The following is a 144179-nucleotide window of genomic DNA, read 5'->3' as shown; positions in this document are numbered from 1 at the left end:
GCCCATAACCCTGATGTGGGAGCCAGCGGATTACGCAGGTTGTCCAGGAAAACTCCACTAGAACTCCTTGCTACTAGAAAAGCAGTGCTTGTTTATTTTACAGTGCACAGGTATAATACAAACTCCTCTTCCACTCATAGCATCCCAACACAAGCTTCCATTCTATACAGCTTTATACAATATGCCATCTCAGGCAACCAATCACAGTAGATGCTAAGTCATTCACCTGTTGCTAGTACATTGCATCAGCCATCTGGCCCAAACCGGTTCTGGCCAGATCCCACAGGCTATCCAGGGACTTTCCAGACTTATGACATCATTACAGATCTACTTGATCTCAGTGCAACCTGTCAAACTAATCTGACAGCCTTGCATCTCTGACAAGCTGCTTGGCAATAGTCTTGTAGCCCAGTCCAGCCTTGTGCAGGTCTACAATCTTGTTCCTGACATCCTTGGACAGCTCTTTGGTCTTGGTCATGGGGGCTAGTTTGGAATCTGATGGATTGATTGCGTCTGTCGACAGCAGAACCCTAACCCTAACCCTAATCTGGCTGGTTGATAGGGGATCAAATACTTATTTCACTCATTATAATGCACATCAATCTCTGACTTTTGTCTTCTGGGTTTCTGGGGTTTTTCCTGTTGTTATTCTGTCTCTCACAGCTACAATAAACCTACCATTAAAATTATGGACTGGTCATTTCTTCGTCAGAGGGCAAACGGGCAAATTTAGCAGGGGATCAAAGACTTTCCCCCCCTCACTGTATATGTTTAATTAGACTCATTAGCTTGTTTCCAACAGGTATTTTGTGACAGTACAGTGTCTTTTCCCTGGAATGCTAGTTTTCTATACAGAGTTCTCGGCATAGATCTTGGTGCTGTGTTATGCCCACCCTAAGGTTGAATAAATGTGTGGTGGGGGGACAAGCTGAAATAGTTTGAGAAAAACTGATTTGAACAACCAGCTGTGGCAAAACATGTGATATGCTTAAATACGATTAGACGTTATTACTTGTCCCCTAGAGGCCATGATATGATCAGAAACTCAGTGGTTTCGCTTTTCAGAAGCTATAAAATAGTACTATAAAGAACGCTTAACTTATTATTGTCTGTGTATGTTGAATTTCTGCCTGCTGCACAACAATTTGAAACTCAGAAATCCCTGCATTCATTTGTATTTATTAAATCGGGATAATTGTGGTATACTAGTGCCTAGCATATCAGACTAGGACTAGGTAGACAGGGTTGCCAACTGCCTGGAGAAAAATGTTTTGTCTCCTTAATTAGGGTTGCCAACCTCCAGGTGGTTTTGGCAAAGAAATATATCACTTGTACGAATCAGTTAGTTGTAGAGAGGAACGGTAGAATTAGAGGAACAGTAGAAGCAGTCTGCACAGACACGTGAAAGACAAAAATTTTCCAGTTAATACTTACCTCTAAATATATACAAACACCTTGAAGGTGAAATACGGCTGATGAAGCCAAAAAATCTTCGGTGAAAATGCCATAAAACCAGAAGGTATTCCCGTGCCTTTTCTGTGCTTCGGGCTCCCCACACCCCGCACCTTGTTGATCCTTGTGCCTCCCATGCTTTGCGCCTTGTTGGACCTTGTGTCTTCAGCGCTCTGCGCACTAACTTAACCAACAAGTTCCATCTTACCTGTAGCACCTTTGTGCTCAACATCAGCCTAGTTCAGCCAACGGGCTATTATGCCCTGATTGTGGTTTATTAGAAGATAGTCTGTATAAGAGGCTTCTTTTGCTTTTGGACACATTGTATATATTGTATATATTATTTATGTAACTAATTGATTGTATAACACACTATTTTGTAAGGTTATTTTTTAGTTGTATGTTTGGCTTCACATCACTTAGCATTGTAATAATATTTAAGAAAGAACACATACAATAGAAACTTTTTGCATTTGAGCGTGTACTGTATTTTTGTACAACCTCCAGGTGGTGGCTTGAGATCTCCCTCTATTACAACTGATCTCCAACTGAGAGCAGTTCCCCTGGAGAAAAGGGCTGCTTTGGCAATCGGACTGTGGCATTGAAGTCCCTCCCCTCCCCAAACCCCGCCCTTCTCAGGCTCCGCCCCAAAAACCTCCTGCTGTGGCGAAGAGGGACCTGGCAATCCCACCCTTAATAGAGGCTTGATTGACCACTTTACCTTCATGCCATTAAAAGCTTCAGTAACTCATTTCCACACACTAGCCTCTGGACAGGACACACAAACATATCAGTCAACAATTTTTTTTTTATCAAGTAGATCCAGTATTTTTGGATAGGGAAATGCACAAGTGCTCACAAATCTCAAGTCCCAGCCAGAGATGTGGCAGAGCAGGGTGAGATGGTTGTTTATTTTTCATCACTGTTTTAGGCTTCCCGAACTCATACTGGGCACAGTATGCAGCCTATTCAGTGGGACTATTAGGAAGGCAGAGGTCATAACTGCAGTCCTTGATATTTCATTGCCTGGGCCTGAGGACATTGTTCCCGCTGTAATGAAAGAAAACAAACAAATTGTCTTTTCAATTGGATAAGCAGGAAAGCAGAGACTGCATCTGAACTCGAGGTTAGTCAAAATCCCAGAGGGAGTGGGACAAGGGGACCGGAAGCTTTTCTTTGCTGCTGCTCTAATTATTAAATGCTTTTTTTCCCCATGGGGAACTTGCTGTGGAGAAAATGCTCCGCATTTACTATGGTTTTCCTTATGATAACTATGGAAACAAGCACTCTGAGTCACGTCCTGTGTTTTGTTGATACAATATCAAATGAGTGCCTGTCCTGTCCTCCCCCCCCCCCCCAATCATCTTTGGCTGAAAGGGATTTTTGTGTGTGGCAGGAGGTGGCTATATTTTTATTTTTAACCTCATACATTTCTAATTTGCTAATTGTCCTAGCTGGTTTATACAATATCTCTTACCCCTGTCTTCCCCCCTCCAGCACGTTCTTTTTCCTCTAACCAGAATCAAAGAGCTTCCTAAATCACTGGGTAGAATTCACAATGCGTGCAGACATATTATGAAAGCTGAGTCATTTGTGAAATTAATTTCTCCATGACATGTTTCGGCTTTCTACACTTAAACATCTGAAAAGTTAAGTGGGTACGAAGGAATATAATGTCATACCCCAAGGGTATGTCCTCTTAGATAAAACAATTCAGAGAGCTTTGCATGTTTTCATTTCAAAATCAACAAATGATCATATCAGAGGTGATAAGAAGCTCTGCATTGTGCCCTAGTGCTTAATAAGGAAGGAAGGAAGGGGTGGTTAGTCCTCAGTCCGATGGGATCATGTTGCCATATGTGGTCAGTAGGGTTGCCAGGTCCATCTTTGCCACTGGTAGGAGGTTTTTGGGGTGGAGCCTGAGGAGGGTGGGGTTTGGAAAGGGGAGGGACTTCAATGCCATAGAGTCCAATTACCAAAGCAGCCATTTTCTCCAGGTGAACTGATCTCTATTGCCTGGAGATCAGTTGTAATAGCAGGAGATATCCAGCTACTGCCTGGAGGCTGGCAACCCTAGTGGTCAGGCACACATGTACTCTAGACACACAGCCATGTGAATATGGTCCTACTTGAACAGCTCATGTTGATGACACTGGCTTCAGAAACCCAATGTTGGAAACCTACCTCTTCTCTGCAGTGCTTAACTCCTAGTGCTAGAGCTGCTGATTTGGATTTTAACACTGGCTGAAACAAAATGTGTCAGGAAGCCGCACTGTCATGTTGTTTCCCAGGTCCAATCACCCTGAAAACAGCCATTCAAAGCAATGGTCCATATGCCAGCAATATAGTCCCTGGACCAAGAACCAATAATTGACAATACCATAGGGAAGGTGGCAAAACCTCTGAACGTATGTGTAGTTGTAAGGCACGCAGGTGGGGCACTGAAAGAAGAGAACCAAGGGGGCAGAGGTGGTTGCTAGGCATGTACCCAAACTATGTAAAGGAGGAGATGGTTTTGGACTCAGAAGTCAATTCAGGGGTTTTAAGACCTGGCAGGTCCCAAATATGGGCATGGATTCTGTCTGAGGTAATGAGTATCCCAGTGATAGTTAAGTAATTTCATACAAAGTATAAAGGAAGAGAATATGTTAATGATGGCAGAAAGAGTCTTTTTTTGTGGCCAAAGGTACACCAATAATATTACTGGAGGCTCCTAATTGTGGCTTAATCACTTCTGAGGACTGGTTTTTGGATGAGGCATTGTCTCCATTTCCCCCCCAGGGTCATCTTGGAGCACTCCCAGCTAGCATGACTGAATTACATGCAGTCCCCATTCTCCTTTTCATTTCTGCCTTCTGTATGCCTGCCAGAGTTTCCTTACAACATGTTTATAATTCACATCAGGCAATAAAAATGGGTTCCGGGGCTTACCTATAGCCCTGTTTGTCAGAGTGGGTGGGGGAGGAAGGCTGCAGGAAGCAGCTGGCCGGTGTCTGAGGACGAATGGAGTTTTACGCCGCTTCGTCCCTTTGTCAGGGCTACAGCTTGGCTGGAGGGAATGGCTGGACAATCAGCCCTCTTCTCTTGGCTCAAACAAGCCAATCCAGGAGGTCTTGGGTTAGGGTGGGGGTTGGCCAGGCAGACGTTTTTCACTCTGGTCTACCTGGTGTGAATAAAGGGAGGCATGCTGCTGCCTTCCCCCTCAGTTGCCTCCAGCTTTTGCCCATACCACCCTCCCTGTTTTCATAGAATCATAGAGTTGGAAGGGACCAACAGGGGCATCAAGTCCAACCCCCTGCACAATGCAGGAAATTCCCAACTACCTCCCCCCCCACACCCCTAGTGACCAGAAGATGGCCAAGATGCCCTCCCTCTCATCATCTGCCTAAATTTAAATGTTATTTAAATGTTAATTGTTTATATGTCACAACTTGGGGCAGTGTGAACATGGGGCTGTAATCAGTTTTTTGGGGAAAGCGGCCTGCGCGCCCCTTTCCCTCCTTGGACGGGGGATTCCATTAAGGGATTTTGGGGGGAGGCTTTGGGCAAGACAGGCCCAGCTTGGGGTCGGTCCAAGACAGCCTCTTCTCAAGTGGCGGGGGAACCACCAAGTGGCTCACATCCTGGTAAAATCTCTTGTACCGCCATCCCTTCACTACTCCAGAGGGCTCGCTGGGAGTAGGTGGAAACATCAGGAGCATTGGGGTCGAATGATGTCCTGATTCAGCTCACATGCTGTGCCAATGCATCTTGTCAGCTGTTGCCAATTCAAGTTGTGGCCATGTTTATTCCAAATAATAAAAATTGTTCTAGTTAAGCAGTTGTATATGAATCTTTGTTCGAATTTTGTGTTATTTATAGTGGGTGGTTTGCTGGGCCTCTCTTTCCTCTTCCTCAGGAGGCCAGGAAGGGGCTGCGCTGGCATTGCCCCCCCCCCCACGCTGGCATCTGGGCTACTTACGCCACCACAAGTGGCTCCAATGCTGGTGGGGAGGCCCAGGCGCCAGACTCCCAGCGGTGTCGTGGCAGCGCCACCCTAGGACACTGATGGGGACTTCCGCTGGTGTCTCACCAGCGTAAAGGCCCATGCTGGCATTCTGGGGGGCGTTCTGGCATCCCGGGGGCGTTTCCAGGGTGTTCTGGGGCCAGGGCTGCCTGTAGGCAGTCTCCTGTCCCTTTTCGCCTGGGTACGCTTGCGGGGAAAAGAGCAAGGCTGCACCTGCTTATTAGCCTCACTGTTTTCAATGAGGTGAGAAGCCCCACTTGAAAAGAAAAAAAGCCTTCAAAAGGCTTTTTTTCAAGCTTTCAGCAGCTGTGGAATGGCTTAGGAGGTGCTGCAGTGGTGCCTCCTCCCTGCTGTCCCTGGCTGCCGAAAGCTCAGGAATGGGCTGTTAGTAGACCATACACTGAACATGAGTCAGCAGTGTGATGTGGTAACTAAAAAAACTAATGCAATTTTGGTCTGGGTCAACAAAGTATAGTGGCCAGTTCATGCAAAGTGATGGTATTGCTTCAATTTGCTCTAGTTAGACCTCACTTGGGAGTATTGTTTTCAGTTTGGGGCACCACAGTTTAGGAAGGATGTTGACAAGCTGGAGTGTGTCCTGAGGAGGGCAACGAAGATGGTGAGGGATCTGGAGACCCACTTCTATGAGGAAAAGTTGTAGGAGCTGGGTGTGTTTTGCTTGGAGAGGAGATGACTGAGAGGTGATATGATAACTATCTTCAAGTATTTGAAGGGCTATCAAATAGAGGGTAAAGCAAAGTTGTTTCTGTTGCCCAAGGAGGTGGGATCAGAACCTACAGGTTGAAATGAAATTAAAAGAGTTTTAGGCTAAACATTAGAAAAAAACTTCCTGACAGTTAGAGCGGTTCCTCAGTAAAACAGGCTTCCTTGGGAGGTAGTGGGCTCTACTACTTCAGAGATTTTTAAGCAGAGGCTAGATGGCCAGTTTACAACAATGATAATTCTGTTAACTTAGATCATGAGATGGAGGGCAGAAAGGGATGAGTCAGTGCTTGGCTCTCATGGCCTTTTGTTTCATGCCCAGGGTAATGTCAACTACCACTTCAAGGTCAAGAAGGAACTTTCCTCCAGGCCAACTGGCCAGGGATCCTGGAGGTTTATTGCCTTCCTCTGGGCATAGAGTAGGGGTCAATGGGGGAGTGAGGGAAGGGAGTTGTGAATTTCCTGCATTGTACAGGGGATTGGACAAGATGAGCCTTGAGATCCCTTCCAGCTTGATGTTTCTATGCTTCTATTATCACTTTATCCTTTCCTTTATTAATAAGCTCATATGACCAAAGATCTTGAGCATGAAGAATACATAAAAGATAAAACAACATTAAAATACGATAAAATCTTGAAGGACTTAAATCATTATATAACAAACGTAAACAATAAAATAGATAATACCTCCAGTTAGCATGTAATAAAACAAATACATAAACCCATCCAATTCATATATAATCGGCAATAAAATCATTTTAACATAACTTTAAAGAAACTATTATTGCCAGATATTTTGCAACACATCTAGTTATTTCTGGGTCAGAGTCTGCTAGCAATATAGCAATAGTGATACCACCCGTGGCTCTGCAGGAAGCCAATGTCTAAATAAAATAGGAGCAATCCAGATAGTCCTGGGTGTAATCCTTTGATCACAGAATAGAAAAAGGTGATCTAGCTTCTCTATTGCCCCTGATACACAACCATAGAAGTGATCTGAAAATGGAATCTTATCAAATCATCCTCTCAGTTCTGCTGTCAGCAGGATATTTAAACTGGCGAGCATAAAAGTACGCCTATGACTAGGGATTATGAGGAACTTCAAATATGAAGGGAGGGTAATTGGAGGAGAAATTCATAGCGCAAAAGTAGAGCACACTCGCCTTGCCTGACTCAAAGTACTAGCTCAGTGAAGGTCAATCATCAGTGAAAACATATTCTAGGACTGAGCTCCAGTAAGTATTGGCTCAAATGAAGCCTTGGTTGCTCATGAAACCTGTGGAAGGCGTAAGGCAGCTTTGGAAGTTACAAGACAAGTAACAACAGAGGAAAGGTGTGGAATTTCTGTTTCTTCAGTACAATAGGAGAAACTAGTGCATCTCTGCCATATTGAGATACATTTCTGATGTTTGCATCTCTCAGAAGTAGATTTATTTTTTGCAAGTCCTTGCTTTGTACATTATGGCAGGCCCATTTGCACTGTGGGGAACCTGCAAGGACTTGTTGGGGGTCAGTGCACCTCACTGTTCCCTGTATTCCCATCTTCACAGTCTTTCTTTCTTTCTTTCTTTCTTTCTTTCTTTCTTTCTTTCTTTCTTTCTTTCTTTCTTTCTTTCTTTCTTTCTTTCTTTCTTTCTTTCTTTCTTTCTTTCTTTCTTTCTTTCTTTCTTTCCCAAATCCTGCTTCCTTCTCTCCTGCCCATCAACCTACTTTTTATGGTTCCCCCATATCCAGCTATATTTTTTATTTCTTCACTTCATTTACACCCTGCCTTTCCTCACAATGGGGATCCAGTAACCACTGGCTCAAATGAAGGCAATCATTCTCCTCTCCTCCTTTTTATCCTCACAACAACCCTGTGAAGTAGGTTAGGCTGACAGTGTGTGAGTGACTGGGCCAAAGTCACCCAGTGAGCTTACACTCTAACCACTATATCACACTAGCTATTGTGGAGTGACTGCTGTTGAACAGTAGCATGCAGCTAGGCCTAGGTGAGTCATGCTGAGTCCTCCCTCAAAGGCCAAAACAGCCCTAGAAACAGCTCTCCCCCCCAGCCTTTCACTGACAGGAGCCAAGGCTTGAAAGCTGGAAATACTGTTGTGGTTGACCAGCAGTGGCCACTGAGGGCATTCATTCTACAGGTGCTGCTTCTATCATGTTAGAAGGTTTTAACCCTCCAGTGTATCTTTGTCTGCAAACCTGGGTTTTTTCTCAGGTTTGTATGAAGATCTGTCTTCTCTGTCCACTGCCCTAATCTCTGTATTTAAGCATCCACAGATGGTGCCATGTTGAGGATTAGATATATTGATGATGTTGATGACACAAAAGGTGCTTGATTAGAAGAGGGATATTCCTACCACTGTAGCAACCCTAAAAGCTCAAACTAGTTTGACCTCATCAGAGCTTGGAAGCAAAGCAGGGTTGACCTCAGTCAGTACTTGGATAGGAGACCACTAAAAAAAACTGGGATTGCTGTGCAGAGGAAGGCAATAGATAACCACCTCTGCTCATCTGTTGCCTTGAAAACCCCATAAAGTGGCACTTCAAGGGGCTATCATGAGTTGATTGTGACTTAAGGGCACACCTACTATCCCTCAGTGGCATTTTGCCTGGCTATTTGGACTACTAGGTCAGTCTTGGATCTTGAAATCTTGTACTCCATTCCACCCACTGGCATGCTTATGGTAATTCTGTTTGTGGATGTTGGTATTTATCTGTGGGGGGTGGGGTAGGGGAGACGGCAAGGACAGCACAGCTACCTGACATAGGATGCTGCAGAGTTAGCAGCAGTGACACAAACTTCAGCGCTGCTGGCTTTAAATCAATCCCTTGGGACCAAGAAGTCTGACAACTGTAGAAAAGATGACATACCTCCACCTATCTTCTTCAAACCTCTCTTGCTTTCCCCCTTTGTAAGCTTTCTTTTCTCTACTATACGGCCAACTCACTCTTCCAGATCATACTGTGAGCACAATGGAGACTCATTGAAAATTGATGTTACAGTGTAGCCTACCAGATATTACTTTGTGAGGATGCGTTTAAAAGAAATGCCACCTAAATATCCCTTGCAACCACCATGTGGTGCTGACTGCATCAAAAAGTAGATTTTTTTTTAATTTAATTGGCTCCATGTCTCAGCTTATGCTGTACAGTAGCAAAGCTCACCAGTTTTCAGTGTTTGACAATCTAATTTCTTTGCTTCTTACAAAGATGACTGATGCAACCATTTACCCTCAATAAATTCTAACCTCTAGCTAAAGGTGCAACTTGACAAAGAAATGTAAAACTACATATCCTGAAAAAGAAATAGCTTGCTTTTATTTTATTTTTAGTCCAAATTGTACTTGTCGCCTAAAGTGGAAACAATTTTGTAAGACTTGGTTTCAGCTCTTTTAAAATTTAAGATGGATTTTTGGTATAATTGAGCTTTCTAAAACAGGTGAACAAGGGGTTGTACAGCTTTTTAATTTATTACTACTGCAACCCATACAATTTCTTTGCATCTCCCTTCCGTGTTTTATAATTTATTTAACTATTTCAATCCTTTTGAGTCCTTCTATAGATGCAACTTGCCTGTTCAAAGACATTCCTTCACAACACTTCATCTTGTTTGGTCCTTCATAAGGTTCTCTCATCTCAACATCCTGATGCCACTTCCAGTCCCAAAACAGGAAGTGATGTCATGACATCCTAGAAATTTTCAAATGTCTATGGTTTTATCATAGAGATCTGAAAATTCCTAGAGTTGTCGTAATGGCACTTCCTGTTCTCAAACAAGAAGTGATGACGGGGCATTGAGCAATACCTTCCCCCCCATTTCCTTCCCATGATTCCTTGAGCAAGGGTGGGGGATGGGGAGCATTGCTGGGAGGTCCCCTGCTGGAATCAGGTAAGTGGCAACCTTATTGTACAATTATACAGCTCAGGTAGCTGCACTGAGGAAGAGAAAGTGGGTGTAATCACCTTGCTCTGCTTCTCTTGTCAACAGAGTCCACTTTTTGAGGTTCTCAGATTGCTGCTGGGGGAATGAGGCATTGGCATAGCATGGAAATCAGTTTTCAAATTCTAACATCATAGCGGATCCATCACTAAAGGCCTTTTCATCCTGGCCTAGTGTTGCCAATTCCAGGCTGGGAAATTCCTGGAGGTTTGGGGGTGAAGCCTGGAGAGAACAAGGTTTGGGGAGGTGAGGAACGTCTATGGAGTATAATGCCATAGAGTCCATTCTCCAAAACAGCCATTTTCTCTAGGGGAACTGATCTGTTATCTGGAGATCAGTTGTAATTCTGGGAGATCTCCATGCCTAATCTGGAGGTTGGTACCCCTATTCTTCCCTCTTATAGTGAACAATGAACAGGCCCTTAACAACAATATTGTCTGAGCCATGATGTCCTGTTCATGGTTTGCCAATGGCTAATTCTCATTGACTCCTGTGGCACCTTTTGAAGAAAACTTTCCCTTTTTGAAAATATAAAGATAAATTGGGTTTTCTGCTGCTCTTAACCTTACAAATAGAGCTGGGCAAGGGACTGATAAACATTGGTATTTTATGCATGGGCACTCTGACTTCCTTTCTCAACTGGTCTGACTCAGATTTTCGTTGGGGTTATGCATAGGGTTGCCAACCGCCAGTTACTAGCTGGAAATCTCCTAATATTACAACTGATCTCCTGCCAGTAGAGATCAGTTCACCTGGAGAAGATGGCCGCTTTGGCAATTGGCCTCTATGGCATTGAAGTCCCTCCCCTCCCCAAATCCCACCCTCCTCAGGCTCCGCCCCAAAAACCTCCGGCTGGTAGCAAAGAGAGACCTGGCAACCCTAGTTATGCATGAGTTTGGCATCCCTTAGAGATGACCTTGCGCCCAGCCCGCACAATGTCCAGGTCTTCCCAATCCTGTTGTAACACGATTCTTCAATCTCTCCTGAGATCAGCCTGGGTCAAATTGGCCCAATTTCCATGCATAAGCCAAAGCATGGTAGAGGGGAGATGGTGTGTGTGTGTGACGTTTCTCTCACAGTAAGTACTACAGCCAATTACAAAGCAGAGTTTTTAAGGGCCAGAGACTCAGACGCTTCCAGATTTCTGCTGGTGATTCTGTGGTACTCCGGAAACCCCAGGACTTTCCCCAGGGCAAACAACAACATCCAAAGCATTTTTAGGATTTGAAACAGAAAAGTGTGGGCCAAGAGAGCTTTGAACCCCAGGTAAAACTCCCATGCATAAAAGACCACTGTAATTTAAAGTTTTTAAAGCAAGTTTTATTACATCTGTTTTTTGGAATACTGTGGAAATTCATGGGAAAGTATGAGAATCATTCCCTTCACTGAGTTGTAGAAACCAGTTAATGTGTAAGAAGCAGAAAACACAAACAGAGCTACCAATTGCTGCTGCAGTCCCTTCTGGCAAAAGGGAGCAATGCATTCCCTTGATCTTCCCATACCTGTCAATTATGGCTATGGCTTCCCTCATCGGCTAGAACAAAGAAAAGATGGAATGGGCATAAAGCAAGCACAACACTGTCTTCATATTTTGCCTTCTGTCTCTAGATCGAAAAAGCCTAGAGACTTGGTTTTTTTTGTTTTTTTGAAATATGAAAGCTGGAAATAGACCAGCTAATGGTCCAAATGAGAATCCTGCCAACTGGGACTTCTATGCCATAACAGGAGTTCTAGTGTCTCTGCAGCTAATAGCTGCTTTATGTGCAGAGATTAGCAAATGAGAAGATTTCTCTGAGTCATGTTTAAAGTGGATGAATTCTGTGGACCAGGCAGCAGGCACAGTCCAGGTTAAAAGGCAAGCCAGGCCTTTCTCCCTCAGCCAGCTGGTAACCACAGTTGGTGCGGCTGAGACAAATTCTAGTTAGAAGAAGGAACACTAGGAAGTATTGTGTTTCGACAGCGAGAGAAGCACTTTCCAATTTTTAGGACTGGCTTTGATGAAGCACCTTTGTAGAGCTTCAAAGGTTTGGTGCTTTGTATGTAGGGCTGATATTATGTTAGCCTCATGCTGCCGGAATGCATGCCTGATTTACTTCTGCTCAACTAGTAGAGTCTATAAATAAAGCATTTGCTACAAAAGTCACCATTTTCCTCTAGTACTCTTTTAGCAAAAAGAAACTGCTCAACCAGTAGATTCCACAAATACAGTGTTTACTACAAAAATCACCATTTGCCTCTAGTACTCTTTTATCAAAAAGAAGCTGTGAAAGGTTGCCCCTGAAAGTAGATTGGGCTTTCCTGTGTGAACCTGACATAATAGGCCAATGTCTTTAGGTAGTTCTAATAAAAATTGCAGTGGAGATCCTTGGATGTGAAGAACAATAGTGGGGAATTTAGGGCAGAAGTTTTCTCCTGTATCAGCCACACCAATATGTTTTAAGAAGAAGAGTTGGTTTTTATATGCCGACTTCCAGCTTACAATCACCTTCCCTTCCCCTCCCCACAACAGACACCCTGTGAGGAGGGTGAGGCTGAGAGAGCGTGACTAGTCCAAGGTCACCCAGCTGGCTTTGTGTGTAGGAGTGGAGAAACAAATCCAGTTCACCAGATTAGCCTCCACCACTCATGTGGAGGAGTGGGGAATCAAACCTGATTCTCCAGATCAGACTCTACTGCTCCAAACCACCTCTCTTAACCACTATACCATGCTGGCTATGCTAAGAAACACAGTTGGAATTCTGTCATCAAAATGGGAGTTGTCATAGATTAGGAACGATTTTGAATTTCTTATCCCTGCTCTTTTGACCTGAAAATTCCTATTTCAATTTCACTCCTTCCTTGTGCAAGTCAAACCCATTGGTTTTTATTTTTGAGCCATTTTCTGTTCCCTTGCACTGAATTTTCCCCGTAAAACAGAATTGAAATATAAATGAGGGGAAAAACAGGGTTTACTCACTCATCCTTAACCTAGATTGAAACACCAACTTGGAAATGCAATACATTATTATTCTGGGTACCACCTATTATACTAATTTCTATGAAAATTTATGCTGGAATAAAATTTTGTTAATCTGTAAGGTGCCACTAGACTCTTCTCTTTATACTAATGTAGAAAAGTAAAGTATAAAATAGACATAATTAGCCCTAAAGTTTGTGTGGAAGACCAAATGCATTAATAATGCTACCAAGCTGGAGAATTTAAACATTAAAGAGCACAATAATGGTCCCCAAGAACTTCTACAGACCTACACACGAGGGAAAATATGATGAAATGGAGCCACTGAAATAAATCTTTAAGATGAGAAAGAGCTGGTTGAAATCATGACAAATCAGTGTTTGTAAAGTCAAAAATATTAAGGGAAGGGGAAAAAAAAGAAATAGCTGGTTGTCAAGTTTCTCAGAGGTTGAAGAACAATCCAGAGAAAGTACTACAACAACACCCCCTCTTTTATTTTGTTCCAAGACTATCATGGAAATGCATCAAATTAGAAGAATTCAACTAAAAGAGAGGAAACCAGAATGAAAATGTTGAAGAAGAAAAAAGCACTACAATGGGAAACAACAATATGCACTCAAATACTTTAGAAAGAAAAGGAAGAACAGAGTTCAGGAAGTAATTAACTAAGAACAAAGGTCACAAGATCTTATTTTAAGAATAGGAATACAAGAACAAGTTCAAAAGGAATTTTTAAAAAGCCAGAGCATGAAGAATAATTGTGTTCAACATTCAGCATTAGGGCTAGGGTTCCCAGGACTTCCTTGTCAAATGTCAGATGTAGGAGGGGGTGGTGCCTGGGGAGGATGTGGTGAAACGTCTGGGTGAGGTTGTGTACTACCTCCTGTAGTCTCTATGGTCTTTACCCCAGTTGGGTAAATGGAAGGGCCAATTAGAGCTCCAGGCACTGAATGAAAATCATGACTGCTGTTTCCAGATGTAATGCAAATGAAAAAAAGTAGACCAGAGAGTGTTATGGAAATTGTTGTGTCAATCCAATGAAAAAAAACATTCACTTGGCACAATCCTAATATTCAGTTGTATTACTTTAATGGTCAGAAGGGTCAGAATCCAAGCTGGTACCATATTATTTAAACCTTTTCTTGTAGGGGGTACTCCTTAGGGATACCTGAGTGATGTAATGGGAAGGAGAGATGGCCTGGTTGCAAATGACTGAGTCAACTGGATATAACTCAGGCCTTTGTGGCAATGGTCAGAAGATGGGCTGATGGTCCTTCCTGGGTGCTTGACCAAATTACCAGAGAAGACCACATTGTGAAGGAGAATCTGAGAGGGAATGCAATTGTCCTGCAAGCATTGCAAGGGTATGAGAGTTGGGTGGGTCATAAAAGAGTACTGAGCAATGTGCCCCTGGAATTCTCATGGCAGCCAAGCTACTTCATTTTGAAAGTGCCTGCAGCCATAACATGCCTTGCCTAAGAGACTCAACCTTTATATCAGAACACAGATTCATCTTCTCCTTTAACTTCACAAGGCCAAAGGATCTTGGCATGCAAAATGTACTGCTCTCAGTGCATGTGTTTGTGTGGGTGGGATCATGGGGACAACATAAAGCATCCTCAGACGGAGTACAGCACCGTTCAAAGCTCTCAGGGATTTCATAGAGATGTTAATCTGTGGCTAGAATTAGAGCTGACAACTCCAGCCTGGAAAATTCATGGAGATTTCAGGACAGTGACTGTGGATGGGGAATTTGGGGAGGCAAATTCAACTAGAATCTATGGTATACCATCTGAAGCTTAAATTTCTTCCAGTGGAACTGATCTCTGTGGTCTGGAGATCAGTTGTAATTCCATGAGACCCCCAGGCCCCACATGAAGGTTGGCAATTCTAGATAGAAGATTAGGTCTACTCTGTTCTTCATACATGTGGGATATGCAAGTCTATTTTACTTCGCAACCTTCATGCATGGTCAGAATCCATAATGGTAAGTGCCACCTAATAACAATACCTTAACAAACAGGGAGCACGTGAGGTATACTGTTGTCATTACACACAGAATGAAAAAAGAGGAGTAATATTAAAATGTAATCTTTGCCTCACTGTTGAAAGTAGTGTTTATTTCTGTACAAGTAAAATAGTCACATCCTCATTAACATTTTCTAGGGCTATCAGGGTCCAAAAAAAATGACTAGATTTGGCCCTTATATACCAGTTGGAGCTCTTGTGTGAAATAGGGTTTCCAAGTCCCTCTTTGCCACCAGTGGGAGGTTTTTGGGGTGGAGGGCAGAGTTTGGGGAGGGGAGGGACTTCAATGCCATAGAGTCCAATTGTCAAAGCAGCCATTTTCTCCAGATGAACTGATCTCTATTGGCTGGAGATCAGTTGTAATAGCAGGAGATCTCCAGCTAGTACCTGGAGGTTGGCAACCCTAGTATGAAACCGGGTTAGAGATGAAGCATCCATATGGCACTCTTTAAATAACTCTCATAAGAGTGAAGAAGAAGGGAGCGGATCTCAACACCACCTTCAGGGACAGGATGAAAAAGCATTATTGTACCCCAAGTGAATGTAAAAGCTCATTGGCCTATAGGCCAATTGTGCCCCAACCTAAAGAGAGGTCTAAGAGAAGTAGCACAGTGATATTTTCCCCATTACACTCTCCTGTCCTACTCTCAAAAGTAGGCCAAAATCCAGGATGAGAAGCAAGGAGGAAAGGACAGGTCTCCTATTGGCAAAACCAGCATAATCCAGAATAATGAAAATAATATAGGAAGTATCTTGGGAATTGCATGGTTAATGAAGATGATTAACAAGCACATGTGCAGCACAGTTTATAGTGCTGTTTACCACTGATTAACAACTGAAGCACAATGACAGTTGCTGCCTAACATTTAAGTCATTTCCTCCACCATTCTACTGTGTGTCTACTGCTAAAATAAGGCTACTTCATAGATAATGGGAGGATTCTGTTGTGCCCATCTGAATGTCTTTAAAAAGATAATATTAAGGCATTTCAGTGAAAATAAACATAATAACAAAGATGGTGATTTACTTACGTTTGCATTCAAACATGCCTGCTTCCTTCCCTCTTTGATTTATTTGCATTTTTATGCAGATAGGAACTAGTTATGTTGCTTGCTTTCAACACTCAAGATACTTAAAGCCTAATTCTGTCAACGCTCCTCATGTACTGTTCTGTCTGTTAAAACTATAGTAGTGTGATGGGGACATAAAAATAGCGCTGGAGAGATCCAGCCATTCTGATAGCCAGGACAGCATTAAGAGCACAGTGTTCTATGTATTGTACAGAGTAAAAAATAGGGTGATGAGATGCAGGGAAGTTTTCCTCATGGATGCAAGTTTTTGGGTATACAGTTGTTTATGTTTGCCTGTATTTCTTGGGACACTGAGTATAGGAACTGAAAATTACATATATTCACCACAGATTCTGTATAGCTTGTGGATTTCAGGCATATTGAATTGGTGTACTTCACAGTGAAAAACGCATCATGTTGATGTTTCCAAAACTGATGGACTTCTTCACTTTGGTGAGTTTTGTTGAGTCCTACAAATAACAAGGATATTGTGAGATTATTTCTCAAACTCTGAAGCAAGAAATGCTTGCCTAAGGACCACATCTCGAGGCTCACTGCATGAAGCTGGCTGATGAACACAGTACCTGCCTGTTACTGGTTAGGGGTTTGGAAAAGAGCTATTGGAAGGCAACTATCAACTCGACACAGCAACATAAACTGTATTTAAGCTTGGCTACTAGGAAAACGGGGAGGCTATCAGGAACCTTGGAGCTGATTGCTTATAGGAATGAAAACAATTTGAAAGCTGCCTATCTTTATAGACACAGATTTATTTATTTTGAACATATAGCTTTTCTTTCATTTGATACTGAAAGATCAAGAGCAAACCAGGGGTGCTCAATTGCCTCTGGTTTATTGTGTGACCGGGTAGTGATTATCAGAGCAAACATTCAACAGCATCTGAACAGCCTGAACATGTTCAACTATGGGAAAAAGACAACTTAATGTGTTTCTCCACTTGCATGTGGCAGTGAGGAGATGAGGTGCATAAGAGGATAGTGTTTTATTTAGTAATAATATTTTGACTCCAGTTTTCAGCCTGATTGATCACCAAAGTGGTTTCAATTCCATAAAAAGTACACTCAGAACTAGGGCTGTGCATATCGATAAACCAAGACAAAAAATAAACCCGAAAAGGCCTTTTTGGCTTCTTTCAGGTTCAGTTTAACCTGAATATTAAAACTGGGAATAAAACTGAAGCCAGATAGCTGACTGCCGAGTCAGCTGAATAGTTATTCGGCTTTTTTTGGGCTTAGGCTTTCCTCAGGCTTTTTTCTATGGAAATTTTTTTAATGAGCTCTGGGGGGAGGTATTTTTGGAGGTAGAGTTCCCACATTTTCAGGGTAGCTTCAAGGGTAGCTTCAAGGGACTCTCCTTGCATGCACCCCAAAGTTTGGTGAAGTTTGGATCAGGGGGTCCAATTTTATGGGGTCCCGAAGGGGTTGCCCACCTCCTCCATAGAAAAGCATGGTAAAGTTTACAATGCTTTTCTATGGAGGAGGGGGTCGACCACTTAGGGACCCCATAAACTTGGATCCCCTGACCCAAACTTTACCAAACTTTGGGGTTCATGCAAAGAGAGCATTGTTGCAGCTACCCCGAATATTTGGGAACTCTACCTCCAAAAATGCCCCTCCCCCAGGGAGAATTGTAGGAAAACTCAGTTTCCCATGAATGCTTGCAATGGGCCTGCAGAATGCTTTCTGCCTCACTCACAAGTTCTCAAAGCCTTGTTTTGTTGATATCAGAACCAAACTGAGATCTACGTTTACACTGTGCAATACAGGTTGTCTAGTAGATTTCACTAGTTCTCACAGAAAGATTACTGCCACACAGCAAAGAGAAAGCAATAGTGGCTAGAAAAGAGAACCACACATCTCTTTGAGTGTGATGTGCCGTCAAGTCACTTCTGACTCATGGTGACTCTGTGAATCAATGTCATCCAAAACATCCTACCGTTAACAGCCTTGCTCAGGTCTTGTAAACTGAGGGCTGTGGCGTCCTTTATACAGCCAATCCATCTCCTTCTGGGTCTTCTTCTTTTCCTGCTGCCTTCCACTTTTCCTAGCATTGTTGTCTTTTCCAGTGAAGGGATAGAAAGTCTTTAGCACTACTGAAAATCCAGGGAGTTTAGAGTTGCCAGCTCCAGGTTGGGAAATACCTGGAGGTTTTTGGGGTGGAGCCTGAGGAGGGCAGGGTTTGGGGAGGGGAAGGACTTCAATGCCATAGAGTCCAATTGCCAAAGCAGTCATTTTCTCCAGGTGAACTGATCTCTATCGGCTGGAGATCAGTTGTAATAGCAGGAGATCTCCAGCTAGTCCCTGGAGGTTGGCAACCATAGGGGAGTTTCATTAATGAATCTAAGCCTCTTAAACTTCGGCCCTAATCTACTTCTCAGTGTCCCACAACCATAGTTATTCCCACTTTTGTATTATATTGCTCAAACAGGAATGAGCTGTGACTTTATTTTAATAAACTCATCAACTGGGCCGGGGGCAAAATGAAATGAAGATCTCAGAGACTGACAGCAAGGATGCTGCTCCACTTCATTTAAATCCGTATGTCAGTTCCCATCATACGCAAGGGGCCCTTGCCAAGGCAGCCGCCCCCAACTTCCTTCAAATTAGCTTCCCTTTCTGGAGTTTAAATGAAAAGAGACATCTAATTTGTGAGTGAAAAGGTTTGTCATTTCTTAAGGGGGATCCAGCCATGCAAAATACAATTAACATCTCCCAAGAACATTTCGCAGAGGTGTGGCAGCAACTGACAGGGAAAATGAAACGAAAATAAATAAATACCAGTGGTTCTAATGTTGGAACTCAAGTGGCAAGCGTAATCTTATCCTTTATCTGGGGCTGGAATTGCTTTTTTTTTTTTGGCAACAGCTTTCATTATGAAAATGTGGCACTTCTCAGCAATGGGATGTTAAGGAAACAGATGCCCACAGAGGCCGGGATCACCGTAACAAGAAAGAAAAAAATGCAGAATGCCGCTTCTTAGCGTGTCCCCCCCCCCCCTTAAGTGAACACCTTAAATAAACCATTGTAATGAAAAGTATCACATGTTCTTTGGAAAGGAGATGTTCATGATAGCTTTTAGAAGTCAACAAAAGGAGCACAAAAGTCATATTATTTCATGGCTCCTACTTCTCTGGGCACTAGGAAGCTTTAGGACATAGAGGTCCAAGGGCTGGATCAGGCTTCTTGGGTGATCTTCTCTGGGCAAGCCCGCTGCAGGCTCGCCAGCCGAGGCAGCCACCTTCCCCAGTCCCAAGGTGTCAATTATCAAAGACTGTTAAAATACTGTAAGAGTGTTATTGTTTTAACTAAAAAATAAAGTAAAATAATATCATTAATTGGCTTTGCCTGTGTCTTCTATAAAGTTTGTATCTCCAGTACCTGGCATTAGATTGTATGGCAGACATGGCCTGGCCTGACCAAGTGACATTTGTGTCATATCTGGCCCTTGTAACAAATGAATTCGACACTTGTGCCTTAGGAGGTTGGCCTTTAACAGGGTGAGTTTCCTCGTGAGGAGCCAGTATTGGAGATACATGGACTTTAGAAATATGTGTTTATTTGCAAATATACAAGCTGTGCATAGAACGGGCAAGGGCCCAGACAGACAGTTCAAGTCTCTAAAGAGCATCAGTTCCCCACAAATCAAACAGTATGTCCTGTGGCTTATACTTTTATGAGTCACAACCTTTGTCTGATGCATGCAGTACTCAGTTGGCAGGGAGATTTATACCCTGAACTACAAACAGCAGGAGGGGAGGGGAGAGGAAGGGGAGTTCATACAAGGGGAGGTCAGAAAGTCCTCTTTCCCAAAACAAGGTGTGCTATATTAGTTGCTGAAAAATGAGATCTAGTCACAAGAGGAAATGATTCTCTCCCACCTGTTGATGAACTGGAGGAATCTAAACAGTGTAACATAAACCTATGGGTACAAAAAATAACGTTTTAGACTGTAACCATCCAGAGTCCCCACTGAGTCTGATAATATCAAATCAACATATGAAGTCCAGGTGGCTTCTTAGTAGCGGCTCCCTTTGAAGCTTTGATGCTGAAGTACTGCAGCCTTTATTAACGGTCCGTGAGCATTCATCATCAACTTACCAGTAGATTCTTTCACCCTAGAAATACCTTGGTGTGTTGATCTAACCTGAAACTTACAAACCTGAACAAATGTCTACCTAAGCCAAAAGGGGTAACAGTAGGGTTGCCAGGTCCCCCTTCTCCTCTGGTGGGAGGTTTTTGAAGCAGAGTTGAGGCAGGGATTGCATGCGCACAGGTGCACTAATGTGATTGCATCACTTATGGTTTATACCTGGAAGCTCTGCATCGCAATGGGCCTTTTACCACTTTGGGTGGTAAAAGGCCCGTTGCGATGCGAGGCTTCCAGGTGTAAACCAGAAGTGATGCAATTGCGTCGTTGCAGCCGTGACGCAAGTGATCCCCACTTCCGAGCTGGCCAATGGATTGGCAGACAATTGCCTGCCAATCTAAGCAACCCGGCTACCTTAAGTAACAAGGACAACAACGTAACAGCTTTCTGGGTCCCCAGGCCCAATCCCCAGTGCCAAAGGCTCATGCTTTTGGCGAGGAGGAGCCTTACAATTCAAAGGCTCACAGTCCCCACCTCTCAACAGCCACAGCAACAGTAGAAGGTGGGGCCAGCAATAAACCCCAGGCAAACAGGCCCTCCTCACTCAGCAACAAACTAGATAAAAGAACTGACGGAGCCAATCAGAAATGTCCAGGGAAATCATGTTCCCCCACTGGTTTCTGAGTTTTCATTTTTAATGTCTTATTTGCTTGGCACCATGAGGGTAGGACCTGCATCTCATAAGAACATAAGAAAAGCCATGCTGGATCAGACCAAGGTCCATCAAGTCCAGCAGTCTGTTCACACAGTGGCCAACCAGGTGCCTCTAGGAAGCCCACAAACAAAATGACTGCAGCAGAATGGAGTTCCTTACAATAAAGTGAGCATTTTGCAAAGGTAAAGAGGCTCCAGTATAACTTGGTTTAATAAGCAGTACACAAACCAGGTGATGCTCTGCTGCGTGTGTGTGTGCCTTTGAGCACTCTGCTATTCTAAGGGGTAAAAATCCCTACATGATTAAATGGCAGAAGGGTGTTTTTGACACATCATGTGCAGGTAAAAGGGCCTTTGAGGATACAGCTAGTGTTATTGGGTCACATGATAGTGTCACTTGGGTGGTTATAAGGATAGAGTTGGCACCTGAGTTTGTTGCACAGGCTGGTCCCTGATTTTGTATTTCCACTGGGTGATTGATATTCAGCAGTTGTTTTGGGTTGGGGAAAATGTCTGTAAGAAAAACCTGGTTTACTTCCCAAAGCTTATGAGAGAGGATGCAACAAAAAAGATTTTCTCTTTATTCTTGATTGGGAGCCCACAAGATATTAGCAAAGATTGAACCTATAAGTATGCATCTTGCAAACTTTGACATGAACACTATTGCCATGCAAATGTACCTTGTGTGACTTCCTTGATTGCAGAAGAGGTTTGCTCCTGCTCAGATTGCCTTGATGGTCGTTGTCAAAGTTTGTTCCAGGCAGATGCAAGCCATGCGGCTTCCCATCACCCACAAGCAGCACTGAAGCATCTTAATTTTTTTTAACATCCTAGTCCAGCCTGACTCAACCACAGGACCTCCATTTTAGATGGATTAAGTTTCAGCCAGCTCAGCCTCAACCACTTTATCATGGTCTCCAGTCAGGTCTATTGCCACCAATCTCAACTGGTCGTTGATCAAAAGGTAGAGCTGGGTGTCATCCATATATACCTCCCCCCACAAGAGCTTTACAATCAGTGGGAATAATCTACTGGTGATCCCTGTCCCTAAGAATATCTGGGTGTCCTTGGCCAGGGCATGCATATACTTCTTCCAAGCCAGGCAATGGATTGGTGGGCAATTGCCCGCCAATCTAAGCAACCTGGCAACCCTATCTCTCCACTACCTTTTCAGAAACAGAAGATTGGGTGGTAGTTGGCCAGGTCAGATGGATCCAGAGATGGTTTTTTAAAGGAGGGGGTCTCATAACTGCCTCCTTAAGTGACCTGGGGAAAACTTCCTCAGAGAAGGAATGATTGATAATATTTCTGAGAGGGTCTCATACCAAATCTGCACTGGCCTTCACCAACTAAGTCAGGCACGGATCCAGAGAGCATGTGGTAGGCTTCATACCAGATATAATTCTTTCAACATCAGACTGCTTGAGCTAGTTGAAGTGGTCCAAAATTGGACATGAAGATGGCCACGGACCCTCCAGTTCATTTCCTGTATCAATATCGGCTGGGAGGTCATGGTGGAGAGATAAGACTTTGTCCACAAAACAGCTCAAAAAAGTCTCACAGCTCAAAGTCAAATTCCTACTATTTTGATTCTCCCCAAGTAGGAAAGTCAGTGCCCAAACCACCCTAAACAATTGTACCGGGAGAGAGCTAGTGGACACAATGGAGGCGGAAAAGTATACCTTTCACTGCCTTCACTGCCATCTAATAGGTTCTCATAAACACTCCATAAGATTGGTTCTTGTAGGTTATCCGGGCTGTGTGACCGTGGTCTTGGTATTTTCTTTCCTGACGTTTCACCAGCAGCTGTGGCAGGCATCTTCAGAGGAGTAACACTGAAGGACAGTGTCTCTCAGTGTCAAGTGTGTAGGAAGAGTAATATATAGTCAGAAAGGGGTTGGGTTTGAGCTGAGTCATTGTCCTGCAAAAAGTATCAAAGGTAATGTGCTAATCATTGTCCTGTAAGTATCAAGATAATGTGCTAATGAGGGTGTGGTATGTTAGTATGGAACCATTGTATCCTGAAATGATCTGTTAACATGTGGAATCCAAAGCTAATCTGCATGGCTATTGTGTACTGTAGTCTTTATTAGTCTGGAGGTTTTCAGGTCAGGAAGCCAAGCCTTATTCATTCTTAAACTCTCTTCTTTTCTGTTAAAGTTGTGCTGATGTTTATGAATTTCAATGGCTTCTCTGTGCAATCTGACAAAATAGCTGGTAGAATTGTCCAGTCTTTCAGTGTCTTGGAATAAGACCCTGTGTCCTGTTTGTGTCAGTCCATGTTCAGCCACTGCTGATTTCTCAGGTTGGCCAAGTCTGCAGTATCTTTCATGTTCTTTTATCCTTGTTTGTATGCTGCGTTGTGTGGTCTCGATGTAAACTTGTCCACAATTGCAAGGTATACGATATACTCCTGCAGAGGTGAGGGGGTCTCTTTTGTCTTTTGCTGATCGTAGCATCTGTTGTATTTTCTTGGTGGGTTTAAACACTGTTTGTAGGTTATGTTTTTTCAAAAGTTTCTCCATCCTATCAGTGACTCCTTTAATAAATGGCAAGAATACCTTTCCTATGGGAGACTTTTTCCTGAGTTTTGTGATTTTTGTTTGGTTTGATGGCCCTTCTGATTTCATTTCTGGAATAGCCGTTTGCTAGCAGTGCGTGATTTAGATGATTAATTTCTTCCTTGAGAAACTGTGGTTCACAGATCCGTCTTGCACGGTCCATTAATGTTTTGATTATTCCTCTTTTCTGTCGGGGATGGTGGTTGGAGTTTTTGTGTAAGTAGCGATCTGTGTGAGTTGGTTTCCGGTAGACCTTGTAACCTAATTGAAAGTTTGTTTTACGGATGACAAAGGTATCAAGAAATGGGAGTTTACCCTCAATTTCCTTTTCCATGGTAAACTGAATGTTTGGATGGATATTATTGAGATGGTTTAGAAAGTCCATTAATTTTTCTTCACCATGGCTCCAAATAATAAATGTATCATCCACGAACTTGAACCAGACTGTAGGTTTGTAAGGTGCTGATTTTAATGCTGTCTTTTCAAAATATTCCATGTAAAAGTTTGCTATTACTATCCAGTAAGTTTGCTATTACTGTCAGTGTTACTCCTCTGAAGATGCCTGCCACAGCTGCTGGTGAAACGTCAAAAAAAAAAATACCAAGACCACGGTCACACAGCCCGGATAACCTACAAGAACCAATGAACTCTGACAGTGAAAGCCTTCGACAATACTCCATAAGATGTTCTTAGGCCCTTGTTGCAAGTACATTGCCAAGTTCATTGTAGCCACCTATGCTCCTGCTTTTGTATCCTCAATTCTTCTGTATACCAGGGAGCTGGGTTTGGGCGGGAGTACAGAGAGCATTGGGAAGAAGTGATTCAGTCAATGGCCTCCATGAGTCGATGGTTCCAGTCCTCAACCAAGCTACCTAGTGACTCGCCAGCTAGTTTAGAGTCCCACAGAGCATTCTGAAAGCCAATTGATCCATAAGTCTTCATGGGCAAGCATAAATCAGCTTGCCACCCTTGCGGGGAGGGACTGGCTTTCTGAACTGGGCCTTCAGCATGAAATTATGTGACCATGGTACCAATTCAGTTTGAATTGGCCCAGGATCTACACCTGCACTGAAAATTAAATCCAGTGTGTGTAGGGTCTGTAGGGCCCTATACAACTTGGGAGAGCCCCAAGGCTGCCATGGAGGCCAAGAAATCCACGGCCAACTGAGAGGGACCATCCTAGTGGACAATAAGGGCAATGCTTTCTAATGTAGCCAGCTGTTCCCTTTGCATTGCTTTTACTTGCAATAAGAAATGTGGACTGCAAACAAAGTACATACATAAATCAATCAATAATGTCCCCTTAACTGTACATTCTATTGCTGAACAGCTTGTATACCTTTTGTTTGTTTGCTTTGCTTGCTCTTTATATTGTGCTTTATTTAAATGTGGTTAAATTGTATTTTTTCACTTTTTGTAAGCTGCTTTGGGTCTCCACTGGGGAGAAAAGTGGAATGAGAAATGCACTAAACAAATAAGTAACCTTTTAAATGTGAAAAATGTGTTCTCAAGTGAGCACAAAGATCCTTCCCTCCCGGTTTTTCACTACTGCGAGCTTTGAAGCCATGTTTAAATTTGCTTGGCCTTTTTCTCTTTCCACAACACTATAACAGCCAGTCATGTAAGCAGTTGGGGTAACAGTCAGGGATTACATTGTGAATGGGATGACATCCTGGTGCCATTTAGTCAGTTGGATCTGGCTACATGGCTTCAGTAACAGCCAAGAAAGCCAGTTGCTTTGCCCTGGAAAGAGAATGTGCAATGGATTGACAGTCTCTGCTTCGGCATGCTGTGCTGCGGCTCTTTCAGGATAGCATGGCCAAACAGGCTACTTCAGCAATAAGGACACAATGAATTAATATTTTCTTGCCCTTTTGAACCAACCACCTGCAAAATCATTGGAAGGAAGGGGCACTTTTAAAGAGGTATAATCATGCTTGCAAAAGTTGGCTGTTCGTTTTAGCACAGCTCCAATTATTAAAAGGTCAGCTAGTGGAAACATTTTTCAGACCTAGCTAGAAATCCAAATTTTTGCCTCTGTTTGTGTTTTTTTTAAAGGACACTGCACACGATCATACTTGTTTATTACTCTGTCTAATAAGGGAGATGCTCTGCCTCCTCAGGGGATTCCCTGAATGTGTGGAAAAAATATGATTTGTAGTGCAATCCTAAACAGAGTTACATCCTTCTAAGTCCACTGAGGCCACTGGGATAACAAAGGGGTAACTTTGCTTAGGATGGCACTGTTAGCAAATTAACCAAAAGAAAAAGTAAAAAACCTTTCAAATGAGGAGTGAAAGTGCTTGTTGATATTCAGACTTTGCCATCTGAGGAGGCTTGCCTATTTTGTCTCATGGTAAAAATACTCATTCTTTCTTTAGTCTCGTACACAGGATTGAGGTAAATGCAAACTAGTTATTATGGCATATTACGAAAACAAAAAACATACAATTCTGTTTATTAAGACCCAAAGCAACACAATACGGTATCAAGCTTTTGAGATCTTCACGGTTCTTCATTCGGATGGATATATTTTTTTAAAGGGGTGGTGATTAAAATAACGTTTTCTGATTCCTTGTGTGGTTTCCATGCAGATCATGAATTTCTGTTTCATTGGGGTAGTATGATCATAAGGCTGGCATGATAAACAAGACAGCAGCTTCCTCTTTGCACAGGTAGACCTTCCTCTTTATACTTTAAAGATGCAGCACTTGAAAAACCACCTTATAATGGCACTGTTTTTTCCTACACAACTCTTTACACCAGAATAACCTTCCAGACCATCTAATTCAACAACTTAACCAGCGTTTCCATTTATTTTAAAGATTTAAAGAAAGGGGGGAAATCCATTTTCCTCTGTGGCTATATCTTCTTTTCTGTGGTTTAAGTTTGAGTCTTGACACTGAAGTTTCTATTGTTGGTTTTATCTGGAGGGGACGAGAGGATGAAAATGGTGAGGTTTCCAATTACAAATGTAATGACCTCCATAGAACAGAAAGCAATATCTGTCTGTAAGGCAGACAGGTTGAAAAAGATGTAGAAGAGGAATAATAGAAAGGAGAGGATGACACACATAGACACAGAAACATCTGACATCTATCCCCAAAAGATGCTCTGTCATTATTTTCTGAAAAACTCAATTTATGTATTTGGAAGGGGGAAAATGAAATAAAGAAGGAATTGAGAAAAATCCTTGGAGGGAGGGTGGGCGAAAATATTCTGCCTCAATATTCTACCTCAAATGCTGATAACTTTAGACAACCGGGCACCTTGCAAAAGTTTAAGACTTGTATTAAGAATAGATTTTCTATCAGGAGTACTTCCCTAGAGATACTGAATTCTGATTTCAGCCGCATCGACAAATATATGTGAGTAGCTCCCAGACTCATATGTGGAAACAAAGATCTCAGTAATAAGTTTCACCAGAATCAGAGGTTCCAGCCTGAATTTCCTTTATGTTTCTGCCTAAGCTCTCAATGCAGTTCTTGCCTCAGAAGCTATTAGCTTGTAGCAAGGATGCTTCTGTCTTGTACGGGCTGTTATTCCTTAAAACTATGAGGCCCAAAGAAGTCCAGATTGTTAACCAAAATCCCTGCCTGTTATCCTTATCTCACTGGGTGTTTATCTTCTTAGAATAATATGTTGAATCAACAAACAAACAAACAAACAATACCTTTATTGGCATAAAAGGAAATAGTCAAAATAGTCTATTAGTCTATAAAGGTACACAAATATGTTGACTCACAGCCCATGTTTTATGATAAGCAGTTCAAACAACCACCTTTCAGTGAACTGACTTGAATGCCGTCTGATAACAAAAGGAACTAATCATGCGCATAAAGCTACGATTCTCATACTTTTTGAAGTGGGTCTCACTTTTAAACTTGCTCTGCTTTTGGGAACCGACTGGCAAAGTAACTCCTGCTGCTTTCCACCATTTAATCATAAAATGCAAGAAATGCAAGAAAGTAGATTGAAAGTTCATTATTCAGTGCTTGTGAAAGTGCCCTTTGTGTCGTTTCATTGTATGCATTTCATCTTATGTATTTCTAAATATGCAGCATTCTTGAGCAAAAGGCTGCATTTCATGGCCATTTTACACTTCATGCAAGATCAAGTCGAGATTTGCTACAAACCTTCTCTCCCAGTTCTCAATTTTTAACCAGCCCCCTCTTGGTCTCATGACCCACCTGCAAGACAGTAACAAGGCTGGCCTTAGAGTTGCCAGGTCCCTCTTCGCCACCGGCAGGAGGGTTTTGGTGTGGAGCCTGAGGAGAGCGAAGGTTTGAGGAGGGGAGGGACTCCAATGCCATAGAGTCCAATGGCCAAACCGGCATTTTACTTCAGGTGAACTGATATCTATTGGATGGACATCAGTTGTAATAGCAGGAGATCTCCAGCTAGTACCTGGAGATTGGTAATTCTAGGTGGCTTGACCACTAGGCTTGACCACTAGGAGATTGCCTAGGGCATCAGATTTTGAGGGGAGCTAAAAAGGTGAGAGGAGCCTCTTCTTTTCTGGGTGCCTTTGTCTTGGAGGCCAAAGGGAAGCTTCCACTCACCTGCCATCCTTCTTTCCCTTCCTTCTTCTAGCTCTGCCAGAGTATCAGCTGTCTCCAGCACTGCTGTTTCACTGCTAGGGATTCCAGCTTCCAGGTGGGACCTGGGGATCCCCGGAATTACAGCTCATCTCCAAACTACAGAGATCAGTTCCCCTGGAGAAATGGCTGCTTTGGAGGGTGGAGTCTGTGGCACGACATCCTGGTGAGCCTCCCTCCCTTCTTCAAACCCCACACTCTCTAGACTCCACCCCCAAATCTCCAGGAATTTCCCAAGCAGAGGTTGGCCACTCTAGTTTAAGAATTTTGAGGATCTCAAACCTGCAGCTATTGCTAATGGGAAATTAAGCTGTTTACATAAAAAAGAAAAGGTGTGTAAAGCAGCCCTGATGTTCTCTGCAACTTAACCCCAGGGCGGCCACTGATGAAACTAAAAAATGCATGACATTCCCCCTACCAACTCCATGCATATACAAAATCAATCACATTCAGGCCAGCCCAGGTTCATATAACTTTAAAGGTGTATTACAATTGCATTTTAACAGTGTAAAAATATCTTTGGTGTAAAAGGTAAAGGTAAAGGTCCCCTGTGCAAGCACTGGGTCATTCCTGATCCATGGGATGATGTCACATCACGACGTTTACTAGGCAGACTTTGTTTATGGGGTGGTTTGCCAGTGCCTTCCCCAGTCATCTTCCCTTTACCCCCAGCAAGCTGGGTACTCATTTTACTGACCTCGGAAGGATGGAAGGCTGAGTCAACCTTGAGCCGGCTACCTGAAACCAGCTTCCGTCGGGATCAAACTCAGGTTGTGAGCAGAGCTTGGACTGCAGTACTGCAGATTACCACTCTGCGCCACGGGGCTCACTGTCTTTGGTGTAAACACACAAAAATAAAGTGATGTGTGAAGTGTCCTTGTGATCGCTTAGCCTTCAGGAGAGTACAATAGAATTAGCTCCCCTCCATGTGGAATCCCTAGGTTAGTAACTCATGCAGTTCTCCTGCATCCAACTACCTGTTCAAGACTCCTTCCTAGCCCCGCCCACCAAATCTAAGATCAAAAGATGTATGTTACCAAATGGATGCATAGAGGCACATCTTTCGCCACTTCTAATAGCCAATATGACTCAAGTGTCTATAAATTTTTCAGCTCCTCGGGTGCCTCCATGGGCAAGATGCTGCTGAGCCAGAAGAGAAGATAATACAGTGAACAGAGATAAAAGTAACACGCTGGCCTTGTCACATAGCCTCATGGAGAAATGATGTCCACTTAAAAAGCTCTTTTCCCCAAAGCTAGTGCCTTGAGCCTATTTTTACATTCTTCTGAGCTGTCATGTGCCAGTGCTTTGATCTAGATTCTTCAAAAGGGGAGGAATTTGTACGTGCCGGTTGAAGGGTCTATTTCCATAAGCAATGCGGTGATCCATGCTGTACTACTCTATATAATGCAGGAAACAATAGGGAGGGGGAAGAGGGGGGAAATTCTCCAAGCAAGAAACTAGCTTTTGCTGACAGGCCATTAAAATGACACACCATTCCCCACCCCCTTTCCAAGCAACGAAGCATTTGACCTTCTAAGCAATTCCAGATGGTTTCATCCTTATACAAATGGATGTTGTCAACAGGGACCTCCTAACAGATACTAAAACAAAAATCTTTCTCGTGTCCATTCCAAGTCCTGATATAGTAGGACGGCGTTAATCAGTGTCCATCAGGCCTTATCAACCCCCAGCCTCTGAGCCAGTCTCTAAAGCCACTTGCCTCTGCTGGAGTCAGATGCTGCTTGCAGTCCTGTCCTCTCGTGTGTGGAAATAGGAGCTTTGGCATCATGTAATTCTTGCCTTCAAACCCAAAGGTGAACACATTACAGCCACAGATTCTTCTCTGGATTGACAGAGAACTCCACTCCCTTTCCCCGCACTCGATTGGTACTTATAGCTGCTGCTTCTGCTCAATCTTGTTATAAAAATGCTGTCATCTTCAGGATTTTATGGCAACCAGGCAAATTTGCAAAAGCCTTCTAGGTTTTACGTAAGAATATGCATGGCCCTCTTATTAGCAGAAAGGAACAGCAGCAAAAAAATTTATGCAGAGTTTGCACATCCTTAACAATCTATGGGAAAGGGGGCCTCTGAACATATACAGATAGAGCTGCCAGGTCCCTTTTTACCACCGGCGGGAGGTTTGGGGAGGGGAGGGAAGGGACTTCAATGCCATAGAGTCCCATTGCCAAAGCGGCCATTTTCTAAAGGCGAACTGATCTCTATCAGCTGGAGATCAGTTGTAATAGCAGGAGATCTCCAGCTAGTACCTGAAGGTTGGCAACCCTACATACAGAGGCCTTCTGTCTTAAGTAGTCAGATTCAATACCTTTGAACATGTACAAAGTTCCTCTCTCTGAAGGGTATCAATTATGATTTTTTTTTACAAAACCCAAACACTTGTTAAAATTGTGAAAATAACAATGAAAACATCAGAAGTTTTGTGGCTAGAATATGTGGGTTGAATTTTGGAACCCACATTCTAATTCCCCAATCATCCATGACAGAGCGGCTTTTTGCTCAGTGGCAGAGCATGTCCTTTGTATGCAGTAGGTCCTAGGTTCAAATTTCTGGCATTTACAATTACATGATTTCAGGAAGCACATATTTTAAAGACCTCTGTCTAGGGCAGGGATGGGGAACCTCAGGCCCGGGGGCCATATGTGGCCCCCGAGGACATTTTTTGTGGCCCTCGGGAGCTCCGGGGCGAGGCATAGGGCGGCCATCCCTGAGGGTGTTCCTGGGGCCACTGTTTGCAGAGTTGCTGCGGCGCCCTTTGGACCTCCTCTCGCCTCCTCCTCTCGCCTCCTCCTCTGTCCCCTATAACCGCAGCGTGCAGGAACACCGGGGAACACTGTAACCCCCTCTTGCTGCCTGTCGGCTGCTGAGCAGCGAGGGGGGGGGAAAGAGGCCCGCGGCTCCCGGTGGCAGAGCATGCACTCAGGAGTCGATCGGGCTTCAGGGGGCCTTTTGTGGACTCTGGGGCGGGGAGGGCATGGAGCCTGGGGCCAGGTCGCATGGGGCCGGCGTGTGTGTGTGTGTGTGTGTGTGTGGGAGGCTTTTCTCTCTCCCTCTCTTTCTATCGCTTTCTTTGTCTGTCTCCCTCCGTTCTTTTCTTTCTCCCCCTCTTTCCATTTCTTTTTCCCTCTCTCCCTTTTCCTCTTTCTCTGTTTTCCTTCCTTTCTCCCTTGCCGATCAACCGCTGGCTACGCCTCCCTGGCGCCTTGTTTGCTCGGGCCCACTGCTGGCTGCCCTCCCGCCTGGGAGGGGGGGAGGACCGGGGGGGAGCCCTCCAGGCCTTCTCTGCATGGCCTCCCCTGGGGTTGCCAACCTCCAGGTGATGGCCGGAGACCTGACAACCCTAGCCTCTCCCCCCCCCACACACCGGGAGATCTACACCTGGTATGGCCCCCGAATGATGTTATAAATGTGCAAATGGCCCTTGGCAGGAAAAAGGTTCCCCACCCCTGGTCTAGGGACTCTGAGGTAATGCTGTCCATCAGAACAGACCATACTGAATTAGATGGACCAATGACTTAACTCAGTATAAAGCAGCTTCATTTGAGCTTATTGGACGGTCCTTGGACAAAGTAATATCTACTGCTTCACAATATTAGAGGATAAAATGGGCTAAGCACACATATGTTGCCTTAAGCTGTTTGGGAAAAGGGTGGGCTACAATTATCGCAAATACCTTTTCAAAAGGATTTTTGTCCCTCCTTTTTCATCCTTCGATGCCGTTGATTGGTTGGACAGATGATCTTCTAGTTCGATTACTATATTAAAATTGTGCTTGCAGGGGCCCCTCCACATGGCAAGGGTAGGGGGAGGAAGAAGGAATGGGAAGCAACACAGCACTTGTGACACAACATGGCCCACACCGTGACTGATTTCAGCTTCTACAAATTTTGGCATTGCATAGCTGAGCATTGCGGGCAGTTCATCTGTGGGTAATGCCACCTCACCCCACCCTCTGGGAAAAGCTGGGAAGGAACAGAAGGCTTGAGATGGTGACTGGCCTGGGCCTAGGGTTACCAGCATGAGGCTAGTAACAAGCTGGAGACTCACCAGTGGGGTGGCCCTCTTTGCTGGAAATGTACTGACCTCGCTGATGATATGATGATGTCACTTCTGGCATGATTGAAAGGGATGTCATTGCACACCAGAACTAGCAATCACCCCCTATTCCCTCCCTAGGGTTGCCAACCTCCAGGTACTAGCTGGAGATCTCCTGCTATTACAACTGATCTCCAGTTGATTGAAATCAGTTCACCTGGAGAAAATGGCTGCTTTGGCAATTGGAATCTATGGCATTGAAGTCCCTCCCCTCTCCAAACCCTGCACTCCTCAGGCTCTGCCCCAAAAACCTCCTGCCAGTGGCAAAGAGGGAGCTGGCAACCCTATCCCCCACCCATTTTTCTTTTACTGCCCAGAAGCCAAGTGGCAGGAATAGTTGGCAGGGTACGAGAGGTCTGCAGGAGACCGGGCATCCCTGCCTAGGCCACATGGGCCATTCATTGCTACCAACATAATGGTGGGATTGGTGGAACTGCACACAAATTGGAGTGCTGTGGTTGGCCACAACCCAGAGCCCTTTAACCTCTGACCAATTGAGGTCATGGGGAGAGCTAGGGTTGCCAATCTCCAGGTAGTGGCAGGAGATCTCCCGCTATTATAACAGACCTCCAGGTGATAGAGGTCAGTTCACCTGGAGAAAATGGCCGCTTTGGAAAGTGGACTGTATGGCATTATGCCCCATTGGAGACCCTCCCCTCCCTCCACCCTCCTAAGGCTCCACCCGCAAAATCCAGGTATTTCCCAGCCCAGAGCTAGCCACCCTAGGGAGAGCTGACCCATTCTCCCACAATGAGGTTTTCTGCCTGCTGACCCTAGCACCCAAGTCAGTTTTGACATAGATAATAATAAAATTTAAGATTCTGTTTGGTTAGTAATCATGTTGTAGGTTTTACAGATTTCCCATAGCACAGAAAATGAGAGTGACAGAGTGAGAGAGAGGTTAGTGTTTGTGCATACATTCTCCTATATCTCTGGTTGACACACTGATGACTCCCAAAGATTTGGGCTTTGTCACATCCCACTGTTTGAAGATTTCCCCCTCACTATGATGGTAACACTCCTTTAAGAAATCAGAGTCCTGAAGGGATAGTGAAGGTTTTAATACTCATTGATATGGTCTTGGGGTGACTGCTGTTATTCCAATCTGCTTTGACATACAATAAAACAGTATTTATTCTCTAAAGTAATCCAAATGCCTCTTCAGAATTCATGAGGTTTAAGTCCAAATAATTAAATTTATTGATCGTTACTGTGTGAAGAAAATTTCCAATCTGATGGAGACTTGTTTGGTGTTACTACTCAAATTAGGCCATGTCAGGAGTTGCTCTCCATCCTAGAATTTTTTAAATATATCTTAGTGTGACATGAGATTATTTTTCGTACTGTTAAAAATCATCAGATTTGTCAGCTTTGTGGTAGGTTCTGAGTTTTGGCCTGGGACACTTGGGAATTAAAGTGGTGGGTTTTTTAATTACGCATACGTCTGTCTTTTTATTCTCAGCTGTTCAATACATCTTGCTTCCTCTATATATTTTTATCATTCCAGAACAGCTGGATCTTTGTTGCATTACTTTGTTTACTCAGAAGTAAGTTCCATTGATTTCAGGGGGATTTGTTGCCAAGTAAGGATTACCCTGTATTTGGATTGCAGCCTGAACCAGCAGGTGTGAACATTTCATCACCCAGGTTGAAGCCAAAGGAGTATTGGATTGAACAGGGTGAGCTGCTACTTCCGGTGTAATTACATGTGCACATGTGTAATAAAACCTAATATACCACTTCTAGGCATATATGCCTGGGAAGAGGTGATTTGCTGCTGAGAAAATTGATTTTGTGTGTGTGTGTATGAAGGCACAACAGTTTGCTTTCTTCCCTGAAACTCCTCCCCCACAAGGGTCTTTTATGCATGGCTGTTTCACTCGCCATAATCCCTCAGACGATGTCGGGTCTTTGTTTGGGTTATGCATGCTGTTTCCGCCCGTCAGGGGTCGCCTCGCTCTCCCCCTGCATTTTCCCACGTTTTGCCTGTGTTTTGAGGGACTTGTTTTAACTCAAATTTGAAAACGTGGGAAGAACGTGGGGAAAGGCGGGGGGAGAGCAAGGCGACCTCTGACAGTCAGAAACAGCATGCATAATCCCAAGACCCGAAGTTGTCGGAGGGACGCCGCCGATGGAAACAGCCATGCATAAAAGGCCAAGCTTCCATATATTGCCTTGCATCCACCCCAAAACTGCCTCCAGGCACTGGTTCAGGGTTCTGCGGCCTCCCTGGGATCCATTGGGAACATGATGAAACAGAATGTCATCTTCATATATAGGAGGTAAGTAACATCAGCCCTGGTTAGTATTTGGATGGGAGACCACCAAGGAATGCCAGGGTTGCTATACAGAGGAAGGCAATGGCAAACCACCTCTGTTAGTCTCTTGCCTTGAAAACCCCAATAAGGGGTCACCTTAAGTCAGCTGTGACTTGACGGCACTTTACACACACACACACACACACAAGTAACATTACCTGGTAAATGATGCTCCATTTAGCCTCCATTTAGGGTTGCCAGGTCCTTCTTCGCCACCAGCGGGAGGTTTTTGGGGTGGAGCCTGAGGAGTGTGGAGTCTGGGGAGGGGAAGGGTTTTAATGCCATAGAGTCCAATGGCCAAAGCGGCCATTTCCTCCAGGTGAACTGATCTCTATTGACTGGAGATCAGTTGCAATAGCAGCAGATCTCCAGCTAGTACCTGAAGGTTGGCAACTCTACCTCTATTAAAGGAGAGGGTAATTTTCCCCCCTGTGAAGCAACTGGCGACCCTAAGAGAAGGCTAGAAATGAAGGAAAACAGGGGAAGGGTGAAAGTGGATCAAGCACTGGTGCCTAATCAAGTTTGTAATGTGTCAAACCTAAACTTTCCGAATGTGTCTCATTCCTGACCTGCTATTTCAGCGCTACAAGAGGTCAGGACTGAATGTATCGATGGAGCTGCAGTGGAGAAATGGAATAACACTTTTCTTAACGTTATTCCTCCCACTCCAACAACACCTATTTTTGTGAGCACCTTCTGTTAGGCTGTTAATCCACAGGAAGAGAGCAGAACTCAGCCTGCATCTCTCTTCCCCCCTCCCCCCCACCACAACAGCATGTACGAATAACTAAATGAAATAACCTCTACATAAGTAACTACACATCCCTTGTTATATGCACTCATTAAACTCTGTAACTGCACTACACGAGGGACGGGTGGTGGTGGAGGGGAAGAGAACAATCAGATCAACCCTGCTGTGAAAGTTGTTCCTGGTGACAGCTCAGTGTGAATATGAATATGAATATGTTGCAGCGGAATCAGAATTGCTTTTCTCCAAGGATTGTATGCAAGGACAAGAGTAGACCTAGCCAAGAGTGAATGGAACACTCAGTTTAGCACCCATACTACTTAATTCACGGGCCAGCATGGTATAGTAGTTAGCGGGCTGGACTAGGTTCCAATCTCCATTCAACCACAGAGTTTACTGGTTGACCATGGGCCGGTTACCCACTCTCAGCCTCACAGGGTTGTCGGGGGTGGGGGACTGTGCATGCTGCTCTGGGTTCCTTGGATAACAATTTAACACGTCAATGATAAGAAGCATTCTTCCAGTGTTCTCATATGGATGAATGAAATTTGTGTCCCTGAGATGCAAGACAATTAAGAGCATTTATGCATGGGTACTTTCACTCATGTTCGCCCTGGTGTGTCTCGGTTGTTCCTTGGAGTTATGCACGAGTTTTCCCTCCATTAGAGATGACCTCACTGCCAACCCTCACAGATCCTGGACCTTCTCGTTCCTCTGTTAACCCAATTCTTCCCTCTCCTTCCATCTCAGCCTGGGTGAAATCCCCATGCACAAGGCAAAGTGCAGTACACGCAAGCTTAGTTTTGCAGCTGCTCACAGCTGATTACAAAGCAGCATGTCCAGAGACAGGCATTCAAATGCTTCCTGCTTCCTTGGAGCTCTTTCTGAGCAGAAGAAAGGCTTTTTAAAACTGAGGCTTGGACCCCCCCTCCGTTTTCTGTTTGATGTTCTTAAAATGCTTTTTTATGCAGCAATTGAGTTGGGGGGGGGAGGGAACTTTTGTATCACTACAGCCAATTACGGAGCAGCATTTAAAGCAGTGAGGACTTGATCTGAGCTGGTGCATAGATTCCCAACAGGAAAGTGTGGGTCCAAATTTATGGGGTCCTGAAGTGGTTGCCCCCTCCTCCATAGAGAAAAATGCTTCTATAAGGATGAGGGGGTGACCCCTTCCGGACCCCATAAAATCAGACCCCCTGTCCCAAACTTTACCAAACGTTGGGGTTCATGCAAGGAGAGTCCCTTGAAGCTACCCTGATAATTTGGGAACTCTACCTCCAAAAAATGCCTCCCCCGATAATTTTAAAAGTACTCACTTTTCACAGTTTGTAATGGCTGCCTGTTTCCTCATCCAAGAACTGTGGGAAAGCTCAGTTTCCCATGAATGCTTGCAATGGGCCTTCCCATTCTACCCACTTAGAACATCTGAAAGTGGCTGGTTTTACCACATGATCTTCTGTTTGTGTAGATTGATGGTGAAGAAGAATTTAGAATTTCCTAAACGATGACAGTGACCTGTGGTAGTCAGCAAAAGAGCATGACTGCAATGTCCTACTTTTGAATCATAATTGTGTGAATACGCTGTGTGCCTGGGTGTAAGAGGGGGAAGGAAAGGGTTGTTAGCAGGGGTGGACTCAGAAGCAAAAATGGATCTGGGAAGGGCCAGCGCCCAAGCCCACCCCCAATAGGGGGAAGAGCAAAATGCATCTTTTCCCTCACCGCTGCAAGTGAGCTAGTTGCCTTGGCCCTGTAAAGGGCAGAGGAGCTGATGCAAGTGAATGGGGCATGGGGTTGTCCTGGCGAAATCCATGTGACCCTTAATTGAAAGTTGTGCTGACTTGTCACCACAGACGAAATGTGTCTTCGTTCCAGACAGCGATTCCTACAAGAGGGAGGTTTGGCTGGCATCCTAACATCTGCTTTGCTTTTGACTGACAGGCAGCGTGTTGGGAAGGTATCAAGCTTGTCTGTTGCATGGACAGCTGAGTGAGGTACATATGGTGCCTCAGGCTAAGGAAAGTGGAGGGGATTTGTCGAAATGTTTCCTGTAACAGCCAGTGACAGCTGGATCAACTATATGTGTTAGCCTTAGTCTGCCACGCTCTGCTCAGCATTCAGCTGTTGTCTTGTCAGGCAGTTCTGCATCTCTGCCCAAGCTGATCAAATGAGGGGGGGAAACCCATAGGACTGAACAAACTGCTATTTCTCACGAGTCTCTGTCCCTGAACACCAGGCTTGATGTTGTCTGTGCTTGGGATATATTATGCATATTTACTCCTTGATTTATTTTGTGTGATATATTCTGATTGCAAAACTCAGGCTTCTGCAATATTCAAGGAGTGGAGTGGTTTAGGCAGAGCTTAATTTGCACAAACATCATCCCTAGAATCTGTTAATGCCGTGTCTGAGTTCAGATGTAGAAATATGAAGTCTTCTAATTTCCCAGCAGGTCACATTAAAATTGAGAAACTTTAAAAAGTAGGGTTATGCCCCTAATGGGCTTCCAGATTCTCAATTTTACTTATATATTTAGATAATTTCTATGCCACCTCTCCAGTTTACAAAATAAAGTAATCCAAACATAAACCATAAAAATGTGTTAACAATTAAAAACCCAGCATTAAATTGCCAACAATTTTCTAGTAGTACTCCAGGGTCTTTAACAGCTGCATAGCGCAGAAATCCAATCTTGAACGAAGTGATTGAATGAGTGGTAGCTGGAAAACTTCAAGGATTCCTGGCTGAAGGAGATTGTTTGGATACTTTCCAGTACTTTTTCAAGGCTGGGTATGGGACAGAAAGTGGCCTTGATTACTCTGTTGGATGACTTGCACAGTGAGATGGATAGAAGCAGCACGACCGTATTGATTCTCCTGGACCTCTCAGTGGCTTTAGATACCATTGATCATGGTATCTTTCTGGATGGCATTTCAGGGTTAGACTAGGAGGCACTGTTCTGTGGTAGTTTCAGTCCTACCTACCTGGATAAGTTTCAGAAGGTGTTGCTTGAGGACTGCCTCTTGGCCTTTTGCCTATGGTGTCCTGAAAGGTTCATTGTTGCCCTCCCCCATGGTTGTTAACATCTACATGAAACAGTTGGGTGAGGCTATCCAAAGACCTGGGCTCAGTTGTCACCAATAGGCAAGTGATAATCAGCTAGGGTCGTCAACCTCCAGGTACTAGCTGGAGATCTCCTGCTATTACAACAGATCTCTAGCCAATAGAGATCAGTTTACCTGGAGAAAATGGCTGCTCTGGCAATTGGACTCTATGGCATTGAAATCCCTCCCCTCCCCAAACCCTGCCCTCTTCAGGCTCCATCCCAAAAACCTCCCACCGGTGGCGAAGAGGGACCTGGCAACCCTATAATCACCTCTATCTTGCTCTTCCAGTGAATTTCAGGGCAGTTGTGGAAACCTTGAACCAGTGACTGTTAAAACCAAGGTAGAATCAACTGCTGGCTCGAGTCCCCAAAAAGCTCTGACTACAGAAGACTGCTTTCTGCCAAGTCTCAGGACCAAACTAGTCATTATGGTGTTCATGGGTCAGACTAGGGTTGTCGATTCGGTTCGTCCCAAACTGAAAAAACAGCCGAATTTTCCCCGATTCGGCAGTTTCTAGTTCGGATGGAACCAAATTCAAAAAAGGCGGGAAAACAACAAGCCGAATTTGGCGAGTTCGGGGCGATCGCTGAATAAATTTGGCAAATTCGGGGGCTCCGAATCAGCAGCATAACCATAAAGGCATTAAAACACATTCGTGCCTTTCCATGGCTCTGGGGGATCATGTTTGGAGGTAGAGGTCCCAAACTTTCAGTGTAGCTTGAGGTGACCCTTCTTGCAAGAACCCCCAAGTTTGGTGACGATTGGGGCAGGGGGTCCTGAGTTATGAGGCCCAGAAGGGGTCCCCCCACCCATCTGCCCATTACAGCCTTTAAAAACACATTCGAGTTGGGCCGTACCATTACCCCGGCCCGGGGGTCTGGTCTGGTGGTTGCCTCGGCAGTTGGGCCATACCATTACCCCGGCCTGGGGGTCCGATTGCCTCCGCAGTTGGGCCGTACCATTACCCCGGCCCGGGGGTCTGACTAAAAGGCAATTAATCCTGAGGTTTGGAGTCCCCCCCCATCCACCCATTGGAATGAATGGGAGCAGGCAATCCTTAATGTGCATCTAGAGAGCAGCAAATCCAAGGCAAAATCTCCCATGCCAGAGAGTATGTGTGTGTGAGTCTGCTAGAATCGTATTGGATTACTCCTGAGTCCTCCCAGTCCCTGCTCCTGATAGAAGAGAAGAAGACATCCACAGTAAGACCCATTTGGGGGCTTTTCTCTATAATTCTCTATATATTTTTCCTGTGTATGTGGGGGGGATTCTGTGTGTGTGTGTGAGAGAGAGAGGGGAGGAAGCCAAAGGGGGGTGGGTTTACCTGTTCTGCTGGGGGGGGGGCTTGATTGCCTCTGTGTGGGACTGTGCTTTCTACTGTTTTCACTGGTTGCCAACTTCGTGTGGAGTTAACTGTGGGTCAGTGAGTCTCTCTTTGGCTGGTTCCTATTGTTTCCAATGGGCTGTGCAGCCGCTCCTGTTGTTTCGAATGGGCTAGCCTGTCATTCGTTTTAGTACATCCCCTGTAATGTTTTTCAGTGGAGTCAATGCAAGTCAACTGACATTCCCCTCTCCCATTATCTTCAATGGGCTGGGCAGCCTCTCCCATTGCTTCCAATGGGCTGACTTGTCATTCGTTTTAGTACATCCCTTTTAATGGCTTTATTCCAATGGGCAGATAAGGGGGACCCCTTCCAGGCCTCATAACTCGGGGCCCCCTGACCCAATATTTACAAAATTAGAGGTTCTTGCAAGAAGGGTCCCCTCAAGCTACGCTGAAATTTTGGGACCTCTACCTCAAAAAATGTCCCCCCCGGAGCCGCAAAAAGGCACAAATGTGTTTTTAATGGCTTTATTCGGCCAATTTTTTCCCCGAGCTCGGAACTTGGTGCTGAATTCCACGGATCTGAATCAGGGGAGTTCGGACTTCGGCATTTCCCAAATGAAAACCGGCCAAATTTTGCCGAATCCTAATTTTACTGATTTTTTTTTCAACAGCCCTAGGTCAGACCCATGGATGCTGTCAACGCTGACCCTGCCTTGGTGCAGCAACATAACAAACCAAGTTGTGCTTGGGTTTGGTTTCAGGAACTCCTTGAACAAAACACACCATAAAGCAAAGGAAAGCATTATTGATGAAATTCAAGAAAAGATATTAAAAACAAAGCATATAATTCAGTGGCATTGAAATGCAGAAAAATAACAAAACTAACTAGCTGTCTTATGTACTGGAGTCCTACCACAGCGTAGTTGGTACTTAAAGCTAAACATTCTTCAAGCAAAATACAAATATCTTTCTGGCAGCAAGGAGAGAGAGGTGCAGGGATTTTTGTGTGTGAAACAAGATCCTCTGGCAGTGCTATAGTCCCAATTGGGCACTCATAGCATTTTTAAATGGCTTGAGTTTAGCTCAAAAATGGCGGTGGCAGCCATGGGTTTTACCCATGGACACAGTAACACCTAATTTGGCCCTCAGTTTTCACAATCTATCATGGATCATTTGGAATGACTCATTTTCCTGTAGAACAACAGAGGCTGCAATCTCTGTGACAGGTGGTCCAATACCCAATTGACTGATTTATTCTGATTGATCTTAAACGATTTGGAGTGTTATAGAACAAGTGGAACAAGTTTTGGAGTTTTATAAGTAGGGTTGCCAGGTCCGTCTTCGCCACTGGTGGGAAGTTTTTGGGGCACAGCCTGAGGAAGGCAGGGTTTGGTGAGGGTAGGGACTTCAATGCCATAGAGTCCAATTTTCAAAGCAGCCATTTTCTCCAGGTGAACTGATCTCTATCGGCTGGAGATCAGTTGTAATAGCAGGAGATCTCCAGCTACCACCTGGAAGTTGGCAACCCTATTTATAAGACCTGCATGTAAAACCTGCTTCTAAGATTCTGGACAGTAACTTGCAAAGCAGTCCTTAGTACAAGGTGAAACACCTTTGCAGGAGCTTATTCTCTTCACCAAAAGGAGTTTAACACAAGTTATACCATTCTGGGTTCAGACTAAATGGACGAGCTGAGGCATATACAAAAAAAGAGTTAATATTCCTTAAATCCTGTGGATGTATCCTCGAGGGATAATTGTTAGGACAGAGTCCATAAATGGTTCTGTTGAAACACCCATCAGAGCTTGGAGGATGTGATCTATCCCAGCCGATGGGAGAGGGCAGGCATGTGTGTTTGAGTGGTATGTGTGAAGAAATGAATCTATAACAGAGAGGGAAGTAGACAGACTGCTGTGAATAGCTAAAGCACCATGGGGGTACGAGATTGTCTCTGTCACTGAGAGATCTAATGTAGGACTGCAGGGCTGCTGCTCCATAGGAATGCCTGTTGGCCTTCACCTCTGTTCTCTTTGTATTTTGTAATGAAAACAAATAATATGAACATGTCATTAAGTCTATAGTGTTCTCTCCTCCAAAGGGAATGAACCCAGGCAACGCTGCCCGGGAAACCTCTCATTGCTCAAGGAAGAGGGAAGTATGTATCAGCATTTTCCAGGGAAATGTAACAATTTGCTTGATAGCTGGATGTTTCAACCTGCTGTTGTGGGAGCAATTATTAAGGTCCAAACATGGCCACGATAGTAAGTTTTTTGTGCTGTACATTTTTAAACGATTTATGCCTCCTGTGTGCTCCTGCAGAATCCTTTCAGAATAATATGCAACACTGTACTCATGGCTCATTTGCAACCAAGACGAATAAAGACCAAATTGACCCTGTGTCCATAACTTAAGAGGAAGCCAAGTAATGACCTTGAAGGGTCCATAGGCCCTTACAATCCAAGCTGTAATATTTGTCTCAAGGCCAGATTGGCCAAGGATCCTGGAGGATTTTTTGGGGCCCTCTTCTGGGCATGGAGTAGAGGGTCACTGGGGTGTGTGGGGTGGGGGAGGGAGTTGTGAATTTCCTGCATTGTGCGGGGGGTTGGACAAGATAAGGCTTCTTAAACTTTTTTCACTTGCGATCCCTTTCCGCCCGAGAAATTTTTTATGTGACCCCGGGTATATAGGTATATAAAATGGGTATACAAATCAAACATTTACTGATAATAAATCAAATTTTTCGCAACCCCCACATTCAGTTACGAGACCCCATATGGGGTTGCGACCCACAGTTTAAGAAGCTTTGGACTAGATAACCCTGGTGGTCCCTTCCAACTCTATGATTCTATACTTCTCAGCTCATGGTGGACTGTCCACATAGTGAATTTAGAAGGCTGCCTTGTAACAAACAATTGTATATGTTAGAACACAACCCCAAGATTATATGGTAGATAGTAAAGTCTGAGGGTATTGTTACAATTTCTTCAACTGTCTGGTGTTTCTCAAAAGAAACAAGAGTTTAGTCTAGAAAGATGGGGTGGGAGATGGGGTTTGGAGAACAGTAATGCTGGATCATTGGCTACATAGATTAAACTGTTGCTGGATTCAGGAGGAGCAAAAGAAGCCCTGAATATAATTTTCAATAGTTCAGATATAATCTTTACTGGTTTGCCTGTCTTCTTACCTGTGACCCTTGTTCGATACCTTTGAGAGAGATGAGACCTGAGGTCTCATCCCTGCTTAAGTGCCAGGAGGAAAACTTCAGCATGCTTCCAGTTTCGGAATTAACATTCAGGCGCTCGTCACTGTTTCTCTGGCACTTTTGGTTAATGATGAAGAATTGCCTATTACACTAGCAATAGGCTGCTTTGACAATTCCATTACATATTACTAATAGTGCTATTAATGTCTGCTAGCTTATCATTACAGTAGGATGTATGCCTGTGTCCAAATACTGAGGGCGTCTGGCAACAGTAAGCACATGTTTGTGTTTGCTGAAGACAACAAGGCTCTCGTTTCAACATTTCTTACAATTTGACAGCAAAACTGAATTGATGTGGGATGCAGCTAGGTGGAGTCAGAGGCTGCAGGCTATTGATTTTCTCCAGAGAGTTGCATTGGTAGATTAGGAAAAGGCAGCAGATTGAGAACATTGAAGTTGATTTTTTTATTTTATTTATGAGGTGTCTTTTGGGGGAGTGCTCATCAGAGGTCACCGATAGTGCACAGTGTGAAGAGATTAGGAAAATTGATTATCATCATCTCTTCTACCTGATGCATCATTTTTCTTTTTCTTAACTGCCCTTCCAAGTTGGTCTTTGGCTGAGAAAGAATATAATATAGATTTATCGCCTGGACTTTACATCCATAGGTTCAGTGAAGCCTGAATTTATCATCGGGCTCACTGCTTCTTCAAGACCACAAGATAAAAATAAGTAGCCCATTCTTAACATGTGATGGACTGATGAGGCAACATTTCCTCCAACATCACACACACGCACACCCCAAGCCATGGAGAGGTTAAGATTCGAAGCAATGTGTGGATTCAGATTTGGGGGAGACCAAACAATGAAGGGATCATAGTAGGATCTGGTTTGTTGACCACATCAACTTAGGAGCAGAAGTGAGGGGCTCGAGTAGCTCCATGCATGGATGCCAAGTGCAAGGATCGTCATGGTAACAAGGAAACCAAGTAGAGCAGAAGAAAGGCCAGAGGAAAACCAGTATGCGGCAGAAGCTGAAGGAAGCCTGCCTGTTTAGTAGCCGGGAACAAAAGTGGATAAAAGTTTCCACCTTAGCTTGAGCTGGAGGATATGTCACAACACCACCAGCACATTTTCAAAGCAGCTTCCCACCTAAGATGCGCACATCTTTACAGGCTTATAGCCAACCTTCCTTATTCAGAGAAGATCTTTTCTGCTAATTACCACTAAAATGTAAGAATCAAAGTGTCTGGAATGGGGATGATTTGACAATAAGGAATGCTTTGATTTCTGGGGCTAAAGCTATGTTTCCTTTACAGTAACAGAAGATGTAACTACCCCCTTCGTTATCCTTTTACAAGAACCGTAAGGGTACATATCTTGTTAGAAGAGTTCTACAAAACAAACATTTGATAGCCCATTGCTGTAATGTTTACTGAATTATGATTTAAGCAGAGAGGACTAAGTCGTTTGGGAGCTGTGCTGTTTTTTCTATTTACTGTGTATTGATTTTTGACCATCTAATTACAAATACATTCTGATATAGACAGTAATTGGATTTAGTGGGTAGCCCTGTTTCCTGATAGTTTATAAATCATAGATGGTTTGGGCAAAATAGTTCTGGTGGTAAGCCTGCATCTGGGTGGTGTCACTTTAGACTGCCAGGCTTGGCTTGCATAACTGAATGTTCCTAAATTAAAAAAAAAACACATCACTACCTAGAGAAAACTAGCACGTCATGAGATGGCTGGAGAGACACAGCCTTGATACAGGTTTACCAGCTCAGTGAAAGCTAGGTAGTAGATGCACAGGACATCTGGGATTGCCAATCTCCAGGTGGTGGGTAGTGACAGAATTACAACTCATCTCCAAAATACAGAGGTCAGTTCCCCTGGAGAAAAAGGCAGCTTTGAAGGGTAGACTCTATGGTATTATACCCCTCTGAGGTCCCTCCTCTCTTCAAACTCAATCTTCTCCAGGCTTCACCCTCAAATATCCCAACCCATTGTTAAGAACATAAGAAGAGTCCTGCTGGATCAGACCGGTTGTCCATCTAGTCCAGAATCCTGTCTCATGAAGTGACCAACCAGTTCCTCTGGACGTCCGACAACAGGGCATAGAGGCCGAGGCTTTCTTATGAAGTTTCCTCCTGGCACTGGTATTTAGAGTCTTGCTGCCTCTGAACATGGAGGTTCTCTTTAGTCACCATGGCTAGTAGCCACTGATAGACCTATCCTCCATGAATCTTTCTACTCACCTTTTAAAACTGCCTGTTTCTGTGGCCTGTGGTCTGTCACTACATCCTCTGGCAGTGAATCCCACATTTTCATCACCTGCTATGTAAAGAAGTATTTCGTTTTGTCTATCTTGAATCTACTGTCTGCCACCTTCAAAGTTAGCAACCTTAAAGACAGCTTTGGGTGTTGTGACAATCTAGGAAGGCTAGCCAGTTAGGGTTGCCAGGTCCCTCTTCGCCACCAGCGGGAGATTTTTTGGGTGGGGCCTGAGGAGTTTGGGGTTTGGGGAGGGGAGGGACTTCAATCTCTGGTCAGTCACAGTGTCTGAAACCAGAGTGTCCTTCCTATTGTGGCACATGAACACATGAAGCTGCCTTATACTGAATCAGACCCTTGGTCCATCAAAGTCAGTATTGTCTACTCAGACCAGCAGCAGCTCTTCAGGGTCTCAGGCAGAGGTCTTTCACTTCACCTACTTGCCTAGCCCCTTTAACTGGAGATGCTGGGGGTTGAACCTGGGACCTTCTGCATGCCAAGCAGATGCTCTGCCACTGAGCTACAGCCCCTCTCCTGGCAACTGGATGGTGAGGAAGCTGTTCTTTTTAGAGGGAGGTGGAAAGTAAGCTCCCTGCAGGTGCTCCTTATCTGGCCAATAGTTGGGTTTATGATGTCCTTCCTAAGATCTGAGTCTCCCTAAATCAACCCAATATTCTAGCTACTATACAACACTGATGGAATAGCCTGAGCAAGAAAGAACGGTATTGATATTGTCTTGAAAAATGTAACATTGTGGGGTGGGGGTTGCATGAATATAGGTTGTCATTTGTCCTCTTCACTTCCAATCAACTTGACCTTTATGGATCCATTAGGTGTCATCTCCTGAAAAAAAAATCACTCACTTTTCTCTCTGCAGCATCATTCATATCCGTCCCTGTGCAAGGCCACTGAAAATCATCTACCTTCTTTCCCAAAGCCCTCCCTTGTTGCAAATGTAAGTCATCTAGCAAAAGAAATGATGACGCTGTGATGTGTGGAATCTTTTTGAAAAGAAGCCTCCCAGAGTGATAAATATGAGGAAAATTTCTTGGCATATTACAAAAAAGTCAAGTGTAAAAGCAATCAAGAGAAGTTTGGCATTTGTATTCTGGATGTGTTCCCTTTTTGTTAATCTATTTACAGAATTCCTTCAGTGTTACTTAGGGAGAAAAAATTTAATAATAATCTAAGCAGTCTCCCAGGTGGCAGTTGGCCATGAGAATGAATTGGAAGGACAATTTATCTCCTCAGCCACTTTGAAGCCTTTTAGCCTAGGGGAGATCCCTTGTCTAATGAAATTAATTGAATGCATCTATACTCCAGATACTTCAGCTGAAGTTCAGGGTTTTTTCTTATTTAGAAGTCGCAATGAATCTACTTATCATCCAAACCACCAAATGCCAATGAATAATAATACTGCACAAAATGGCATATACCCTTGTTGAATGGAATTGCATAGCTTTGCTAGGCAATAGGATGCTTTAGTAGGTGACCACTTTATTGTGTCAGCCTAAAGTAAAAGTCATATTGCTTGTTTCTCTAGGGAATAAACTGGAATCACTCCCCAGCGTTTAGCTAGAAAGATAAATACTTGGATTTATCACTTCTGCAAGAATGATTTGTGTCAGTGTAAGCCTACAGTACTAAACTAAGCTTGTGTGGCATCCTTAGCATTTATTTAGCAATAAAGAAATACTAAGAGAGCAATCCTAAACAGGTCTAGTCAGGCTTATTCTGCTATTCAGTGGGGTTTACTATCTGTTTGACAATGGAAAATATCTAGTGCCACTAAAATCAATGGGAGCATTGCCAAGTGTTTAAGAACATAAGAAGAACCCTGATGGGTTATATAATGGGTTATAAGAAGAACCCTGATGGGTTATATAATGGGTTATATAAATGGCTAACCTAGTCCAACATTCTTTTGCAGTCAGTGACCAACCAGAAATCATAAGAACATAAGAAAAGCCATGCTGGATCAGACAAAGGCCCAACAAGTCCACTCTCTCCATACTATGCATAATTTTATAGACTTCTATCATATCTCCCCTTAACTGCCTTTTTTCCAAGCTAAACAGCCCTAAGCATTTTAACCGGTCATCTTAGGGCAGTTGCTCTAGCCCCCTGATAATTTTTGTTGCTCTTTTCTGTACCTTCTCAAGCTCTGCAATATCCTCTTTTTAGGTGTGATGACCAGAACTGCACACAGTATACCAAGTGTGGTCTCACCATAGATTTGTACAAGGGCAGTATGATAGCAGCAGTTTTATTCTCCATTACTTGTCTAATTATGGTCAGCACGGAATTTGTCTTTCACAGCAGCCACACACTCGGTTGACATCTTCATCGAGCAATTCACTACCACCCCAAGATCCCTTTCTTGGTCTGTCACTGCCTGCACAGATCCCATCAGTGTATATGTGAAGTTGGGATTTTTTGCCCCAATATGCATCACTTTACACTTGCTCACGTTGAATATCATTGCCATTTTAATGCCCATTCCTCCACTTTGAAGAGATCCTTTTGGAGCTCTTCACAATCTGATTTTGTTTTAACCACCCTAAATAATTTGGTGTCATCTGCAAACTTGGCCATCTCTTTGTTCACCCCCAACTCCAGGTCATTGGTAAACAGGTTGAAAAGCACCGGTCCCAACACAGATCCCTGAGGGACCCCACTGCTCACATCCCTGCTGAGAACTCCATTGTGAGAACTGACCATTTATTCCTACGGTTTGCTTCCTATTTTTAGTCCACTCTCAATCCATAAGATTGTCCTCTAATCCCATGATTATGAAGTTTGCTTAGTAGTTTTTGGTGGGGGACTTTGTCAAAAGCCTTTTGGAAATCCAAATACACAGTGTCCACAGGCTCATTCCTGTCTACATGCTTATTGACACATTCAAAAAACTCTAAAAGGTTAGTGAGACAGGACCTACCTTTACAGAAGCCATGTTGGGTTTTGCTCAGCAGGGATTGTCCTTCTATATGCTTGACTGAGATTTCACCCAGTGACCAACCAGCGACCCCCAATAGGCCTCATAGGAAGTACCCTATACCATCACTACATCTTGTAGCATTGAATTGCATAAGTTCATTATGTGAAGGAGTACATTTTGGTCTGTTCTGAAACTGCAGGCTGCTCTCAGTTTCAATTCTTTTTAGGAGAGATAGAAATAGTTCATTCTATGCTCTTTTACCACATCCTGTGTAAATCGACAAACCTCTGTTATGCCCCTCCTTGGTCATTTTTGCCCTAAGCTGAAGCGCCTCTAACTTTTTAGCCTTTTCTCATAAGGAAAATACTCCAGCCCTTCATAATGCTGGTTATTTTTTTCTACCACTTTTCCAGTGTGATGTTAATTATACTTTTAATTTAGCAATATATATTTCTGGAAATTATTTGATTCTCACATTGCTCTCACCTTCTGCAGGAAATGTCCTTGTATTCGGAACCTCAACAGTAAAGACACTTGACAGGCTACAATATCTGAAGAAGAAGAAGAAGAATTGGTTTTTATATGCCGACTTTCTCTACCACTTAAGGCAGAATCAAACTGGCTTACAATCACCTTCCCTTCCCCTCCCCACAACAGACACCCTGTGAGGTAGGTGGGGCTGAGAGAGTGTGACTAGCCCAAGGTCACCCAGCTGGCTTCATGTGTAGGAGTAGAGAAGCAAATCCAGTTCACCAGTTTAGCGTCCGCCACTCATGTGGAGGAGTGGGGAATCAAACCTGGTTCTGCAGATCAGAGTCGATCACTCCAAACCACCGCTCTTAACCACACTGGCTCTCATGTGATGGTGAGACACAGAAACACACTTAATCCAGAACTAGATCACTGGCTGAGTTTAGCTATTACAACAAACAGACGAGTTTGTGAGTTTGTGACAAAACCTTGGCTACATCCATGCATCATTGGACACTTTTGTTGCACTATAGCAGTCATTTACAACTGGATTTTCCTACATTGACAATCCTAGAGGTCATTGCTATAAGGCAACAATACTGCAATAGCCAACCATGAGTGGATGCAGCCCTTGTTATGGTCCCCCTGGCCCTCTTGTGTGGCATGCAATGGAGGTTTCCCAAATTTAAGAAGCTTTGAATTATGCTCTAGTTCAGGGGTCGGCAAACTCATTAGTCAACAGAGCCAAATTTCAACAGTACAACGATTGAGATTTCTTTTGAGAGCCAAATTTCTTAAACTTAAACTATATAGGTAGGTACACTGTTTATTAACTTAATAAACTTTAATTAAAGTTTTAAGTCTTAATTAAACTATAGGTACACTGAATAAAACTTGATATCATACTTAATCATGATCTTATTTATTCCTCTCTTAGCAATCTCTTGACTAACCACAAAACTTGCAATATTAACATTGCAATATTAAATGCAGGACTTGCTATAAATTACATTGCATTAAAAACTATCTTAGTGGTAAATAATGCAAGAGTAGATTGAAATGTAATATGAGTGGCTTCCAGCTTCCTTATAGGCAGGAAGACTTCGGCCCCGCCCTACAGACCCGGAAGGAGAGTCCCTCGTGCTCTCGGGCCCCTCTTCTCTCTACACCAGCCAGAAGGGCATGCAAAGGGTTAAGCAACACAAGCGACCCCCACCCCGTGCGTGGTCGAGGCTCTCCCCCACGTCCATGCCCAGCTAACAGCCAGAGAGGCAGTACTGGTGCCCCTGTTAACCCCCTCACCCCCCACCCCCCTCTGGACGTGCCTGCGACCTCAAGCACGCAGCGAACAGGAGGCGACTCTGGCCATCGGGGCAGCTGCTGGAGCTCCTCCGGGGTCCGCGCGCGCTCCTTGCCTCCCTTGCCCGCTGCCTGCTGCCGGCCCACTGCCAGGTTCTCCTCGGAGGCGGCGTTCGACGAGCAGCCCCCGCTCGCCAGACGGAAAGGGGAGCCGCCGGCGCCGGAGGTCGGGGGACGGCCTGCAGCAGGAAGAGGAGTTGGCGCTGTGGGCGGACTCCCTGCCCAGCCCAGCCCAGCCCCGCCGGGGCTCGGGTTTCAGATCGACCCTCCCGTGACCTCCTGCGCGCATCTTTTCGGAGCATTTATTGTTACGCCCCAGAAACAGTTGCCAAGGGTAGGTGGGTGAGAGGGGGAGCAAAACAGTGACGGACAAGGGACCGGACCTTTCTGGCGCGCCCCCCATCTCACAGCCAAGCAAAGCCGGCCCTCAAAGTCTCACTCGAGCCTGCTGGCTGTTTGTCAGACAACCGAGCCTCGACCGAGCCTTGTAGGGTAAAGGCTGCTGCCGGTTTCTCTGGGCAGCATCAGGAGCAAGGCGAGCAGGGAAAATATCACCCACACGCAGGCCTGACCACAGGGTCATTGGCGACGGAGGGAGAAGACGCTCCGAGAACAGGCCGGCCGGTGACCCGTGAAGAAAGGGCAGCCCTGAAGCTGGGAAGGAGCAGGCTGGCAAGCGGCGCCCTACCGCTGCCGCCTCAAAGGCCCAACGGCCAGCTGGGAAGCGGGTGAGCCCGCCCAGGGTGGGGCCGGGGAGGGCGATGTGTCCCCGGCCGGGGATTAGAGAGGGCTGACGTAAGCCTCTCTCTCTCCTTATATGGGCTTGGGGGCGGGACCTGGGTCATTTGTGGCAGAGCCGCACTCAAGGACCCAAAGAACCGCATGCGGCTCAGGAGCCGCAGTTTACCGACCACTGCTCTAGTTCTTCGTGACATCTGAATTCTGGAAACGTTGCAGTTTTGTTTCCTGTCAACAAACTGGAATTTTAAACCGGGATTAAAGTGAAGTTTGTCATCCCAGTTTGTTTGGAGGAAACAAACTTCAGCCTTCCTAGATGTCTGTATTTGGACATCACCGTGAGTTGGTTTGAGTCAAAGATTCTAAACCTAGAATCTTTCAGTTGTGCTCTGGGCATGTCTGGTTTTCGTGGCTTCTTAATGTAGCCAGTGATTAAAAACACACACACATGTGATCATAACTATGCGCACTAATTTAATTGATCTGGAATAAATCTACTTTGGTATTAATGATTACTGGAACCATTCGGGTTCCATACTCCATTCAATTGACACGATGGCTTTTACACTAGGGATGTGCACAATGGAACCCCTGAGCTGAAAATATACACAAAAATTGCTGTTTCAGGTTGTTACTTCAGTTTCCTGGAATGGTATTTAGGAATCCAGGATTCTTACTGAAACAAAACTACCCTCCAAAAATCCCAGTTATTTCAAGTTTGGGTACTTACTAAGCCTGCAGGAACATGCATGTGTATTCACTGTATTGTTCTTTGATTCTACTTGTTTTCTTGGGCAACACCATTCTTCCAACCAATTGGATTCTGGCAAGAGTCTAGCGCTCCCAGCCAATCACCTTTGCAGACAAACTTCAGGGAGGGAAGGAATGCAGTGCATGTGGGCAGAAATGAGCTACTTTTGGGAGACCAGGTAAAATAGAACTGCTTTGCTGTGTGTGGCTGAGATTTGGGGGGGGGGTCTGGAGAGGAGAGGAGAGAGAGAAGTGCATCCTCGTGCAGTGTCGGTGGCATTATGTACCATGACTGCTGCATGGGAGATCCTCAAATTGGCTGTGCATTGAAAAGAACAGAGTCTGCAGTGGGCGTGCACTGAAAATGCTCCTGAAAACCTGGAACATGAAAACATAGTACAGCTTTAAATCCAGACCAGTGACACCCTATCTGAAATTAAGCAATCATGGTAATTTTTTGCCTCCCAAAGCCCGGATCCGAAACTGATGAATTTTTTTCTTGGCGCACACTCCTATTCTGCAGTGCGGGCTTGACCCCTACCCATTGGCTTCCCAAATGATTCACGGTACTTTGCTCACAGAAATACATTCCAAAATCTCCACAGACTTAATTAACATGTCTTTCCACCAGCTGCTGCACTCAATCTACTTTATAATACACATGACATTCCACTGGAAAACATGGACCGGAGATCTGTCCAGTCAAACTCATTTTCTGCAACAGATGTGCCACCTGGGTCACAGGAAAATTAATATGGTGGAAAACCTCCCATTGATTTTTGGATTATGTAGATAGGCTTGCAAGGACTGGTTGGAAGATAGGGTTGCCAACCTCCAAGTACTAGCTGGAGATCTCCTGCTATTACAACTGATCTCCAGCCGATAGAGATCAGTTCACCTGGAGAAAATGGCCACTTTGGCAATTGGACTCTATGGCGTTAAGTCCCTCCCCTCCCCACACCCCGCCCTCCTCAGGCTCCACCCCAAAAACCTCCCACCGGTGGCGAAATGGGGCCTGGCAACCCTATTGGAAGGCAACCTTGCCCTGTCAGACGGCCTTATGATCCTTACATCTCTAGAATTCCCACAGGTTTTGGTTGGCCACTATATATATGCAAGCAGCTGGATGGCAGCGGCAGCTCTACAATCATGTTACATTGCGAAGAGCCCTGTGCTTCTATCAAGCCCATTGTCCAAACAGCGTCCTTACCTCCTCTGGCCGTCATACCCATCATCAAATACTCCAACACAGCAGTGATGGTATATATTTTTCTTCTTGCTGGTCTTGTAAATGCTCTCAAAACAACGATGTTTTTTGTTTGTTTGTTTGTTTCCACAGGTAGTAATGGCTACTCTGCAGTAAATGGAATCAATATTGCTAGTAGTCTAAACAACCAGTGACAATTAAGTCCTGCTAGCTTCCGTATGTCTGGTGCTCCTGAAGAGGAAAGGTGTAATATAAATGCAATCCATTGTCAGTTCCAGGAGCTTGGCAGACAGCGTGGGTGAAGGCAGTGCAAAGAAGAGAGGCTTGCAGGAAGGAAGCAAATGGCTCTTATTGGATTTTTAGAACCAACCCTTTGCTTACCTCTCGTTCGTTGTTGGCAACACTACAATGCTGCAATGACTTGTGCTTCTGGCGGAATAAAGCAATCTTTTTTGTGGTCCTCTAAATACTCCTTTAACAACCCCCACCTTCTCCCCCCCTCCCTCATGAAATAACCCTGCAACCTCTAGCCTGACAAACACCACCAGTAAAATCAATTAAAACACAGCTCCATTCCATTTCTGTATTCTGGGGTGTCGGGCTTCTTAATCATACAGCAAATCGATACAGATTTAAGTTCAGCCTGCCTTGCTCAGCTGGGGTGAAAAGGCTATTGGCAGAGATGGGGGATTAAAGAGGCTTCTTCTCTGTGTAATTTGCGGGAGGCGGGGCGGTGAGGTAAACTCACAATGGATACACTGAGTTAAAGCTTTGCAGGGCTAGGCAAGTATTTTTCTTTTCTCCCTCCACTTAAAACAAACTCAGGAAGCAGGGAAAAAACAAAACCCCTGTTTTACTGGACTTGAAGCTAAGGGGGCCAATATAACTTAAACCTGATGGGGGAATGCCTGAGGAGTAGTGTTGCCAGGTCCCTCTTCACCATTGGTGGGAGGTTTTTGGGGTGAAGCCTGAGGAGGGCAGGGTTTGGGGAGGGGAGGGACTTCAGTACCATAGAGTCCAATTACCAAAGCAGACATTTTCGCCAGGTGAACTGATCTCTACCGGCTGGAGATCAGTTATAATAGTGGAAGATCTCCAGCTAGTACCTGGAGGTTGGCAACCCTACTGAGGAAGTTTCCTCTTGCATATTCATTTGACCCTCCCATGTTGCAATGCTAATTATGACATTTGACTGAGGATAGAGATTTTTTATTTCAATAGTTAGTGCAAGAGCTGGCCTTGCAAACATTTAGTACGAGCTTCATATGCACCTGGAGGTTAATGAAAGTGCTTAAAAAACACAGCTTTTGCAATTTCTGACTGTTCCCTGATCTCACTGAAAAGAAGAAGAGTTGGTTTTTATACCCTGCTTTTCTCTACCTTGAAGGAGTCTCAAAGTGGCTGACAATCACCTTCCCTTCCTTTTCTCGCAACAGACACTTTGTGGGGTAGGTGGGGCTGAGAGAGTTCGGAGACAACTGTGACTAGCCCAAAGTCACCCAGCAGGCTCCATGTGTAGGAGTGGGGAAACCAACCCGGTTCACCAGATTAGAGTCCACCGCTCTTAACCACTACACCACGCTGGCTCTCCCAGCAAACTCGGACAGCAGGCATCCCTTTAGAACGGCCTCCACAGTCCCCACAATGAGTCTTCTGATAGCTGAAGAACTGTTGGCAGGCAAAGGAATCAGGAGAGACCCATCGTTTGGCACGCAGTGAGGAGACAGGGCTGGAGCACACATCGTGTTTTTGCACCGTCCCTTTTTGCCACCCTGTTTCAGGGCAGCTGTGAAAACAAATTACCATTGGGCACAGCAAAGGTCAGGGTTGCAATTAGCTAAGGAAAAGAGCTGTTGGTAATAGCCAGGCTGACATTTCCCACTGCCGTGCCAGCCGTCAGGACAAGGCGCTTTCATTAGCAGTGGGATGGGATTTGGTGGGAACAATTTGTATTTTGTCTCGGGGAAGCTCATCTCAAACCTGTCAGAGCAAAACTGTTCCTCTGAGCTACCGCTCACCCTGCAGGCCAAGAGGCTACAAAAGGTGCTCTGGGATGTGACTTAAAGGCTCAACCAATACTTCTGTGCAGTTCGATCACTTTTTAACTCCTGAGAACTGGTGAGTGAACTCAGTACAAGCCCTTTCAGAGTCAGGGGTACACCTGCTGAAAAAAAGGGTACTGTTTCTTCATAATGGCAGAACTAGGCTGCTTCTACATGGCGAGGAGTCGCTTCATTGCTTTGGTCACCACTGTGTGTAGCGCCTGTGTGTTGGCAATAGGGCTTCTACATGTGGGAGTTTTCTGCACACTTAGTTCCACATTTGTTCCCAGTGATTCCACATTAACTCTTAGTGGCATGATCATCACGGCTGCCCTGGCGACTTGCTGCCCCCTTTTTGTTCTTGTTTTCAATACATGCACTATAGTGGTACATACACAATATACATGCACTATAGTGGTACAGTTGAATCAACATTTGAAAAACAGGTGGCAATAAGTTGTTATAGTACTATAACACTGTTATAGCATTATAGCACTAGATCGTTATGGTGGTACAGTATGATAACTATTTATTTCCACTTATTTATTTTACATTTTAATAGAATTGGTATAGTGCTATAGCAATAAATAGTTGTAACTTCTGGGTAGCTCTAGTAATTGCCAAGAACTCTATGGTCAGAACTTATTGTAAGTAGACTAGGCCTTATTTTTCTTTTCAGTTTTTCTCTCCAAGATGATTGTGCCTTCCCAGTCCCAGTTTCAGCCCACTGATCAACTGAGCATCAGCAGACAAGGGCGACAAATGGCTGGAGGTCTCTTGTCATTAGCATGCAAATGCACTACCCTATATCCTACTGAATGTCCGGGTCTGATTGGACAAGACATTTAATGTGTGACCTCATTCACCTTCAAAATATTGAGTGTGTTTGTGTGGGGAATGGACTCCCGAGCATTAGGGTTGTCAGATTGCTGGGATTGGTGGGCAATTGCCCACCATTCCACCGGGCTCCTCGGAGTGGCGATTGCACATGCTCGATGCAATTACGTCACTTCCAGTTTTACCCCTGGAAGCGCTGCATTGCAGCGGCATGCTTTAGCACTCAACCCCTCCAAACGCTAGTGTTTTAGGGTTTGCGTGCTAAAGTGTCCTATCGCGATGTGGCACTTCCGGGGGTAAACCTGGAGGTGATATAATTGCGTCGTGCATGGCCATGCCTGCCAGATCGCTGCCCCGGCCTTGCCCCCAAACCTCCCGCCAGTGGAGAGGGGAGACCTGGCAACCATACCAAACATTCTTGTGGGTGCAGGAGAAGCTTCATCATTCCCTCCCTTCCACCCAGCATGTATTTGCAAGTGGAAGAAGGCCGTGGGGGCCATGGGGGGTAGACTGTTTGTCTTAATACTGGTTTCATGTGTCCCTGCGTTAAGACAAACAGCCCATCCTCCAAATCCCTCTTCTGCTTGCAAAAGAACACTGGGTGAAAAGGAGAGAATGACAAATCCTCTCCTGCCAGCACATGCTCAGGAGCCCCCTCCCTCATTTTAAAGGCAAGTGAAATCACACATTAAACCTGAGTTGTGTTGAGGTTTCCACCAACCCAACTTGCATTCATCATCTTGTCTAATTGGACTCTCGGTTCCAAATCAAACCCTAGGAGTTTTGCCCATCACTATCCTTATATGTCATTATAGACAAGGCACAGAGAGGGGAAACCACATCTGTTCCAGTCAACAACGCCTCTTTATGTTTTAATGGCAAGTTCAGCAGTGACTGAGAGGAGCAGCAGATAATCCATAAGGTCTCTCCCAAGGATTGTCTGTGCTAGAGAAAAGGAGCAATTACTTGCTATCGCTGTGGAGGAAGCCACTAATACCATGGAGGTGAGAAAGTAGTTGTTCCTCACATATCAGTTACAAGTGACTGACTTCGAAGGCTCAGAGAGCATTCTTGTCTCTCCTAAGGATCTCTGTAGTTCTAAAATGACAGCAGTCAGCTCCAGAGGATCAGCAATGAATGAAAACAGAAATAGCCATATGATGCCAAGTTCCCTCTCTTCTGTGCATAATAAGATGTCTCCCAGTTGTGTATTTACTTACCCACCCTCCACAATAGTGGCTTAGGGTAGCCAACCTCCAGGTACTAGCTGGAGATCTGCTACTACAAGTGATCTCCAGCCGATAGAGATCAATTCCCCTGGAGAAAATGGCCGCTTTGGCCATTGGACTCTGTGGCATTGAAGTCCCTCCCCTCTCCAAACCCTGCCCTTCTCAGGCTCCTCCCCAAAAACCTCCCGCTTGTGGCAAAGAGGGACCTGGCAACCCTATAGTGGCTGCTACTGGGAAGGGGAATACATCACATAATGAATCTGCACCATATGTTTCCATAACTGCACATAATGAGAACAAGAAGGGAAACTCAATGCAGGCTTGCTTGTTTTGGCAGTCACCACCGTTGTTATCTCCTCTAGCTCTGCCCTCAATGAGCCATCCAAAAGGTTTGGAGTTTCTTATAGCCAAGTGGATATCATCTGAAGATCACAAATATGACCCCCCATTCCTCCTCATTAGTCCAGCACAAATAATTTTATAGTTGATTAAAGATGCTGAAAGTTTGATTGCATTGTAATGCATGTGGCATTTTACAATCAGCATCTTGTTCATCTTCACCCCTGTAAGCCAGGTCACCATTATTATTTTTTTCATTAGCAAATGAAGAGGTGAAGCTGAAAGAAACCATGAAGGCTGGAGAATTACAATAGTTTTTCACAGAACTGAAGGTGGTTTGAAAGAGGGCAGATTTTCATACTGTTTCCAAAAACCTGCAAAGCTGGTTTGGCCAGAGGAAAGAAATAAATTTGTTGTCCTTGGGAAATGAAGCCTCACTCAAGTCCCTTTCAAGTCATTTAAAACCCTTTGTCAGTCTCCAGAACTTATTGCACAGGGACTTGATAAGGTTGGCCAATATGTCCAGATGGGGCCTGGAGTTCTTCTGGAATTACAACTGATCTCCAGACTACAGAGATCAGTTCTGCTGGAGGAAATGGTATCTGATATACCATAGAGTTGAGGAGAAATGGAAATCCTAGCATATCATCACATTTCCAATGAGCTCCCTCCCCAGTCTCTGCCCTCCCCAGTCACCATGCCTGAATCCTCAGGAATTTCCCCAGTAGAGTTGCCAGCTCCAGGTTGGGACTAGGGTTGCCAGGTTCCTCTTTGCCACCGGTGGGAGGTTTTGGGGGCAGAGCCTGAGGAGGGCAGGGTTTGGGGCGGGGAGGGACTTCAATGCCATAGAGTCCAATTGCCAAAGTGGCCATTTTCTCCAGGTGAAGTGATCTCTATCGGCTGGAGATCAGTTGTAATAGCAGAAGATCTCCAGCTAGTACCTGGAGGTTGTCAACCCTAGTTGGGACATACCTGGAGATTTTGGAGGTAGAGATTTTGGAGGTGGAGCCTGAGGAGGGTGTGGCTTGGAGAGGGGAGGGACTTCAATGCCATAGGATCCAATTGCCAAAGCAGCCATTTTCTCCAAAGGAACTGATTTCTGTTGCCTGGAGCTCAGTTGTAATAGCGGGAGATCAGTCACCACCTGGCGGTTGGCAACCTTATTCCGCAGCCAGAATAGGCACCCCTAGGACTTGAAGGCAGGACACTATGTCCATGTCTACCAGGCTAGTTGCTGAAGTACTAGTAAAAAGTTCACAGTGGGTAGCTGTGTTAGTCTGTTTGCAGTAGTCAAAAAGGGCAAGAGTCCAGTAGCACCTTAAAGACTAACAAAAATATTTTCTGGTAGGGTATGAGCTTTCGTGAGCCACAGCTCACTTCTTTAGTAAAAAGTTGGCATTGTGGTCTAGAAGAGATTTTCATGGTTTGGTAATATGCTTTATAATTGGCAGACTTCTGCAGAACTGTGCAGAGAGGGATTCCTATACAGGCCTGAGAGTAGATTTGCACAGAGTACTTAGCAGTCCTGTCATATGCACTGAAATTTGTTTTACCTCTCCCTTGCTCTTTAACAAAATAGAGCTGTCCCATTACAGCTAAGCTTCCTAAGCGTGAAGCTCCCTTAATGAAAGGCGCACATTCATTGCCCTCTCCTTGGAAGCTGATGAAAAGTGTGTGTGCATTTTGCATCTAATTTCAAGCAATCACAGTGTTCTGGGATCCTCATTTGCATTTCTCTCTGTGCGCATCCTGGTCTCTTGCTCCCGTGGTCTCCTCCCCATACGTGCTCTGCCTGCTACGCTTCCCTTTCAAGGCGATGCTTCTGATGTCTTCACCAGCTAATTAGGAAAACAACTGGAAGAGATGCCATCAGCTCGTGCTACAGCTGTGTAAATTTATCTTGACATTCAGACGGCCTTGATCGCTCCCTGATCTGGTGAGCAGGCGAGTCCAGGGAGAAGGAATTATTTGTGTTGTTCAGAAACAACAGCAAATGCGAGTGGGCTGGGGAGATGAAAACAGAGGTGGAGAAATGCCTTGTGAAGCAAACCCTCTAGAGGGAGCAGAGGCGAATGAAGTCTTTCTGAAACATTTGCATACTACACTTCCCATTTTTTTAAAAAAAAATCTATGGCTGTCTGGCTTACCATTAACCATTCCTCCAGCTTTTGAATTCTGTCCATTATTTTCTTAGTTTGCTCCATTTTTGTTTTGAAGCTATTCTATTAAGTTCCCTCTCATATAAGCCTTACTGGTTTCCCAGATCGTTGCAGTGGGGATATCAACTATATTGTTTAATCAAAAAAATTCTTTTATATCTTCTCTACATTTTAAAATTATGTCTTCTTGTAGACATGAATGCTGTACTTAATAGCATTGTGGTCACCGTTACTGACTGATGGAACAACAATTACATCTCTCACCAGGTCCTGATGAGAGATAGGCTCTGTCAATGTGATCCATGACTGCTGACTCCTCCTCAGCACTATCTATCTGTGAGCCAGAGAGGTGTAGCGGTTAAGAGTGGTGGTTTGGAGTAGTGGAGTCTGATCCGGAGAACTGGGTTTGATTCCCCACTCCCCCACATGAGCGGCGGAGGCTAATCTGGTGAACTGGGTTTGTTTCCCCACTCCTACACATCAAGCCAGATGGGTGACCTTGGGCTAGTTACACTCTCTTAGCCCCACCTACCTCACAGGGTATCTGTTGTGGGGAGGGGAAGGGAAGGTGATTGGAAGCCGGTTTGGTAGAGAAAGTCAGCATATAAAAACCAACTCTTCTTCTACCTGGAAGGCAGACCATAATTCTCCTGATCCAGTACATACATCAGAGTTTGTGTTGCAGACTACAGGAAATACATTCTTCAGTCCCACCACTGACTGAGGCCTTCCCATTGCTAGATGGATTTCATCAATTCTGTTAATCTTTCCATCCCCTCCCATCCAGGGCCTTTCTCTATTGTTTCTTCACAAACAGTATTATCCACTGAAGTCCACCCCTTATTTTTTAGAAGAACAAACAGACAAAACCAGCATTGTGCCTCCTATGAACTTGTGAAATTGCTCCAAAGTAGGGTTCCCAGGTGGGTGGTTTTGGCGGGCAATTGCCCGCCAATCCACCTAGATACTCAAGAGTGGAGATGGCACATGCAACTAGTCTTCTTGGAATAGGAGGTTGTTAGTAGTCATGCAGGCAGGAATGTAAAACTGTAGAATTTAATGCTTCCATTTCCCTTGGACTTTGTGGTGGGATTGCTGGCTTCTTTAATGGCAACAGTCCACAGCATGCTAGTCATGTAAAAACGGCATGTCTCATAGCAGAATGGAAGACAAAATAAATACCCCGGGGGTTGGCTGTGGTTTTATAATCTCTTTGCCTTCAGCATGGCTCATAAGGAAGGACGTGAGCCTGCAGTTTTACAAGCTCAAAAGAAAAGAGCTGTTCGATTGTCTGTTCTCATTTCACTTGTTAATGTTGTCAGAGGGACAGATAAGGGCTGTGTCATTTTCAGTTCTTGTTACTGTCTTTGTCAGCAAAATGAGTTGTCACAGAATCTCCAGGCCTGGTCTCTTCTCATTAAGCGCTCTTCTTCATCCAAAACATGGGCTACATCTAATGAGAACACAAAACATTACTGAATGAGTGCATTCATGCTGAGTAGTTGTCCCAGTGGCTCCCTGAGTTTAGGCATACGTTTTAGAACCTTTGGCTTGCTAGAAACTTGCAGTAAAATTTCACTCGTGGTGTTACGGACAAGCTCTGAAAGGAGCCTTCTTCTTGGAATGCTGGAGGTTCTAGATGGAATCTTCTGAATAAAAGGAAGCATTTGTGCTAAATGGCCAATTTGTTGGGGCAAGGAAATTATGTAGCACATTTTGATTTCACCCTTCTATCAAGAAGATGCAGACTCCCAAGGGTTACTGATGTGAATTAAGCAGTTTATTGGAAGGCACTACTACATGATATACTACAAAAGCCAACTCCAAAGGGAATAAGATGCATGATACACGAATGCATATGAAGAAGTCACTGTAAATGTACTTGGAACAAAGGGTTTCAAACATAACACATATTGGCCAATCCAAATCTAAATGTTAAAACATTAATTACAACCCTACCACCTTCTGTCCTTCTAGCTTTAGCTCAGTTTCCTAGCAAGCCAGCTGATGCAGTTTCATAGCTACCTATCCAAGGATCCAGGAAGGTTGAAGAGGCAGGACTCTTGCATGCTTAAGAGCCTTTCAACCCTCAAAGTTCTGGGAAGTAGGAGCAGGGGATGGCAGGCCTTTGGAAGCCTCAAGACATCTACAAATAGGGTTGCCAGCTCTGGGTTGGGAAAAACCTGGAGAATTTGGGGGTGGAACTTTAGGAGGGCAGGGTTTGGGGAAGGGAGGGACTTCAGTGGGGTATAATGCCATAGAGTCCACCTTCCAAAGTGGCCATTTTCTTCAGGTGAACTGATCTCTGTTGCCTGGAGATCAGTTGTGATCCCAGGAGATAACAGCCACCACCTGGAAGTTGGCAATGCTATCCTCAAAGCAAATGAACCCAAGACTGAAAAGGCTGCTACTGGCTTACAAAAGAAAATTTGCTTCCACCAAAAGAAAAGCTGCTTCTAGACCTGCCTTCCCTGTGGCCTTTTCTACATTTCCTTAGGTAGGGGAGGTGGAGTCAACTGCTTAGACTTAGTTTCCCCCTCATTCATTATTTGCTTTGGCACCCAGAGGACTGCAAAACCCCATACCCGTAACCTTCCCAGTATCCGAGCTCTTTTTTCATCGGTCATTAGACTGGTCTTGTTCGTCAGAGTTGCAGGCATTTGTCAGGTATGTGTTTGTCAGTCTTCATGCTTGGCCAGCAATCAGCAGTACACTGTGGGGCTCTCCAATGACAAGTTCCAGGATGGGGTTCAAGGAAAAGTACTCCTGAGTAACGTGATGCATATAAACAGTTGGGGAGGGGAATCTGTTCCCCCTTATGTGTGGAACCCAGTCCTATGCAATCCGGTTCTTGTGGCATCTCAGCAGTTGCTTGCCTTATCTCATTTGGCACAGTTAATAATCCCAGCTGACACACCAGTTTCTGGGCTCCTTCAGCTGAAACCACAGATTGTCCCACACATGAACACACATGAAGCTGCCTTATGCTGAATCAGACCCTTGGTCCCTCGAAGTCAGTATTGTCTACTCAGGCTGGCAGCGGCTCTCCAGGGTCTCAGGCAGGGGTCTTTCACATCACCTACTTGCCTAGTCCCTTTAACTGGAGATGGTGGGGATTGAACCTGGGACCTTCTGCCTGCCAAGCAGATGCTCTACCACTGAGCCACAGCCCCTCCCCAATCATCATCACACAAAATAAGATTAAAAAATCCAGCAATCCATGCTTTTTTTACCCCACAATATCATGTAGGGTCAAACACAATCAAGGTCATCTGGTGGGAGGGGTCTTCAGTTATAAAAATCCTTTAGGACAAGCATTAGGCAAGTTTTAGCTGAGTTGCCCCCCCCCCCCAATGAACACTTTCTCTCGATACTGTCCCAGTAGAATATTATAGAAATGTTATTACAGTCAATGACCAACACAATTAAAACAGGTAAGTTACTGCTCTCCCAGTATTTATAGTTACTTGCGGTTAGACGTTTCTCATGGAATGCACAACAATCACTTGGTGCTGTATCACTGGAGTCTCAGCAGAAGTCCCCATTTCTAATGACAAACTTCACAGACACAGGGTCTGAAATCCATTTTGGTCGATGATGGAGGCTGTAACTAGGCCAATCCAGGGCCATAAAAGCACCAGCTTCACATTTGTAACCTTGTTTGAGACAGCTACTTTCCTAAATATGTATTACAAGGTCCTATTGTCTATGAATACTGTGTTGAAAGTATATGCTGACGGTGTTTCCCATGCTCATTTCACTCATTCTGCATATATCCATTTTGTCTTGTATTCCTGAACACATTTAAAGCATATGCAATAGTACTGCTGATTTCCGATGGATCCCTAGAGTTGTATCACAGCTGGCCTGTCCCTGAAGACAGCTTCCCGTTGACCAAGCTTGTGAGGGCTACAGGTGTTGTCCCAAGTGCAGGGCAAAAATTGCCCTTGGCAAAAATCACTGATTTGTAACTGACTCATAAGGAAATGTTCCCTGCAGCATCTGGGTTTGGATGGAAGCCATTCATCACAGCACTGCTTCAAGCAGAAACTTCTGAATCTATCTGGTTCATTAGATTGGTGAGAAAACAGAGCAGAGTGGGATATGCTGTCTCCTTAAAGCCGGGGAAGGAAGAGGATTAGACTAGAGACAGCAACATTTCACCGTGGAGCAGAGAAAAACAGTAACTCTAGGGTAATAAAGTGCTCTGGTTGGAAGAGTGCCACATTTCTTTTGCAGATGTCTCTTCTAACCTTGAAGGATTGAGGGAGCTGTAATAACACCAAACCCTTTCCAAATCTGCATAGAAACACATTGCAGTGGAGAATGTCAAACATCTTGCAGCAGAGTAGGGAAAGACTAACTCCAGTGCCATATTTTACAAATCACTGGCCATATTTTACAAATCACTGGCCTCAGAGGCGATGTGAGAGGGGCTGTGGCTCAGTGGTAGAGCATCTGCTTGGCATGCAGACGGTCCCAGGTTCAATCCTCGGCATCTCCAGTTAAAGGGACTAGGCAAGTAGGTGATGTGAAAGACCTCTGTCTGAGACCCCGGAGAGTAGTTGCCGGTCTGAGTAGACAATACTGACTTTGATGGACCAAGGGTCTGATTCAGTATAAGGCAGCTTCATGTGTTTGTGTGTTCAGTGGGCAAGTGGCTACTCCCCCAGTGACTCACAAGGCAGTTAGCTGTCCCTGTGTAAACCAGATGCTGGATAACAGGAGGCCTCAGAATTGGAAAGGGAAGCTGGGAGTCCTGGCTCTCCCAGTGGGCAATTCTTACAAAGACCAAGTGGCAGTGCTGAGAGAGAGAGAGAGAGAGAGAGAGAGAGGGAGAGAGAGGGAGAGGGAGGGAGGGAGGGAGGGGGAGAGAGAGAGAGAGAGAGAGAGAGAGAGAGAGAGAGAGAGAGAGAGAGAGAGAGAGAGAGAGAGAGAGAGAGAGAGAGAGAGAGAGAGAGAGAGAGAGATCCCCTCCCCGGGCGTTGGGAAAACCTTGGAGGGCACGGTGGAATAGGGCCTGCAGGTCAGAGCAGGACTGTCCCGCCACATACATAATGCAGTCTTTCTGTGAAATGTGATTGGCAAGAGGGACCAGCCTACAGCTGTGTGGGAAAAGTTTGAATCCTCATCAAAGCAAGCACTGCTGTCAGGATTTTGCAGAGCTGAAAACCAAAACTCTAGCTAGCAGTCCCAGGACAGGGTAGTCCAATGTTTCACACTTCCGTTTATTATGTTAGATCTGCCAGGACATATTTATTATCCGTTCAAAGGAGAAGGGAAATGAACAAATGCCAAAGATGCAAATCCATCTGATTTATATTCTGATGCAATCAGCCACAATCACGAAATCCACTTAGCTGGGTGAGGACTCCAGCTACTTCGTTTCAATTACACAATTATCATATTCCATTTAATCCCCAAATCAATTCCCGTATTTAGAATTAAGATGCTGCAGCAATTATACCCAATTAGGTTCTATCAGTAAAGTAAATAAACATTGCAATATGCCAGTCAGAGTAATGTGATGGCGGCTGAAGCAAAAGAAGCCCAGCATTTCCTGCTTTGGTGAAGCTGTGGTTCTCTGGGTCTTCCAAAAAGATGTGCATTGTTTTAGTGTGAGGTGCAAACACAGATCTGAAGCCCTGACTCGTACTGCTGCTTGCTTCTGTGCAATTTCAGCATGATGGTTAGGGCTGCCAATATGGTTGCCAATTGCCCGGTGGTGGCGGGTAAACTACTGGGCTGCCCACCGGCCAGCTGAGGGCCAGCGGGCACTGCAGGCACATGAGCGCAGACGCAGCACACGCATCACTTTTGGTTTAACCCGAAAGTGACGCGGGCACTCTAGCACCCTTGGCTAGAGCGTCCCCGTCACTTCCGGGTTAAAGTGGAAGTGACGTAGGTGCTTTGCGCATGGGCACGCAAGTGCCGTGCCAGGCATATGCGCACTTCGCACGCTAAAGCCACAGCCCGCGAAACTCCCGCCGGTGAGCTGCTATCTATCTATCTATCTATCTATCTATCTATCTATCTATCTATCTATCTATCTATCTATCTATCTACCTACCTACCTACCTACCTACCTACCTACCTACCTACCCTAATTACTTTTAAAAATCAAATGATTTTATAACAGCTGATATAACAGCTGGGATGATTCAGTGGTTTGAACAATAAGAGGAATTGGAAAGGAACAATAGCAGACTGAGGGGCAAACCAAACATCATCCGTCACTGAGAAGTTAAACAGTCATAGAGCTCCAAACTGTATAAAAGAGATGTAAAACAGTTGTAAAAGGAACATTCAAACCCAGAAAAAAATTAAAGAAATTAGGAGCCAAGAATATGAACTTCACAAACTTAAAAGACCTCTAGATGCCCCCAAAATGTAGAGATTGATACATTCCAATGTAGAATATGCCTCACTGGAGTTTTAAATTTTTTAAAAAATAATTTGTTGTGTGCACATCGGGACATAGGTGGGGAGCAGATATGAGCTGTCATACTATAGAGGATGATTTGGACTGCATAATGCATTGATTCTCTTCCCACAAGGTGATTCAATAAGCATTGCATTTTGTAGCCAAAAAACATACTTTGAAGACTACAGCTGAAAGATTCCATTTTGTATGAGAACTATATTTAGTTCTTATGTTTTTATTGTTACCAGCTCTGTAAAAAGTAATGATGAAAAAAGTATTAATAAAAATGTTGTTGTCAAAAAGAAATACATTATTTACCTGCTACTTTGGCAGCGCCACAGTTATTAAAATCTAGCCCAAATGATCTTAATAGAAGTGCAAATATCTCTGCTTAATTATGTTGTGCCATTAATAAAACATCAATAACAAGCTGGATGGCTTCTTATGTACCGAGCAGCCATCAAGTGTCAACAAACTAACGAGTTCCATTTATATCTCCATACCATAATGTTTAGTGATGAGTTTGCGGAAAACAAGGAAGACTCGGTGTTTTATGATTAAATTAATTGGAATTTATGAACCGGGACGTATTCCTATGTTAAATAGAATTGTTTTACCCCCACATTGCAAGCTTGGATTATGTGAAGCTTGCTCCTACACATTTACGTAGACTCATTGAGCTCAGTGGGGTTTACTCTGTAATGGGGAAGCCATCCTCCAGGTGGGAACTGGGGATCTCCTGGAATTACAGCTCATCTCCAGACGATGAAGGTCAGTTCCCCTGGAGAAAATAGATGCTTTGGAGGGTGGACTCTATAGCATTGTACCCCACTGAGGTCTCTGTCCTCCCCCAGCTCCCTCCCCAAATCTCCAGGAGTTTCCCAAGCTGGATCTGGCCATCCTACCCCCTATGCCCCGCCAGTGGCCAGGGAGAATCTGGCAACCCTAACTCTGTAGTAAGTGTGCGTATTGATTTAGGGAATTTTAATCCTGCCCTTCTTGCAAGATTCTCAGGCCCATGGTTAGCTCCTCCTTAGGGTTGCCAACCTCCAGGTAACAGCTGGAGATCTCCTGTTATTACAACTGATCTCCAGCCAATAGAGATCAGTTCACCTGGCAATTGGACTCTATGGCATTGAAGTTCCTCCCCAAACCCCACTCTCCTCAGGCTCTGCCCCCAAACCCTCCTGCTGGTGGCAAAGAGGGACCTGGCAACTATATCTATTGCATACATGATTCCTGTTTTTGGATAATGCATTTCCCAGAGCAATAAGAGAAGGGTGGAAAATAAAGCACTTAACCAGCAAGTAACTTTATTGTGCTAAAATGATACAGATATAGAATAACGACTCAGCAAGGAAAATTGTAATAGTAGGCAACTGTATTACATAAACCAAATGAAACAATTTTAACTAATCCTAGTGTGTAATTGTGTTATTTTAAGCTAAGTTCCCATTTAAAGTTATTTTGAGATGCAAATTATCTCCTTCTCACTTGGCTAGTCCAGAGAAAACTGATTCTGAGAGAAGAGATAGGTCATGGACTGCCAAAAAGGGACCAGAAGGTGTGATGGGATATATAGTTTAGGATAATGGGAATGGATTCCCTGAACAGGGTGCAATGGGATGGAGCCAGCTGAAGTAAGACAAACCAGTTCACGATGGGAAGAGGAAGAAAGGGGGAGTGGAAGAGAAGATGTGAAAAGTTAAATTGGGGAAGAAAAGAAAAATAGGAGAAGTGAAATCATACTCTGCCTGTCTTAAAGAGGAATGGTTCTGTTGTATTGCTCATGGCGACTGAGAGTTGGACCATCTACCAAAAACAGTGGGCTTGGGGAACCTCTCTTATGCATCAGAATTTACCTGGGTGCCTATGGATAAAAGTTGCTATTGGTCCAATATTTGGGTGTCTTCTGCAATTGGTCCTGAATTTTGTGGACTATTATTAGTGGACTTTGGGCTGGATCCTGATTGGTATGGTTCTGGATCTGATATCCTGTTGGAATGTACTGGAAAATTTGGGCTATAACATGCTGAACTGCTTGTCGTGTTGAAAGAGGGGAACTAGGAAATATGTATGAAAAGTGTACCCTGGGTTGAAGTTAAGATTGACATGGATATGCTGATGGCATCAAAGAGATTTCGGAAAGGTCCTTCCTGGCTTGATTATAGAGTTCCAGGAACTGCATTAGTAAAGGAAATCTAAATAGCCTTATTTATTTTGCAAGACCGGTGTCATGAATTAGGGCCAAAAAGGTGTGAGTGATTTGATTCAAAGGGGGCTTTGATCAGGGCCTCTATGGTGTATCCAGGCTGGATGAGCTATTCCCACATAAAGAATTCCTTTAATATGCTTTTATCAAGAGTATGGGAACAGTCAGCATGTGTTTCCCTCACTCTGACTTCCTAAGGCCAAAAGACCTTGGGGTACTGTCTTCCCATGTTCCTGATTTTTTAATGTTCAGAGATCTGATGTAAGATGCTGCCCCATGCACTTAGTTTTGTATGGCCAAAGCATCCTTTTAGGGATGCATCCATAACTGATATTAGTGAGGGCCGATAGGGCTAGGTAACAGCTTAAGAAATTGGCCATCCTTTAGTAAGATGGACATTTAAATGCATTTCACCAATTATATAAAATCAACTCTTCTTTTGTGCAGATTCCCCATAGATCACACAGACATGTGACATACATTTGTTCGAGAACAAAAGGCATTAGTGGAACACAATGATCCCCATAAAGCTCATGTGGCCTGGACCGAGCCCATTTTTCTTCACCCTTTAGCAAGAGGGCTACAGAGTTGTACTGTCTTCATCACCATGGGTCGTCTCATATCTACTTTCCCAGGGAACATGTCTCATGTTACTTGTTGAGCACCTGGAGTGAGAACCTTTCACGTGCAGATTTCACTGCGTTCTGAAGGATTTGTTTCTACGAAAGATGGAATTTTTCTGGATCTTGTAATGCCACCTTTAAGTCACTTGGGTCAACAAAATGGCACTTGGCTGTTGACTAATCAATGATGGAATGAATGCAAAAGCTCACACAGGATCGTTTATTTGCCATGTGCTAGATATGGATTAAAATGGGAGCAATGAGAGAAGCAATTTGGGAGGGGTCTCCATCTCCCCAGATAGGCTTCCATCCATTCTTGAAGCACAGCCCTATATCCACTACTCTGCCACTATGTGCTAAAAAGACATTTTCCTAATAGGTATGTGCTGCTTGCAAGAGATGTATGAGATCTGTTCCCTGCACTAATATTTGACCTTTATGTCTATGTAAATGATTGGGGTATTTATTACAGCTTCCTCCACACCTTATTCATCTTGATAAAAAATAATGGGGGGTTCCTAGTCACAGGTACTTTTTATTGTTCTTTGCATCCACAAATGATTAACACTACCAAGTCACTAAATTAAGCATTTTGTCAGTGTGGTATTCAGAAATAATTGAGGTTTCTAATGATAGTGCCATGATAAATGAAGGCATTAATGTATCCTGATGGCACCCAGACAGTGCAGATAAAAAAATCAAGCTGTATCCTGGATTTCCTCTTTATTATCCCTGTCACGTCTCCTTTCTATCTTTTAGTGATCAGACCTCCAAGCCAAAACAGCAGCGACCTTTTGCAAATAGATCCAGTATCAGTTCAACTTAACAGGGGATAGGTCCATCAGTGGTGATTAGCCATGATAGCAGAGTGGGACCTCCACATTTGGAGGCAATATACCTCTGAATGCTGGGGATAGGGTTGCTAACTCCAGACTGGGAAATTCCCAGAGATTTGGGGGAAGAGCCTGGGGGATGAGGAGTTCAGGGAGGGGAAGGAAAGCTGGGATGTGATGCCATACAGTCCACCTTCCAAAGTTGCCATTTTCTCTGTAGTCTGGAAATCAGTTGTAATTCCAGGAAAACTCTTGGCCCCACATGGAGGTTTACCTGTTTAGAAAATGTACAAGCAGCCCCTCCAGATGCCAGGTCAAGATGGCTCACAAAGTAAAAACAATACAATAAAATCATAAAAATAACAGCACATCAAGAATAAGCCATAAATAAGAGAAGAACTCATAAAAACAACATAGGGAGAGGAAGGAGCAGCTCTGGAGCAGCTGGGTGGATTGGTGGGCAACAACACTCTTTACACCACAGGGGTTTCCCTAGCCAAGTGTTGGACCATGCAAGGCTTAGAGCCGAAGACCACCAAAGTCTATTTCAGAAGAAGTCTTCTGAATGTTCCAACAAGATTTTCTGTTGGTTCTTGTAGGTTATCCGGGCTGTGTAACCGTGGTCTTGGAATTTTCTTTCCTGACGTTTCGCCAGCAACTGTGGCAGGCATCTTCAGAGTAGTAACACTGAAGGACAGTGTCTCTCAGTGTCAAGGGTGTAGGAAGAGTAATATATAGTCAGAAAGGGGTTGGGTTTGAGCTGAGTATTGTCCTGCAAAAGTATTGTCCTGTAAGTATCAAGATAATGTGCTAATGAGGGTATGGTATGTTAATATGGAACCATTGTATCCTGAAGTGATCTGTTAATGTGTGTAATCCAAAACTAATCTGTATGGCTATTGTTGAATGTTGTCTTTGTCTGGAGGTTTTTCAGGGCAGGAAGCCAAGCCTTATTCATTCTTAAACTCTCCTCTTTTCTGTTAAAGTTTTTCTGTTCTTTAGCCTATAGCCGGTTCTCTGTTGGAATCCAGAGAATAATTAGAAAACATTGCATACATTGTCTGACGTGCCAGGATGTTCAGATGGTCCTATTTTTGGACTTCGCAGAGCCACATCCTTAAGGGCCCAGCTAGTGAAATCAGATACTATTGTGACACGACTTGTCCAACCACTGTTGGACACTTCCCCTGTGGCTCATGCACTGTGTGCACACTTTGTTTACCTGTGAAAGAGTTTAGCTCACAATCTGGGTTTAAGTTTAGATTAACACATTTTTCAAATTGTTCTACCTCTCGGGTTGTCTATTTAATTACCTGTTCATGTTCTTTATTGTACATGGGATGCACCATGAGACCTGTCAAGCTCAGGATTGGGGAGCCTCGCTCTCGCATTAGGTCCAAAACATTGGAGGCTCCCCTAGTCAGCCACTTTATAGAGAAAAAACACACAGAAAATGACCTGCGCTTCTTTGTCATCTGGGTCTACAAATACCACCCCTACAACAAGAATGACGTCCAAAAATTTTTACTTCAGAAAGAAATCATGTACATACACCTGTTCAAGACACTGACACCTAATGGCTTGAATACTGAAGCAGACCTCTCGTTACATTTAACATCAATACTATGTCTTTAAATTGGCTATACCTGCTATCACAGCTGCAGCTCGTTACTCTAGCAACATTCCTTTAACACATGGTCTGTCTAGTTAATTCATTACTTGTCCTTACCTGGAGACCGTGGCAAACGTTAAAGACTGAGCTATTTTTAGCTACATGAATTTTGCTGGTTCCACTGTGACTGCCAAAGAGATTTAATGCTGATAATGTATAATCTATATCCTGTGGGCTGTAATACTACTGTCAATGTGTTAATTTGATTTTAATGGGTTACAATCACTGTTGTAACTGACAATGTGTGAACTTACCTTTACACACTTTTCCAGTGGCTATGAGACCATGTTGAGTTAATCTTAATCTTATGAATTGACAAGCTGTAAATTAATTTTTGGTACCATGAGACTATCACACACTTTATAATTTTGCATTTTAGGCTGAAGAAGCCAGTGTATATTGGTGAAAACGCTATACATCCAAAAGGTGTTCCTGTGCTCTGCTCTGAGCTTCGCTGGGCACTTTGTGCCACGATCTTGCATATTTCAAACGTTTGATACGTGGATTTGCAATTTATGGTCCAATTGAGACTGTTCGTTGTTTGAGGCTAACAAGCCCCTTGCTAGTGGACTTCTCTGTCCTCCCTTGGGGACTGCTGTTGTTTTGTGTTGTTGTTTTATGTGGTCTTTGCTTATGTTGTTGTTAAAACTTTTGTTTGCACATTCACATTACTGTTACAATGTTTGTATTGTCGTATAATTGTTGAAATATACAAATTGTTGTTCATTGAATTCTATTGAGTATATATTGGCTTAGTACTGGTTCTTCTTAGCAACCTCCAGGTGGTGGCAGGAGATCTGCTATTACAACTGCTCTCCAGCTGATAGAGATCAGTTCACCTGGAGAAAATGGCCTCTTTGGCAATTGGACTCTATGGCATTGAAGTCCCTCCCCTCCCCAAACCCTGGCCTCCTCAGGCTCGGCCCCAAAAACCTCCCAAAAACCTCCCACCAGTGGCGAAGAAGGACCTGGCAATCCTAATCATACCCCATTGAAGTCCCTCCCCTCCACAAATCCTGCCCTCCTCAGGCTCTGCCCCCAAAATCTCCAGGTATTTCCCAACCCAGAGCTGGCAACCCTATGGGATCTATTAGTTGGGTAAAACCTAGCTTTAGGAGGCATCAACAGAGGTCATGGAAAGCTGTATGCTACGTTAGATAAGATGACAGGGAGCATTTCTCTCTTGTTTCCAATGGAGACTGATTATGCCGGCAACATTGCTAATTCTCTGCAACGTACTAAAAAAGAGAAAAAAGGAACCCAATAGAGCACATGGAACTTTGAATGTAAGCAGCAGGCGGGCTTTGTGGTGATTGTATTTGGCACAGTCCTATTGTTATTTGCATACCTAATGTCACAACTTTGGACTATCAAAGACTGTTCGCAAAAGGAATCCTCGCCTTAGTGTACCAGTTGGAGGATTAGATCCAGAAATGATACACAAGGCCAGAGTGCTTGAAATCTCTTAGACAGAGAGCTTGTGCAAGGTGGAATATATCACAGACACAGTCAGTTGGTAGGGAGGACTTAATATGTTTACCCTGATAATTTCTGGCCTACAAACAACAGAGATTCTCGCTCCAAGTAAAAGGAAATGACACATGTTTATCATAATGGAAATATAATTCAGAATGATGAACCGAACCAGGAAATATGTGTCACTAGGTAATAAGCCACCTGTCACAAGATTCAGTGCAGGAACTTTGCAATTAGAGCTACACAGCTATTAAAACTAAGTACAGCCCCCCTGCTCTCTTGCTTACCCTATTAGCAATACATACACACACACACACGCATACACACACACACAAGCATACATACACACACACACACATTTAAAAAGACAAAACAAATATGTGAAAATCCTCATTGATTAATTAGGATAAATGACTCAATTGCATTTTTTCTACACTTTTCCCCGTTACTATCTTTGAGGCATTTTTTACACGAGAGAGACAGTCCCTGTGGAAAACCTACCTTCAAGCTCACCTAAGAGACCACCAAAGCTGACAGTACAAGTTGGGCCTTGAGAATGATGAAAATGGAATGGTATTACATTTAATATTCATATTTATGTATTTAAAACACTTGTAAAGTTGCCCTTCCCTCAGATTATTAGGGCCCAAACTGGGCACAACAAATTCTAAGAACCATAAGATTAAAAAACCCAGCAGAATAGGGTTGCTTGCTGTGGGTTGGGAAATACCTGGAGATTTTGAGGTTGGAGCCTGAGGAGGGCAAGGTTTGGGGAGGGGAGGGATTTCAATGGGATCTAATGTTATAGAGTCTGCCTTCCAAAAGGCTATGAAGTAATCACCTTGATGAACCAAGGGGTCTTCTAAAGAGTTCTGTTTACAAGATTTTCAGAACTGCAGCAGAGTTAGATCTTCCCATTTTCTCCAGGATTCTATTCTGCAATGTAAGAGCAGCCATAGAAAAGGTGGTGAGCAGGCAGCATAAGAATGAACCCTCATGGGGGTCATACCAAAGTAGAGTTGCCAGGCCTGGCAAATGGTGGGAGCGTTGTGGCAGCGAGGGAGAATCTCAGGAGAATTTTTTTTTTTAAAGGCCTTTGCAACTTACCGGAAGTTCTGACCACAATGTTCCTGGGGATTCCTAGAGCTACCTGGAAGTGACATGGATAACTTTAGAAATTGCCAGAAACCCAATAGTAATCTTACCATAGAGTTTCAGGAGATTGCGAGAGCTACCCATCACTTCTAGGTAGCTCTAGAAATCATGAGGAATTCTATCATTGCCTTACAGAGCCCAAAACGTAATTGAGGCTGATGGTTCAGAGGCATGAAATACAGAGAAAAGAAAAATGAATAAGCTGATCACTGCTTTGCATATTCACTTATTACTGCCACAGAAAGGGATACTTGAAGCTGTTTTACCCTTAATCAGACCATCAAGGTCACCACTGTGTATTCAGACTGGCAGCAGCTCTCCAGTGTCTCAGGCAGAGGTCTTTCACATCACCTACTACTTGATCCTTTTTAAAACTGGAGATGCAGGAAATTGAACCTGGAACCTTCTGCATGCCAAGCAGATGGTCTACTACTGGTCCAAGAGTGTTGCTTTTCTGAATGGGAATGGGTGCCTTAATAGAGAAGAACCAGTTGGCTAAATACATCAACAGGATATTTTTTATCCCACTGATGAAGGGAGCTTCGACTCTTGAGAGCTCGTACTCCCACCAAATCTTGTTTGTCTCGAAGGCACTACTGGATTCAAATCCAGCTGTTCTTTTGTCCTGCTGGTATTGCTATATGGCCTCATCACTTTCAGCTGCCTAGATGTATTTAGGTCAAGGAGTTTGCCATGGAGTTTAACTAGGGCTCCAAAGGAAAACATGTTGGATGGGCTCAGAATACTAGACAGTCGTTTACTTACGGTCCCATAGAATTACATGTTGTGTCAAATCCTTTGTGAAAAGTGGAAGGAAGGGTAATGGAGCATGAGTGAATACAAGCTGACATGTCTTCAGCATTGTGCTTCTGACTCAGCTAACTGCTGGTGCTTCCTAGAAATCTGGTAGCTGCTGTGACTTTGACTCCTGCTGAATACTAGATAGTAACTCTCAAGAGGGTCCTAGTAAATTATGTACCAGAACAGATGGATTTGCCATGGCAGGTCAAAGGGCTTGTAATGGAGGACATTTGGAATTATTGTTGGCCTACCGTTAGTGTTTGGTTGTGTATTGTGAGGAGCTGGCTCTTTCCCTGTACTTTGCAACCTTAAATACCACCATGTCAGGTAGCTGCAGTGAGGAGTGAACACTCATTTGCTCAAACTTCAGCTTGATCACAAATTTCAAGCAGCATCTCCAATCACTTGAAAACATGTTAGTTGTTAGCTGAACATTCAGAATTGTTTTAAATTGTACTGCAAGCATCTTGCACCTTCCTGCCTTCTCATACTGCTTTCCTATAGCGATTCCTGTCCCTCATCCACTATTAGGGTTGCCAACCTCCAGGTAGTAGCTGGAGATCTCCTGCTATTACAACTGATCTTCAGCCGATAGAAATCAGTTCCCCTGGAGAAAATGGCTGCTTTGGCAATTTGACTCTATGGCGTTGAAGACTCTCCCCTCCCCAAACCCTGCCCTCCTCAGGCTCTGCCCCAAAAACCTCCCGCCAAGGGCGAAGAGGGACCTGGCAACCCTATACACTATCATCCCTAACCCACCCAACAGAAATACGATATTGACCTTAAAAAGAAATTGTTTCCTTTCTTGTTTCAGTCCTGATGAGAAGGGGAGAGGAAGGGGAAAGCTGCATGTTGTGTCTTTCTTGGATGTAGGTCTTGCCCATTTTGCCTGCCTGATTCAAGCTGAGTGAATTTATATTTATCAAATATTCTGAACTAGATCAAAAATATCTGGTCTAGTCTCACAGTGCTAGGAATTTTATTTTGATCCAGTAAGATCTGAGGATGCACCAACATAATTAGTGCCATACATTGATGAATGCTGCCAACTATGCAGGCACAAAAGTAGTGCATAAAATCCTAATGCAGCTGGTTGTAAATGATGTATGATCTAGGCCTGGATGACCCTCAAGCATATGTAACACACACAATGCAGTAAATTATGAGCTCACATCAGCAATGGTTACCAGGCGAGCCACTACCCCAGCATATACTATAACTGCACAGAAGTAAATACACTCAAACACTGCTTATTTTAAATCATGAACAAACTATCAATGCAATCATATGTGGTGCTCAAATTAGTGACTGTGAGCAAGGTAAATTCCATTTCTGAACATCTTATTTGTGAAAATGGAAACATCATTAGCTAGTAGTGCTCGTCATTGTCAGAAACAATGCCTTCCTTAGTTCTCTAGAGGAAAGTGTTGACATGCGTTCCAGTCCACTGGTTCTTTTACCATCCTTGTCTGTGGTTCTAGTATTATTTGGTTTGCACAAATGGTGTTTTGGTATGTGCCAATATTTGACAGATGTTATTGATAACTACATTGAATGATCAACATGTGGCTTAGTGGGCTGTGGCTCAATGGGAGGGGCTGTGGCTCAGTGGTAGAGCATCTGCTTGGCATGCAGAAGGTACCAGATGATTAATGACAGACTGTTAGCTGTAAATTTAAATAAATTCAAAAAATCAACCCTGTATATATAATAATAATCACCATACATACCAATAAATCAGTCAACTTCTGTTTAGAGGATGTGAGTCCTTCTGTAACGTGGCCTGTTCTCACCAACTATTCTGATCTTTCTTATAGGTAACAGGTGTGTGGCTGATTAATGAGTCAGCATTCTTGTATTTAAAGAGCCAAACCATCAATTAGGACAAATGTCCTATTGTGTGATATATAAAAACTATTGATGACACCCAATAAGTTGTAACCCTTTTAAAACATTTTTAACATTTTTAAACATTTTTAAAGATTTTTTATACATTTTTAACATATTTGAAAATATATATTTTTTAATATTTTTAATAACTTTTTAATACTATTAACACTACTTAAGAAACATATAACAATATTGCATTAGTGAACTTCTGACATTTCAATTAACAAAAATTCCAGGGTAATAATGAACTACCCAAATATAAAGGGAAATGTGGAACTGCATGGAGTGGATATTATAAACAACATGAAAGATCTAGCTCTGTATTGAGTCCACCAAAACGTAGCTTCATCTGTGAATAGGAAATCACAGATCTAATACTACAGACAGGCCTTATATGGGGCCAATGATGGAACCCCCTTCTTAGAGTTGCCATGTCCCTCTTCGCTATCAGCAGGATATTTTGGGGGCGGAGCCTGAAAAGGGCAGGGTTTAGGAGGGGAGGGACTTCAATGCCATAGAGTTCAATGTCCAAAGCGGCCATTTTCTCCAGGTGAACTGATCTCTATCAGCTGGAGATCAGTTGTAATAGCAGGAGATCTTCTGCTATTACCTGGAGGTTGGCAACCCTACCCCTTCTGGCTCCGGACATGAACACACAAAAGTCATCAAGTGGTGATCATAGATATGGGAACTGGCCTAGTTCTTTTCCTTCTGTAACTTTAAAAATGTGAGAACCCAAAATGGTTGTAGTAATCCAGTAGCAATCCATCACTTTTCTCTGTAAGAATAAAATGCATTTTCTTCACACCACGGTTACATTTATACACTGGAAAAAATTGTTCTTTCAGATTTATTGCTGCCATTTCTGTGTTTGCACTGGTAAATGACGGCTACTTCATTTTTTATGCAGGATTTATAGGATTCCATTTTTTGTTCCATTCTGCACCCCTTGGTCCTTTCCCAGTGATAGATGATCATAGATCAACACAACACAATGGGCACACACGTGCACGCACACACACACACACACACACACATGTAGACAAATAGCATATAAATTGCAAAGAGAAATTGTGGTTTATCGAATTTTTTACCTCTCTCCAACACTCTTCATATCCCTCCTATCTTACAGCTGGCACTGACATGGCAAGTAAGCATGCAAACTTCCATACATTACTGCTACAAAGAACTGGTTTTCTGGTTGCTGTCGTGCCACAACAGTAATGCTTGAATCAAGTGCTTGGCCTCATAGAGGCCAGCAAAAGCACTTTTTTATAAGAGGGAGCTACCCTGGTAGTAACACACAGTCTAAGGGTCTTGGAGCCAAAGTAGAGGGCCTCTATTAGAATTGCTGAGCTATTGCATATTTCATGTTTGCTCTTGAGATACAGCTTCAGACTTAGCTTATGTTGGGTCTGACTAAGCAATGGGTGCAAGTCCTGAGATGTTGTCCAGCCCCTTCTAAAACACTGCAGTTTACTTCATGGTGCAGAAGTGATGGACATGGCCCCAGCATTTACAGATGCCCCATCCTGGTGAAATACCCTTCCTAGTAACATCAGGTCCCTGTAGGGTTGCCAGCTCCTGGTTGGGAAATACCTAGAGATTTTGGGGGCAGAGCCTGAGGAGGGCAGGGTTGGGAGAAGGGAGGGACTTCAATGCCATAGAGTCCAATTGCCAAAGCGGCCATTTTCTCCAGGGGAACTGATCTCTATCGACTGGATATCAGTTGTAATAGCAGGAGATCTTCTGCTAGTACCTGGAGGTTGGCAACCCTAGGGCTTTGCGGGACCTTCAAGAGTTCTGCAGAGCCTGCAAAATGGAACTATTCCACCAGGCCTACAATTGAGAGCAGCCACAAGTATTACGTCGGTGCTGGCCTCCCCATCTCCTCCCTCACTTTCTACTTGTGGAGGTTCAACTGCTTGACTGGGTCTACAGTGGCTACTACTGTCCTTTTATGTGAACGCCATCTTAATGTTTTATAGTTATTTATTATTGTTGTTGTTTTAAGCTGAAGTTTTATGGTTTTATGTTGTTTTGGAAAGCCTAGCTTGGGTTGTTGTTTTTTTTGCTATGCATAATACAGGACACATGTTTTATAACCCTTTGCCCAGTACCTTTAAATATACCCAATATGATATCTTTCCAAGGGGCCACAGAAGCTACTTTTGACTCTCTCTGTTGTATCTGAGCCACAAGCACATACTGATTGTTAATTTCTTATGCCTGTAGTTCACGGTTCAGGTGAAGCGCTTTTTTCTTTCGTGCAGATGATGCATTCATGAATATGCATGGCTCTGTCAGATAATGTCCAGGTGCAAGTCTATGAATATTCAAAAGTCATTGTTGTGTGTGAGCATAAATCTGTATTATCTCATTGTGAATGTGAAATTGCCCGTGTAGGACCTGATTTTAATACCCTTCTTCCGATAAAAATCTAAATTTCCTATCAGCAACTGTCTCACTTTTTAACCTATTTGATCTACTGATTCTTTTTCACTTGTCCAAAACTCAACAGCCTAGTCAAACTATAGGTGACAACTGTAATGACATTTGCTCATATTCATCCAGGGTTGCCAACCGCCAGGTAGTAGCTGGAAATCTCCTGCTATTACAACTGATCTCCAGCCGATAGAGATCAGTTCACCTGGAGAAAATGGCCACTTTGGCAATTGGGCTCTATGGCATTGAAGTCCCTCCCCTCCCCAAACCCCACCCTCCTCAGGCTGTGCCCCCAAAACCTCCTGCCGATGGCGAAGAGGGACCAGGCAACCCTATATTCATCCCTGCTACCATTGCCTTTTCCCCTTCCGCACCCTCATCTCTGTCTGTCATCTCCCATAGATTGTACATTCCTTGGGGTATGGAACTGCCTTTTTGTGCATTTGCTTAGGTTACTCTGTGTAACAATAACAGCAAACTTTTATTTACTATTTGTTTGATGTAGGTCTGATCAATGTGTGATAGATGAACACAATGTAATATTTTACTCCTGTTACCTAAAATAGGCAGACATGACACTACGCAAATTGTGTTGCTGGAGATTTTAACCATGTGTTCTTGTTTTGTGTTGTTTTGTTTTCATTGAGATAGTTTGTTCTGGCCATAAAAGCAACATCTTCCTAATTTGTAATTTGCATGTTGGCCAGCTTTTTGAATATTCATCGTGGACTTCAGTTGACGAATGATGGCAGTCAAGGGTTATTTTCAGGCAGTAGCTATGTTGGTCTCTAGTAGAAGAACAAGATTCAAGTCCAGTAGCACCTTAAAGATCACCAAGATTTCCAGAGTATAGCTTTTCGAGAGGCATAGCTCCCTTTGTTAGATATGTCAGGGTTTACTTGACTCGGGGTTACTGCACTTTGTATTCCCAGCGATGTATTAAGAGTTTGAAAATGTTGTAAAAAACCGCTTTAAAAGGGTTTTTGGATACCACGGCTTATAAATGGTTGGAAGACGTCTTCACAGCTAAAGGGGCCAAACAAAGTGCGAACAGTATTTTTTATAATGTTTTCAAACTCTTAATACATCACTGGGAATACAAGTGTGGTAACCCCCTCAGATTCTCAGGTTGTCAGTGTTCCATAGTGTGTATTTATGCTTGCTAGTTTTTGAAAATTCACACTTTCACAGGAAGGGTGTTTAGACCCCTTCATCTCAACCATGAAGCTTATATTTCCTATCCCACTTTAATGAACTGTGGTGAAACTGAAAACAAGAAAATCTGCTAAATGTTTTAATATGTACATATGTTTAGATTTTATATATATTGATTATATTAGTTTATATATGTATGCCAGACACAGTCCTATAGCCAGAAATGTTATGCTGAGGGGACATGAAGACACTTCGGATGGTTAGGGTTACTAGATCATCATCATTTCATTCTCTGAGATTCATTGGGTGGGGCCAGATGATATCATGGGTGGGGTCTATGGGGTAGGACTTGCTGATGTCCTGCTGAATAGCAGTATTAATAGTAAAACTTCCACACACCATTAAGTATGTACCACATGGTCTCTTTGTGTAGTCACAATCATGGGGTTTGAAGCTACATCAGTTCAAATACCCCAAACAGCATTATTGTTGCATCAAAAGATCAAAAGCTACTGTTCATCTTTAATATCCTATTTTCCTAGCAATTAATAATCTAAGAATCCCCTGCTTAGCTCGCTGATAATGGAGTTAAAATCTTACTAGATATGCATGCAAGATTTTAGAACTTGCATCATGCTGAGCAAACAATTTTAATTAATTTGCAAAAGAGCAAAGATCTTTCAAGGCAGGCCGCTTTGATGTAGCTACTGAGGTTTTGCAAAACTCATTGTAATTAGCCTGCAGAAGGGCAGTCTTGCAAAGAATTTTGCTTTGATGTAGAAGCTTCAGCTCTGGCATTGCTTAATTGCCAGTAACATTCAGTAATTTCAATTAAAATAATTTTGTAATCCTTAGGGTATTAAAATAATGCAGACTTGCTGTTTAATGGTTATACCTTAATCCAAAGGCTCCTGGAATTGTAAATTGGTGAGGTGGCTAATCATTCTTTGTTAAGAGATCCCTTGGTCTCCTCACAGAACTGCAGCTCATAATGTTCTCTGGAGAAAGGGCATGATAATTAACCATGTGAAGACCCTACTCTCGCAGGACAGCTGAGAGTAGCCGAGGATGGCAGGTATAGGAACACACCAGGATGTGAGCCACTAGGTGGTTCCCCCACCACTTGGGATGAGGCAATGCAAATGCCACCCCTCCGGGCATGTTGCTCCCAACGCCTCACCCCAAATCTCTTATTGGGATCCCCCAAGGCAGGGGAAAGGGGCAAGCAGGCCGCTTTCCACCACAAAAACTGAGCCCAGCCCCAATGCTCCACCCGCTAAATTGTGACTGTAAATTGATCAGAACAAGAACATACAAAGGGAGGGTCGGGCGGGAACAAGCAGGAACAGACTGAAGGACACAGGGGAAGCTGCCCGCTTTAAATCTGAGTGGATCGGACCAGAGTGAAAAACTCTCCCCTTCGTCCCCACCATCAGGCACTGCCATATATGGCCAGGAGCCTGCGATAGGCTTGATTTAAAATCTGGGGATCCATCCATGCCCATTGGTCAGGGGCCCTGCAAGCACTCGTCCACCCCAATCTAAATGGGCTGAAACAATGCCGTGCCACACATGCCAGGGCAAGCCTGCCTGCAGCCACCAAACCTCCGCCAGCCTCCCAGCCCGCGACACCAAACTGGGCTCCAGGTAAGCTCCCGGAACCCTTCCATATAATCACAAATGTTATCATGATTAAAACAAGAAACCCAACAAACAAACAGTCAGAATGTGTAAACTCCTTAAGTGTAGCACAGGACAATGGAAATTGTGCCTCAGCACTCCCAGGATCAGGACACCATACACCAGCCAAAGTCATGTGCCCAATTTATTTTACGTTTTTGCATCATGCTTCAAGAACTCCACAGCTCATGTAAAAATCAAATATTTATCAAAACAGATGACAGAAAGGCCATGGTTTCGTTCTAAAACCTGAAAGAAAATATATACATTACTTTCATGTTCACAAACAGCAAGACAACAAGGAATAACCAGGAATCCCTTGAGGAAGCTGAGGGGAGGGGAGCCAAAGAAGGAACACTAGATGATCACAGGATATAATCAGCAGCTTTGGATGTGTTCACTCTAGGCCCATAGGAAGGGTGACATTTCTGCTTAAAAAGAAAGCTATAAAAAGTCTGGGCTCATTCTACTCTAAAAGCATCTGGTTTAAAAATCTCTCTTCTAACGAATGATTTTGAGAGAACCTGTTTCTTGCCAGGAAACCTTTGGCTGAACAGACAAGAGCTGGGGGTGGGGGGAAGAGGGGAGACAATGACACATTTGGAGTTCAACCTGCACTCAAGAGCACTACAGACCGTAAGAGTCGGTCCAAAATGACATTACGGAATGAACATGGCTGAGGATGCTGGCATCAAAACAATGCAATAAAAACAATCCTTTTTTTGGTAGCGGTTGTTAACTCTGACCTGCCACACTAGGCTTCTCTGGCAGATAGATAGGAAACAAATACTCACCATTCAGTCCCGAACATGGAAAAGTCTGTAAACAACTGAAAACTAAAAGCACCACCAAGAGACATCTCTGACATCTACTTAATCCCATACATGCATGCTTGAGACCTCAGATGATCTGTCAAGGCATTTCTTTGTGTGCCCCTACCTTCTGAGATGTGAGTTCTCACCAGAGAGATGGCCTTTTCTGTAGTGGGCTCTTCATCTTTGGATTGCCCCTCAGCTATTTGCCTAGCATGTGGTCTTCTGTTTCAGGTACCGCACAGAAATAATTTACCCAGAGATTCAGTCCGCTGTAAGAACCAGATGCATTTGTGATTGTTTCCCCTTGCACTCCGCCACACTGATTTTAGGGCATCTGACTTGTTTCTTGTTACGGCTTTAAATTGTTTTATTCAATTCTTTAAATTTGTATTGATTTGATTTTTTATCTTGCTGTTCACTGCCCCAGCAGCTTTTGATTGAGGGGCGGCATATCAATCATTACAGTAAACAATATATTTACAAAACTGTTTTGCAACACAGATTTAAACTAGGTTATACGTACTTCTGTCTCTCCATGGAATTCTGGGAACTGTAGTTTTGTTAGTGGGAAAGCTAAAGATTACTAGCAAAGAATTCTCAGCACCCTGAAACTAAACGTCCCCTGGGAAATTTGCAGTATAAAGCTGATAAATGTTTGTAATGTAGCTGTATCCACTGTCTCATGTTTGTTTCTTCTCATTCAGTCTTCCATTCTTTCTTTTTTTCCCCAGATGCTAAATGACCCAGATGGTCATCTTTTCTGTGCTTCTGTCCCGCGGAATGAAAATTAACATATTTCTGTGTTTCAGCTGTTGCAGAGATCTAGCCAGTCATGTCGAGTGGATGTTTCTAGACCATTACACCAAGCACGGTGTATTGAGCTTCTCTTTTTGTCAGTATGCATTATGCACAATGCTGTGAAAATTCAGTTTGATTGGGCCTCACTCTGAAAAAAAAAAAAAAAGCTTGGGAAATGAGAATTATTCATTGTAATGACGATGTAATAAAGCAAACCTCTGAGACTGGGGGCACCAGGTACTAGGTGATATGTAAGTCCTAGAACACTTAATTTGAATAAACAACCAATGGCACAGAAGCTAATATACATGACCATTTTGCAGCCTGCTCTTTCTATCTTTCTCTATATATAGTCTATAAGAAACTTTACCAGTGGTTAAAATATAACTTTAAAACTGTATAGTGATATCAGTAGGGTTGCCAGGTCCCTCTTCAGCACAGGCGGGAGGTTTTTGGGGTGGAGCGTGAGGTGGGCAGGGTTTGGGGAGGGGAGGGACATCAATGCCAGAGATTTCAATTGCCAAAGCTGCTGTTTTCTCCAGGTGAACTGATCTCTATCGGCTGGAGTTCAGTTGTAATAGCAGGAGATCTCCAGCTAGTATCTGGAGGATGGCAACCCTTATATGTCAGTGCTACTACTGCTGGCAATATATATGCACATTTTTCATAATTTGAAAGGTTACCTGTGCTACTTCCAGGTTCATTTTTTAATTCTTAAAAAATGTTTTTTTTTCCCCCTGAGCAGAGAGTGTTCTTTCTCTTCAGCACTGCATCGATCATCTCCTCAATTTTATTTAATTTTTTTTTTTAAAAAGGATCAAATGAGCTTTCATCACCCTAAACAAAGCTCACCCTTGCTTCTATTATGTGGATACTTTATAGAGCTACCCAAGCAGGACTTGGGCTGGAGATTCAATTGTAAAAGGTAGCGGGGAACTCTTTCTAAAAAAATCAGGTCTGTATACTTAAACATGATTAAGGGATTGAGAGGTGCTGATGGGTGGCCTGCTTCTCCCTCCCTCTATGGCACAAATTCATTCTGCTCTTTCTCCTGCTGCATTAATAAACAGGGTTAAAACTTATACCAGCAGTCACCATGGTTAATGTTAGTTAGGGAAGACTGTTAGGTTCTGGGCTCACAATCTGGACTCAGGTTTTGAAGGTGGCTTCAGGGCCCTGGCTACTAGCAAATCCTGGTTAGTATTAATCTTGATTAAGGTCGAAGCCAACAAAAACCTTAACTATGAGTTGTTACAGTTTTTTAATGGGAAAGCACGTTAGCCGCAACCCTCCCAATAGGAGTGGTCACCCTTTTGTGTGAATAGTGCAACACATGTATTTCCCAGCTGAAGTATGGGTGAACACACATACCCTAAACAATCTGGGTTTCTGATCTCATGCCCTGAAGCTGTAAAATATGACCCGATTCAGATATACACATTATGCAGACAAAACAGCAAATACTGAGAATACTGTGCGTAGCATGATCTCCCTGAAGCGGGTCGTGCTGTTCAAATGACAGGCTCTTAGAATGTTCCACTTACTGAGAAGTGAAGGTATCTTATTCAGCCAATCACTGAGTAAGCAGGACTCAACAACTTTACTTACTTTTAAAAAGCAAGTCTTTTTATTGATATACTTCCAGTAAAATATGTGTAAATGCAGATTATCAAGTCTTTAACACTTCTATAAAAACTCTTGTAAAAATACAATGTATGCAGTTACAATGTATGCAGTAAAAGTAAGCAAGTCTTACATACTATTCAGTTACAAAATCCAACTTCTAAAATATAACAGTCAAATTATTCTGATCCAGTTCAAAGTATCCAATTCACAAAGTCTAGAGTAAAGTATTTAAACCATACATACCATTCAGCTTTTTCTGAGAGCCTTCTAAAAGGTTCTAAATCTCTGGGCTAACTGGAGCTGTATTTATACTGTTTCTAGACCCATTAAGAGTGAAGATTATTCCTTTCCCCTCAGGAACTTTTCTTCCTTAGCCCTTGAAAGGATAATTTATTTCCCTTTCGTATCCAAAACCAGGAGCTTTAGTGGTTTCTTTTCCTGTCTTCTGATATCTTATTGCCCAAATATGGACATCCTTTCCTTTCAGTCCTCTGTGCCTAAAGTATAAATCCTTATTTCTGAGTTACATGATTAAGTTACATATTTAATTTCTATACCATCCTCTTCGTTAGGACTATACGCATTAAATGAAACTACTTAGAAACCTGTAGCACAACGTTTAACTATATAACTCATAAAACATAATTTTAGCTGACATTGTCACTTTACAAACTGTTTTGTTTACATAAGTTTAGCAGGTTTATATTCTGCCGCTTTCTCTGCTGCATTCTCTGCTGCAAGATTACAGTAGAGCAAGGAAGCATATTATCCTTATGTTGAGAGAATTATTTTTAAGCACACTTCCAATTATTAATGCACTCTTAGTAGATTAAGATTCTGACATCTGGCAGCTAAGGCTTTTACGCTGCCCCTTCAAGGGCAAGCCAGAGTAACTTTAGTAGTTAGCTTTGATTAGAGCTAACCTTGAACTAGCTTGTCAGCATGACACAGAGTTGCCTGTCAGCATGACACAGACTTTCATTATACATTACACAAACCTCTGTATGTGTATGTGTGTTTAAGTTTTATATGGAATTAATTCTGCACATGTTCACAAGATACCATGATCATGTCAGAGACTGCTACACCCTCTCCTATGAACATTTGCAGCATTTATTCCCGCAAAATATTTAACATGTCACAGAAATTCAAAAACACAACTTATTAAGCTGTAGAGTCTTTCAATTGACTTAAGTTTGTCATTCAGCAATTGTCCATTTGTTCATTAGCAAATAGCAAATAGTCCATAAGAAATTCGTCTTCGTCAAAATCAAAGTTCAAGACATCATATCGAGGTTAGGATGATGATTCTTCTTTATTGTTGCAAATATTTTTGTTGCTTTGACACAAACGTTTTAGATGTCATCATTTCATTAGAAGTCACATCTCAATGGTTGAGTCGACTATATTTGAAGAATTCTCTATGCTCCTTTTTTTCCTCTATGATCCTGAAAAAACCTCTTAAAACTAATAAATTCATTAGTATATTTACCATACTAGGTTGATCTCTATGTCATATATCCCATTTAACATAAAACACATTCATTCATTATGTTCAAAAGCTTTCAAAAGCTTTTGTTAGCTTCAAACAGTATATCATTTATTGCTTTTTTTAAAACCGAAAACATTACAACGTTCATACCAGATGTTCCACACTTACCACTCTCCAATCGTAAATATGTATTGTCTTAAAGACAATTCTTTTTACGCTTTATCAGTAATTAATGATACTCATTTAGTGGAAGTGTCATCTTTTTCACCTGGATAGTTGTCATTTGAAGTAATCTAGGTAGTTGCTTGTAGTTTCTTTCTCATTATTCGCAATGAACTCTTCTGTGGGTCATCCGCGAACATTCTCCATAAACCAGCATAAACCAGCAGTAACCAGCATTATTGCCTGGTTAAACATTTCTATGTAACCAAAGTCTCAGTGTCCTGTCACATGGCACACAGCAATTCAAAGAAAGCATCTTGAAGCTATTCACTTTGTAGGTAATCATTTGTTGAACAATCCGTTCCAAAATCGAGCAATCCATCATACTTCATACTTGAGACAGTCCAAATACCCTCTCCTTGCTCGAATTAGGATAAGGATAAAGTCCCCAAGCATCAGTAAGGCGTTAAGGCATGTGCCTCAGAATCATGAGTTGCAACTGGTGCATTATATCATCCCATTGCACCCAGAAGATTGCTCCAAAAACCAAAATAAGGATTATGCATATGAAGAACAGCCAAAAACACAGCCATCCCAGTCTGGAACAAAATCGGCGGGTTCTCCGCGTCCAGTGAGGAATCTGAGGCAAAAGAGCAGAAACAGATGCAGAAGTACTCACATCAGCAGTAGAAGTACCATCACCACTGTCATTCGTAAAGACAACGCTGCCATCTGGTGGTGGTTCAGGAATCTCAGTTGGATCCTGTGGCTGATCGGGCTGCTGTTCCTCCAGCTGCTGATCCATCAGGTGCTGATTCATCATATCCATCTGTATGTCCTCTGTGGAGACCATCTTGATGACTAGTAATCTTGATATTATCTACAGATAATTTTCTTTCCAGGCCTTTGTCGTCCAAAATTGTAATAGTTCTGGGATTCAAAACTGCATGTATCGGAGTAGGCTTCCTCCAACGAGGTCGTAGCTGCGACGGCCTATTTATCCGTTCCTGGATCAATAGTCCTGGATAAAGAGACGAAGCACCTGGAACAGAAGCATCATGAGCTAATGATAAGCGTAATTCTTGAATTAAAGCCAACTGTTCATCTCTAGATACCGGAGTATCGGTAGAGGTGAAAGGAGATAAGGGCGGAACACCATATAACAATTCATAAGGAGATTTCACACTTGATGAACTTGTATATGAATTCAAACCAAACATTACAATAGGAATCAACTTAGCCCATCGCTTTGGCCTACCAAGCAGGAGCTTTGTCAAGGCACGTTTCACCTCCGCATTTTTTCGCTCCACTTTCCCACTACTCTGGGGGTGATAAACGCTACTGTATTCCAAAGTAATGCCCAAAGCTATGGCCCAGCTCCTAAACTGGCCAGATATAAAAGCGGGACCCTGATCAGAGTGCAAAATCTTCGGAACCGATGTAGAAACGAAGGCAGTGAGAGCCTTGATTGTTGCTTCAACCGTTTGTGACCTGGTGGGATATAACCAAGTGAACCCAGTGCAACCATCAACCAATACCAGAATATTTACCATACCATCTGAAGGAGATAATGGTCCAATATAATCCATGAACACCTTCTCAAAGGGTGCGCTGGGACGTTGCTGCTTAATGAAAGGAACCTGAACAGTATTAGTGCAGTTCACAACTTGACATGCCACACATTGTCTTAAAACAGATACAACATCCTTTTTCATATTTGGCCACCAATATTTTTCCTTCAAACGTGTTAAGGTGGCATCTCTACCCCCATGAAGTCCCCCCATTCCAGCGTGTGCTGTTTGAACAAGTTTAGGACGGTTAACAAATGGAGGTAAGATATATTTACCACCAGATTTACATACAATTACATCACCTTGTTCATTCCTGATGTAAGTATATGCTTTTGGGTATCCAGGTGGATTAGGTCTGGATGCATCTAGACAGTGAATTAGATCTGAATCAGTTATTGCTTTGGTATGTATGGCAGTATGTATAGAATGGCTTGCTTGTTGAGCTAACTTGTCAGCTATCATGTTGCCCTGTGCATGTAGGGAGGATCCCAATGGTCTGTGCCCCGGCTCGTGTATCACTTGGATATCAGGGCGGTGTTTTGCAATGTATGCAATTGTTTTCCACTTACCTATATGGAGTAGTGGTTGTTTCTTATTGTTCATGAATCCGTTTGAGATCCATGTGTCCAGGTCCTCATTGAAACATCTGGCTAGGTAATTACTATCAGTGACAATGAGTATGGGACCCGTAACCTGTGTAGCCTCCTTGAAGGCAAATTCCATTGCGGAAATTTCAGCATATTGTGCAGAATGATCACCAAGTGAGTACTTCCATTGGCGGTCTATGACAAACTGTGAGTCCGAGTTAAAATGTCCTTGGACAATTCCGAAGCCGGCAGCATTCCGTTTCTTCTGTATAGGACTGTTAATGGCAGATCCATCCGTGTAAAAAACAGCTGTATATTCATTTAAATGAAGCCGTGGGAGAAAAGATGTAGTAGAATCTGCAGTTTCTACTTCTGGTAAATTATCAAGATATGGTAAGGTATCATCATAGTGAAACTCAAACCTTGTATCTTCAAAGTAGGATAGCCAAGTTAGCCATCTACCAGAAAGTGCTTTCCTTTCTGTTTGCGGCATCTTCTGTAGACGCTGTGGCGAACGTAACGGTGAAAACACACGTATTTGTTGCCCTTGTGACAAGTCAAGTGCCTGTAATAAAGCTTTATGCATTGTAGTGAGAAGTTTCTCAATTGGAATAAACTTTTTCTCTGTAGAAGAAAAAATCAAATTTCCATACATAATAGGTGTAGTAGAGGAAGCATTATGATATCTTATATATCCTGCTGTAGGAGAGGTAAAAAACTTCACATCCAAAGCTTTACTTGAATCTCTAGCCTCTAAATACTTAGAGTCATTTATGTTCCTGATTAAATCATTAAGAATAGCTTGATCATCTTGTGTCCAAGGAACTCTATATTTTTCTGATTTTGAAATCAGTCCATAGAGAGGTTTGATGCGTTCAGCAAAATCCGGAACAAAATTCCTTGCAAAATTTAACAAGCCTAAAATGCTTTGCAATTGCTTTAAAGTCTTTGGTGGTTGAAGAGATACAATTTTATCTTTAAACCTTTGAGTCAGGCCTCTGCCTGTGTTTGTCACTTCAAATCCTAAAAAAGTAACATCAGATTTGGCAATATCAGATTTCTTCAGAGAAATTACATACCCTCTAGCGAGTAGCTTTTGTATGATTTCCTCCAAGGCTTGTAGATGTTCCTCTTCAGTGGAATGAGAAAAATAAATATCATCAACATAAACAAAAACATTAAGAACTTCACGTAAAGTTTCAATGACATCCCCTGTAAATAAGGCAGGTGAGTTTAAAAATCCTTGTGGAAGGCGTGTAAAGGCATACTGTTTACCTTCCCAAGTAAAAGCTGTGATCCAATAACTTTCTGGAGAAATTGGACACGCCCAGAATCCATTGCTTAAGTCCAAAGTAGTCTTAAACTTCTTTCGAATTAAGTTGTGTAGCATTCCAGTTGAGTGGCAATTCTGTGCTGCAACTACAGGTGTAACTTTGTTTACTTCTCTGTAGTCAATGACCATTCGCCATCTTCCATCAGGTTTAGGCACTGGATAGATTGGTGAATTCATTGGACTGTTTCTTGGAATTAATACTCCTTGAGTTAATAAATCATTAATAACAACTTGAATGTCAGGTCTAGCATTATGATTAACATGATATTGTTTCTGAGCTTTAGGCATTTTTTTACCTGTAGCAATATGAAATTGTACATCTTTCACATGACCTGTTTGATTTTCCCATTTTTGAAAAACTTCACTATATTGATGAAAAAGATGTTTCAATTGTAAGCATCCTTTTTCAGACAATTGAGATTCTTGAATCAATCTTTCTTGATATTGTTCAATTGGTAACTTAATAGTCAATTTTATACTTGAATCCATTCTCCAAGGAACATCTTTAATGGAAACTATAGCTTGTATTCCATCATAAAAAATCACTTCAGTTTGTATATTTCTTCCATCTAAATTTAAAGACAAGAAATATAAATCATATTCCTTACCCCCATTAATGGTGGTTACCATGGTCACTGCCACTGGTATCTCTTCCTGTGTCATCCAGCTGATGGGCAGACATGTTATTGTTGCCTGCGTGTCTGGGACCACCCTCATGTGATGGTTGTTGTATTGGACGAGTATTTCCATGTTGTACTTGTTGAACTCTGCGCTCCTGTGGTGGCTGTGACTGCCTCACAGGAATCTGCCTCTCTTCAGCAGATTGAATAGATGGTTCCCCTCTTCTATAGGGATTTGGAGTTCCTTTCTCTGGATTTCCATACCAATCAGGTCGCTTAACATTATATCTCAGGCCATAGCCTCTTGGTGCTTCTTGACTATCTGGTAAGCTTCTCTCATTCCCATAATCAGCTTTCCAGTTTTTATTAGTCTGGGGTCTGGAAAAGGAAGATTGATTTTGTTTAACAAATTTCTGACCTGGTTGTTGTGGACCTTTTTCCTCTATAGCAGGTGTCCTCTGTTGGAAAATCCGGAACTGTTGTTTCAAATTATTTCCATTCCTTTTAGCTCCTCCTTTGATTGGAGTCTCTGGATGTCGAGCTGCTTCTCGATGCGCTGGTCGACCTGTAGAATCTAAACCCAGATTCTCATAGACAGTAGTTACTATCTGTGCAAACTGTAATCTTCTGACATTATCATTTGGAAGAATAGACAAAGCAGTTTGAATTGAAGCAAGTACAGCTAGTCCTGTACAACTTGGTTTCAGAATACCCCACACTAAAGTAAAGTCTTCTTTTAACATCATCCCTATATCAAAAGCAGTTATCAAACCTTCAGTTTTCACTAGGTCTGTTAATGTTCTGGAAAGTTCTACTACCGGAACTACTCCATGTGCTTTTTTATAGAGATGTCCGATGACCTGAGGCCAGGTTCCAGCCTCCTCTGTTCTCAAAGACAATGAAGGGTGATTAGCAATTAAAGCATTCACAACTCTTGCTCTTAATTCAGGAGTATTTATAGCCATTGTCCCATCTAGGGCTCTTGTCTTCTTTGAAAGCCATACTGCTACTTTCTTTATATCAGTGGGAGTGTCTCCAACTACTCCACGAAGCTGACTCACTGGTATGGTTACTATACCATGAAGTGCCATTGGTGCTTGTGCACCCAAGCCCAATACTCTTTGTTGAATGATTCTAGCAGTTACTCTGCTTAGAAATGTCAATTCAGCTCCTCTTTGAGCTATTGTTAATGCAGCTATTTCGTTTGCAGTAATGGGTAAAAATCCTGCTGCAAATGGATGTTCGGGTTGCCAGTCTGTATGGAAAGGCCCATGTCTAGCAGTGCCTCCCATAGCTATTGCATTTCCTTGACCCACTATGCCTTCAGCTTGAAAGTGACTAAGACTCAGAACTGCATCTTGTGGATCCATTGGACCTTGATTCAAAGTCAAAGTGGGATTTACTAAGGCAACTGGTGGATTTGCATTGTCTTGTAATGCTAATACTCCACGCATATAACGATCTCCCAGTCCCTGCGGACCACTTGTCATTCTAAAGACCAATTGTTGACCATGCACAAGCTGAACCCCTGCTTGATTAGCTAAATCATTTAGCAGAGCGATTTGTATTTGTTGAGCCATCCCAAGCAGTGCTTTGGGTACCTATAGGATTTATTTTGACCAAGGGTGTAATTTTTATGTAAAAAATGTGTAAAAGTGTGAAAGTGAAAGTGAAAGTGAAACCAGGAATCGTACCCACGTCTGGGCGTAACTCCTGGCTGGCTCGCCAACTGAAGCGGGTCGTGCTGTTCAAATGACAGGCTCTTAGAATGTTCCACTTACTGAGAAGTGAAGGTATATTATTCAGCCAATCACTGAGTAAGCAGGACTCAACAACTTTACTTACTTTTAAAAAGCAAGTCTTTTTATTGATATACTTCCAGTAAAATATGTGTAAATGCAGATTATCAAGTCTTTAACACTTCTATAAAAACTCTTGTAAAAATACAATGTATGCAGTTACAATGTATGCAGTAAAAGTAAGCAAGTCTTACATACTATTCAGTTACAAAATCCAACTTCTAAAATATAACAGTCAAATTATTCTGATCCAGTTCAAAGTATCCAATTCACAAAGTCTAGAGTAAAGTATTTAAACCATACATACCATTCAGCTTTTTCTGAGAGCCTTCTAAAAGGTTCTAAATCTCTGGGCTAACTGGAGCTGTATTTATACTGTTTCTAGACCCATTAAGAGTGAAGATTATTCCTTTCCCCTCATGAACTTTTCTTCCTTAGCCCTTGAAAGGATAATTTATTTCCCTTTCGTATCCAAAACCAGGAGCTTTAGTGGTTTCTTTTCCTGTCTTCTGATATCTTATTGCCCAAATATGGACATCCTTTCCTTTCAGTCCTCTGTGCCTAAAGTATAAATCCTTATTTCTGAGTTACATGATTAAGTTACATATTTAATTTCTATACCATCCTCTTCGTTAGGACTATACGCATTAAATGAAACTACTTAGAAACCTGTAGCACAACGTTTAACTATATAACTCATAAAACATAATTTTAGCTGACATTGTCACTTTACAAACTGTTTTGTTTACATAAGTTTAGCAGGTTTATATTCTGCCGCTTTCTCTGCTGCATTCTCTGCTGCAAGATTACAGTAGAGCAAGGAAGCATATTATCCTTATGTTGAGAGAATTATTTTTAAGCACACTTCCAATTATTAATGCACTCTTAGTAGATTAAGATTCTGACATCTGGCAGCTAAGGCTTTTACGCTGCCCCTTCAAGGGCAAGCCAGAGTAACTTTAGTAGTTAGCTTTGATTAGAGCTAACCTTGAACTAGCTTGTCAGCATGACACAGAGTTGCCTGTCAGCATGACACAGACTTTCATTATACATTACACAAACCTCTGTATGTGTATGTGTGTTTAAGTTTTATATGGAATTAATTCTGCACATGTTCACAAGATACCATGATCATGTCAGAGACTGCTACATCCCCTTATGCACAATTGGATTGCCAAAGTCGTAATGACTGTACACGACCATGATGAAGGGATTGGTAGGAATAGACGGCTCCTCCATGACTAGTGCTAAAGTTCTTTGTTTGTGGCCAAAGGCCATCAAAATCTATAATACAAAACATACCTCCATGACTAAGGGATTGAACACGTGGATGTTATATTTATATCCTGTTTTCTAGGCAAAAGCTGTCTTGCCATCCCCAGGCAAATGGCAACCCTACTCCCAAAACAAATTGCAACAGTCAAAAGATGCAGGCTCCTGTCCTTGGGCTAGTTACAAAATCAAAATAAAAGACATACACAGAAAGAGAAGTAGAGGGGAAAGAGACAGAGCTCAGTCTCACAGTGTCAGAGGGGAAATTGAACATTTATACCCAGTTCAACTGGCACCTTGAGATGGTTTTTTCCAGGGAGGAGGGGCTCCAACCCCTCAGTGGCCATGAGCCCTCTGGCTGGTGACAAGAGGCGGGTGTAGGGTTGCCAGGTCCCTCTTCACCACCGACGGGAGGTTTTTGGGGTGGAGCCTGAGGAGGGCGGAGTTTGGGGAGGGGAGGGACTTCAATGCCATAGAGTCCAATGGCCAAAGCAGCCATTTTCTCCAGGTGAACTGATTTCTATCGGCTGGAGATCAGTTGTAATAGCAGGAGATCTCCAGCTAGTACCTGGAGGTTGAAACAACTGTGTTGAAATTACAAAAAACAGCATGTAGACTCAATTTCTATGCAGTAATAATTTTACTATACACAATCACAGTGAATCCTAAAGACTAAATCCTAACTCTAATACAAAAACTACAACCTATAGACAAATACACAGACAATACAGTGATACAAAAATATACACAAATCTTTCACAGGGCGAGAGGCTAGTTGCTTCCCTCGTAGGGGCACTCAATCACAATGTATAGAGACTGCAAAGTCCTCTACCATTGACTTAATATCGGGGCAAGTCTTGCCCAAAGTCCATAATTTCTCATAAGTAGAAGAAAGAAGATATTGACAAGAGAGGCGTAGCCCAGGAACGAAGACTAGGCGTGGCCCAGAATTGAAAGCCACCTCCTTAATGCGTCTAAGCAAATTTGCTCTTAGCATGCTAATGGGTACAAAAACCTCACAAGTACAGAAGACCATCAGACCTCTCTGGGTATTTGGTTCCTTACATAGGCGTTTCAGTAAGGAGGACTTTGCAGTCTCCATACATTGTGATTGAGTGCCCCTACGAGGGAAGCGACTAGCCTCTCGCCCTGTGAGAGATTTGTATATATTTTTGTATCACTGTATTGTCTGTGTATTTGTCTATAGGTTGTAGTTTTCGTATTAGAGTTAGGATTTAGTCTTTAGGATTCACTGTGATTGTGTACAGTAAAATTATTACTGCATAGAAATTGAGTCTACATGCTGTTTTTGTAATTTCAGTACCTGGAGGTTGGCAACCATGGGCCAGGGTGTCCTTCCCTGAGTAGCTGATGCTGCCTGTGAAAATTCAGGAGAATTTTCAGAAAACCCCATCAGCAATATGTGACTATGGTTGCCTCGTCCACATCATTTTACCTCTCCTGCTTGGTAATAAGAAATGGCAATGCAGTGCATTTTCTCGATCAACTCATTTAATGGCCCCAGCTCAATTAATTCTCCCAAAGTATACTCATTGCTTGCATTTAAATGAAAGTTACCCTGTTTAGAACTGGGTCAGGTGCCATTGCTCGTGGCAGTGAAATGGCAAAAGCTAAAATCAAATTAATGGACTTTCTCACAAATTGAATTTTTAAAAAACCCTACCCTTGAAGCGAAAGGCAGGCATTTGTAGAACAAACACTCTTCAAATAAACTCTAAAACATAAGCATACCTACTTAGCAGTAATTTCCTCTAAATTCAGTACGACAGACTTCTGTAGAGGGACTGGCTACATGATGACATTGCAGATTGCAATAAGACCCTGTTGCCCTAAACAAGATTACAACACCAGCAAAGCTGTGTCCTTCATATTAACAAACCTATTATTGTATTGAAGGGATAATTGATACATAGTAACACATATCACACAAAGGCCGCTTATATTACTTAGAGTAAGGGGGGAAATAGGAATCTTAAAAGCAACTAATCAATATATGTAAAGAAGAGAACCCACAGTTTAAAGTCTAAGGATCACATCAGACAAAATGTTACAAGATCCATGAGCAAATTTCCAGCACATTTTATCAGCCATGGCATGGGGGGTTAGGTTTTGTCTCTTACTGTTTCTCTAGTCTCGATGCCCCTCCAGAATTGTTGTTTGCTCTGCTGTGGGAAGCATGCATGTTGCTGATATGTTGCCTGCGTGATTCCATTTGAGGTTGCAAAGACAGCATGGAGAGAAATAGTTGAGCTCCTCTACTCCACTTAGTTCTGACCCAAATCAGCACCTCTTGCCCAGCTGCTATTATTTAGCCAAACCAACCCCACCAAAACCCCCCATCTCTGTTGAACCAGAGACTCATCTGATTTGACCCTGATTCTTTTAGAAGCTGCGAGTACATCTGGCAATTAATTTCCCCCAAATTATTATGCATTGATGAAGAAAATATACGCAAAAATATATGGAGAAGCTTTTGAGCCATTGCATATCTTAGGCTTTTAAAGGCATGACTGGTCCCAGGTCAGGGAGGAAGGGAGAGGCAGCCTGATCTTTCCACCATAGGGTTGCCAGGTCCCTATTATCACCCTACAGCAGATTGAATCAGCTGTAAAGCAGTGGGAGGATCCCCCTTCCTACAGGTGATTGCCTACAGCTATAAATCCCTGCTGTGGGAGGCCAGTGGAGGGGACTCCTAAACATGGCAGTTCAGTGGTTGGGCCCCTAACATAGCTTCCCTCTCCCGTGTGGCCTGGGGAAGCTGCCCTACTTGTGGGTCATACCAACCCTACAACTCACTAGTTTAAATTCTCCTCACAAGCCCTGTTCTCTATGCCCCTGCTTGCAGAGGCAAGGCAGGTGGTGACTAGAAACAAGGGGGTAGATCCTATCTCTATCCTCCCACTGTACTGAGCAAGTCCTTCCTCGACCTTAAGGATCTTCTTCCAACTTAAGTGGCCTGAGAGTTGGAGGGAGACTCCCCAAAGGACAGATGGATCCATGCCACAGTTTTTTTTTACTGGTGGCATCTTGCCTGTGGAATGTCCTCCCCCTTGAGGCTCACCTATCTTATGGTCTTCTAGGCAACAGGCCAAAACATTAGTTTTACCTTGGTTTTAGGTTGAGAGGTTTTATCTTTTTCAGCGGTTTTCTAGCCTGCTTATAGTGTAAGGACTGTTTTATGGCTATTTAATGCTGCTCAGTTACATGCTGTTTTTATGTCCCTGGCTTGTGTTTAATGGTATGATATATATTTTTTATAATTCTGTAAAGTGGGTATTTTATTTTCTATAATTCTGTAAAGTGGATTGCTCTGAGCAGGTCTCTGCAGAGGTGGCCTATAAATTCTTCAAATTAATGTCTACAAAAAAAGAATGCCCAGGTCCTAGGTGATTTGAAAAGCCTTTGCCTGAGACCCTGGAAAACTGCTGCCAGTTTGCATAGATAATACTGACTTTGATAGACTCGGGATAAAGCAACTTCAGCACAAAGCAACTTCATGTGTATTTAGAGGAGAGTCATGCCAAAAATCACGCTGAGGAGAATTTATGTGTTTATAGCACTGAAATACAGGACACTATACAAAGTATATTGAATTTCTCTTTATGTTCCTTCCTTGGAAAATATTTACGAAGGAAACATTTTCATGTAAAGGGGAAAAAAATCATTTCCTTTGGTGCTTAATGGGACAGATATCTTAAGCACAAGGTTGCTATCTTTGCCCTACCAGTTCTAAGAGTCAAGCATAAATTTATCTTGCAAAAATGTGTTACTGAGGATCATCTTAGACAAACTATAAAGTTCATGTTCCTTTTGATGTATCCAGCAATCTGTATGTATAAAAAGGATGCTTTCTTCCCATGTTTGCTATGACCAATGGTTTTTAGCAAATGAAGCTTGACTTGATTTGATATAATGTGAAACAAGTTTACCGAACTTGAAGTTTGTTGGAGGGCATGCCTCTGCCTAATACTGTGTTAGGAGTGAATGTGAATCAGAAATACAACACAATGTGGACAATCTCCTTTGAACAACTGGAGGCTTCCTTCTTGCCATTCATGGTGCCGAAAGAGTCAATGATGTCATGAATAAAACACGAAGAGACAGATTTAAAGCGATTTGTCTTATGCATTCTAATGTTATAATCTGGAGGTGCACCTCTACGCTAGAGTGACTTCTATGGATATTCTTCTATCTGTTGAAACTGGACGGTATGAGAGGGCTTTAGGGGCTGGTGTGTTTTTGGCCAGATGGGGAAATACAGCAATGGATGAGAGAACTGTTGCCAGAATCTAGTGACTTTCAACTTGGTTGCTTCATCTGGCAAAAACTCTTGGAAGCTATATATCATCATCATCACCTCCACCACCACCACTGAACAAGACCTTCTAAACTGTTAAAAGCCCAGGGCTATGGTAAGGATTTCTGAGTAAGTATTAAGTAGACCAACATTAGTACATACATATTATAGATGGGTTGGAGTTGAGGGATGTTGCCAAAGTTGTCAAGAAGAACAGCAGCAGTGATTGCAGAAGTTTGGCGGGCAGAAGGCTTGGGGAAAGGGCTTTAGTTCTCATTGTCCCACCAAAGCCTGCTTGCAAGTGTCAGGAAGTAGAAGGAGAACAAGGGAGACAGAGCCGTTAGCCAACAGCTTAAAGTCCAGGTGGAGAAGCTCTGAGTAGGCTGTTCACATCAAGGATGGGAAGAGGATTTCCGCTGTGACTATCATGGAGCAGGGAAAGAACAGCAGTAATAGTAACTTCAGCAGCAAAATCAGCAAGGAGCTTTGGGAGAGCTCCAGAAGGAGTCACTGTTGGGATGGAACAAGGGAACGAGCACAGTGTACAATGTGGTATTTGGTGTTTGAGAATACTGGATGCTGTTAGTGGAAAGGAATTGTGGGCTCCACAATTTAAGAAGGATGTTGACAAGTTATAGCGTGTCCAGAGGAGGGTGACCAGAATGATCAAAGGTCTGGAATCCATGCCTTATGAGGAGAGACTTAGGGAGTTGGGTTTGTTTAGAGAAGGTTGAGGGGAGACATGATAGCCATGTTTAAATATTTGAAGGGATATCATGTTGATGAGGGAACTAGCTTGTTCTCTGTTGCTACAGAGACTAGGACACGGAGTAATGGATTTGAACAAATAGAAAAGCGATTCCACCTGAACATTAGGAAGAACTTTCTGACGGTGAGGGCTGTTCGATGGTGGAATGCACTGCCTCAGTGGGTGGTGGAGTCCCCGTCTTTGGAGGTCTTTAAGCAGAGACTGGATGGCCATCTGTCAGGAGTGCTTTGATTGTGGGATCCTGCATGGCGGCGGGAGGGTTGGGGTCACTGGGGATGTGTGGGGGGAGGTAGTTGTTAATTTCCTGCATTGTGCAGGGGGTTGGACTAGATGACTCTGGTGGTCCCTTCCAACTCTATGATTCTATAGGAAGGGTAGAAAGGCTTTAAATAAAATTATCCAGTGAGTTCATTGCTTAGGTACTGGAGACCTAGGTAGTGGAACTCATATAACACACTCTTAGTCATGATGCAAAACTGTGCTCTCAAATGAACTTCTGCTCAGGCTATTTTGTCTTTCTCCCAAAAGACACTGTGCAACTAGCATACACTGTATTTGACATATGTATTCTTAATAGTGTTTTGGCCTGAGTCACACAACCTGAGGCTTGTGATGACTTTGCTGGGCAGAGATACTTGGCCTGGTTAGATATATGCACTGAGATGGCCATGTGACTGGGCACCCTGATAAAGGCTCAGTCAGGCTGCATAGGTTCAATGATGGACATCGAGCTATTCTGTGCTTTATAGGAGTCGATCAATTGAATCATCCAGCCATGAATCCAGGGGGATGCTTGCCTTTTCTCTGCCGATTGAGGTTATTTAATGCTTGGTTTAGGCAAAAGCAGCTGCAAACTGCAACTGCCTAGCCCTTTAGCACAAATAACAACTGTGCAGGCGCAAAGGGAAATGAATTGTAGGGGATGGAGTGCAGTTGGCATTTGCAGAAAAGATAAGAATGTGAGGGTACTCATAGACCCAGTTATACTGTTTGAAAAGCAGGTTGGCTTAGTAGCCAACAGCCCCTTCTATCAGCTGCATTCAGTTGGCTCACCAACTGCCTCCTTTCTCAGACTCAGCTGATCTGGCCACAGTAATCCATGCTTTTATAAAGGGAGGGGCTGTGGCTAGGTGGAAGAGACTCTGTTTTGCATGCAGAAGGTCCCCAGAATCTCCGGTTAAAAGGACCAGGCAGTATGAAAGATCCTGAGACCCTGGAGAGCTGCTGCCAGTCTGAATAGACAATACTGACATTGAAGGACCAATGGTTCAATATAAGTAGGGTTGCCAGTTCTGGGTTGGGAAATACCTGGAGATTTTGGGAGCAGAGCCTGAGGAAGGTGGGGTTTGGGGAGGGGAGGGACTTCAGTGCCATTGAGACCAATTGCCAAAGTGGCCATTTTCTTCAGGTGAACTGATCTCTATTGGCTGGAGATCAGTTATAAATAGTGGGAGATCTCCATCTACTACCTGGAGGTTGGAAACCCTAAATATAAGGCAGCTTCACGTATATGTATATATAACCTCATAGTTGGATGAGTGCAATGCACTCTCCATTAGGCTGCCATTGAAGACAAGCTGGAAACTTTAGCTGGTTCAGAATCCAACAGCCTAATTATTGTTAGGAGCTAGCTAACAGGAACATTTCTTGGCTATCTTGAAATAGCTGCATTGCTCCCAGTTTGTTTCAGTTCAGGGTGCTGACTGCGACCCTTAAAGCTTTTACGACCACACATCTAAAGGGCTGTTTTCTCCCCTATATGCTTGTGCACCAGCCCTTAAGCTGACACTTACTGGCTGTTCTTCCACTTATGGCAGACCACCAGGCATCAGCTAGAGCCCACACCCTCTCCATGGTTGCTCTCACTTTGTGTAATGGGATCCCTGAGGGGAAGGAGGGGAGTCATCTTTAGAAGTTTTCTGGAGGTGCTGCAACGCCATTTTATGTGTCAGGGATTTTAGCAGGGTATAGACTGTAGACATCTTTTGTGGGGGGAGGGGGTTATTTGGGATTTTGGCTTGTGATGTTTTAATTGTGATTTATAAGCTGCCTTGAGCTACAATCAAAGGTGGGGTACACATATTTTAATAAATCAGATTGGCACAATGCTGTGCTCAAAGTCAACTTTGTCAGGCAACATTGAAGTAATCCTCTCTCTCTCTCTCTCTCTCTCTCTCTCTCTCTCTCTCTCTCTCTCTCTCTCTCTCTCTCTCTCTCTCTCTCTCTCTCTCTCTCTCTCTCTCTCTGTCTCTCTCTCTGTCTCTCTCTCTGTCTCTCTCTCTGTCTCTCTGTCTCTGTCTCTCTGTCTCTGTCTCTGTCTCTGTCTCTGTCTCTGTCTGTCTCTCTCTCTCTCTCTCTCTCTCTCTGTCTCAATTATCTATAAATTGCTGAAGGACTAGCAACTGGTTGCACAGACAATACACTGACACTCGAAGAGGGCACTGTCTTCAAAAATCTGTTCAAGGTCACACAATGCGTGCTCGTTGTTCCGTAGAATACAATGTACTTTTCATACAACAGTTATGAAAGCCTCGAATTGAAGTTCAAAGTCTCTTTTTAAACAAATTAGAATGTAGAGTGCCAAAATTAGTCCTGTAATGTTCAAAGTCCATTTGTTTGATAGGTTAGGGTGTGCTCAGCCATTCCAAGGGGTGTATTTAGCAACTCCAGGAAAAATTGCCTTGATATTTCAATCCATTATATTTTTAAACTATTTTTATATCGTTTAATACTTTTAATATATTTTAATGTCAACATACATTATAGTTAATGTTATTATTATAGTACATTATAGTAATAGAGTTTAATATTTTAATGTTGATGTATGTTAAAAATATAGCTTTAAAAGTTAGCTTTAAAAATAATTGATTGGAATACCAAGACCATTTTTCTTGGAGTGTTCAAAGGGCTTTTCTTTGTGTGATGTAATTATGTTCCAACATTGTGTGGACTGAGAAAAGTGTTGGCTGTATTTATCTGATTTTAATTTTTGTAATTTTATGACCATATCTTTTAATCTTGATGTGTTTGTTGCCTGCCTAGAATGTACAAAGGTGGGGCATATTTTTTTAAAAAGAAAGTAAATGAATAAAATTAAAGAAGTCCCTTTCTCAAGGAAATAAATGAATGGGCATGATAAGGCGGGTCAGAAATTTCCTTCTGGCCTGAGAAAGGTGATGGCATTAACACTAGCTTTCCATAAGAGACTGAAATGGTTTTATTTATGTAAAAGATATTTACCCCACCTTTTCACCATATATGACCCTCAAGTTGGCTTTCCTTGATAAAAAAATACAACACACAAAAGCTGGCATTTCATCGTCCTCTGCCTGTTATTCAAGATCTCCTCCTCCTGATGGTCGGTGTGTTCTTTCTTTAGTGTGGGGCAACCTCCTCTAGGTTGCCTAGTTTATCTTCAGGAGCCAGATAGCATCAGTCTCTCATTATCTTCTTTGGTGGAGAGGGGCCTGGCTGTTTCTTTGATGGCCTCAGATGTTTAGGGTTGCCAGGTCCCTCTTCGCCACCGGTGGGAGGTTTTGGGGGTGGGTTTGGGGAGGGGAGAAACTTCAATGCCATAGAGTCCAATTGCCAAAGCAGCTGTTTTCTCCAGGGGAACTGATCTCTATTGGCTGGAGATCAGTTGTAATAGCAGGAGATCTCCTGCTAATACCTGGAGGTTACAACCAAACTCAAGCTGCTTTCAATACTAGTAATACTAGAACTTGCAGCCTCAATGGCCAAAATTTTGTTAAACAATAATAAAAAATATTCTATATGCTCCATATTATGTATACAAACATGAGTATTTAACCAACACATATAGTCAATTTCATCATTCAAATTAAAGAATCCAGCTCATACAATACAAGTCCATTGAATGTGTCACGGTCCTCAAAAGTCCAAAATTGTGAACACAATGGCAATGAACATTAAATAATACAATAGGCAGTACAGGTGTTCACAATTTTGGACTTTTGAGGACCGTGACACATTCAATGGACTTGTATTGTATGAGCTGGATTCTTTAATTTGAATTCTTTAATTTGAATGATGAACATATATATGTTGGTTAACTGCACATGTTTGTATACATAATGTGGAGCGTATAGAATATTTTTTATTATTGTTTAACATAATTTTGGCCATTGAGGCTGCAAATACCTGGAGGTTGGCCACCCTACAGATGTTGCAGTTGGAAGCAAAGTTTGAAACAATTGGAGGAGAACAGACTATCCAAGAAGTCAAATTACTGAAGGAGGAAATCACGATGGATGGGAGAATGAACAAAAAAACCCCCCTCCAAATGACCTTTAAGGCAGGAATATTTTACTCATCCGCAAAATACTGGGTGGTAAATGATGGCAGATGCCTGCAGCACTCGCTAATGAAATCACTTTCAGATCTACAGTTTCCCTATACGAAATTCTCATCATTTCATCTCCCATTGACAGTTATGCTATTCAGGCTGAAGTAGATTCAACTGGGTTCTTTTTATCGCTGACATCAACTCTCCCTTCTATCTTCCCCCAGTGGGAAACAAAACAAAAACACGTTTTTGCTTCTGCTGACAGATTTCAGGTTAATTTCCCTTGGATTGTCCCCCCACCCCTTTGTAGCTGTACATGGGGAATTTTGAACAAGACACCAGAAGGCAGGGGAATGTTCTCAGCACGTTTACTTAAGGCTGCTTTGGTATTGCACTCAGGGGGACATTAGCTATTCTGAATGGCTAAATTAAGTTTTCCTTCTGCAACACTTTCCTCCCTCGTTTTCTGGTTTAACATTACGTGGATTTATGGCTGCTGATAGGTAGCAGACTGGCAGCCTTTCAAAAATGAGCTCTCATCCAAAGCTACATATGGATAGGGTTGCCAACCTCCAGGTACTAGCTGGAGATCTCCTGCTATTTCAACTGATCTCCAGCCGATTGAGATCAGTTCAGCTGGAGAAAATGGATGCTTTGGCAATTGGACTCTATGGCATTGAAGTCCCTCCCCTCCCCAAACCCAGCTCTCCTCAGGCTCCACACCAAAAACCTCCTGCTGGTGGCAAAGAGGGACCTGGCAACCCTACTTATGGACAATGAAGGTTTCTAACTCAAATAACTCCCCTCCCCCCTTCCCTCCCTTTGAATGGGAATAATGCAGACTGAAGGGGCTCCACCTGTATGGAGTTCACAACATATTTGGGAACTAGTGCACCAACATGTTTTTTTTTTTAGAGTTTTATTGTTTGATTTTATCAATGACTAGACATATTGAATGGTATTTTATGTTTGAATGATGTTACCTGCCCTGAGGTGGCTTTCTGGGGAGGGTGGGCTACAAGTTTGAAAAATAAATAAATAAATAAAGCAGCTTTGTCCTTTGACTTGGGGAAGGCTCCATGCCCTACTTGAAGGTCTTCCTGGAGACATCAGGTTGGGCACTCTGGGAAAATAGGATGCTGGACTGGATGTCTCATTGATTGATGCAGCAGGGCTTTTTAAAGTCCTCATGGCCTCATTTATACAGTAAACACAGTTCCCGACTTCCAGTCAGGGCTGTGAGTACTATTTGCAGAAATATTGAGATATCATAGCCAGGTAATCCAAATTCTATAGCAAGAAAAGTTTAATTCACCATGTACTATAAATGATATGAACTGAACAAATTTGCATATCATTTATGCTTGCTAGTTAGTGACAGGGAGGGCTATGGACTTGTGCAAGGTTCTTGCATACATTGGGATATAAAGGCAGAATATTTTGCTTGCATAAACTGACCTACAGGCAAGTTGCACAGTGCACCAGTGGGATGGATTCTAAAAATGCTATAGTCCAGCCTGTCTCCCAGAGATACAAGCCACTACTGCTGTCTAGAAAACTGACCATTTTGGTGACATACATAACCACACAGACAGGACTGCATACTGGAGGATAAAGGCTACCAGACATCCCACTGCCCCCCCCCCCCCATTGATTGGCAGCATCTGGTATTCTGTCCAATGCAATCAGTAACACATGAAGAGGCATAGACAGGCTGGGTTCAGACATCATGCAAAACCATGGCTAAATTAATGTACGGTTAAATTGACAACAGTATGGTTAGTGTACACAACGGTAAAATCTGACAACAAATCAGCTCCTGGAAAGTTGAAAGAAGAAATGAGGATCTGAAGAAAATGGTGACAGCATGCAATGAGTACTTCTGGAACATATGATAAAAACACCACAACTGTATGACCTTCTGCTATGGGCTGCTATGTCTGAAGTAAGCGGATATGGGACTAGCCCATATCTGGATATGAAACAGCCTCGGAACGCCAAATATATTATTAGGAGCCCTGGGGGAAGAATGTCAATGTAACACACAGACACTTAAGCTACCCAAATTGTGATGACTTTACCCTCCTAACAAGCTCTGACTGGGGAAGGGGAATCTCTTACTGATGAATGCCGGCCTCTTTACAAAACGGCAGCTACCAGGATTTCTTGGAGGAAATCTATGACAGTAAAACGGTTTAAGAGTCCATCCAGCATATTTCCCCCATATAACAGGAGCAGGATAGCCGGCTTCTCATCATGGCTGATTATAAAGAAATGTGACTTGATTTCTGTTATTGCCAAATAATGGCTGTGATCGCACTGTTTAGACTGGCAAACAAAAACAGAAGCATCTGGCGGTAATGAGTCAAGAATAGCTTAAGATGATGAGAATTAATAATTCTAAATCAAATTTGTGTGGTGAGGTAGAAAGCAAAACAAGACAAATAAGGAGTAGAAATTCTCCCATTCCGCTAGTCCTTGAAACTTGACTTCCAGAAGAAGGAGGAGAAACAGCGAGCAGTCATGTACATGTGCGTACATACGCCAGCATAAATCTGCCTGTTTACACAAAGCGTGGGCTCCTGACAGACATAAAAATAACAATAATGAATAATTCTTAGCATTTGTACCACACATTTGAATTTAAAATATCAAAATACTTCGCCTGCAACGTTATATCAACATTATTATCCTCATATTACAGATAGGAAGACATTGAGAGAAAACAGTAGGTCGCGAAAGGCCATTTAATGAGTTAGTGACCAATACAAAATTTATTTCTTTGAGTTTTATGTTCATAAATATATGTATGGCCATACATACATATGCATGTGCTGTGAAGTTGCAACCTACTTAAATACCCCAGCATGGGGATTTCAAGACAAATGAGAAGTAGAAGTGGTTTTCCATTGCCTTCCTCCACAGAGTCTTCCTTGGTGGTCTCCCTTCCAAGTACCAACCCTGCTTAGCTCCTGAGATCTGATGAGATCAAGCTGTACCATGCTATTTTCCCTTCCCATGTGGATATAAAGGCATACAAAAATGTACAATATTGTTGTGAAGAAGAAGAAGAGTTGGTTTTTATATGCCGACTTCCTCTACCACTTCAGGAAGAATCAAACTAGCTTGCAACCATCTTCCCTTCCCCTCCCCACAACAGACACCTTATGAGGTAGGTGGGGCTGAGGGGGTTTGGAGAGAGCTGTGACTAAGCCCAAGGTTACCCAGCTGGCTTCATGTGGAGGAGCAGGGAAACCAACCTGGTTCACCACCAGTTAGCATCCGCCACTCATGTGGAGGAGTAGGGAATCAATCCCGGTTCTCCAGATTAGAGTCCACCGCTCCAAACCACCATTCTTAATCACTGCACCATGCTGGCTGGTGTTAATAGGATTAAAAAAAAATAGAAACACACAATTAGGTTGCCAGATCATAGAAAGAGTCTAACTTGAACCTAGAATGCATTATTCCAGAATATTACAAGCATTGCTCTCTATAAGGGGGTTGTCCACAATACATCCTCCACAAATGTGAGATGCCCGCAGGTGTGATAGGGGCCAAGTGTATAGCCCAGATTCTGAGTCCTGACTTGCTACGTGTTCCCTAGCCCAACCAGAAGCCATTATAGCATCATGGGGGTTCATATTATCAGTGACTGCTCTGTAAGATTCAAGAGCTGATGCTTATCTTCCATGTTTACCATAAGGCAGGATCTTCAATTCCATCTGGCACTTCGCTGTTGCTGCCTCTTACAAGGGAAACAGCATACTTCCTTGATGACCTGATTATCCTGCCTATTCCTCTGCTTCCCACTAAGGAAGCTGCCATTATCTGCTTCTCCTTCCCAGATAGGACACAGGATTCAAGAACACTATTGCACTTCTCCTCCAGGCAGAAACATCAGTATTCTTCACCTTAGCAAGATCCTCTTTTTGATGATATTGTAGAATACGTTATAAAGAGGATACATATTCTATAGGTCTGTGAATCTTGTTTAGCCTTTCTGGTGTCTGACTGACAATAATCTGCATGCTTGACAACAGAGAGTTAAATTAGGAAGGGCAACCCAACCTTTCAGCAAGCTTCTAAACAGAACTGATGTAGATAAAGTGTCATGTTTGCTTCCCATAAGAAGTCCAAACACATTTTTTGCCACATGTGTGAAACAGATTTACTTACTACCACAGAAATATTAATCAGTAGTAACAGGAGCTTAGGGAGAATATTTATTTTAATTGCTGAAATCTTTCCCATCCAAGATAGATTAAGTCTAAACTACTGCCCAATACCCTGCTTAATTATTTTATACAGGTTATGATTGATCTCCACAAATTTAATCAAGCAAACTTCCAGTGCATTTAATTGCAAAAAAAAGTTTTGTGGAACGTTCCAGAACATTATTTTTGCATGAGTTGTTACATTCATGCCTGGCTATTCCGATTTCTGAAAGTGCCCTTCGTCTCCTGAAATCAGTTCAAACTTGTGCAACAGGACTGTCACTGCAGTGAGATTTGGATGGGCTTCTCATGCTTAGCCACTTTGCTAAACCAGCTCTGTGACATACTCCCTGTCGCAAGGATAACAAAACTGCCTCGTACACTGACCAGCGCAGCCTGACGAGCTCTGAGGCAAGGAGAAAATTGACAGTTACTTGTGTCAACATTCTTCAATGAGTCAGTGAGATGCTGCCACGGTCAAACGTTTCCCCTGCCATGTACCCCAGTCTGAAGGCCCATGTCAGGAATGGAACTTGATAGCCCTACAGCCTCTGTTCCTAGGAGGCAGGGTCCACTGTGCAAAATCTGTCAACATAATTGGCATCCTGAGTAAAAATGGTGTAAGGATGGTCTCACATGGACTGTACAGCCATTACGTTGTTTTCAAATTTGCCCAGCAGTATGATACAGGAGCCCCTTTGGCGAGTGGGTTGGATTCCAAATGGTTCTTGAATGTCAACAGATTAGCAGTTGCCTAATTAAGATTCCCAGCGTCTGTGCATAAATGTGCAGCTGCCTAACTTGCTCATCTGAGGTCCCACAGTGAGAAGTGTTGGAACCTGGTTATGGTGGTTTTGGAGTCCTAGCAAGGAGAGACATGTCCTGGAATCTGGGCTTGGGTGACACATGCTTACGGCTATTCTATGATGCAAGTAGCTATCAGTCCCTCCTCCTGATTAGCTGAGCACTGTTTGAACTGAAGCTATTGGGGACTGAGAAGTGAGACTGTGGGAAGACAGGACACAATGTAGAGAACAGAAATGAAAGTAGGAAGGTTGTAGCCAGTGGGAGAGACCTTGCTAGTCTACCTGTCAGCTGTTTTTCCTCTTACAGTCTCATGTACTCCTGGGTACTGCAAAGATACTATAGGGCAAGACATAGTCAAATCAGTTGGAAGAAAGAAGAGATTTTGCAATCTGGAACCAATATATAAATATTTAATTTCAGAATTTGCTCTTGACCCTGTTTGCATCTTTGGTAGTGTTGCCAGATGCATGCAGCTGGGACCTGACTGGCAAGCCTAAAGACTATTCCAGACAATTGGAGGCAATATTTAGGGGCTACTTAACACACTGCTCCTCCTGAGTAGCCATTTGCCACATGCTGCTCCCCTGCCAGCCTTCAGAGAGGCCAAAGCTCAGAGTGAGCTGAGGCTGGCCTGGGAGGCTCACTATAACAAGAAAAGCTTCTTCAGATATGTGAGGAGCAAATGTAAGGTAAAAGAGGTGATAGGCCTACTGTTGGGTGAAAATGGAGAAAGTCGGACAGAGGACAGAGAGAAAACAAAAAGCCTTTGTCCATCCTTTTGGAGGATGAGAGGTGTGCCACAAGTCTGGAGGAGGACAAATGTTATCCCAATCTTCAAAACAGGGAGGATGACCCAGGAAACTACAGGTCAGTCAGTCTGACCTCTGTCCCAGGGAAGACATCGGAGCAGATTCTAAAAGAGTCACCCTGTGAGCATCTGAAAGACAACTTGGTGATCTGGGGAAGCCAGCATGGATTTGTCCTCAACAGGTCCTGCCAGACCAACCTTGTTTCTTTCTTTGATCGAGTGATCAGCTTACTGGATCAAGGGAATGCGATTGATGTTGTTTACCTGGATTTCAGTAAGGCTTTTGACAAGGTTCTCCATAATGTTCTGATGGGTAAACTGGAGGACTGCAGACTGGACTGTAGGATCGTTAGGTGGATAGGGAGCTGACTGGAGAACTGCACCCAAAGTGTCAATGGTATTTCATCCGATTGGAGGAAGGTGTCCAGTGGGGTACCACAGGGCTCAGTTCTGGGCCTGGTACTTTTCAATATTTTTATAAATGATCTGGATGAGGGGGTGAAGGGATTACTCATTAAATTTGCAGATGATAACAAATTGGGAGGAGTAGCAAACACCCTGGATGATACAGACCAAATCCAACATGATCAGAACACACAGGAAAAGTGGCAGGATGTGAACAAGATGCAATTCAACAAGGATAAGTTCCACATCGGGTTACAAAAATGACAAGTATGCATACTGGATGAGGGATACATTTCTGGGTAGCAGTGTGTATGAATAATAGATTGGGGTATGGATGGAATGTAAGCTAATTATGAGCAGTCAATGTGATGCAGCAGCAAAAAAGGCCAATGGGGTCTTGGGGTGCATCAACAGAGGCATAACATTCACCACAAGCTGTCATAGTCCCACTGTACATTGCATTGGTCAGGCCGTACCTGGAATACTGTGTGCAGTTCTGGAGGCTTCACTTCAAAAAGGATGTGGACAAAATGGAGTGGGTACAGAAGAGAGGGACAAGGATGATCAGGGGCCTGGAGACCAAGCCATACGAAGTTCAGAGGGACTTGAGAATGTTCATTCTGGAGAAGAGGAGGTTGAGGGGTACATGATTGCTCCCTTTAAGTATTTTAAAGGCTGTCACTTAGACGAGAGCAGAGTACTGTCCTTGGTAGCATCAGAGGATAGGGCTTGCAATAATGGGTTTTAATTGTGGGTGGAAAAGTACTGGCTGAATATAAGGTTTTGTTTTTTTTACCATAAGAGTAGTTCAGCTGCCTAGGGAGGTGAGGAGCTCCCTCTCACTGGCAGGCTTCAAGCAGCAGCTGAGGAAACACTTATCAGGATTCCTTAGGAGATCCTGCATTGAGCAGGGGGTTGGACTAGATGTCCTTTATGACCCCTTCCAATTCTATTGTTCTGTGATTCTCTGTCATGGGACTTCTGCTCCTCTCTTACCCTGAAAACCCTGCAGGGCTGCCATACATCACCTGCAACTTGATGGCAAAAACAAAAACACCTTATTCAAGCCAGAATGCATAAACAAACTCTTATAGAGCAAGAGGGATCTTTCCAGATGCCTGAAAAAAAGACCCCAACAGGCAAAAGGAAAAATTGTAGGTCTGCTTTGAATAGAGGGAAAAAGTGTCACAAATATGGAGATCAAATCAAATGTTTGAACAGTTACAACTCAAATGTACTTCATCAGATTTTTTTTGAAAATTAGCCAGTTTGTACTCTTTTTGTAGATTCATATTGTCAAATGTTATCTCCATGGGACAAATCATCTTGATTTTATGATAAATAGAATTTCAGATTGCATACTTTGAAAATAGCGCCTTGTAATCCCCTAGCAACTCTGATTTTCTTTGGAATTTTTTTTTTGAGAAGTCTATTCAGTGAGGACAATCTATCTGTCAAAGATCACCCATCACCTAGTACTTTCACATGAGACTGTTATTTGTTTAGTTTCCTGGGATTCCTGACTTGCTTTTTTTCTTAGAAAAACAAAACTTCTATCCCTCTTTGTTACAGAGAAAAAAACTTTCAACATCTTTAGAACCAGACAGTAACTGAGGGGACAGGTTTAAGCAAATCTGCTCATGATTAAGTTCCGTTTTATGTAATGCATCTTATTCCTTGGAAAGTGTTATTAAGACTGGAATCATGAGGCTTCCATGAAAGTGGAATTGTATTTTATTTTTGGCCTTTGTCTCCTTGCGCTAACACAATGACATTAAACATGAAATCCTGAATATCGTAGGGTAATTGTATAATGGAAAAGAATGTACATTCACAAAATAGGCACAAACCAGTCTAATTTGCAGACACTATTGTAGGCTTGAGCAAACGGTTAATGAAAATAATGAGAGCAGCTTTCTGAAATGGACGAAAGGAACTGTGTATTCACAAACTTCTGATGCAGTTGTAGGAGACAGAAGATAAGAAGCATACCCAATCTCCCCAATGCTCTGCTCTAAGCAGCGATTGTTCTGCCCACCCTAAAGGCAGAAGTTCACCAGATAAGACAGTAGCTTAGATGCCTCTCCAAGAACATATTAAATCATGCAGTAGTTTATAGACTGTCAGATAACACACCTGGCTAATTGGACAAATGTATGCCAAGGATGAACTTCCTTCACGTGTTATCTCACTCAGGGAAGGTAGGGAAGATATCTATTTATCACAGGTGTAGAAGTTGGCATGAGGAACCGAAAGAAAGTAGGGAAAAGGCCGAAGTCAGCCAAAGTCCAGGGTTAATTAAGCCAAAGTCCAGAGTTAATCAAGCCAAAATCCAAAGCATGTGAGATCATGGGCATGAGTAGTAGGTAACTCAAGATAAGAACCTGAACTAGACAAAGGACTCACTCAAGGTATAAATATTCACCTGTACTGCTTGCTTTTTGAAGAGTTGTATTTTCTGTCTTGAGACAGGGCTCTTTTTGTCGGCAAATAAAATTACCTCTTGCTTCTAAAAAAAAGAACCTGAGTCGTCCTCGTTCTTGGTGGGTCTGTGCCATAGAGTGGGGGGTTGGCTTTTGCATCTAACACTATCTCAAGTAAAGAGTTCAGATTTTTCAGTTGTAGAATCCAGTATTTTTAAGTGCAGTCTTCCAGATTTCTTGGCTTATGTCTTTTTTCTATTTTGTAAAGGAGAAATTCTTTCCGTCGTGGAGCTGGACTGGAGTCGGCATCAAAGTTGGTGAGAAGCTTCTTCTACATCCAGTCTTGTTTACAGATCTACCCTGTTGCACACTTAACGGATTTATTATTATTGATGTTTTTACAGTTTGACAAATACATTTTTCTGTTAAGGGAAACATAATTAACAAGTCATTTATATTAATCAGAAGGGGGATAAAATCATGCAAAGCGGGGGTAATTTTGCACTGAACAAGGCATACTCTCTAATGAATACAGATGATGCTGATTTATGTGTTTACCACAAAGTAACAAAGAGGGAGGGGGGAAGCTACGAGGGGAAAAAAGGCTGTTAAATGATCTAAAGCAAAATCTGTGGAGCCTTGTACACAAAGTGCTTTAGATTTTTAATGGTAAATAGGACTGCATTCAATGTTTGTGGGGTTTTTTTGTGCCTGTGGAAAGGGAGACATTTCAGGTAGGGTTGCCAGGCCCTTCTTTGCTACCAGTGGGAGGTTTTGGGGGTGGAGCCTGAGGAGGGCGGGGTTTGGGGAGGGAAGGGACTTCAATGCCATAGAGTCCAATTGCCAAAGCGGCCATTTTCTACAGGTGAACTGATCTCTGTCGGCTGGAGATCAGTTGAAATAGCAGGAGATCTCCTGCTACTACCTGGCAGTTCAGTACAGGAATCCACCAATAAATGATGCCAAATATATTCTGGCTAAATCTTTACAGTACGTGGTAATATAACCACCAACACCATATATTGCCAACAAACAAGTGCATTTTTTCTTATTTACAGGATGTTTCAACAGGTAAGTACGCAATTAATTCCTTTAACTAGTAAGTATTGAAGCAAAGTTCACTAGAAAATGTCCTTTTAAGGTGTATTTCTTTCTTTGCAGCACAGCAGGCTATTGAAGGAGAAAACGATCGTTTCGGAGCACGAAGCCCAATTCTTCCTCAGTTCTTCAAAAATATATACTGCGTGCAGTTATACATCACCATTCATAATATCAGGTTTCAGCTGAATAACATATTCAAGATTAAAGTGCAAAATTCTTCCTCAAAAGGGGTAAGATATTGGATTCCTTCCACTCCAGGTAAGGACTCCTGGAGTGGAAGGAATCCAATATCTTACCCCTTTTGGGGAAGAATTTTGCACTTTAATATTGAATATGGTATTCAGCTGAAACCTGATATTATGAATGGTGATGTATAACTGCACGCAGTATATATTTTTGAAGAACTGAGGAAGAATTGGGCTTCGTGCTCCGAAACGATCGTTTTCTCCTTCAATAGCCTGCTGTGCTGCAAAGAAAGAAATACACATTAAAAGGACATTTTCTAGTGAACTTTGCTTCAATACTTACTAGTTAAAGGAATTAATTGCGTACTTACCTGTTGAAACATCCTGTAAATAAGAAAAAATACACTTGTTTGTTGGCAATACATGGTGTTGGTGGTTATATTGCCACATACTGTAAAGATTTAGCCAGAATATATTTGGCATCATTTATGGCTGGATTCCTGTACTGAATTTCTCATCCTTTGGTAATTGTACAGAGGTGTCTGATTTTTCCTTCACTACCTGGCAGTTGGCAACCTTAATTTCAGGGGTTGCAAAGTCCCCCCCCCCAAATGGCTGCCTGCCACTCTGGTTTAAAAAGCTGCCATTTGGTGCAAAAATGCTACCCATTTAAAAGAGGCCGCCTCAGCAATATGCAGATTGTGTCTCCGCTGTGTTGCAATGGCCTCTTTCGAAGTGGCAGTTTCAACTTTAAAGGAAGCAAGCATTTTAGCCATCATTCAGGGCCTGTGAACCATTTTACTGGGGGCAAACATTTCTCACAAGAAGGGACCCTTCAGTTCAGCCTTAATCATAAATATTGATGTATGGATTAACATACACTGTTCCTACCGACAAAGATCAGTTAACTAATAAGCTCTGCACATTGCCTATGATAGCAAATGTTTACAAATCCCCTGCAGAGTTTGTTTTAACTATTACATTTGGGGTGGGGCTGCAGCTCAGTGGTAGCACATCTGCTTTGCACACAGTGGGTCCCAGGTTCATCTCCAGTTACAAGGTACATGATGTGAAAAGCATGAGGCCCTGGAGAAGCTCCGAGTCTACCTGACAGGCTGTGCCAGTTAGAATTAGGGTTGCCAGGTCCCTCTTTGCCATGAACAAGGGATTTTTGGGGCGGAGCCTGAGGAGGGTGGGGTTTGGGGAGGGGAGGGACTTCAATGCCATAGAGTCCAATTGCCACAGCAGCCATTTTCCCCAGGTGAACTGATCTCTATCAGCTGGAGATCAGTTGTAATAGCAGGAGATCTCCAGCTAGTACCTGGAGACTGGCAACCCTAGTTAGAGTAGAGAATGCTGACTTTGATAGATTGACAGTCCGACTCAGTATAGGGCAGTTTCATGTGTATTTGTAGGTCAAAAGCAGGCATCAGGTCTGGTCCTACCTATCAAAGCATGTGGAAGTGGAAAAGGTCTACATCTGCCCCTCTTATCCTTTCCATTCAGGTTCATCTATGTTTTTCTACCTTCTCCTTACTTGGGAGAGGGGGAGCTTATCAGATGTTAAGAATGGGAGGATTCTCAGCCACTTAGAAAGCACTTCCTGTGTTTGCCATCTCCTCTTCTCCTTTTCTTTGTACTAGATGTGCAGAAGGGATCACAGCACCCTTGAGGCCTGCAGAGTATGACATTGATTCGGACTTTCTAACAAGCAGGCTGGCTTTTGTTTGCTGATGCTTCTGCCCATTGGCAGAATTGCCCATTTCATAGAAAACTGTTGTTGCAATTCTCAGATAGAACAATGGCTTACCTGTCCCTGCTATTGCTCAATGATGGATGTTCCAGAGAACCACTGAGAAACAGAATGTGCCTGGACAACTCTGTAGCATTATATCACAGTACTGGAAGAAAATCCTTTTTTTTAAAAAAATGAAGGATGCCTTTAAGTTTGGAAGCTTTAGCTGTATTGTAAGAACGTACACTATCCATACACATACGATGTCCAAATCCCTTTGAAATCTATCTAAGCAAGAACTTGCAAGGACAGAAGATTTGCCACAGTACATCAGTTCACCTGCCTATCCAAGCTGAAATACTGCACTAGACAGGGGTACCTGCTACACTAAAGACAGTAGCTGCAAAGTGTGTCACGCCAACAGCCAGTTGTGAATTGGTCCTCTTTATTTCCTCTACTGACACCAAATTCTTGTCCTCATTAACAGAGTTAGCGCTTCTAGAAGAGCAAAAAACAAATAATAGGTCAGCTTCTATGTACAACTTGTTGCCTCTTGGGGGAGATATCTGCTGATTTCAATGAACACCTGAAGCTGCCTTATACTGAATCAGACCCTTGGTCCATCAAAGTCAGTATTGTCTACTCAGACCAGCAGCGGCTCTCCAGGGTCTCAGGAAGAGGTCTTTCACATTCATGCCTAGTCTGGAGATGCTGGGGATTGGACCTGGGACATTCTGCATACCAAGCAGATGCTCTACCACTGAGCTATCACCCTTCCACATAGATCCAAGCCTCAGCACCATTGTCCCTGTTCTTCAGTTGCAAATGGGAATGTTGAATTTATTATTATCATTATCATTATTTTGCAATTTTGTTAGTTCTGTAAATACTGGCAAAGTGTCTAAAACAGAGGTGATATCTCCTCACTTATATGTGCTGGTCTATGTGGTGGGAAGCATCACTCAAGACAGTAAATGTCCATGTTACATCTATAAAGCCATCACACAATCAAATTTGTGAGGTGAGAATAGGGACCCAAGTTTAGGGTTGTCACCACAGGTCTCCTGGGGAAAAAAAGGTATTTTGCTCATACAAAGATGGTTTCTCTTCACCTCATATAGACCTCAACCAAACATCAAATAAAAAACAAGTCACATAATATGCCGAGTTATATGGTTCCCCATAGGCCGGCCAAGCCCCCTGGAATTTTTGTCCCCCCTTTAGGTCAAACTGAACTTGTGTAAGAATATGTACAGCTTGCTACTCAATATTTCTGATGTTTTACATCTCTTCTACCACTGCCATTTTGTTAAGACAGAGTGCCATTTTTGATCTGTGCATATGTGTAATTCTCAGTAATTAAAAAAAAGCCAGAGTAACTCCTCTCATATTTTAAGACCGTGTGTTTGCCTCTGCCTGCTCCTCATTTGGGAGAGGGAGAGCTTATCAGATATGAGGAATGGGAGGTTTCCACTTTTCAGCTTCCTAGGTTACCAGCCACTTGAGGGGTATGTTCCCTATGCCTAGGGTTGCCAACTCCCCATGGGAAATTCCAGGCGATTTGGGAGTCGTTTCTGGCGATAGCAGAGTTTGGTGAGGGGAGGAGCTCAGTAGGGATGTGATACCATATCCTGTGATGTCACATACTGTGAGGTAATGTCCAGGTCAGAGGTCAGCTCCTTTACCTCCTCCCCTTCCTGGGAGGTTGCTATCTCCCAAAATATAATTTTAAATTTGAATTTTGCACTTCATTACACTTTTCCCTCAGTCTTTTCCTCCCGCCTTATATCACCATACGCTTCTGTAGTACAAGGTCAGGTAGCAAGGCTCTAAGGGCTTAAACAAGAAAAGGGCTTAAACAAGAAAAAGGCTCAAACAAGAAAAGTAGGGTAGGCTCATCAGCAGGGTTACAGACAAGCTAATCCCACTCTGGGTGCAGAAAGCCTTGTCTGTAAACCTGCTGATGAGCCCACCAGTTATTTGTCATGCTTAAGGTTTAATGTGGCACTCCAAGCATTTCTCTAGCAGAGGGGAGGATTATTCAAAAGGAACCTAAAAGGGCAGCTAAAGAGGATTCCCTTCAAGATGTTTGGAAATGAAAGTTCAGATAAAATCTATACTACAGATTAGGAAAAGTGCCACTAAATCTAACTAAATGCCAGAATGGTTTATAAACAAAATCAAGGAAGGCATAATGGTCAAGAAGGCTTCCTTTTAAAAGTGGAAGTCTTGCCCAAAGTGAACCAGAAGAAGTACACGTTTTGGCAAAATGGAATGAATTATTTGCATCCATTCTTATTGTGGAAAATGTAGGGACACTACCTACTCTGGAAAAGTTGTGCTCAGGAAAACCATTGGAAAAACAGAATCAATAGAAGTGATGAGAGTTATGGGACTAATAGACACATTATTTTTATTCATTTTGTTTATTTAGTACCATTCTAGACCATCTTTGATTACAGCTGGTTCCCAAGGTGATTTGAAATGCACTTTAGAAAGATGATAGTTAGGGTTGCCAGGTAGCCGCCAATCCATCAGCTGGCTCAGGAGTGGGGATTGCGCGTGTGCATCTGCGTGTGATCCCTTCCCCAAGCTCTACCCCAAAAACCTCTCGCCGCAGGAGAGAAGGGACCTGGCAACCCTAATAATAGCCTAAAATAAAAAGTCTTTAAAATAGTTCATAGTAGGTAAGAGGGACAAACAGACGGCTTCCCCCATCCAGCATCACCACCTTAGCACTCCTTAGGCTAAGCTGAAGGTCCCCCAGACCAGGAAGGTCTTTAAAGCAGTCGAGAATGCCCTCGGGAAAGTAACTTGCTGTTAATTCCTGGGTGGAGGCTCTACTTTTAGTCCTGACAAACTAAAATTTGTTAAGGCTGGTTAAAGCTGGGTGGAGAGGTCCTTAAGGTAACCCTGTCTATCAAGGTTAGTATTGTCTACTCTGATTGGCAGTGACTCTTCTTGGTCTCATATAGAGGTCTTTCATATCATTTAATCGTTTTACCTGAATTAGATTATTACCAGCAACAATAAAGTAAACATGGAACATTATTTATCTTTACAAAAAACACCCACTCCTGTTCCTTCTGCTTCTTTTGTCACTATGGCATTGACCCTCTCTCCCATCTCCAGGTTTCTCAGAAATTCAAGGTTGTTTATAGAAATGTTACCTGAACCCTTTCTATTGAATGTCTCTTAGCCATTCTTTGCCTTTGCACCTTTCTCTCCTGATTTGTCCCTTCTCTTTTTGTTTGTAAAAACACTGTGTCAAGGATGCTGCAGAAATTCAAATATTTTGGATGGCCTCTTTCTTTTTCTTTTTAATAGTAATAGCTTACACAGATCTTTAAGATTTGAAATGGACAGTTTTTCTTTTATGTGTCATTTATCTAATTATCCTTGTTGGCCTAAGAAGATTTATACTTTTCTAAGTCAATTGAAGTCAATGGGCTTAGAAAAGTGACTCTGCATATAGAATTGCACTGTTAATCTCACAACCTTGTGAGATGAACCACGTTTTTTTTTTCCAGACTGGGAGATGACTCCTAAGCAGGCTAATCTGTTGTAGCAGTTGAGAGTCTTGGACTAGTATTTGAGAGACCCAGGTTTGAATCCCCACTTGTGCCATGGAAGCTCGCTGGGTGACCTTAGGCCAGTCACACATTCTCAGCCTGACCTACTTCACAGGGTTGTTGTGAAGATAAAATGGAGGAGGGGAGAATGATGTAAGCTGACTTGGGTCCCCACTGGGGAGAAAGGCAGGGCACACAAACAAACAAACAATAAACAAATAATACAGAATATGGTGAGAAACAAGAGGTTTCACGAAAAGAAAGCTTCTAAGCTATTTTTGAAGCTTCTAAGCTATTTTATCCCAACTAACACATACAGGTACTTATAAATGTTTATTAAACTGAAATGACATAAATACAAAGTTTTTTTTAGATTGGTTCTCTGTATCTTGTTCATGAACACAAGGTCAAGTTTAATCATGTTAGTGCCTTTATCGCCCTTCTTTTATAGGCCATTTTGGACTTGCTGTCATGCACTCTCTACTCGATATTCTATGGCACAGCCATCTGCTGCTTTGGTCTTAGAGAAAACTTTCTTATTCTTGTATCACCGTGCAGACATTCTCAGATAATTAACCATGGGAAATGAATTTGAAACTGAATATTCTTTGGTACAGTTTCTTGAAATTACTTTTATTAATCAATATAGATTTCTGAGGGGGGAAGTGTCATAATTTTTCTTCCTAAAAAGGATAGCAGGGAACCCAATACAAGCTCGGGAACTAATGAATCTAATTCTGCATTAGCTGTGTCATAGTCAAAAAGTATATTGCAAACAAAGCTGATGAGTAGGGTTGCCTACTCTTGTCTTGCAGAAAGACTCCTATATCTTTGGAAGCTGCATTGAGAGACTTCAGGATCATAGGCAGAGCTGTCTCTATTACTGCATGCCCTTGAGAGGAACAAATGAGCTGGTCAAACATGCCTCTCTCAAGCAGCTTGCAATAGTGCCAGAGCTAGGGTAGAAGAAGAAAACTGATGACTCCCTATCAGAGCGGTTATACACACACTAGTCACTGCACTCATTGGACACGCAGGCTGTGATGGTGGATGGCAATGTGCCATATGCCCCTGTTGTAGGATTGCCAACCTCCAGGTACTAGCTGGAGACCTCCTACTATTACAACTGATCTGCAGCTGATAGAGATCAGTTCACCTGGAGAAAATGGCCGCTTTGGCAACTGGACTCTAGGGCATTGAAGTCCGTCCCCAAACCCCGCCCTCCTCAGGCTCTGCCCCAAAAACCTCCTGCTGGTGGTGAAGAGGGACCTGGCAACCCTATGAAGAAGTGCACACAGATTGGCTGCTCAAGTCCTTATATCAACATCAGGCCTTCAGAAACAGCCAGCCAACACCCTCCAGATGGCTTTTGGACAGCTCCCAAATTAAATCTCTTCCACCATGTTCTGGCCATATTTAAACTCCCACACTTTATTTCATTTCTACTTGTCTCACTTATTTAGCTCCCACCCTGGTGTCTTTTATTTAGTTATTTGTTGATTTCTTGTATGTATAGGTCCCTTTTTAGCCATAATGGCTCATAAGGCAGTTTACAAGAAAAACAAATTTAAAAAAATTAGTAGGGAGCTAGTTGCTTTCCAAATTTTTAGGAAATACAAACATTCAACACAAAATGAATTATAAATATATTAAATTAAGACCTGTGCTCAGAAAACTGATTTTCCTGAGTGGACTTGTGACACCACAAACCCCAAACATAATAAAATTGCTGACGTAAATGCCTTTCCTTCCCAAATTAACAAAAGCAATTTACCAATATTTGAAAGGTACTGGAAAAAATAGAGTTAGGATACAGTATGGGAAAAGTAGAATGAGGAACTGAAAGATAATATTGTTCCAGTGCAATAGGAAGGAGGCCTTGGCAAATATTACCTCTTTCTGTCTAGAGTTGACACTAAAACTGATTCAACAGTAAATTCTTCAAGAATATAATAAGCTCCTGTGGAATGGTTTAATCAAGGGGAGAACATTACTGATGCTTGTGGGTGGTGTGGAAACCCTTTAGACAATATGTATTTGGAATGTCCAGGAGACGTTGCATTTCGGGAACAGAAAAGTAAACATATTAATCTCATTTTAGGAATGAGCCTTTTGAAATGCTAATGTAAGAATACATTCCAGCTCTTTGGAATATAAAGAAGGAACAACAAACAGGGCTTGGATCAAAAGAATCACCTTGATTGCTTAAAAGTAGGTGCTGTGTAAATGGAATGATAAAGGTAAAGCAGTTATCTGGATGTTAGTGGATCTTGCAACCAAGGAAGAAAATGCAGATCAAAATCAAGATATGGAAGAGAGGTGAAATAAATATGGGGATGTCTTGTGTAAATATACACAGCTAAACAAGATTTATTAATGATTATCTGGTGGTTTATTTTTTTCTTACTGAATCCACTTTTCTTTTTCAGGCTTCTATGTTCATCGGTTCTTTTAGGTTATCTGGGCTGTGTGACTGTGGTCTTGGTATTTTTCATGTTCATGTTCTGGTGTTATTGCTATGTTTGTGGTGATTTAAATGGTGCTTGGATATGTAAAAGCCTAAACAAAATCCACTGCCTTTGATTGCAAGGAATTTTTGAGAGCTCTTTTTCTTTAATTCTTGGCTGTCCATTCTATGATGAACTCAGGCTTGCCCTCATTTCATGGTGATTATTAGGCTTGCCAGCTCTGGGTTGGGAAATACCTGGAAATTTTGGGGGCAGAGCCTAAGGAGGGCAGGGTTTGGGGAGAGGTGGGACTTCAATGCCATAGAGGTCAATTGCCAAAGTGGCCATTTTCTCCAGGGAAACTGATCTATATCCACTGGCGATCAGTTGTAATAGCAGGAGATTTCCAGCTAGTACCTGGAGGTTGGCAACCCTAGGGATTATGAACCTCAAACCTGGTCTGACATACTGACCAAGAAACCACGTTGGTGAAAATGAAATGTAAAAGCTGTGTTGAATCACATACTGTAAAGTCTATTCTTTAATGATACGAAACAAGTAAAAACCCAGATGGTTGTTTCTACCTGATGATTTCAAAGGGAATCATTGGTGCTACCCTATTCCTGCTTTTTGTGTGTTTAAGCCTGATTCCATCTTGCCCACCTGCCATGTCTCTCCCGACAGAGGGTTTATTAATTATCTGATTGGGGCCTCTGGAATTGATAATGTATAGATTGAGGACTTTATTAGAGGTTTTAATGGTAAATTATTATGCATTATGTTGTTATTGTTTTAAAATGAATTTGTACTATGACTGTTATTATACTGGATTGATACCTAAAGCTCCAGCTTTGGACATGGCACCCATAACAGAGACTCACTGAACTGTTTGAAACATTGCTGCTTGCACATTAATAGTCCGTTGCTCTGGGCTAGCTCTCCCCAGCTTTGTACAAGCCAGAGTTTCCAGGGACAAAGAGGCCGGATCACCTCTGCAGAACTAGCAAAAGAGTTGCCATGATTCCTCATTGCCTCTTGATCCAAAAGAGTTGCCATGATTCCTGATTGCCTCTTGATCCAAAGGGAAGCCATTATACCAAAGCGAGAGCATCACGTTGCCCTTCTCTGCATTCCCCCCCTCCTGTGTATCCTGTGGGAAAACTCCATCAGCTATCTACATCAAAGAGATGCTTTGCTGCATCTTTGGAAGATTTACAACCTTTGGAGGTTCTGTCGAACGTGAGAAGATCCGAATCAGACCATCCCCAGGATGTGTGTAAATCATTGATGCTAGCTTAGATTGCAAATTTTCACTTGGCCCGATAGTCACAGCCATAGAAAAAGTCTTTTGATCTCTTTTTTTGTTGTTGGAAGGAGCCATTTGGAGAATCTCAGTCCCACCTCCCCAGAGAAGGGTATATTTTGCCCTACCCAACAAGGCTCAGTGCAGATCTTCCCCTTCACTCTGCCCTGTCTCCCTCGTGTGCTAAGTTCCACACTCCCCCCTCCCTTTCGGTGACTTGACTAGGATTAAGTCTCTGATACACCCCTTCCTCCCCGCCCCCGCTGTATACTTCTATGCCACGGATTTTGGAACATTTCCACTTCTAGAGATTGGTAAAGTATCCTAATTAATAACTCCCTCAATGTCTCTAGCTTACCTCCTTTATTTTTATTCTAGTTTCTTGTATGTGTGTTATTTGTAACATTGAATGAATTAATATATATAAACACCCTTTTAATCTGGAAATCTTTGCTCTGTCTTTATTTGGGAGTCACTGAAAACAACCCTCATAGACATTGGGCAATCCCTGCTTAATAAATACATAGTTACCGATTGCTCAAGCTAATTCCCCATCCAAGGAGCAATTTTGGTAACAGGATATAAGCTGCCCTGAGCCTGTCCTTGGTCAGGGAGAGGCAGGATAGAAATCTAATTAATAAAGAAAATAAAAATAAACTATTGTTTTTAATATTATTTTTTTGAACCTGAGTGTTTTTATCTGACAGATAATATACTTTTCAGTGGCAAAGTCCCCCCCCCCCTTTACGTTGGCCTACTTTCTGTTGTTTACACATATAAAAGCCTTCATCACAACTAGATAGACCTGAACTCCTTGGAAAATGTGATTAGCTAAACTTGGGGGAAAGCAAAAAACCAGCGGCATGTGATGAAGTGGCCCTGTAGGAGTTGGCTAGAGGGAGAACATGGGCTATTTGTTGCTGACTCGGTTTCACCTAATCATTCTATTAATCACAAAACCAGAAGCTGGGTGGTAGGTGATTGCGTATATGTGCTAATTAATTTGGTTGCATGGGGGTGGGGGAGAGAAGCCGATGGAAAGACAGAAGACCTAGCAGAGAATTCTTAGCCTTTTTCATAACCCAGCGACTGAAAAATAAGAGTGTGTTATCATAATTTGTAACATGGATACCAGGATGGTTGCCAACACTGGCTTGGGAATTTTTTTGGAAGTTTGGTGGTGATGCCTGGGGAGAGTGGAACTCAGGGAGCAGAAGAAGCCAGGTTTGCCTATTCTGGCTTGAGAAATTGAGATTTGGGGGGAAGTGTCTGGGATGGGTAGAGTTTGGGGAGGGGATAAAGCTCAGTGGGGATGTGATGCCATGGAATCTCTCCTCTGAAACTGCCAGTTCTTCCAAGAGAACTGATCCCAGTAGCCTGGAGATCAGTTGAAATTTTGGGAGAGCTCCAGGCCCCACCTAGAAGCTGGTAATCCTAGAGCTCAGATGGGATGGGTTACCAAGTCCCCCTTGGTAACTGTCGGGAGCTTTCTGGGGCTAAGGTGATGCAACCTGGAAGTGATGTGGATGCTCTAGCAATTGCCTTGGAAAACTCTGTGGTTTCTGTAGAGTTTTGGGGGGAGTGTGCTAGAGCGTCTGCATCACTTCCGGGTTTAGCCAGAAGTGATGATCACTCTCCCCTTCAGCTAGCCCTCTTCCACCTGTCAACCAGCTTAGGGGTGGTGGACAGCCTGGTCAATTGATGGGCATTTGCCTGCCAATACTGGGCAACTTGCAAGCCTAGATGCCATAGAGTCTACTTCTAAAGCTGCCATTTCCTCCAGGGGGACCAATCTATCTAGTCTGTAGATCAGTGTATTTCCAGGGGATCTAGATAGAATCATAGAGTTGGAAGGGATCACCAGGGTCATCAACTCCAACTCCCTGCACAATGCAGGAAATTCACAACTACCTTCACCTATACCCCCAGTGACCCCCCTACTCCATGCCCAGGAGATGGGGAAAAAAACCCTCCAGGATACAATCTGGCCTGGAAGAAAATTGCTTCCTGACCCCAAAGTGGCAATCAGCATTACCCTGGGCATGTAAGAAAGGGCCACGAGAGCCAAACACTGGCACAACTTTTCCTGCCCTCCCTTTATGTTAGAGTTTATTAGAGTTCCTGTTGGGAAATTATAGCTGGAATCAAAAGCATCACAATAAGAGCTTCTAAAGCCTACCAGGGCTTTAAACCTCTCCTTCACAGCAAGCCCCCAGTTCCTCTCGACAACCTGCTGAAAGACCTATAGGAATAGTGCCAACAGAGCACAAAATGTCACATTTTGAAAAAAAGGAAATCAAGTAAGCTCCAGTACATACTCAAAATTTACCTTGATTTTGGACCTGAATTCTGCAGAACCCGAGACACTTAAAATGTTATATGTTCTTTGACTGAGCTCTAGCATTCAAAAAACCTTTTGGATCTATCTCAGATTAAACACTTAAATGACGAAAAAATTATATAGCACTCTATCAAGCAGGTACTGCCTACAATGCCAGAGCAATCTTCTTAAACAGAATGCTGAGAGTTTTTGCATTTCAAACTCAATTTTCAGAGGAGTTGATATTACTTTTCCAGTGGCTTCAGGTAGAACCAGATTGTAAGGGTTGCTATAGCAATTGTCTGGTTGATCAAATCAAGGTCTGGAATAATAAAAGAGGGGAAGGTTATTTCAGAGATTATTGCAAACAGCGCGCGCGCACACAAAATTCTTTATTTGACCAAGAGAGGAGGAGGAGGAGGACTAGATGGAAATGGAGTTGCAGATACAGCAAGAAGTAAACAGATGGTAGAATAAAGAGAGAGGAGAAGACACAAAGGCGTAATGTACCTTCTGCCTACTTGGATTCAGCTAGTAATTTGAGTCCTCAGTTCCTGAGAAGAAATTGAATAATACATCTCAATTCTTTTATTTTGAATTGTTCTGATAGTTTAATGCAAGCCTTAACTCACTGTCCATAAACTGCTGGGGGTTAGCAGAAAATGACACATGATTGATTCTATGAGAACCAGAAATGGGACTTGTGCAATACTAAAAAGCAAATTCAATGAGGTATTTTGGTTTGGAAATTGTTATTGGTGTTGGCATTTCTTGGACACAACAAGCCAGTGAGTTATACAGTTAATTGTGTGCACGAATTCCATTCATGTATATGTGACTTTAGAAATGCATACTAATTGACCTTTTATTCTGTTTACCTATGTCAATATCTTCATGTCTGTATATATTTTTTCTAAATCCATGGAATTGCACATGGTATATTCATAAGGAAAGGCATATTTTTGACACCACAAATACACTGAATAGTAGCTGTGAGGCTCCATTTTGATGCTGAATGGAATTGATGTTAATGGAAATGTTCCCTTTGTACATGCGTCCATATGCATTGTGAGGGGCAGCAATGATTGGAAAACCCAAAGATTTGGGCACATTAAAGTTAGGTGTGTTTCCAGCTTCCAGTGCACACATTTTAAATTGAGTTTATGAAAACTGTCATCAGAGAACTGTAGCGAATCATGGCTGCCTTCCAAAGGCACTAGCCAAAAGCCTGTAAAAATGGGTTTGGTCTGATTCACACTTTACATTTTTTAGGGCAGGGACTGTGGCTCAGAGCTCATGTGTCTGCTTTATATGCAGAAAGGCCCAGGTTCAATCCCTGACTTCCCCTGTCGTAGGTGATGCCTCTACACAAGATCTGCAGAGCTTTTGCCAGACAGGGTAGACAATAGGGACCTTGATAGAACAGTGATCTCACATTACAGGGCAGTTTCATGTCTTTGTCTGGTCAAATGAAAACATGTGATTTGGCCAAATAAAACATGTGACCTTAAAAAGTAATGGGGGATGTGTTAGGAAACTAGGTAGCATGGCAGAGTCAGCAAATCATAGGGAAGCTTTCTCAAAAATTAGGCTGAGCTATGATCTGCCTTTTCCCTGTTTACTATCTACAGTACTATCTGTGCACATCTTATAACTAGGTGTATAAATACAGTTATGTAGTAGAGAAGTTGGGAGATGTTGCATTGTTTGAGCTGTGGCATTTATAAGTAGGAGTAAGAATGGACAGGTCCAGTACGAATGTTAATCATATGCGCAAGAAAATAAATCTATTATATACTAAGGTAGTATGTCTAAATTAATACATTACATACTTCAGAAGCCACTGGGTCACATATTTACTATTTGGGCCATGCAATTATTCAAGCTTTACTGGAAATTTGTGAATGACATTAAAGGTACCATAGGTTAATTTCTAAGCTTAAAAAAGGCCCTTCTTCATTCAGAGTTCATAGAATATAATGTTCAAGTCTACTTCCTCCACGCTAAATTTCTGTATGCCACATAAATGTCGGGAATGACAGCATGCTAAACATGCACCCTACAACTTAGAATGTAATCTTTCTCATAGATGTATACAAATATATATACAAACTGATGCACAAAAGGAACCATCCATTCAAACACCTCTTTTTCATGATGCCCACCTCCCAACTGTAATCCATGAGTCCCAACTACAATATTTTAATCCACTCTCTCTCTTTGAGAGTGTGTTCCACTTAACCAGAACATTTTTTATTGTAGAGTACAAACTAGTTGGCTGTGTCTAGCAAGTCAATAAACAAGATGAATGCACAATATTAAGGACTTGAAATGGGTGTCTCAAACAGCGGTCAGTTAACTTCCACTAAAGTGTCTCACACCTGTAAGAGGTGTGAAGAGCAAGAAAAATGTTCTTCAACTTTCTGTAGTGTCCAGTACAAGGCGTCTCTTTGCTGACATAGCATCCACTTGTTGGGCTTTGTGAGAACACCTGGTAGAATTACTGCAAATGGAATTGACATGTCAACTGGTAACATACCAGACAAAGGCCAGCTGGGAAAACTTTCAGCTTCACTAGTTAGTTTCAGGGCTTCCTTCCCCCGACATTCAGCTCACAGCGCCAGAAAGCTTTTCTTGTTAAGAAAGTTATTCTACAGGCACTGTTCATGATGGAGTCAAAGATAATAAATAATGGGTTCGGTATACTAATTTTCCCAGATTGCAATATTCAATTGTCCCATGAGTCAAGCTCCATGATCCACTTTTCGCTCAATTAAAATATTACATATGAGATATATTACAAGCATATGTACCTATTTTGCACCCATGCAAAATAGAGGGTGACTATTTTTAGAGGGTGACTATTTTTTCACTCAGGGCAAAAATGCGTGGTCGCTCTAGCCTCCTTTATTCCCTGTTTCAGCCAGGATTCAGCCAGGATCGAACACATGTTCGGCGAAACGCCTGCATTCAATCCTGGCTGAATCCTGGCTGAAACAGGGAATAAAGGAGGCTAAAGCGACCATGCGTTTTTGCCCTCAGTCTTTATCAATTTGTCAGGATTGCTGAAATTGACCACAATCTTTAGAAATGGGACTATAGTTTTGTAAATGACTATAGTCCCATTTCTAAAGGCTGTGGTCAATTTCAGCAATCCTGACAAATTGATAAAGACTGAGGGCGAAAACGCATGGTCGCTTTAGCCTCCTTTATTTTGGGTGAATTCTGGAGTGTCACCCAAATGTGACACCATCACTTCTAGTTTTGTGCCAAAAGTGACATCATGCCTCGGTGTGATTCTGAAGAAATTGCCCCACCCCCTAAATGCCCATATTGGGTTTCCAGCTATGACTGGCAACCCTATGGAGAGTGTTAGTCTTCAAAGTATCATTAGTCACCTTTCCCCTTCAAAATCCCCAATGTGCTCTAAGTCTCCTTCTTAGCTGCAGCTGAAAAACTCAAACTTCCTTCTTCTTCACAGAGTATACTGAAAACTCTTTGCTTCCACCCAAATAGGTTTGGTTCAGCAGCTAGTACCTATCAGCCATCAATGGATCACTTAAACAAGCGTCACATCACTATCAGCGAGTACAAAAGCATAATCTTTACATTGATTAAAACATTTATACCCCACCTTTCCCATAGCTCAAGACAGCTCATTGCTATATGAAAGCCTAGAAACAAAGTAATTCCCTCATTTTTATTTGCCCAGAAGTCTATAAAAGACATATCACAAATTGATTGATTTCACGGACATGCTAGATGTAGCATCTTGGAGACCAATAAGATTTTTTGGGGTATAAGCTTTAAAGAGACAATGCTTCTTTCATCAGACATGAATTGGAGCTGTTGTTTGGACATATTGTCTCTGTTGAAACATGGGGAAGACTCATTCCTAGCTATACTTAGAAATAAGTTCCATGCAAATCAGTGAGGTTTCCATGTAAAGTTCCCTAGGACTGGTGCATGGGCCAGGGCTACATCTAAGGATGAAAAGTTCTGAAATTTGATGACTATATGGTAAGGATCCATTAGGCTAGATGGGCTCTTTTTGGCCATTTATGCAGGGTCAATTTTGATGCTTGCTCAAAGCTGTTTTTTAAAATGTGACCTTTAAAATGCCTATTCACAGTTCCGATGCAAAAGGAGAAATTTCACTCCCACTCGCCTGCTCCTTCGTTCCTGTTTGCATAGCCATTAGCAACTGCTGTGTGCATAGTTAATGTGCGGTTGTTATTTTTGCTTGGTTCCTTGAGGGGGTTCTTCGTGGTGAGGGTGGAGCAAACACAAAAGGTTGCGTTAAAGGGCCTCTTAAGACATGTGAAGCTGGTATGTGTCAGCTTCGCAGTCACTTCCTAAATGACAGTTCAGAGTGAAAAACTAAAAAAAAAAAAATGCATCGTAATTCAGCCTGGAACGCACTGCTAATTACCAAGCAAAAATGGCCTTTGTCTTCTCATGATCTGACCCAGGATTTTCTATCTCCCTGTTCAGATTTGCAGCCTCTCTACTACAGTGGTTCTCAGATGCAGATGAATGTCATAATTTAGCAAAAATATATAATGAAGAGCTAGTATCTAGGTGCTGCATCACTATGCTTTCACCCAATAGCTAATATAGGCTTGCAACACCAAGGAAGGACGTCCCTTGTAGAGGTGGCAGTGTTGAGCCGCAACTGAAACTTTTGATGCCTGAATAGCAACCAGTTATTTCTTTAAAGGAGCGAACTGAAATGTGAAATAATGAATCCTTGGGGAAGCTTCCATACCAACAGGCAGCACGTATTAAGAAAGAAGCTATTATATTCTTTGGTTTATTGAGTCAGAGCAGCATAATCCTTCCATTTCTGTCTTTGTGAAGAACAGTGGGAATGTCTCGCCACTCAATAAATTGGTGCAATGTGCCTCAGCCTTCATCCCTGATCCTGCCATCATCAGTTGGAAATAATTCCTGGAATATTGAAACTGTCTTTTTCTTCCCATCAAGCCCCTGTGGCTAAATCAGATCAATGACGATTATAAAATAATTCTAGCTATTTTTTTAAAATAAATATGTACATTGTAACTCAGTGGGAATTTAGTTTCAGGCTGCTTCATGTGTAGCCAAAGCTGAGTAAGGGATGGGGGGTTATGGAACTTCATGTGCTCAAGTTTTATCAGCCGAGTTTTTTGTTAATTTTGACGATTTCATGTTTATATGTAACAATTTTTATGCTGAGTTATGATTTTATCATGCTTTATTTTATAACCTGCCTCAATCAGGTTCACTGGAAAGACAGCACAGAAATGTTCCAAATAAATAAATTGGGGTGGGGGGATGACACTTAAGTGGCACCACTCTTTCAAATCTTTGACCATACCAAATGCAGAGTGCCTGAGCCCACTTGCTGTACGTCCTACAGACGATTACTCACTGCTGTCTCTTCTGGCTCTTTCCAGGAGGTTCTCCAACAGGGTAGAAGACTTCCAGTGCATGGGGGATGGGTTCCAGTCTTGCCTCCATCTTTCTGTCTTGCAGTTGATTGGACTGTTTCTGGCCAAAAGGTATGCATTAACTTATTTCTACCATCACCTTTGATGGGATGCAATCCCTCCTCGCTCATGTTTCTCACATGAGTGCTTTTCTCTAGTGAGATACTAGGAAGATGATAGGAATGCCTTCTGACAATATGCATTGTGTGATCGCTTGTTGCTGTCCTAGTGACTGTGTCCTCACTGCCCTGCACAAAGTTGCTCCTCAGTTTATTATCTGACTCCAGAACCTGGACCTTTGTGTGGTAGAAGAAGAAGAGTTGGTTTTTACTCCTCAATTTTCTCTACCTTTAAGGAGACTCAAACCAGCTTATAGTTGCCTTCCCTTCCTCTCCTCACAACCAGGCACCTTGTGAGATAGGTGGGGCTGAGAGCATTCGGAGAGAACTGTGGCTAGCCCAAGGTCACCCAGTTGGCTTCATGTGGAGGAGTGGGGAAACCAACCCGGTTCACCAGATTAAAGTCCACCACTCATGTGGAGGAGTGGGGAATTAAACCCTGTCCTCCAGATTAGAGTCCACTGCTCAACCACCACACCACACTGGTAGAAGCCCCAGCTCTTTTATGGGTGGGGGGATTCCTCTGTCAAGTGATCTGTCTGGGTATGACAGAAGTGACCATGTGTCCTTCCCTGTATGAATGCCTGTCACAGGGCTACATGTTGCCATGAGAATCTATATCACCTGAGCTCTGTATCACCTGGGTGGCATCACTATGGACAACGGTGCAGTCGGTGTACTATCTGCTTTTTGGGATGTTTGAGTCTTTTTTGGGCGTTTCATTTCTCTGGTGAGAGAACATAGGTGAGAGAGCATAGGATAATGACTAGTTGTGCCAGGAGGGCTGGGCAAGGTAATCAGTTCCGAGACTGGTTCTATTTGTATTAGTACAATATTCATTTACTGATGTCAATGATTTACATTAATCTCCTACTTCTTTTACTGAGGCCTCCTGGAAATCCCACCCAGTACAAGTAGTTCAGCCACTGTGTGTGGCATCAGTAAGAACCTGATATTTTCTCCCCCTACTCTTTCAGACAGATATATTTTAAGGTTGTATACATCTCGGTCTTCCGTTAGCAGCTTTATTGTGAAAATGATAGCGCATCTAGCCTACATAATTTGGAAGGTTTCTGTTCCTAAAGCCATTTTGTAAAAGGAACAATACTCACTTGGTAGACTGGATGGATTTTATCCAGGTCAACATGTGAGAGAATCTGGATTTGGGGAGCCGATTAACCCCAAGCGGTATCAGCAGAAAAGCCAGAGATATTTTATTTGCTTTAACTGTAGGAAAACCTGATGAGTGTTTGAGCCGTCAAATGGGCTTTATATTTTAAACAGCCATTAAGGAAGCAATTAAAAAGCATTTGTTTGCTGAGTGCTGTGTTTATTATTATGCCTGCCACTGCAGATATTCAAAGTGACTGTCAGACAACCCCCTGTGGATGAATGGCAGGCAGCCATTTTCTGCTGCATAACTTGATATGAGTTAAAGGCACCTAGTTACATTTTACCTCCATGAAGCAAATCACAAAAGTATGGGCTTGCCAAGAAGAAACCAAGATGAATGACCCACTTGTCCCATTGCTAAGAATGGAAGCACTTTGTCAATGTCACCTGAGGAACACACAGGAAGTTTCCTAGGAGGATGCCAGATGTGGTGAAAATAAGATGATGAGAGTCTTTTGAGGGAGTGGAAGGTTGCAGTGCCATCTTCATGACCTGATGTGGGCCTTGCCCTTCTAAATGTGGTATGGAAACACTGGCAAATGACCTCTCTGCCATGACCCCATTTCTCTATCCCTCTATAATCCATGCCTTTGCCACACACAGTTATTACTTTGCTGTAATTCTTAAAGAAGCTGCAAATTTCTCAGCGAACTTGTTCGGCAGACGAATTTACTGCCTTTGACACAATCAGACTTTGAGCCCATCAGGGATGTGTTTGGACAGCATCGAGTAAGTGGAACAGCTGCTGAACATTACGTTTGCCACTTCCTATTGCTCAGAAGCGCATTCATATCTGATCAGGGTGTTACCATAAAAAGGTTTGGCCCTGGTGCTGTTGAGCCAATAACCACACACCAAAGGGGTGAAAGGAATAAAAATGTATTTCTGTGCACACAACTAAGGTGCCCCCCCCTCAGTTGCTGAAGAGAGAAGCACACTGTCACTCCCAATCACAAACAATATATAGCATCTCATTTCTTCCTTCCTTATAACATATTTGGAGAGCACATTACTAATTGGCACATCTACTCATTATTATTCAAGCATGCATACAACTTACTATCTTATATAATTAAACTGGGATTGTGCAGCCATCCTTGGAGAAGGACCACTTTGAAACAAGAGGTGTGTTTTGACCATCTTTACATCACTGAGTAAGTCTCAGTCGCTTTTCAAGACCGACCAGTGCTTGTTGCGATCTCCCAGCTGTTCCTGTTATCTGTTATTCCCCACTAAAGCTGTGAACACTAGACACATCTAAATTATGCCTCCGTCAGACCTTTAGCTATGCACGTTTGAGCCTAATGAAACCTTAAGAATCTGAACCTTTATTTAGGGCCTGGGCCTTTCAGGTCTGGGTATCAAGGGGACCAATGGGAGTTGAGTATTGACCCTGGCCACTCAGGAAATAGCTACACAATAAAGTTGCAAAAGGGAGAGGCTAAAGAGCTCATTTCTGTTCCCTCCTCTCTGTGCTGGGCAGGGACAGATACAGTGGTTTTAATTGCTGTATTATGAACAGAAGAGGAGAAAGAGCTGGCTTCTATCCTTTCCTCTGCAACCCAAGTCAATAGTTTGGGGGTGGGGAGAGTGAAAGGAAATCAGCTGGATTTCTGATTACCTCCCCCTCCCCATTTTTCTACATCTCAGCAAGTCTGGGAGGCAGCAAAAGTTTCCACAATGAGAGATCAGATGAACTCAGCTTCCAGCTGTTCATGTAAAAGTAGGCTTCAGATCCCCCCCCCCAACATTTTGCAGGGCATGGAGTAAAAATAAATGTCTCAGAAGGGCTCAGAAGCCCACTCAGCTGATTCCTTATTAGCTGGGAGTCAGCTTTTGATAGCTGCGAGTAGCTTGTTCCTGCGGACACAAGTGGACAGGTTGAGAACAGCCTGTTGATTAATTGGCATCTTGATCACCACTAATGAAGGAGAAATGAGCCAAACTGGCAGGTGTATGAGCATCTCTAGTAATCATCCTGACCTGTCCACATTACCAAATAAAATGATCACTTCTCATTAGTCCCTACCACTGGTGTTTATATGAGGTGTGACTCAAATCATGCCAATGAAGTCCAGACCTGGAGGGTTTGATAATATCATGGACAAGGCAGCTAGCATGTAGCGACACTCCTTGACATCTTTTCGCAATAGGTACGATAGCAGAACTGTAAGGGTCACAGCTCTAACATATTACTTACTTGGTAATTCTTTTAGGTTAATCACAGATCACACCAGGACTACCATAACAAGCAGGTCCAGCGGTGGATGCTGGCATTACAGCCTTTTGAATTTACTGTCTGGCATTAGGTGGGGCAGCAGTACATCAACCGTGTAGCTAGCTTGTTGTTGGAGGTTGATTATTGAAAGCATATCAAACTGGAATTAAAAGACTTGCATGGCTGCCTGTCTCTTTATGCTGATGTTTCTTTTTTTCTTTTTTTGTTATTCTTTACTTTCTTTGCTTGTTTTGTTGTTTTATGACTTAATGTTGTTTGATTATTTAAAACAGCCGATCGGCTGCTTTTTATGGTTTTGTGTTTCTTGATGTTTTGAGCTGCCTTGAGTAGTTTTCTGGAGAGATGGCTAATAAATAACTTAATAAATAACAACAATGAATCCACAATTAATAAGTGGTGACTCACCATCATATGAATACAACCGCATGGGTATCCAGTCATCACAAAACTATGATTACATTCTGAGGGTACCGCTACAGACATGGGGCTTTGACATCTAGCCTTGAACAACTTTACCTCCCCCATATTTTTTTGGGTGTGCTAATAGGGTTGCCAGGTCCCTCTTCACCACCAGCAGTAGGTTTTGGGGTGGAGCCTGAGGAGGGCAGGGTTTGGGGAGGGACTTCAACGCCATAGAGTTCAATTGCCAAAGTGGCCATTTTCTCCAGGTAAACTGATCTAAATTGTGTGGAGAGCAGTTGTAATTGCTTGCATCTTAAACCCCATTAAAAACACTTTCAAATAACATGGCCAGACCATGCCTCCTAAACACCTCTAAAAATGGTGCGCCCCTCACCTCCTCAGGGAACCCATTCTACAAAGTGGGAGCCATTATAGAGAGGAAATGGGCACCAGTAGATGCCAAGAGTGTCATCTTAAGAGTCAGGATCCGGGAGGGAGATGAAGGAGTGGCAATGGGAATAGGCCACCATTGGGAACAAATCAACTTTACAATTGTGCCCAATGTTTGATATGCTGTGGTGTATAACTATAATAGATCCACATTTCGTTGCCTAGTTATACAGTGTACAGATTCATTCTACATACCTATACATGATGAATCATTAAAAATTTATATATTAACCAGCCCAAAGTTAAAAAGGTAAAGATCCCCTGTGCAAGCACCGGGTCATTCCTAACCCATGGGGTGACATCACATCCTGACGTTTACAAGGCAGACTTTGTTTATAGTTTTCCAGTGCCTTCCCCAGTCATCTTGCCTTTACCCCCAAGCAAGCTGGGTATTCATTTTACCGACCTCGGAAGGATGGAAGGCTGAATCAACCTTGAGCGGGCTACCTGAAACAGACTTCAGTTGGGATTGAACTCAGGTTGTGAGCAGAGCTTTGGACTGCAGTACTGCAGTTGACCACTCTGTGTCACGGGGCTCCTAAACCCGAAGTTACCACGCAAGAAATCCTAGTCCAACACTTTAATCACTATACCATGCTGGCTCTCTAAGTGTGTATAAGTGGTGTAAGTGTGAAGTGGACAAACAACTGTTTCTTAAATGATTATCAAGCCAATTATGTTATCTCAGCAGTAGTATAAAGGAAAGATAAGATACAAATCTAGGCCTTTGATGGTAAGCTCATCTTGATATACGATGTGAGGAGACCTCTAGAGCCCACTGCTGCATGCTGAATAACAAAGTGTCAGAAACACATCAGATGTCACAAAATGTTACCAATCTGTTGTCTAACGCTAATTGTACAATTTACTTTCTCGGCGCAAAAAGCTATTTTAATTTACTAGCCAGTTTTGAATAAGAACAAGAGAAAACCTTTACACCTAGCTTTGCTTGAAGTACTTCAAAGATTTTATTGCTCATCCTATGGTACACAGTGAAGTAATTGCATAATTAAGAGATAATGTCAGTGCAATAGAACATGGCTGACAAGATAATAGTCTCCTGCAGCTATATAAATGTCAAGGCAAAGCTGACAGATATGTAGAAAAAAATACACACACACAAAGAAAAAATAAATTAAGTTTTGTTTGCATTCTGAAGTGGTAACTTGCAATTGGCTTGAATTTAATCACTGTGTTCTCAATGATTGCCTCACGTACCCATGAAGAGCAAAATATCCAATTTTACTCAGTGGGTGCTCAGATCCTTTATAAATCTGTCCAGAGCTGACAGAGTGGAAACTGCATGGAGTTCAGCGGTATGGGTAGGTTCGGAGTTTAATTGAAACCTGGTCTCAACTTTAAGTGACTAGCTTGAAGGGAGAGATACCACAGCGAAAATTCAGCAGGAGAGAAGGAGATGGTTTGGTTTTAGACATTAAAAAAATCTTCCCTTGGTGTGTGCCTCAACTGTTCCTTGTAACAATGGAGCCCACAACGTGTCATCCGAAGCATGGGTGGATATCGCTATAGCTACGCATAAACAACTCCTGTTTTTGTGATGGCTGAACAGTGTTTCTTTAACAGTAGAACTGCTGTGGGTATATGGCATATATTACATTCCTTGCATAAATGCATCCCAAGGACAGTTTAGGTGCACATAGGGAAATTTTACTGGACAACTGAATTAGCACATGAAATGGATAAGTGCAAATGTAACAGATGTATAGCAGAAGAATAAAGACTGCATGTGGGCATCAGAAGAATGCTCTTGGAGAAAAAGAGTATAATCTAGGATGAATCTTTTTATGCAGGCACCTTCTAATGGCTCTTTAGGGGATTATCAGTGCAATCCTATACAGAGTTTCTCTGGTCTAAGCCACGGGGCTCTATCAGGATACGAGGGAGCCAAAAATATTGGTATATCTGGTTATTCAGGTTCCAGATACTGGTTTGGTATTTGGATCCAGGTTTTCTTCAGGATTCTGATATTATTTGGTTCCATTATTCTCTTTTTTTCCAGGGTTTTTTGACTTTTTAAAAAGCAAATGGCACCAAAATTACAGCAGAACTGATGGATGTCCACTAAATAACCCCAAGTCTCAAGTTTCTATGACCCTCTGAACAAAGTGCCCCACAGCCATCCTCCATTATTTCCTATGAGGGAGAAATCCTATGCTGGCCTCAGGGCAAAAAATAAGCATACACACAAGAGCTAGCAAAGCAATCACTGGCCAAAATCCTGCCCCCCCCCCCCCCCCGCGTGCAAAGAGAACCAACAAGACCAAAGAACCAATGCAGAACCAGAGAATCCTAACATGGGACAATGTGCCAAGCCTAATACAATAAATGCCAAATCCAAGACAATGTCAAACCAGAGAACCCAAGCAAAACTGATTTAGCAAGGAAAGTAGAAGAAAATGTCAAATCAGAGCATCCAATCTAATGTCAAACCAGAGAATCCAATGCAAACCAACTTGAACAACTTGCAAGACCAAGAGAGCCAATTTCAAAGCACAGAATCAAAGCCAAACCAACCTGGCAAGCCAACACAAAGCCCTGGCAAGAAGACACTGATGCAGACACACAGTAAAATTAAAGAAAAAACAGTTCCGGGAGCCTTAAAATTCTGGCTCCTGATATTCCTGGTTACTCCCAAACATTTCTGGAATTTTTCAGAACCCATTTACCAGCATCCAAGAAAATTCTGGATACCATCCAGACACACAAATATATCCAGCAAATGCTGATAAGTTATTTTTCAGATATATATTTGGGCTAGAAATATCCAAATAAATATAAGCAAGAGTTAAGCATTTGCAGAGCCATGCTTGCAACTTTCATGTGGATTTAATCAGTCAGTCAGATAGAGCCTAGATAGGTTGATACCCTCTGGATAAGATTTCCGCAAACTTACTAATACTGAAAAAGTCCATCAGCTCTTTTCACCTTTATGCATTTTTCAAAATGGATACAATCTAAGAGTCTTTCCCATTGATCAGTGATCTTATCTCTAGGCATGACAAAGAAAATATAAGATGAGTGTTTTGCTTAGATAAAAACAGAGTTAGCTGAAATGACCAGGGAAAAACTGTAGGGAGGGCAGATGAAGCATTATTTTATTCTTAAGAACTATGAGCTAACCTCCAAAAAGGCATAATCCTGACTCCTTTTGAAGTCCATGAGTGCTTTTTTAAACAAAGTTGAAGCAATCCAAGTAAAATCTGACCCAGGCTGAAACCAAAGCTATTGCCTGCTTAGGAAACATACAGGGATGGCTCCTGCTGTTTCTCAATGTGCTGTTTTAAATGGCTTTCTCCAACCTGGGTTCTGTGTCTGATCTATCAGAAGGCTGAACTACAAAGGATCTTCACCAGCAGGATCACCTTGAGATGCTGCAGAGCTCTCTTTGAATGATTTTGAGCTGTCAAAGTATGGCTAGGGGTGTTCACCAAGAAAAAAAAAATCATTGTACTTTTATATTCAGGGTTCAGGGGGGAATTTTTCTGTAATTGCTTATGTTTGTGTAGGACATTACAAGCTTGGGATGAAAATCCATGTGGTTTTTCAGGTTCTGGAGCTTTGGGACTATCACTTTCAATGGCGAATCTACTGAAGGGTCTGGGGTAGCTGTTTAGAAAGATAATGTCGCCAAATTTGCACAGAAATACTTCTCCCTCTAATCTACAAAACTCCCAAATTTCACGAGATTTGGTCCACAGGGTTTGATTCTACAGACCCTGAAGTAGATGCTTCTTGGCACAGGCTCAGTTCTCGCCACTGATTGTTTTTTTTGGGGGGGGGAGTGGGAGGCGAGAATGGTGCCAGCTACAAACATTAAAAAACAACTGTCTGTATTGGTTCTTGTAGGTTATCCGGGCTGTGTAACCGTGGTTACCACGGTTACACAGCCCGGATAACCTACAAGAACCAATGAACTCTGACCGTGAAAGCCTTCGACAACTGTCTGTATTCTTTTCATTTTCCTATTCTTACAGTCACTGACTGATAAATAACTTTTTACCTATTTGCTGAAAACTCTGCATTTGCCATCCTTCCTTGTGGTCTATTTGTTTCACAAAGTCAGGAAAGAAAGATCAGCAGCTTTCCCATAATTTCCTATGGTGGACTTTTTCAGGGGGTCTGGAGGGGCTGTTTCTCAGCCAAATGACACCAATATTGCAGGGGAGTGAGGACTGCCTGTCTTCTCAAGAACAACCAAATTTCAAGTGAATTGGACCAAGGGTTATAATTCTTTGGGCCCTTGAACAAGGTGCCTCAAGGCATTGTATTCTCAGAGGGAGAAAAAGTATCCACCCCAAGAAAGGAGGGGGTAGGCTGGATGGCCTATTTGCTATTATTGCCTGCAGAGATGGGGGGGGGGTTGGAGTGGCTGTTTTTCAACCAAATGACATCAAAATTGCAGTGGAGTGAGGACTGTCTGTCCCTGCAAGACTTCCCAAATTTCAAGAAAATTGGACTAAGTTTTCCAACTCTATGGTTCCTCGAACAAGGTGCCCCCAACCATCTTACTTGCAGATGGGAAAAGAGCCCTACCCTTACAAGGGAGGGAGCGAAGGAGTGTGACAGCTCTCTGCAGCTTGTCTTTAAAGGTGATTGGCTGGGAGCGGTCTCTTCTCCTCCCTTGCAAGGATCTGATTAGAAGGGAGAAATATCATTGTCCAGTAAATCAGTGGATTCAAAGAAAAAAAAGACAAGCACATGCTGCATTGTTGGCAAGAACCCGAACTCAGGAAAACAACAACAAGGAATCATAGAACCACAGAGTTGGAAGGGACCACCAGGGTCATCTAGTGCAGGAAATTCACAACTCCCTCCCCCCACACCCCCAGTGACCTCTACTCCATGCCCAGAAGATGGCAAAAAAGAAAAAAAAAGAAAGAAAAAAACTCTTCCAGGATCTCTGGCCAATCTGGCCTGGAGGAAAATTGCTTTCTAATCCCAAAGTGGCCAATAGTATTACCCTGGGCATGTAAGAAAGGGCCAAGTGAGCCAAGCACTGACTAACCCTTCCTGCCCTCCCTCTCATGAGCTGCCTATGTTCACAGAATCAGCCTTGCTGACAGATGGCCATCTAGCCTCTGCTAAAAACCTCCAAAGAGGGAGAGCCCGCCACCTCCCGAGGAAGTCTGTTCCACTGAGGAACCGCTCTGTCAGGAAGTTCAGGAAGGATCAAGGATTCTTTTGGTGGAGGGGGTTTCATTATACCAACACCCCCAGATTTTTATTACCATTCCAGGAAATCTCTGTACCAACATGAGCCACTGATTCCCATATATATCTGTGGTTCAGGAATTTTGTTAAGCTCACCCCTACTCAGTGCTATGTACCCAATGGTACATTTATCTAGTAGTGTTGGGTGACATTGTAGGGAAGGCAAAGGAAGTGAGAAAGGCAGTTTGTAAACTTTCATTTTAAGGTATGCCCTCTGCTTTCTCATACTTATTGTTAAGAGAAAACAAAAGGGCTGCCCCAATCATGGAGATAAAAAACAGGCAAAAAGCCAATGGTGCAAATGAGGAAAAAATATTTGATTATTTAGGTAAAAAAAGATTCACTACACATTTTGCAATGAAGCTTCATCAGGGAAATCTTCTGGTTCTTCAACTTTTCCCAGCGAGAATGCAAGATCAGTAGTAGGACTAGCAGATTTCCCCAAAGAAGCTTCATTGTGAAACATGTAGGGAATTTTTAACCTGAATAATATTCTTCCTCATTTGCACAATTGGCTTTTTGCCTATTTTTAAATCTCAGATATACTGTGCTCCCAAGATTCCCACAACACACCACAGGGTCACCACCATAGGTCAGGAAAAACCCTCCAAAAAGTAGGAGGAGCAGGAGATCAACATTTTAGGCATTGGAAGGCATAAAACATTTTAGGCATAAAAAATCAATATTAGTTTGTTCTAAAAAACCCCCCCTGATACTAGTTAACTTAAGGGCTAAATCAGACATTCCATATTAAGCCCTTCTAGTGATTTTTAACACATAATTTTCAAATACTAGCAGGCCAGTTCAGATTGAGATTGTGGCACTCAGGAAGGTTGTTAAACCTTCACCTTTCACAGGTTTTTTTTTCCTCCTGTAGGGACCCTGGAGATCAAGGCATAGCAAGATGAAGGAAACAAAAGCTTTAACTCCTCCTTGCCCAGTTTCAAGGCACAACAGGAAATAAAGATTGCCAGGCCTGTCAGGAGCATCTTCCTGCTTCCTATTACATAGTCCACTGGGAGGCTGCAGCCAAAGAAACCAGGGATGCTCAAAGGACCTTAGGTGAGCTTACTTTATAAGGAGGGCAGAGATGATGAGCAAGACCTGACAGTAATGCTAATTGAATTCAGTTCAGTTAAGAGCCCAATTCTGGGCAGTGAGGTATGAAATACAGACTTTGGGACTCTGCAAAGGTCCCAGGTATAAATGTGTTTAGGATTACACCTTCCACGTACTTTAATCTCCAGCTCAGTCTTCCCCTTATTAGCTCTCTCCTTGATACCATCTCTGCTCGTGCCCTAGGCTATGACACAGCGTCTAATATGCTTCATCCTGATATCTGGCCACCGTGTGGCTTTGCCGTCCTTCCAGTATCTGCAATTGCAAAATCCTATTTTTCTCCCTTTTTGGGTCCTATGACAGTCTCACATGCACAGATATGAAGAGCAGGTAGAAGGGGGGGGGAAGTGAACACCTTTAGCAAGTGAACCCAAATGAAATGCCAGGATAGCTGCTAAATGATCATCTGAAAATTGGCGTCTTAATTGCATTTGCTAATGGGCACTTTTAACTAAGTGAAAAGCAATGAAGTGGATTATTTTTTGTTGTAGCTTCAATTATCAGTGTCCCTCAAGCAAAGGGAAACAATATTAACAAAAAAAAAAAAAAAAAAAAAAAACCAACCTCCCCAAAAGCTATGTGTGGGAGATAAAGGATAATAGTTCAAGGAGACCTGGTCTCTTTCTAGACTGAGTGCCTGTAGCTCTTTCTGAAAGCTGTCAAGGGTATGTTTGTTTATTTATTGGACAAATTAATCTAGTTTTTTTTAAAAAATACTATCTTCTCACAAGTGCCATGGTAGTACCCAAAAAGTAGAACAATACAAGTAAAAGAAAAACAAATGAAAAATTCCACTAAGAACAGCACACAGTTCTTATGGTATACAGGACACTTAAAACAGGACAGGACATGAGTAAGAATGCATTAGTATGGCTCTTTTGATACAAAAATGTCAGATCAGCCATTTCTGCCTGAGGTATTACCTCATATCAATTCCCTATAGTTTTATTCCCATTGCTTTCCTGGGCAGACATTACATTGTTCAACAGAATTGGGCAGGGGTGGGAGGGGGGACTCATTTAAGATCACTCATCATCAATTTTACCAGTACAGCTTATAGGGCAGAAAGATCAATCTTAAGCCAAATCAGCTAAAAATTCATCTAAAGGATGCTGAAATGCAGTTTGCGAAATTTGGAAAGCAATGTTATTTGAGAAGAGTTAATATAGAGGAACTTTGGACTCAAACACAGTGAAACTCATTCTGGAATGGTTCAGATTTGTACTTTAGGATCATGAAGTCACCTCACCCTGGCTTTCCCGCATGATACATTTCCATGTGTCTGACAAAGAAAATGAGGATGAGAAATAATGGGAAGAATACCTCAGAAAGATATATAAACACAGTAATTGAAGAGGTGATCTTTCAGCAGTTGTGGAGAGAAGTCTAGGGGTATGACAGATTGATTATTGAAGCTGTATCCATACTATCTGATAGTCGGTACAAAGGATTATATTTGAAGCTTTGCAGCCAGGGCGCAATGATGTAAAATCTTCTGAGACATAAGAAACCAGTTTTTGATTTCATGTCATCAGGGCTAGTCTTTCTCATTCAGCCCAACCAACTCAAAGAGCCCAGAGGATAAAAGGGGGGAGGGGATCATGTATGCAGCCCTGAGCTCCTTGGGGGGGATGGTGGGATAAAAAGTGACAAGCGGGAACTCGCAAGGACTTGAAGGAGGCAACTCATTTCCCCCTCCTCCACTATTTCCTCTTTCCCTTTTCTTAAAGCCCATGTAGCTTCTCCCCCTTTTCTGCTTCCTTCTTATTCTCCCACCCAATGGCCAACTTACCTTTATCTGCCCCTTGGTCTGCAGATTCCCCCCCCCCCAGCAGCCTCTACCTATGAAAACCATGGCACTGTTGTGTGGTGTTGGCCACTGGGTTAAGCTCACTTGCATGAAAGGGAACCCTCAAGGGCTTGTGGGGTGGCACCTCACTTTCACTTGTATCCCCTTCCCCACACTGTTTCCTCTTTCCCTCCTTCTGGCAATTTCCATATTCTCTTCCCTTTCCCTTTCATTCTCACCTTCTCAGCCATTCACCAAGCTACCTTTTATCTGCCTCCCATCTTCAGCTATATTTATTATTTATTTACTTCATTTATACCCCACTTTTCTCCACAGTAGGGACCAAAGCAACTTACCTTATTCTTCTCATCTCCTTTTTTCTCCTCACAACAACCTTGTGAGGTAGGTTAGGCTGAAAGTAAGTGACTGGTCCTAAATCACCCAGTGAACTTCCACAGCAAAATGGGGATTCAAACCTGGGTCTCTCAGACCCTACTCTGAAGTCCTAACTGATACACCATACTGGCTTTCATAGGGTGGCTGCTGTTGAAGAGTAGCAAGAAGCCAGGCCTAATCGAGTCATGCGCGTCTGGTGGGATCAAGTCACCTAGTGGTTGCTGTAAGACCTGGCCCAACGAGTCTGCCCCAGAGGCCAAAACAGCCCTGGAAAGGACGCTGCCCCCTCTCCCTGCCTTTTACTCACAGAAATAAAGCTTTGTATTGCTGTGGTTGCCTAGCAATGGCCACTGAGGGAATCCATTTGTTAAAGCAACAGGCACTATTCCTTTTATCATTTGGGTTTTTTAAAAAACCCTCAGTGTATTTTTTTTTTTTAAGATTTCACATTTTTCTGCAAACCTGGGCATTGTTTAGGTTTGTAGAAAGATCTGTCTTGCCCATTCGCAGCTCCAATCACTGGATTTAAGTATCCTCAGATTTGGCTGACTTCGTTATCAGTATATAGTGGTAGACTGATAGACCTGTACAATCAAACCTCCTCAACAGCCTGATCAGCTCCAAGGATCATGTGACCTAATCAAGTAGGCCAAAATAAATTCCAGCATGCCATTTAGAAATAAGGATTTCTTCTGTTCTAGGCTGTTATTGTGAGAACAGATAAACCACAAATTACAATTGTGAGCATTACAAGATTGTAGCAGTTAAAGAGACAGATGTGAAAGAGAGAAGTGTCATCCAAGTGGATGTAGCAACTGATTTTTAGGACACCCCTCCACCTTCCCCAGGAGTCCACTTACGGTACTTTTTAGGCAGTGGGACTGCTGCCAATCTGCAATACCATTTATCACCATAATTGTCTCTGCTGCTTTTCTAGAAAGTGAAACAGTGCAACAGTGTTCAAAAGATACTTGAGAAAGTGAGCATGCAGTATGGCTGGCTGAGGTAAGTGGTTATGGAGTCGTTCTGGGAGATGGAGGAGGTCATCTTAGTTTACAGGAAGTTATGAAGATGAGTTGAACTTCTGTGTATCTTTAAACTGTGTGGAATATACAAGGATCTTCTGCAAGCTACCTCACAGAACACCCTTTTCACCAATGCAAACTGCTACCACTCTGACCAAAGTTTCTATCTGTGTATTTAAAAACATTTCTGTGCCACCTTTCCACTCAACACAGGGTCTCCAAGACAGTAAACAATCAAAATAATTAAAACAACCTTTTAAAGATATATATTATAAGAGCAATTAAAAACAA

The sequence above is a fragment of the Euleptes europaea genome, chromosome 7, assembly GCF_029931775.1.
Source record: "Euleptes europaea isolate rEulEur1 chromosome 7, rEulEur1.hap1, whole genome shotgun sequence".
In the NCBI taxonomy this organism is placed as follows: domain Eukaryota; kingdom Metazoa; phylum Chordata; class Lepidosauria; order Squamata; family Sphaerodactylidae; genus Euleptes; species Euleptes europaea.
The sequence above is the reverse complement of the archived record's forward strand: the minus strand, read 5'-3'. Positions refer to the sequence as shown.